The sequence below is a fragment of the Oryctolagus cuniculus genome, chromosome 1 (assembly GCF_051225735.1).
Source record: "Oryctolagus cuniculus isolate XC-2025 breed Fujian yellow rabbit chromosome 1, ASM5122573v1, whole genome shotgun sequence".
Taxonomy (NCBI): domain Eukaryota; kingdom Metazoa; phylum Chordata; class Mammalia; order Lagomorpha; family Leporidae; genus Oryctolagus; species Oryctolagus cuniculus.
In genome coordinates, this window is record NC_142867.1 from 86,447,342 (window position 1) to 86,584,441 (window position 137,100).

The 137,100-nt window shown below is 50.9% G+C and overlaps 16 protein-coding genes and 3 pseudogenes across 16 annotated transcripts; 15 read left to right on the plus strand and 4 right to left on the minus strand.

Moving 5' to 3' along the window:
* Positions 1 to 5,452: 5,452 nt before the first annotated feature.
* Positions 5,453 to 7,035, minus strand: LOC149128507 (intestinal-type alkaline phosphatase pseudogene; annotated as a pseudogene).
* A 664-nt stretch (positions 7,036 to 7,699) lies between these two features.
* On the plus strand, positions 7,700 to 10,303 carry LOC149128508 (lysine-specific demethylase 4D-like). Its single transcript, XM_089312045.1, has one exon. It carries the CDS (start codon positions 7,737 to 7,739, stop codon positions 9,609 to 9,611), a length of 1,875 nt encoding a protein of 624 aa, XP_089168171.1. The 5' UTR covers positions 7,700 to 7,736; the 3' UTR covers positions 9,612 to 10,303.
* A 12,163-nt stretch (positions 10,304 to 22,466) lies between these two features.
* On the minus strand, positions 22,467 to 24,753 carry LOC127484812 (intestinal-type alkaline phosphatase pseudogene; annotated as a pseudogene).
* A 204-nt stretch (positions 24,754 to 24,957) lies between these two features.
* LOC100347712 (lysine-specific demethylase 4D-like) lies at positions 24,958 to 27,482 on the plus strand. The gene has a single exon (XM_002708441.5). It carries the CDS (start codon positions 24,958 to 24,960, stop codon positions 26,830 to 26,832), a length of 1,875 nt encoding a protein of 624 aa, XP_002708487.3. The 3' UTR covers positions 26,833 to 27,482.
* A 12,745-nt stretch (positions 27,483 to 40,227) lies between these two features.
* Positions 40,228 to 42,631, plus strand: LOC127489967 (lysine-specific demethylase 4D-like). The gene has a single exon (XM_089312053.1). It carries the CDS (start codon positions 40,265 to 40,267, stop codon positions 42,416 to 42,418), a length of 2,154 nt encoding a protein of 717 aa, XP_089168179.1. The 5' UTR covers positions 40,228 to 40,264; the 3' UTR covers positions 42,419 to 42,631.
* A 4,247-nt stretch (positions 42,632 to 46,878) lies between these two features.
* On the plus strand, positions 46,879 to 49,305 carry LOC127489958 (lysine-specific demethylase 4D-like). Its single transcript, XM_089312058.1, has one exon. It carries the CDS (start codon positions 46,933 to 46,935, stop codon positions 49,084 to 49,086), a length of 2,154 nt encoding a protein of 717 aa, XP_089168184.1. The 5' UTR covers positions 46,879 to 46,932; the 3' UTR covers positions 49,087 to 49,305.
* Positions 49,306 to 53,547: 4,242 nt separating this feature from the next.
* Positions 53,548 to 55,984, plus strand: LOC138846088 (lysine-specific demethylase 4D-like). The gene has a single exon (XM_070060733.2). It carries the CDS (start codon positions 53,602 to 53,604, stop codon positions 55,753 to 55,755), a length of 2,154 nt encoding a protein of 717 aa, XP_069916834.1. The 5' UTR covers positions 53,548 to 53,601; the 3' UTR covers positions 55,756 to 55,984.
* Positions 55,985 to 60,224: 4,240 nt separating this feature from the next.
* On the plus strand, positions 60,225 to 62,651 carry LOC138846097 (lysine-specific demethylase 4D-like). Its single transcript, XM_070060761.2, has one exon. The coding sequence runs from the start codon at positions 60,279 to 60,281 to the stop codon at positions 62,430 to 62,432; it is 2,154 nt and encodes a 717-aa protein (XP_069916862.2). The 5' UTR covers positions 60,225 to 60,278; the 3' UTR covers positions 62,433 to 62,651.
* Positions 62,652 to 66,892: 4,241 nt separating this feature from the next.
* On the plus strand, positions 66,893 to 69,329 carry LOC149128509 (lysine-specific demethylase 4D-like). Its single transcript, XM_089312076.1, has one exon. It carries the CDS (start codon positions 66,947 to 66,949, stop codon positions 69,098 to 69,100), a length of 2,154 nt encoding a protein of 717 aa, XP_089168202.1. The 5' UTR covers positions 66,893 to 66,946; the 3' UTR covers positions 69,101 to 69,329.
* Positions 69,330 to 73,567: 4,238 nt separating this feature from the next.
* Positions 73,568 to 75,994, plus strand: LOC127489960 (lysine-specific demethylase 4D-like). Its single transcript, XM_051841958.3, has one exon. The coding sequence runs from the start codon at positions 73,622 to 73,624 to the stop codon at positions 75,773 to 75,775; it is 2,154 nt and encodes a 717-aa protein (XP_051697918.2). The 5' UTR covers positions 73,568 to 73,621; the 3' UTR covers positions 75,776 to 75,994.
* Positions 75,995 to 80,227: 4,233 nt separating this feature from the next.
* Positions 80,228 to 82,505, plus strand: LOC127484807 (lysine-specific demethylase 4D-like). Its single transcript, XM_051826924.3, has one exon. It carries the CDS (start codon positions 80,290 to 80,292, stop codon positions 82,465 to 82,467), a length of 2,178 nt encoding a protein of 725 aa, XP_051682884.3. The 5' UTR covers positions 80,228 to 80,289; the 3' UTR covers positions 82,468 to 82,505.
* Positions 82,506 to 85,434: 2,929 nt separating this feature from the next.
* On the plus strand, positions 85,435 to 91,867 carry LOC127489963 (lysine-specific demethylase 4D-like). Its single transcript, XM_051841960.3, has 2 exons — positions 85,435 to 86,080; positions 89,442 to 91,867. The coding sequence occupies exon 2, from the start codon at positions 89,444 to 89,446 to the stop codon at positions 91,172 to 91,174; it is 1,731 nt and encodes a 576-aa protein (XP_051697920.3). The 5' UTR covers positions 85,435 to 86,080; positions 89,442 to 89,443; the 3' UTR covers positions 91,175 to 91,867.
* Positions 87,161 to 88,233, minus strand: LOC149128510 (alkaline phosphatase, placental type-like). Its single transcript, XM_089305974.1, has 3 exons — positions 88,041 to 88,233; positions 87,710 to 87,835; positions 87,161 to 87,474 (listed from the first exon to the last, which is right to left on the minus strand). Exons 1-3 carry the CDS (start codon positions 88,231 to 88,233, stop codon positions 87,161 to 87,163), a joined length of 633 nt encoding a protein of 210 aa, XP_089162100.1.
* Positions 91,868 to 97,298: 5,431 nt separating the features above from the next.
* Positions 97,299 to 99,088, minus strand: LOC138846091 (intestinal-type alkaline phosphatase pseudogene; annotated as a pseudogene).
* Positions 99,089 to 99,762: 674 nt separating this feature from the next.
* On the plus strand, positions 99,763 to 102,361 carry LOC138846092 (lysine-specific demethylase 4D-like). Its single transcript, XM_070060745.2, has one exon. The coding sequence runs from the start codon at positions 99,790 to 99,792 to the stop codon at positions 101,662 to 101,664; it is 1,875 nt and encodes a 624-aa protein (XP_069916846.2). The 5' UTR covers positions 99,763 to 99,789; the 3' UTR covers positions 101,665 to 102,361.
* Positions 102,362 to 114,551: 12,190 nt separating this feature from the next.
* Positions 114,552 to 117,011, plus strand: LOC100347458 (lysine-specific demethylase 4D-like). The gene has a single exon (XM_002708440.6). It carries the CDS (start codon positions 114,583 to 114,585, stop codon positions 116,734 to 116,736), a length of 2,154 nt encoding a protein of 717 aa, XP_002708486.5. The 5' UTR covers positions 114,552 to 114,582; the 3' UTR covers positions 116,737 to 117,011.
* Positions 117,012 to 121,135: 4,124 nt separating this feature from the next.
* LOC138846094 (lysine-specific demethylase 4D-like) lies at positions 121,136 to 123,173 on the plus strand. The gene has a single exon (XM_070060751.2). The coding sequence runs from the start codon at positions 121,182 to 121,184 to the stop codon at positions 123,075 to 123,077; it is 1,896 nt and encodes a 631-aa protein (XP_069916852.2). The 5' UTR covers positions 121,136 to 121,181; the 3' UTR covers positions 123,078 to 123,173.
* A 4,605-nt stretch (positions 123,174 to 127,778) lies between these two features.
* LOC138846096 (lysine-specific demethylase 4D-like) lies at positions 127,779 to 130,179 on the plus strand. The gene has a single exon (XM_070060756.2). The coding sequence runs from the start codon at positions 127,818 to 127,820 to the stop codon at positions 129,546 to 129,548; it is 1,731 nt and encodes a 576-aa protein (XP_069916857.2). The 5' UTR covers positions 127,779 to 127,817; the 3' UTR covers positions 129,549 to 130,179.
* Positions 130,180 to 134,412: 4,233 nt separating this feature from the next.
* On the plus strand, positions 134,413 to 136,744 carry LOC138846099 (lysine-specific demethylase 4D-like). Its single transcript, XM_070060769.2, has one exon. The coding sequence runs from the start codon at positions 134,451 to 134,453 to the stop codon at positions 136,530 to 136,532; it is 2,082 nt and encodes a 693-aa protein (XP_069916870.2). The 5' UTR covers positions 134,413 to 134,450; the 3' UTR covers positions 136,533 to 136,744.
* The last annotated feature ends 356 nt before the right edge of the window (positions 136,745 to 137,100 follow it).

Consider the following 137,100-nt stretch of genomic DNA (forward strand, 5'->3'; position numbering starts at 1 on the left):
ACATTTTATTTAGTTACTATTTAGTACCAAAGTCAGCATTTTACTGAAGAAGAAATACTTGATACATGTCTAGCAAAATATATAGAATTTAGAGGCATCCCTAATACAAAATGAAGGTTATATGTACAGGAAGGCAGGTGGCAAAATGTATTTTGTTGTTGCAGTTGGTAGAAACGGAATAGTAGGACAACCCGGGGTGGGGAGAGTCTCGTCTTCCTTTTCTCCCCTGATCTTCACCCTAAGAGGGATTCTTGGCTGCCCAGAATTACAGCCCCAGACTCTTTAGTAAAATGCTCACGGGCATGTCGGCCATGAGGAAGCAGATGATAAGTTTATTTTTTTTTAATTTAGTTATTTGCTTGAAAGTCAGTGTTAAACAGAGAGAGAAGGAGAGGCAGAGAGAGAGAGAGGTCTTCCATCTGCTGGTTCACTCCCCAATTGGCCACAAGGGCCAGAGCTGCGCCGCTCCAAAGCCAGGAGCCAGGAGACTCTTCCAGGTCTCCCACGGCTACGCAGGGGCCCAAGCACTTGGGCCATCTTCACTGCTTTCCCAGGCCACAGCAGAGAGCAGGATTGGAAGTTTAGCACCCTGGACTCAATCGGCGCCCATATGGGATGCTTGCAGGACTGGCAGTGGCTTTTCCCTGCTATGCCACAGCAGTCTCCCTGCATATGCAAATCGGAATGACATACCACTACACTCTCACTCGATTGGACAACACTCAAAAGTTGATACTCATCCAGAGCTTGACAAAGTGAAAAGCGTAAATTGTCCTCCTAGGCAGAGAGTGTTTCAACTGATACAAACTTGGGCAAAACAGTTTGAATGGTCAAGTGTGCATTCACATACACGTTTTCCAAGATGTGTCCTTCTCTTTTTGAAAGATGTATTCATGTATTCGAAAGGCAGAGTTAGAGAGAGGCAGTGATCCTCTGGTTCACTCCCTAATGGCCTCAACCTCCAGAGCTGAGACGATCCTATGCCAGGATCCAGGAGCCAGGAGCCAGGAGCTGCTTCTGCGTCTCCCATGTGGGTGCAGTCCTGGGACCATCCTCTGTGGCATACCCAGGTAAAATAACAGGGAGCTGGACCTGATGAGGAGTCGCCTGGACTGGAACTAGCATCCATGTGGGATGTTGGCCCCATAGGTCCTAGACATCGGCTTTACCCGCTGTGCCACAGCGCCGGCCCCTTCCACAGAGCTTTGAAGTACACTTGAATGAGGCTGCTGCCAGCACATGACATGCTGGTTGACAATACACAGTTTTATGAATAGAATGAGCACACTGACATTGAATGAAAAATGAATACATACATTAGAAATAGTTGTTTATCGTCAAGTACTGCATGCATAAGACACTATTTAATTGCGTTTTAAAAATTTAGCAGATGTATAAAATTGTACATATTAATGGGATGCCATGTGATATCTTAATGCATGTGTATATTGTGTAATAGCCAATCATAGGACTGGTGCTATGGCCTAGCGGGCAACACCACCACCTGCAATGGCAGCATCCCATATGGGTTCCAGTTTGAGTCCCGACTGCTCCACTTCTGATCCAGCTCTCTGCTTGGCCTGGGAATGCAGTGGAAGATGGCCCAAATCCTTGGGTCCCAGCACCCATGTGGGAGACCTGGAAGAATCTCCTGGCTCCTGGCCTTGAGTGGGTTTATTTCTAGCCATTGGAGCCCTCTGCAGAGTGAACCAGCTCATGGAAAAACCTCTTTCTGTCTCTTCCTCTCTGTAACTCTGCCTTTCAAAAAATAAATCGTTAAAGCAAATCCAATCATGATGCATACATCTATCTCCTGCAGCATTTCACATTTCATTTTGATCTGATTTCCACATGCCTATCTTCTTTGTCCTTCTTTTTATAGAGAAATATACTAGATATTGTCTATAGTCTTTCTACTCTCAACAAAACACTACAACTTCTTTATTCCTACCTGGCTGTAAGTTAGTACCTGTTCTTCATACTACTTTTTTCCATCCTTGTTAACTTTTATTGAGCTGTCAGGCAGAGAGACAGAATAAGAGTGAGCCCTCCCCACCCTCTTTTTGTTTGTTTGTTTGTTTGTTTGTTTTTTTGGATTCATTTTTTATTGGAAAGGCAGAGTTACTGAGAGAGAGGAGAGAGACAAGGATCTTCCATCTGCTATTCCACTCCCCAAGTGGCTGCAACAGGCCGGCCTGGAGCCAGGAGCCAGGAGCTTCTCCGGGGTCTCCCATGTGGGTGCAGGGGCCCAAGGATTTGATCCTTTCCCTGCTGCTTTCCCAGGTGTATTATCAGAGAGATAGGTCAGAGTGGAGCTACCAGGACTTCCAGTGCTCTAATACGGAATGCCAGCCTTACAGAGCATGGGTGGACGCCCTGGGCCACGATGGGAACCCAGTGAACCAGAATTTCAGGGGATCATAAACAGCTTGCCCCTGATACGGCATGTTTCATTTCTTGGCCCTGAATATCTGCTTTTGCAATCAAGGTTTTAGATCAGCAGCAAGTGACACGTTTTCTGTTGTGTTTTCCCTTATGGCATAAAACATTAAAATGATGATTTTCTATCAGAAAGCACTTCTTGGTTGAGTATCTCATTTGTTTATGCATAGAGCGAACAAACTTTAAGTACATGTCATTCTTAGATTTCCATATTGGAATCTTGGTCTTGTTGTTAAAAGGATTAAAATCCTTTTTGTTAGGCCCTTTTCTAATTGATTGGTTTTTAAGATAATTTTATGAGTATGTATTTCTATCAGATTACTTATTTTCATTGCTCTATGTAGCAGTTTCTGAAGAAATGGTGTTGGAAAAAACACCTGCCAGGATGATTGGAAACTGAGGTGTTTCAGCTTGAAATCAGTTTTCAGAGTCTCAGTGCTGTGTGGTTAGCTGCATAACATAATCAGTTTTTTTTATTTTTCTTTTTTTTTTTTTAAAGGTTTTTGGTATGTAGTCACATACACAACTTCTATTTATTAAGTGGTGTTCTTTTAATTTATTTGAAAGGCAGAGTGACCGAGAGAGGGGAAGAAACAGAGCAAAGAGGAGATCTTCCAGGGAGGCTAGCAGGGAGCTGCACTGGAAACAGAGCAGCCAGGAGTCCCGCACAGCTGTGGGCTGCTGGAGCCCTAAGTGGAGGCAACACAGCCTCGGCTCCACCTTCTTCACTTTAGTCCTTTCCTACTGAACTCACTTGAATCCTTTCTACCGAATGCGTCTTTTTCTTAACTATGAAGGATCTTCTAAAAGTTGCTAGAAATGTATTAAGAGGCTGGCGCCGAGGCTCACTTGGCTAATCCTCTGCCTGTGGTGCTGGCAGCCCCGGTTCTAGTCCCAATTGGGGCGCTGGATTCTGTCCCAGTTGCTCATCTTCCAGTCCAGCTCTCTGCTGTGGCCCAGGAAGGCAATGGAGGATGGCCCAGGTCCTTGGGCCCTGCACCCACATGGGAGACCAGGAGGAGGCACCTGGCTCCTGGCTTGGGATCGGCACAATGTGCCAGCCGCAACGGGATGGCCATGGCAGCCATTTGAGAGGTGAAACAACAGAAGGAAGACCTTTCTCTCTCTCTCTGTCTCTCTCTCACTGTCTAACTCTGCCTGCCTGCGAAAAAAAAAAAAAAGAAAGAAAAACTATGTTTCTATATCAATTTTTAACACTAAAATAATTGTATTTTAAAGAAAGGAATTTTGCAAAAACTTTGAAAAGGACTTTTGTGTAAAATGTCCCCTTAGGGGCCTGTAGGGTGAGAGAAAGGATTAGTTCACACCCTACAGGGCTGACCTCCCATAGTGCATGTTCTGGCCACTCCCCTTCCACTCCAGCTTTCTGCCACTGCACCTGGGAAAGCTGTGGGAATGGCCCAAGTACTCCAGCCCCTGCCCCTCTTGGGGGAGACCAGGATGGAATTCCTGGCTCCTGGGCTCAGCCTGGCCCAGCCCTGCCTGTGGCTCCCAGCTGGGGAGGGAGCCAGCAGATGCAAGACAGGTTGCTGTCACTCTTCCTTCCCAATGAAGCTTTTCACAAAGTACCCGCTCCATTCGTTTGATATTCGTGTTGCTCCCTGGGATTTCTTTGGTTGTATCTGTCAAGGTTGTCTGTCCCCAACACTTGATTTTCCACTCTGATGTTCCTTTGAGTTTGGCTACAAATGTCAACGCAAAGGGTGGGGCAAAATGAAGCTGGCTGTCAGACAGAAACCCAGCTCTGGGATTTCCTGAGCTGAGGGCTGATTGGATTAGAACCTTGCCCAGGTATAAAGCCAGAAGGAAGCGCGGAGAGATGGAGCCTCCTTGCGACTGCAGCGGCCACGGGAAACCACCTCTCTCTGAGTCCTAGAGTGTGTTCACCTGGATCAGGATTTCATCCACGGCAGGTAGCTCAATTTCTTATTCTGTTGGACGATATTTGGTGCCTGTGCTTTTGAGAAAGTCCTTATGCTAAAAGTGTTGAAGACTCAATTTCAACTTTAAAAATGCCTTTGGGAGACGTTTAGCATTGCCATATTTTATCCTAATATGCTTTATATGCATTTTCTTATTTTCTTGTAAAGAGTTACTCCTCTGTGGTTCCTTTTTTGTACCAAGAATAATCTTCGATTCTTGTCATCAGCCGTGTTAGTTGTACTGTCGATAATCATTGCTTCTGTTTATTGTTTTTGGAAACTTACTTTTGCTTTGGCACCAATTCATTGACACGCTTGTGGAGTACCTAACTCACTATTTCCAAGCTTGTTTTTCTTCACCCAGTGGCCCCCTCCTTTAGACGCGTGCTTATTTAAGCTTCAAATCTGACAGGAACATCGCCTTTGCAATTCTGTTTGGCTTGATGGTACCTCAGTGGTGATTTGCACCACTTACGATAAAGTATTTTTCGTTCTTTTTTTTTATCTTTTTAAGATTTATTTAATTACTTGAGAGGCAGAGTTACATACAGACAGAGAGGATGGACACAGAGAGAGGTCTTCTATCTGCTCCTTCACTCCCCAAAAGGCTACAACTGCGGAGTTGGGCCGATGGGAAGCCAAGAGCTAGGAGCTTTGCTCCTGCCTTCCCACACAGGGATGCAGGGGCCCAAGCCTTTGTGCCGTCTTCTGCTATTTCCCAGGCCATCGGAGGGAACTGGATTGGAAGTGGAGCGGTTCTCGAACCGGCGCCCATAAGTGTTGCCAGCAGGCGGGATACTTAACCCGCTCTACAGCTCGGGCCTCTCTCTCTCTCTCTCTCTCTCTCTCTCTCTCTCTATCATCTATCAATCTTTTTAACTGACTTTGCTTTATCGAAGGAGAAGAAAGTGGCGGGAAGAGGCACGGCTAGGGGTCGGGAGGTGACAGCGCTGAGCAAGACCTGGGCTGAGGACCTCATACGGGGGCGGTGGAGGGAACACCTGGTGCGGGCGAAGGGTTCCGCAGTGGGCGCCGTGGGGTGGGAGAAGGTCGTGGGGCCGGGCAGGTCAGGGCGCTGCGGCCCTAGCAGGAACAGCTGGAGCTGCGCCCTGCCAGCCATGGCAGCCAGGGCCCGCGGCATTGTTGCGACCGCCGGGGGGCAGCAGGGAGCAGTCTGTGTAGGGCTCCAGACTTGGAGGAGGAAGGACTTGGGCGGTGTAGCACTGCTCCTGCATGCCATGCACCAGGTGAGCCGGCGGCCCTCGCGCCAGCAGCGCCACGTCCTCGCCGCTGTGCGTCTGCCCACGGCTGCCAGCTGCTGGTACCCGGGGGTACCTGCTCTGAGTTTCGTTCAGGTCTCGGCGGCTGCCCCCTCTCAGAGCTTAGCCCAGATGGTTGCCCTCCAGGATGGAGGTGTAGTTCTTGCCGTCCAAGGCCTTGCTCAGAGCCAGCGCAAAGATGGAGCTGCCCCTCATGTGTAGCCCCCAAAGGAGAAGATGGGGGGTGGTCGGGGGTGACTGGGGTCAGCGTGTCCCGCTCGCTGCTGAGCTGGCCGCCCTCTCAATGGCAGTCTCAGTGAGCGCCTGATGAGCTACACCCTGGTGGTGACGTGCTCGCGGAGGACCCCCTCCACAAAGAGGAAGAAACCGAGGGGGTTCGGGCTCAGCAGGTGCACGGCAGCCTTGGTCAGGATCATCAGGGAGGGGTCCTGCTGGGGCTCTCCTTCGGTCTCATATTTCATGTCTGAGGGTTCAAAGAGACCCATGAGGTGGGTCAGCCTGCAGTCCTGAGCCGCCCGCATGAGCTTGCGTGGTTCCACACACACTGGGGCCCCTGCTGCTTTGTCAGCCACTCCTCCTGCACCAGGTTCTGCCCGTCCAAGCTGGTCCCATTCTGGCTGGAGTCACTTGGGTACTCAGGGCCTGGGGTCCCCTTAGGAAACATGTACTTGCGCCCCTGCCCAGGATCTTGTTGATGTCCGTGTTGGAGACCACGTGTGTGGCAGTGTCCTGGCAGCTCTGCTGCAGCACCGAGGCAGGCAGTGGCACCAGCACCGAGTACCAGTTGTGGTTCACAGTGAGCACCTGTGTTCTGCTGGTGAGGTGTGCTGCACCAGGTGGTGTCACCAGCACCCCACCCACTTCCCTTCTTGGCCCTGTACATCCCCGAGAGAGCACCTCGTTGCCCTGGATTGTGTTGTACTGGTCGTAACCAGGCCAATGGTCTTTACATTGGCCTTGACCACGCACAGGTAGGCTGTGGCTATGCCAGCACTCTCTGGCACCTATTTTTCATGTTGTAGGTCTTGGATGGAGCAGGTGTGGGAAGTGGCCCATGGCAGAAGGTATCTCGGGCCCCAAGTTGCCCCTCATCTGCCCCTTAAGGACCATGTGGCTGTCACTATGGAAACCCCCATCCCGGCTCCCAGGAAGAGGATGGGGTTCTTGGTGGCCTTCTGGATGGGGTGCATCTTCCTGATGGCAGCCAGGGCCTCCTTTGCCTCTTGGTTCCAGACGTCTGGGCAGGCTGAGGCCTCAGGCTCAGGAGCGGTGACAGCAGCGGCAGCAGCCAGGTCCCCTGCTGGACTGGATGGTGTCGGTGCGGCCAGCCCAGGACACCGGGCCTCCCCACCTCCATTCTTTATTGAAGGTTAGCGTGTAGACTTCCTTGAGGACCTTCTGACGTAGTGGGGTGAGGAGCTACCAGGGATCAGGACAGACCTCAGAGACAGTGAAAGTCCTGACTGAGTCAGGACATGGGTGAGGAGCCTGCTCCACCGGGAGACTGCCCTGTGGGCCTGGGCCTGTCCACAGTGAAGTCCTGCTATTGAATTAACAAGCCTGGGACATGAACCTCTCATTTCTTCAAAAGTTCAGTGTGTGTCACTGCTTCACCTATAAATGAAGCCACTTAGAATAAAAAGCAGAGGGGCCAACGCTGCAGCTTAGGAGGTTAAGCGTCTGTGTGTGGCAAAGCAGCCCGTAGGGGCTCAGGTTCGAGTACTGGGAGCTCTATTGCCAATCCAGCTCCCTGCTGACAGCCTGGGAAAGCAGTGGAAGATGGCCCAAGTGCGTGGACCACTGCACCAACCTGGGACACCCGGAAGAAGCTCCGGTCTTTGATTTCCACTGTGACCGTTGTGGCCATTTGGGGAGTGAATAGGCAGGTGGAAGACCTCCCTCTCTGTTTCTCTCTATTTCTCTGTGTGTCTGTCATTCTGCCTGTGAAATGAATGAATCCATCTTTACTAAAGAGAGACTACGTAGAGAAGATCCTCTGGGGGAAACTCTAGGGGGACGATCTAGAACACACCTGGGGACTCAGAGTCGCCCACTTTCCTGTCTTGCAGCCATGACGCCTGAGAGCTCCGGCCCCCAGAACCCCAGCTGCCACATCATGACATTCTACCCAACCATGGAGGAGTTTATGGACTTCAACCAATTTATCGCTCAGATGGAATCTCAGGGTGCACACCGAGGAGGCCTGGCCAAGGTCATCCCACCCAAGGAGTGGAGGGCCAGACAGAGCTACGACGACATGGATGACATCTTGATAGCCCGCCCCCTCCAGCAGAAGGCCTATGGCGGGGCAGGTGTCTTCACTCAGTTCCACAGAAAGAGGAGAGCCATGACCCTGAGACAGTATCGCCAGCTGGCCACCAGCACAAAATACCAGACCCCAGCGCACCTGACTTTCGAAGAGTTGGAGCAAAAGTACTGGAAGACCCGTGTCTACGATGCCCCGATCTACGGCGCTGGCATCAGCGGCTCTCTGTTTGATGAAAACACGGCACACTGGAACCTCAGGCGCCTGGGCTCGCCTCTGGACCTGCTGGCGCAGGAGTGCGGCGTCGTCATCGAGGGCGTCAACACGCCCTACCTGTACTTTGGCATGTGGAAGACCACGTTCGCCTGGCACACGGAGGACATGGACCTGTACAGCATCAACTACCTGCACTTCGGGGAGCCCAAGACGTGGTACGCGGTGCCCCCGGAGCACGGGCGGCGCCTGGAGCGCCTGGCTGGGCAGCTGTTCCCGGGCAGTTCCCACAGCTGCCAGGCCTTCCTGCGGCACAAGGTGGCCCTCATCTCGCCCAGCGTCCTGCGGCAGAACGGCATCCCCTTCCACCGCGTCACTCAGCAGGCTGGCGAGTTCATGGTGACCTTTCCTTACGGCTACCACGCGGGGTTCAACCACGGCTTCAACTGCGCCGAAGCCATCAATTTCGCCACCCCGCGCTGGATCGAGTATGGCAAAGTGGCCTCTCAGTGTAGTTGTGGGAAGGCCAGGGTCACCTTTGACATGGACCCCTTCGTTCGTATCCTGCAACCCGAGCGCTACGAGCTGTGGCAGAAGGCGCAAGCCCGCGTGGGTGTGCAGAAGAATCAAAATATGCGGAAGCTGACCACTGGGAGCAGGGTGCAAGCAACAGGGAGTCGCGCGCCAGGCAGAAGGCGCCGCGAGAGCCGTCGGCCTCGATGCCCTAGACAGCCTCTGGAGGAAGGTGATGGGAGTGTCCAGTCTGCCCCCGTGGGTCCTGTTTCGGTGCAATTCTTGTGTACTAGAGGCTCTGCTGGCCAGCCTGTTGCTGCTGGTGCTAGCAGCTCACAGAAGCCTGATTGGGTACCATTGGAGATCCCCGGTCTACTCAGCCCAGGTCCTCGTGCCTTAACTGGTAGACGTGGTCGTGGTCGTGGGAGTCGTTTTCAGCACTTGGAGGCTCAACAGCCTATCCTGCAGGTTCCAACCAAGACGCTGTTCTCGGGTGCTGCACACACAGCTCCTGATGCAGAGGCCCAGTCCCTGCTGGAGCATGGGGTTTTGATGGTCAACACAGCTCCCGTGACCCCTGAGCTCCAGCCTCTTTCCAAGGCTTCTGGCTGTTGCTGTGCCCCCGATCTTCAGCCCTTGGGGCCCCCATTGGATTCCGACCATCCAATGCACCCTGGCCCTTGCCTGCTCTCCTTGGACCACATTCCAGTGGATCTCCCTGACACCGTGCCGCTGACATCACCCAGTAGTACCGTACCTCGGAGAAGGTTTCCCACAGACACTGCTAGGGACTGGGCTACTCTTGGCAATGTTGTGAGGATGGATCACTCTTATGTCTCTAGGAATCTGGATGCAGCCAGTGTCCCTGACTGTGATCCCCTGGAACTAGAAACACCAGAGGGAGCAGCACCCTTGAGTCCTGAAGATATTTTTGCCATGAATGGATGCTCTTAATCTTTGGAGCCCATGGCTGCTGAAGATGTTGCCCAATGTGACACTAACCTTAGGGAGAGGAAGGTTCCAGCCATGTGGTAATTCTGGCCCAGTGCAGACCTTTTACCTCCAAGAACTAATATATTTCCACGGCTTCCCAATGCTTTCTCCTATGATGACAAGCAGGAGGGCTCCCAGTGACCACTGAGGAGAACCTCACCACCCTATAGGCTGCCAGAGTTGCTCTCAAGGACACTCAGCCCAGTCAGAACGTGGAGGTGCCTGTGCTTCCTACCATGGCATCCACCTTTTCCTAGTGTCCCCCCCCCCCCGCCGTGCTGTGCCTCCAGCCCCACCATCTGTTGAGCCAGCACCGGACGATGTTGAGAATCTGACTGAACCTCTTCATCTCCAAGTTGCATCTGGACTTGTAGTCGCTGACCCTGGCCTCCTCTGGCTATTGACATGACCCAGAGGGAAGTGACCTCACACTTCTGCTGCTGTGCCTCCCCCACCCTCCCACCACTGCTCAGGCAAGACTTTTAACCAGTTGAGTCTACCAACCAGTAAATCTTTTTTATTTTTTTTAACTTTATTTGAAAATGGGGTGGGGGCTGGTATCTGTCATCTGCTGGTAACTCCATCTTCCTGTCTTAGGTTCCGCTTCACCATTATCTTTCTTTTTTTTCCTTTTTCTTCTTTAATAAATGTGAATTTACGAAGTGCAACTTGTGTATTGTTGTGGCTTGCCCCCCCAACCTCCCTCCCTCCTGCGACCCTCCCCTCTCTCACTCCCTCTCCCATCCTGCCCTTCATCGAGTTTCATTTTCAATTACCTTCATATACAGAGGATCAACTCAGTATACACTAAGCAAGGATTTCAACAGGCTGCACTCACACAACCGCACAAGGTATAGGGTGTTGTTCGACTAGTAGTGTTGTCTTTAAGTTTCATTTTAAAACACATTAAGGACAGAGATCCTATGTGGGGAGCATGTACCCAGTGACTCCCATTGTTGCTTTAACAATTGGCACTCTTATTTATGACGTCAGCAATCCCCCAAAGCTCTTGCCATGAGCTGTCTAGCCTATGGAAGCCCCTTGAGTTCACCGACTCTGAACTCGTTTAGTCAAGGTCGTATCACAGTGGAGGCTCCTTCCTCCATTTGAAGAAAGGCGCATCCCTCCTTGATGGCCTGTTCCTTCTGCTGGGGTCTTGTTCACCAGGGTCTTTCATTTAGGCTATTTTTTCCACCGTGTCATGGCTTTCCATGCCTGTGAGACTCCCATGGGCCTTTTAGCCAGATTCGAATGCCCCAAGGGTTGACTGTGATGCTGGAGTGCTGTTTGGGGTGTTTGCCATTCTATGAGTCTGCTGTGTGTCCTGCTTCCCCCGCAGGATCATTCCCTCCCTTTTAATTCTATCCTTCATTATTTGCTTACACTGGTCTAATTTGTGAAATCTCTTCGACACTTACGCTATCTTTCTGATCGGTTATGTACTTATACTTTTTACCAAGTGCGCTAGCATTGGTACATGCCTCCTTGATAAGATTGAGTTGAAATCCCCTGGCACATTTCTAGTTCCACCATTGGAGGTAAGTCCGAGTGAGCATGTGCCGACCTATGTATCTCCTCCCTCTCTTATTCCCACTCCTATATTTAACAGAGATCACTTTTCTGTTAATTTTAAACGCCTAAGAATGATTGTGTGTGATTACAGAGTTCAACCAGTGGTATTAAGTAGAACAAACAGAACAACAACAACAGCAACAACAAAATACTGAAAGGAATAAAAATGTAAGTTGTTCCTCAACAGTCTAGACAAGGGCTGATCATGTCATTGTCTCTTGTAGTGTCCACTGCACTTCAATGGGTATCATTTTACATGCTCGTTTAGTTGCCATCCATCAGGGAGAACATATGATATTTGTCCCTTTTGGACTGGCTTATTTCACTCAGCATGATGTTTTCCAGCTCCCTCCATTTTGTTGTAAATGCCCAGATTTCATTGTTTTTTACTGCTGTACAGTGTTCCATAGAGTACATATCCCATAGTTTCTTTATCCAGTCATCCATTGATGGACATTTTAGGTTGCTTCCATGTCTTAGCTATTGTGAATTGAGCTGCAACAAATATTGAGGTGCAAATGGCTCTTTTGTTCTCCCCTTTAATTGCATTTGGGTAAATTCCAAGGAGTGGGATGGCTGGGTCCTGTGGTAGTGCTATATTCAGGTTTCTGAGGACTCTCCAAACTGTCTTCCATAGTGGCTTTACCAGTTTGCATTCCCTTTTCCCCCACATCCTCACCAGCATCTATTGTTGGTTGATTTCTGTATGTAAGCCAATCTAACCAGAGTGAGGTGAAACCTCATTGTGGTTTTGATCTGCATTTCTCTGATGGCTAGGGATCCTGAGCATTTTTTCATGTGTCTATTGGCCATTTGGAATTCCTCTTTTGAAAAATGTCTGTTAAGGTCCTTGTCCCATCTTTTTATTGGGTTGTTTGTTTTGATTCTATGTGTTTCTTGATCGTTTTATGGATTCTAGTTGTTAATGCTGTTGCAGTTGTGTAGTTTGCGAATAATGTCTCCCATTCTGTTGGTTGCCTCTTCACTTTCCTGTTTCCTTTGCTGTAAAGAAACTTTTCAATTTGAGGTAATCCCATTTGTTTATTTTACCTTTGATTACCCATGCCTCTCGGGTCTTCTCCAGGAATTCTTTGTTCCAATATCTTGAAGGGTTTCCCCTATGCTCTCAATTAGTTTCATGGTGTCGTGGCATATCTCTAGTTCTTTGATCCATGTTGAGTGGATTTTTGTATAAGGTGTAAGGTAGGGGTCTGGCTTCATACTTCAACATGTGGACATCCAGTTTTCCCAGCACCATTTGTTGAAGAGGCTGTCCTTGTTTCAGGGGTTGGTTTTAGGTCCTTTGTCAAATATGAGTTGGTAATAGATGTTTGGATTGATCTCCAATGTTTTTATTCTGTTCCATTGGTCTATCCATCTGTTTTTGTACCAGTACCAGGCTGTTTTGATTATAACTGCCTGTAGTATGTCTTGAAGTCTGGAATTGTGATGCCTCCAGCTTTGTTTTTATTGTATAGGATTGCTTTAGCTATTCTTGGTCCCCTGTTTCTCCATATGAATTTCAGCATTGTTTTTTCTAGGTCTTTGAAGAATGACTTTGGTATTTTGATTGGTATTGCATTGAACTTGTAAATTGCTTTTGGGAGAGTGATGAGAGAATCATTTTGATGATATTGATTCTTCCAATCCATGAGCATGGCAGGTTTTTCCATTTTTTTTGTGTCATCTTCTATTTCTTTCTTTAGTGTTTTGTAATTTTCATCATAGAGGTCTTTGACATCCTTGGTTAAATTTATTCCAAGGTACTTTATTGTTTTTGTGGCTATTGTGAATGGGATTGATCTTAGAAGTTCTTCCTCGGCCATGGCATTGTCTGTGTATACAAAGGCTGTTGATTTTTTTTTTTTTTTGAGCGTTGACTTTGTATCCTGCTACTTTAGCAAACTCTTCTATGAGTTCCAATAGTCTCTTACAGGAATTTATCGGGTCCCCTATATATAGTATCATGTCATCTGCAAATAGGGATAGTTTAACTTCCTCCTTTCCCATTTGTATCCCTTTAATTTCTTTTTCTTGCCTGATGGCCCTGGCTAACACTTCTAGGACTATATTGAATAGCAATGGTGAGAGTGGGCATCCCTGTCTGGTGTCTGTTTTCAATGTAAATGCCTCCAACTTTTCCCCATTCAATATGATGCTGGCCATTGGTTTATCATAAATTGCCTTAATGGTGTTGAGGAATGTTCCTTCTAACCCCAATTTGCTTAGGGTTTTCATCATGAAAGGGTATTGTATTTTGCCAAATGCTTTCTCTGCATCTATTTAGATAATCATATGATTTTTGTTTCTCAATTTGTAATGTGATGTATTACATTGATTGACTTTCAAATATTGAACCATCCCTGCATACCAGGGATAAATCCCACTTGGTCTGGGTGGATGATCTGTCTGATGTGCAGTTGGATTTGGTTTGCCAGAATTTTGTTGAGTATTTTTGCATCTATGTTCATCAGGGAGATAGGTCTGTAGTTTTCTTTCTCTGTTGTGTCTCTTCTGGGCTTAGGAATTAAGGTGATTTTGGCTTCATAGAAAGAATTTGGGAGGATTCCCTCCCTTTCAATTTTTTTGAATAATTTGAGAAGAACTGGGGTTAGTTGTTCTCTAAATGTCTGGTAAAATTCGGTGGTGAAGCCATCCGGTCCTGGGCTCTTCTTTTTTTGGTAGTGCGTTTATTACTGATTCAGTTTCTTCCATGGTTATGGGTCTGTTTAGATTTTCTATATCTTTACAGCTCAGTTTAGGCAGGTTGTATGTGTCCAGGAATCTATCCATTTCTTCCAGGTTCCCCAATTTGTTAGCATACATCTCTTTGTAGTGGTTTCTGATGATTCTTTTTATTTCTGTTGTGTCTGTTGTTACATTTCCATTACTATCTTTGATTTTACAGATTTGGGTCTTCTCTCTCCTTTTTTTGTTAGTTGGGCCAATGGTGTGTTGATTATGTTTATTTTTTTCAAAGAAGCAGCTTCTGGTTTTGTTGATCTTTTGTATTTTTTTTGTTTGTTTATTTCAATTCTGTTTATTTCTTCTCTAATCTTTAGTATTTCTTTCCTCCTGCTAGATTTGGGCTTGATTTGCTGCTGTTTTTCTAAATCCTTGAGGTGCATGGAGAGTTCTTTTGTTTGGTTCCTTTGCAGCTTCTTGATGTAGGCACCAATTGCTATAAACTTTCCTCTTAGCACTGCTTTTGCTGTGTCCCACAGATTTTGATTGGTTGTGTTATCATTTTTATTTGTTTCTAAAATCTTTTTATTTCTCTTTTAATTTCTTTGATGACCCACTGTTCATTCAGGGTCATGTTGTCCATTCTCCATATGTTTGCATATGGTGTAGAGATTCTTGGGTTGTTAATTTCAAGTTTCACTGTGCTATGGTCTGAGAAGCTGCATGGTATAGTTTCAATTTTTTTGAATTTGTGGAGGCTCCCTTTATGGCCTAGCATATGGTTAATCCTAGAGAACGTTCCATGTACTGGGAGAAATACGTGAATTCTGTGGCTGTGGGGTGGGAGGTTCTGAAGATATCTATTAGGTCTATTTGGTCTATGGCGTCAATTAGCTCTGTTGCTTCCTTGTTGAATTTCTGACTGGTTGATCTGTCCATTGGTGAGAGTGGGGTGTTGAGGTCCTCTGTTACTATTGTATTTGAATCTATCTCTCCCTTTAAATCCTTTAGTAATTCTTTCAGGTAGCCAGGCGCCCTGTAATTAGGTGCATATACATTTATAATAGTAACGCCTTCCTGTTGGATAGATCCTTTAATCATTATATAGTGCCCTTCACTGTCTCTTTTAATAGTTTTTATGTTAAAGTCTATTTTGTCTGATATCAGGATGGCCACACCAGCTCTTTTTTAATTTCTGTTAGCTTGGAGTATCTTTTTCCATCCTTTCACTTTCAGTCTGCGTACATCTTTGCTGATAATGTGTGTCTCCTGAAGGCAGCATATAGATGGATTCTCTTTCTTGTTCCAATCAGCTAGTCTGTGTCTCTTGGTAGTAAAATTAAGACCATTCACATTCAGTGTGATTACTGTTAAGTACTGTCTTTTCCCAGTCATGTTTCCTGAAACGAGCTGTTTATGTATTTTGAACTTTGTTTGTAGCTTATTCTACATTCGCTTTTTTTTTTGTAGTGAAGTTCTTGTTTTTGTATTTCTGTGTGCAGCACGTCTTTGAACAAGTGTTGTAGGGTTGGATGCATGGATACAAATTCTTTCAATTTCTGTTTGTCTTGGAAGATCTTTATTTCCCCTTTATTCATAAATGATAGCTTTGCTTTAATATAAATGATAGCTTTAGTATTCTAGGTTGGCATTGTTCGTCTTTTAAAACTCGAAATAGGCCGGCGCCTCGGCTAAATAGGCTAATCCTCCACCTTGCGGTGCTGGCACACCGGGTTCTAGTCCCGGTTGGGGCACCAGTTTCTGTCTCGGTTGCCCCTCTTCCAGGCCAGCTCTCTACTGTGGCCCGGGAGTGCAGTGGAGGATGGCCCAAGTGCTTGGGCCCTGCACCCCATGGGAAACCAGGAGAAGCACCTGGCTCCCGCCTTCGGATCAGCACGGTGCGCCGCCCGCAGCACGCTGGCCACGGGGCCATTGGAGGGTGAACCAACGGCAAAAAGGAAGACCTTTCTCTCTGTCTCTCTCTCTCACTGTCCAGTCTGCCTGTCAAAAGAAAAAAAAAAAAAAACTTGAAATATATCATGCCATTGTCTCCTTGCCTGTAGTGTTTGTGATGAGAAGTCTGGGGTGAGTCTGATTAACTTACCCCTGAATGTAATTTGTCATTTCTCTCTGGCACATTTTAGGATTTGTTCTTTGTGTGTCGCTGAGCTGAGTGTAGCCACAATGTGTCACGGTGAATTTCTCTTCTGGTCTATCCTGTTCAGACTCCTGGCTATATGCTGAATTTGCCTGTTATTATCCAGCTGCAAACAAAAAGAAAATGAGAATTGCATATCATAATATCAACAAATGAATTGAGAGAAAAGGTACATGCAAGAGCTCTTTATACTGCTAACAGCTAAATTTCACAATGAAAGTACAGTTTTCAGAAATATGTAATTTTTAAATATTTTATTGTGGTGAAATGTACATAGGATCTGATTTGTTATTTTAGCCAGTTCAGTGACTTTGATGACATTCTCATCACTTGGAAGAGAGCTGTCCTGGAGAGCTGCTGCACCCACAGCAGATTTGGATGAGCAAGAAGTCAACTTTTATGTGATAAGACCTTGAGCCTCTTTGTCCTTTCTTAAAGCCCTAATGCCCCGGGAGTGCAGGAGGCAGATAGCCTTCAGCTTGCCAGCACCTTTGGCTGTGGGAGCTGCCTCACCCAAGGTCATCCCTCTTCCCAGCTTGGTGCACTCCGGGTCACAGCTCCTTGCTGGAACATAAAAGCATGGCTGTCTCCGCGCAATTCAGGACAACTTCCAAGGCCACTCATCCCCAGAGCTCCCTGCAGGATTGCAGAGACTGTCTTTGGAACTGCACCGCAGCTCCACTGTTCCCTCTGCTCAAACCTGCTTCCCTTTCCTCCCTCCTTCCCTCAGATGAGGGCCGTAAGGGCGTTTCTACCAAACCACCAGATTGCTGACCTCTCAGAGTCTCCTCTTTAGGGTTTCTGGCCTGCAGTACTAATTCTGGTTCCCATTTTTTGGCAAAGCAGAACTTCCTTGGAAGGGAAAAGATCCAACGCCCCTGGTGACATTGTAATCCTGCTGACACTGTAGTCCTTTGTGTAGTTATTCAGTGATGTGAGCAGCAAGACATGGGCAGATGATCATCTCAGTTGACAGTTCATGGAACTGCTGGTGTTCTCCTGGGGACAATGTGCTCCTCTGCATGCCAGAACTCACAAACACAAGAAATAAGCATCTTGCCTTTGGTATGATAGATGCTAGTTCTATCTGTGGACTTCCTGGAACCATGTACTATGGCTCTGAGAACAGGTATGGGAGTTGGACCTGATGAGGAGTAGCCCAGACTAGAACCAGAACCCATGTGGGATGTTGTGAGATGTTGGCCCCACCAGTCATAAACATTGGCTTTACCTGCGTGCAACAGACCTGGCCCCTTCCACAAAATTTTGAAGTACACTTGAATGAGCCTGCTGCCAGCACATGACATGTTGCTTTTCAATAAACTTTTTTTATGAATAGAATGAGCACAACCTAAAATTAAAATGAATAATGACACATGCATTAGAAATAGTTGTTTATCATCAAGTACTATGTACATAAGTCATTATTTAAAAGTGTCCTGTTAATTTAAAAAAATTTAGTGGATGTATGAAATTGTACATATTAACAAGAATTCTATGTGATGTCTTGATGCATGTGCCCATTTGTGCAACATCCAATCATGGGACTGGTGCTATAGCCTAGCGAGCCAACCACCACCTACAAAGCCATCATCCCATATGGGTGCCAGTTTGAATCTAGGCTGTTCCACTACCAATCAAGCTCCCTGCAGTAGCCTGAGAAAGCCTGCTCTCCTTAGACAGCATCACCGTGGGTCTCCCTGACGTGGTGCCGCTGACTCCTCCCAGCACCAGCGTGCAGCCATTCAGAAGCTTCTGCAGGGACACTGCTGGGGACTGGGCGTCTCCTGGGAATCAGGCAGAGGATGGGGTGGTGCGCCGCACTTGCGCCTCCAGAACCTTGGCTGCGTCTGTGCTTGCCCCCGGCCCTGGTGTGCCTGATGCTAGTCCCCTCTGGCTCAAGCCACAGGGAGGCGCTTTCTGGTGGCATGAGCCAAATTCAGCACCAGTGAACGCTCTTCAGCCCCTGAGCCCTTGACCATCTGCTCTGTGACTGTGCAGTGGCCCCTGACCCTCAGAACCTGTAAAGTTCCCAGCCACGGGAGGATTCGTCCTGGCCTGTCCCCACTGGAGACCTAGTACCTGACTGGCATTTCTGATTTCTGCCTGTTATGTATTCCTCATGCAAAGAGAAACGAGAACTCCTTGGCGTGTTTTTAAACTTGAATTGTATATGAAGCAGAGTAGATGAAAGGTAGTCAATGATTGTATTTTTGTATTCTTGTTGCTGAAGTTGTTTGAATTGCTCAAATAAACTTCACTGAATGAATTTAGTGTAAGTTTTTTTTCCAAGCAGGTTTAAAAAGAAAATGTAGGAATAAGCTTATCCTAGCAATGCAGTCAGAACAAAAGTGATAGGATCAAGTACTCATGAATGCCAATGGCAGCTGACAAAATTCAAGCCTAGGTAGGCCTTGTTTCAAAACATACCACCACGAGGAAGCTGCATACCCTCTGAAGATGCAGACTTTTTATTTAGTTACTATTTAGTACCAAAGTCAGCATTTTACTGAAGAAGAAATACTTGATACATGTCTAGCAAAATATATAGAATTTAGAGGCATCCCTAATACAAAATGAAGGTTATATGTGCAGGAAGGCAGGTGGCAAAATGTATTTTATTGTTGCAGTTGGTAGAAACGGAATAGTAGGACAACCCGGGGTGGGGAGAGTCTCGTCTTCCTTTTCTCCCCTGATCTTCACCCTAAGAGGGATTCTTGGCTGCCCAGAATTACAGCCCCAGACTCTTTAGTAAAATGCTCACGGGCATATCAGCCACGAGGAAGCAGGTGTTAAGTTTAATTTTCTTTTAAGATTTAGTTATTTGCTTGAAAGTCAGTGTTAAACAGAGAGAGAAGGAGAGGCAGACAGAGAGAGAGAGAGAGAGGTCTTCCATCTGCTGGTTCACTCCCCAATTGGCCACAAGGGCCAGAGCTGCGCCGCTCCAAAGCCAGGAGCCAGGAGACTCTTCCAGGTCTCCCACGGCTACGCAGGGGCCCAAGCACTTGGGCCATCTTCACTGCTTTCCCAGGCCACAGCAGAGTGCAGGATTGGAAGTTTAGCACCCTGGACTCAATTGGCGCCCATATGGGATGCTTGCAGGACTGGCAGTGGCTTTCACCGGCTATGCAACAGCAGTGTCCCTGCATATGCAAATCGGAATGACATACCACTACACTCTCACTCGATTGGACAACACTCAAAAGTTGATACTCATCCAGAGCTTGACAAAGTGAAAAGTGTAAATTGTCCTCCTAGGCAGAGAGTGTTTCAACTGATACAAACTTGGGCAGAACAGTTTGAATGGTCAAGTGTGCATTCACATACACGTTTTCCAAGATGTGTCCTTCTCTTTTTGAAAGATGTATTCATGCATTCGAAAGGCAGAGTTAGAGAGAGGCAGTGATCCTCTGGTTCACTCCCTAATGGCCTCAACCTCCAGAGCTGAGACGATCCTAAGCCAGGAGCCAGGAGCCAGGAGCCAGGAGCTGCTTCTGCGTCTCCCATGTGGGTGCAGTCCTGGGGCCATCCTCTGTGGCATACCCAGGTACAATAACAGGGAGCTGGACCTGATGAGGAGTCGCCTGGACTGGAACCAGCACCCATGTGGGATGCTGGCCCCATAGGTCCTAGACATCGGCTTTACCCGCTGTGCCACAGCGCCGGCCCCTTCCACAGAGCTTTGAAGTACACTTGAATGAGGCTGCTGCCAGCACATGACATGCTGTTTGACAATACACATTTTTATGAATAGAATGAGCACACTGAAATTAGAATGAAAAATGAATACATACATTAGAAATAGTTGTTTATCGTCAAGTACTGCGTGCAGAAGACACTATTTCAATGCGTTTTCATTAATTTAATAAGAATGTAGCGGATGTATCAAATTGCACATATTAATGTGATTCTGTGTGATGTCTTGATGCATGTGTACATTGTGTAATAGCTATTCATGGGACTGGTGCTATGGCCTAGCGGGAAACACCACCACCTGCAATGGCAGCATCCCATATGGGTGCCAGTTAGAGTCTCAGTGCTGGGTAGTTAGCCGCATACCATAATCACTTTTTGTCTTTTTTTTAAAAAAAAAAAAAAAAACAGGTTTTTGGTATGTAGTCACATACACAACATCTACTTATTAAGTGGTGTTCTTTTAATTTATTTGAAAGGCAGAGTGACCGAGAGAGGGGAAGAAACAGAGCAAAGAGGAGATCTTCCAGGGAGGCTAGCAGGGAGCTGCACTGGAAACAGAGCAGCCAGGAGTCCCGCACAGCTGTGGGCTGCTGGAGCCCTAAGTGGAGGCAACACAGCCTCGGCTCCACCTTCTTCACTTTAGTCCTTTCCTACTGAACTCACTTGAATCCTTTCTACCGAATGCGTCTTTTTCTTAACTATGAAGGATCTTCTAAAAGTTGCTAGAAATGTATTAAGAGGCTGGCGCCGAGGCTCACTTGGCTAATCCTCTGCCTGTGGTGCTGGCAGCCCCGGTTCTAGTCCCAATTGGGGCGCCAGATTTTGTCCCGGTTGCTCGTCTTCCAGTCCAGCTCTCTGCTGTGGCCCAGGAAGGCAGTGGAGGATGGCCCAGGTCTTTTGGCCCTGCACCCACATGGGAGACCAGGAGGAGGCACCTGGCTCCTGGCTTGGGATCGGCACAATGTGCCAGCCATAGCACAATGGCCATAGCAGCCATTTGGGGGGTGAACCAACAGAAGGAAGACCTTTCTCTCTGTCTCTGTCTCTCTCTCACTGTCTAACTCTGCCTGCCAAAAAAATATTAAGAAAAACTATGTTTCTATATCAATTTTTAACACTAAAATAATTGTATTTTAAAGAAAGGAATTTTGCAAAAACTTTGAAAAGGACTTTTGTGTAAAATGTCCCCTTAGGGGCCTGTAGGGTGAGAGAAAGGATTAGTTCACACCCTACAGGGCTGACCTCCCATAGTGCATGTTCTGGCCACTCCCCTTCCACTCCAGCTTTCTGCCACTGCACCTGGGAAAGCTGTGGGAATGGCCCAAGTACTCCAGCCCCTGCCCCTCTTGGGGGAGACCAGGATGGAATTCCTGGCTCCTGGGCTCAGCCTGGCCCAGCCCTGCCTGTGGCTCCCAGCTGGGGAGGGAGCCAGCAGATGCAAGACAGGTTGCTGTCACTCTTCCTTCCCAATGAAGCTTTTCACAAAGTACCTGCTCCATTCGTTTGATATTCGTGTTGCTCCCTGGGATTTCTTTGGTTGTATCTGTCAAGGTTGCCTGTCCCCAACACTTGATTTTCAACTCTGATGTTCCTTTGAGTTTGGCTACAAATGTCAACGCAAAGGGTGGGGCAAAATGAAGCTGGGCTGTCAGACAGAAACCCAGCTCTGGGATTTCCTGAGCTGAGGGCTGATTGGATTCGAACCTGGCCCAGGTATAAAGCCAGAAGGAAGCGCGGAGAGATGGAGCCTCCTTGCGACTGCAGCGGCCACGGGAAACCACCTCTCTCTGAGTCCTAGAGTGTGTTCACCTGGATCAGGATTTCGTCCACGGCAGGTAGCTCAATTTCTTATTCTGTTAGACCGTATTTGGTGCCTGTGCTTTTGAGAAAGTCCTTATGCTAAAAGTGTTGAAGACTCCATTTCAACTTTAAAAATGCCTTTGGGAGACGTTTAGCATTGCCATATTTTATCCTAATATGCTTTATATGCATTTTCTTATTTTCTTGTAAAGAGTTACTCCTCTGTGGTTCCTTTTTTGTACCAAGAATAATCTTCGATTCTTGTCATCAGCCGTGTTAGTTGTACTGTCGATAATCATTGCTTCTGTTTATTGTTTTTGGAAACTTACTTTTGCTTTGACACTAATTCATTGACACGCTTGTGGAGTACCTAACTCACTATTTCCAAGCTTGTTTTTCTTCACCCAGTGGCCCCCTCCTTTAGACGCGTGCTTATTTAAGCTTCAAATCTGACAGGAACATCGCCTTTGCAATTCTGTTTGGCTTGATGGTACCTCAGTGGTGATTTGCACCACTTACGATAAAGTATTTTTCGTTCTTTTTTTATCTTTTTAAGATTTATTTAATTACTCGAGAGGCAGAGTTACATACAGACAGAGAGGATGGACACAGAGAGAGGTCTTCTATCTGCTCCTTCACTCCCCAAAAGGCTACAACTGCGGAGTTGGGCCGATGGGAAGCCAAGAGCTAGGAGCTTTGCTCCTGCCTTCCCACACAGGGATGCAGGGGCCCAAGCCTTTGTGCCGTCTTCTGCTATTTCCCAGGCCATCGGAGGGAACTGGATTGGAAGTGGAGCGGTTCTCGAACCGGCGCCCATAAGTGTTGCCAGCAGGCAGGATACTTAACCCGCTCTACAGCTCGGGCCTCTCTCTCTCTCTCTCTCTCTCTCTCTCTCTCTCTCTCTATCATCTATCAATCTTTTTAACTGACTTTGCTTTATGGAAGGAGAAGAAAGTGGCGGGAAGAGGCACGGCTAGGGGTCGGGAGGTGACAGCGCTGAGCAAGACCTGGGCTGAGGACCTCATACGGGGGCGGTGGAGGGAACACCTGGTGCGGGCGAAGGGTTCCGCAGTGGGCGCCGTGGGGTGGGAGAAGGTCGTGGGGCCGGGCAGGTCAGGGCGCTGCGGCCCTAGCAGGAACAGCTGGAGCTGCGCCCTGCCAGCCATGGCAGCCAGGGCCCGCGGCATTGTTGCGACCGCCGGGGGGCAGCAGGGAGCAGTCTGTGTAGGGCTCCAGACTTGGAGGAGGAAGGACTTGGGCGTGTAGCACTGCTCCTGCATGCCATGCACCAGGTGAGCCGGCGGCCCTCGCGCCAGCAGCGCCACGTCCTCGCCGCTGTGCGTCTGCCCACGGCTGCCAGCTGCTGGTACCCGGGGGTACCTGCTCTGAGTCTCGTTCAGGTCTCGGCGGCTGCCCCCTCTCAGAGCTTAGCCCAGATGGTTGCCCTCCAGGATGGAGGTGTAGTTCTTGCCGTCCAAGGCCTTGCTCAGAGCCAGCGCAAAGATGGAGCTGCCCCTCATGTGTAGCCCCCAAAGGAGAAGATGGGGGGTGGTCGGGGGTGACTGGGGTCAGCGTGTCCCGCTCGCTGGTGAGCTGGCCGCCCTCTCAATGGCAGTCTCAGTGAGCGCCTGATGAGCTACACCCTGGTGGTGACGTGCTCGCGGAGGACCCCCTCCACAAAGAGGAAGAAACCGAGGGGGTTCGGGCTCAGCAGGTGCACGGCAGCCTTGGTCAGGATCATCAGGGAGGGGTCCTGCTGGGGCTCTCCTTCGGTCTCATATTTCATGTCTGAGGGTTCAAAGAGACCCATGAGGTGGGTCAGCCTGCAGTCCTGAGCCGCCCGCATGAGCTTGCGTGGTTCCACACACACTGGGGCCCCTGCTGCTTTGTCAGCCACTCCTCCTGCACCAGGTTCTGCCCGTCCAAGCTGGTCCCATTCTGGCTGGAGTCACTTGGGTACTCAGGGCCTGGGGTCCCCTTAGGAAACATGTACTTGCGCCCCCGCCCAGGATCTTGTTGATGTCCGTGTTGGAGACCACGTGTGTGGCAGTGTCCTGGCAGCTCTGCTGCAGCACCGAGGCAGGCAGTGGCACCAGCACCGAGTACCAGTTGTGGTTCACAGTGAGCACCTGTGTTCTGCTGGTGAGGTGTGCTGCACCGGGTGGTGTCACCAGCACCCCACCCACTTCCCTTCTTGGCCCTGTACATCCCCGAGAGAGCACCTCGTTGCCCTGGATTGTGTTGTACTGGTCGTAACCAGGCCAATGGTCTTTACATTGGCCTTGACCACGCACAGGTAGGCTGTGGCTATGCCAGCACTCTCTGGCACCTATTTTTCACGTTGTAGGTCTTGAATGGAGCAGGTGTGGGAAGTGGCCCATGGCAGAAGGTATCTCGGGCCCCAGGTTGCCCCTCATCTGCCCCTTAAGGACCATGTGGCTGTCACTATGGAAACCCCCATCCCGACTCCCAGGAAGAGGATGGGGTTCTTGGTGGCCGTCTGGATGGGGTGCATCTTCCTGATGGCAGCCAGGGCCTCCTTTGCCTCTTGGTTCCAGAAGTCTGGGCAGGCTGAGGCCTCAGGCTCAGGAGTGGTGACAGCAGCGGCAGCAGCCAGGTCCCCTGCTGGACTGGATGGTGTCGGTGCGGCCAGCCCAGGACACCGGGCCTCCCCACCTCCATTCTTTATTGAAGGTTAGCGTGTAGACTTCCTTGAGGACCTTCTGACGTAGTGGGGTGAGGAGCTACCAGGGATCAGGACAGACCTCAGAGACAGTGAAAGTCCTGACTGAGTCAGGACATGGGTGAGGAGCCTGCTCCACCGGGAGACTGCCCTGTGGGCCTGGGCCTGTCCACAGTGAAGTCCTGCTATTGAATTAATAAGCCTGGGAAGTGAGCCTCTCATTTCTTCAAAAGTTCAGTGTGTGTCACTGCTTCACCTATAAATGAAGCCACTTAGAATAAAAAGCAGAGGGGCCAACGCTGCGGCTTAGGAGGTTAAGCGTCTGTGTGTGGCAAAGCAGCCCGTAGGGGCTCAGGTTCGAGTACTGGGAGCTCTATTGCCAATCCAGCTCCCTGCTGACAGCCTGGGAAAGCAGTGGAAGATGGCCCAAGTGCGTGGACCACTGCACCAACCTGGGACACCCGGAAGAAGCTCCGGTCTTTGATTTCCACTGTGACCGTTGTGGCCATTTGGGGAGTGAATAGGCAGATGGAAGACCTCCCTCTCTGTTTCTCTCTATTTCTCTGTGTGTCTGTCATTCTGCCTGTGAAATGAATGAATCCATCTTTACTAAAGAGAGACTACGTAGAGAAGATCCTCTGGGGGAAATTCTAGGGGGACGATCTAGAACACACCTGGGGACTCAGAGTCGCCCACTTTCCTGTCTTGCAGCCATGACGCCTGAGAGCTCCGGCCCCCAGAACCCCAGCTGCCGCATCATGACATTCTACCCAACCATGGAGGAGTTTATGGACTTCAACCAATTTATCGCTCAGATGGAATCTCAGGGTGCACACCGAGGAGGCCTGGCCAAGGTCATCCCACCCAAGGAGTGGAGGGCCAGACAGAGCTACGACGACATGGATGACATCTTGATAGCCCGCCCCCTCCAGCAGAAGGCCTATGGCGGGGCAGGTGTCTTCACTCAGTTCCACAGAAAGAGGAGAGCCATGACCCTGAGACAGTATCGCCAGCTGGCCACCAGCACAAAATACCAGACCCCAGCGCACCTGACTTTCGAAGAGTTGGAGCAAAAGTACTGGAAGACCCGTGTCTACGATGCCCCGATCTACGGCGCTGACATCAGCGGCTCTCTGTTTGATGAAAGCACGGCACACTGGAACCTCAGGCGCCTGGGCTCGCCTCTGGACCTGCTGGCGCAGGAGTGCGGCGTCGTCATCGAGGGCGTCAACACGCCCTACCTGTACTTTGGCATGTGGAAGACCACGTTCGCCTGGCACACGGAGGACATGGACCTGTACAGCATCAACTACCTGCACTTCGGGGAGCCCAAGACGTGGTACGCGGTGCCCCCGGAGCACGGGCGGCGCCTGGAGCGCCTGGCCGGGCAGCTGTTCCCGGGCAGTTCCCGCAGCTGCCAGGCCTTCCTGCGGCACAAGGTGGCCCTCATCTCGCCCAGCGTCCTGCGGCAGAACGGCATCCCCTTCCGCCGCGTCACTCAGCAGGCTGGCGAGTTCATGGTGACCTTTCCTTACGGCTACCACGCGGGGTTCAACCACGGCTTCAACTGCGCCGAAGCCATCAATTTCGCCACCCCGCGCTGGATCGACTATGGCAAAGTGGCCTCTCAGTGTAGTTGTGGGAAGGCCAGGGTCACCTTTGACATGGACCCCTTCGTTCGTATCCTGCAACCCGAGCGCTATGAGCTGTGGCAGAAGGCGCAAGCCCGCGTGGGTGTGCAGAAGAATCAAAATATGCGGAAGCTGACCACTGGGAGCAGGGTGCAAGCAACAGGGAGTCGCGCGCCAGGCAGAAGGCGCCGCGAGAGCCCTCGGGCTCGATGCCCTAGACAGCCTCTGGAGGAAGGTGATGGGAGTGTCCAGTCTGCCCCCGTGGGTCCTGTTTCGGTGCAATTCTTGTGTACTAGAGGCACTGCAGGCCAGCCTGTTGCTGCTGGTGCTAGTAGCTCACGGAAGCCTGATTGGGTACCATTGGAGATCCCCGGTCTACTCAGCCCAGGTCCTCGTGCCTTAACTGGTAGACGTGGTCGTGGTCGTGGGAGTCGTTTTCAGCACTTGGAGGCTCAACAGCCTATCCTGCAGGTTCCAGCCAAGACGCTGTTCTCGGGTGCTGCACACACAGCTCCTGGTGCAGAGGCCCAGTCCCTGCTGGAGCATGGGGTTTTGATGGTCAACACAGCTCCCGTGACCCCTGAGCTCCAGCCTCTTTCCAAGGCTTCTGGCTGTTGCTGTGCCCCCGATCTTCAGCCCTTGGGGCCCCCATTGGATTCCGACCATCCAATGCACCCTGGCCCTTGCCTGTTCTCCTTGGACCACATTCCAGTGGATCTCCCTGACACCGTGCCGCTGACATCACCCAGTAGTACCGTACCTCGGAGAAGGTTTCCCACAGACACTGCTAGGGACTGGGCTACTCTTGGCAATGTTGTGAGGATGGATCACTCTTATGTCTCTAGGAATCTGGATGCAGCCAGTGTCCCTGACTGTGATCCCCTGGAACTAGAAACACCAGAGGGAGCAGCACCCTTGAGTCTTGAAGATATTTTTGCCATGAATGGATGCTCTTAGTATTTGGAGCCCATGGCTGCTGAAGATGTTGCCCAATGTGACACTAACCTTAGGGAGAGGAAGGTTCCAGCCATGTGGGAATTCTGGCCCAGTGCAGACCTTTTACCTCCAAGAACTAATATATTTCCACAGCTTCCCAATGCTTTCTCCTATGATGACAAGCAGGAGGGCTCCCAGTGACCACTGAGGAGAACCTCACCACCCTATAGGCTGCCAGAGTTGCTCTCAAGGACACTCAGCCCAGTCAGAACGTGGAGGTGCCTGTGCTTCCTACCGTGGCATCCACCTTTTCCTAGTGTCCCCCCCCCCCGCCGTGCTGTGCCTCCAGCCCCACCATCTGTTGAGCCAGCACTGGACGATGTTGAGAATCTGACTGAACCTCTTCATCCCCAAGTTGCATCTGGACTTGTAGTCGCTGACCCTGGCCTCCTCTGGCTATTGACATGACCCAGAGGGAAGTGACCTCACACTTCTGCTGCTGTGCCTCCCCCACCCTCCCACCACTGCTCAGGCAAGACTTTTAACCAGTTGAGTCTACCAACCAGTAAATCTTTTTTATTTTTTTTTAACTTTATTTGAAAATGGGGTGGGGGCTGGTATCTGTCATCTGCTGGTAACTCCATCTTCCTGTCTTAGGTTCCGCTTCACCATTATCTTTCTTTTTTTTTCCTTTTTCTTCTTTAATAAATGTGAATTTACAAAGTGCAACTTGTGTATTGTTGTGGCTTGCCCCCCCAACCTCCCTCCCTCCTGCGACCCTCCCCTCTCTCACTCCCTCTCCCATCCTGCCCTTCATCGAGTTTCATTTTCAATTACCTTCATATACAGAGGATCAACTCAGTATACACTAAGCAAGGATTTCAACAGGCTGCACTCACACAACCACACAAGGTATAGGGTGTTGTTCGACTAGTAGTGTTGTCTTTAAGTTTCATAGTAAAACACATTAAGGACAGAGATCCTATGTGGGGAGCATGTACCCAGTGACTCCCATTGTTGCTTTAACAATTGGCACTCTTATTTATGACGTCAGCAATCCCCCAAAGCTCTTGCCATGAGCTCTCTAGCCTATGGAAGCCCCTTGAGTTCACTGACTCTGAACTCGTTTAGTCAAGGTCGTATCACAGTGGAGGCTCCTTCCTCCCTTTGAAGAAAGGCGCCTCCCTCCTTGATGGCCTGTTCCTTCTGCTGGGGTCTTGTTCACCAGGGTCTCTCATTTAGGCTATTTTTGCCACCGTGTCATGGCTTTCCATGCCTGTGAGACTCCCATGGGCCTTTTAGCCAGATTCGAATGCCCCAAGGGTTGACTGTGATGCTGGAGTGCTGTTTGGGGTGTTTGCCATTCTATGAGTCTGCTGTGTGTCCTGCTTCCCCCGCAGGATCATTCCCTCCCTTTTAATTCTATCCTTCATTATTTGCTTACACTGGTCTAATTTGTGAAATCTCTTCGACACTTACGCTATCTTTCTGATCGGTTATGTACTTATACTTTTTACCAAGTGCGCTAGCATTGGTACATGCCTCCTTGATAAGATTGAGTTGAAATCCCCTGGCACATTTCTAGTTCCACCATTGGAGGTAAGTCCGAGTGAGCATGTGCCGACCTATGTATCTCCTCCCTCTCTTATTCCCACTCCTATATTTAACAGAGATCACTTTTCTGTTAATTTTAAACGCCTAAGAATGATTGTGTGTGATTACAGAGTTCAACCAGTGGTATTAAGTAGAACAAACAGAACAACAACAACAGCAACAACAAAATACTGAAAGGAATAAAAATGTAAGTTGTTCCTCAACAGTCTAGACAAGGGCTGATCATGTCATTGTCTCTTGTAGTGTCCATTGCACTTCAATGGGTATCATTTTACATGCTCGTTTAGTTGCCATCCATCAGGGAGAATATATGATATTTGTCCCTTTTGGACTGGCTTATTTCACTCAGCGTGATGTTTTCCAGCTCCCTCCATTTTATTGTAAATGCCCAGATTTCATTGTTTTTTACTGCTGTACAGTGTTCCATAGAGTACATATCCCATAGTTTCTTTATCCAGTCATCCATTGATGGACATTTTAGGTTGCTTCCATGTCTTAGCTATTGTGAATTGAGCTGCAACAAATATTGAGGTGCAAATGGCTCTTTTGTTCTCCCCTTTAATTGCATTTGGGTAAATTCCAAGGAGTGGGATGGCTGGGTCCTGTGGTAGTGCTATATTCAGGTTTCTGAGGACTCTCCAAACTGTCTTCCATAGTGGCTTTACCAGTTTGCATTCCCTTTTCCCCCACATCCTCACCAGCATCTATTGTTGGTTGATTTCTGTATGTAAGCCAATCTAACCAGAGTGAGGTGAAACCTCATTGTGGTTTTGATCTGCATTTCTCTGATGGCTAGGGATCCTGAGCATTTTTTCATGTGTCTGTTGGCCATTTGGAATTCCTCTTTTGAAAAATGTCTGTTAAAGTCCTTGTCCCATCTTTTTATTGGGTTGCTTGTTTTGATTCTATGTGTTTCTTGATCGTTTTATGGATTCTAGTTGTTAATGCTGTTGCAGTTGTGTAGTTTGCGAATAATGTCTCCCATTCTGTTGGTTGCCTCTTCACTTTCCTGACTGTTTCCTTTGCTGTAAAGAAACTTTTCAATTTGAGGTAATCCCATTTGTTTATTTTACCTTTGATTACCCGTGCCTCTCGGGTCTTCTCCAGGAATTCTTTGTCTGTTCCAATATCTTGAAGGGTTTCCCCTATGCTCTCAATTAGTTTCATGGTGTCGTGGCATATCTCTAGTTCTTTGATCCATGTTGAGTGGATTTTTGTATAAGGTGTAAGGTAGGGGTCTGGCTTCCTACTTCAACATGTGGACATCCAGTTTTCCCAGCACCATTTGTTGAAGAGGCTGTCCTTGTTCCAGGGGTTGGTTTTAGGTCCTTTGTCAAATATGAGTTGGTAATAGCTGTTTGGATTGATCTCCGGTGTTTTTATTCTGTTCCATTGGTCTATCCATCTGTTTTTGTGCCAGTACCAGGCTGTTTTGATTATAACTGCCTGTAGTAGGTCTTGAAGTCTGGAATTGTGATGCCTCCAGCTTTGTTTTTATTGTATAGGATTGCTTTAGCTATTCTCGGTCCCCTGTTTCTCCATATGAATTTCAGCATTGTTTTTTCTAGGTCTTTGAAGAATGACTTTGGTATTTTGATTGGTATTGCATTGAACTTGTAAATTGCTTTTGGGAGAATGATGAGAGAATCATTTTGATGATATTGATTCTTCCAATCCATGAGCATGGCAGGTTTTTCCATTTTTTTTGTGTCATCTTCTATTTCTTTCGTTAGTGTTTTGTAATTTTCATCATAGAGGTATTTGACCTCCTTGGTTAAATTTATTCCAAGGTACTTTATTGTTTTTGTGGCTATTGTGAATCGGATTGATCTTAGAAGTTCTTCCTGGGCCATGGCATTGTCTGTGTATACAAAGGCTGTTGATTTTTTTTTTTTGAGCGTTGACTTTGTATCCTGCTACTTTAGCAAACTCTTCTATGAGTTCCAATAGTCTCTTATAGGAATTTATCGGGTCCCCTATATATAGTATCATGTCATCTGCAAATAGGGATAGTTTAACTTCCTCCTTTCCCATTTGTATCCCTTTAATTTCTTTTTCTTGCCTGATGGCCCTGGCTAACACTTCTAGGACTATATTGAATAGCAATGGTGAGAGTGGGCATCCCTGTCTGGTGTCCGTTTTCAATGTAAATGCCTGTGGGGAGCAGCCCGGACTGGACTGAGTTACTGGAATTAAGACTTATTCTATGCATCTGCTCTCCCACAATATGGCGCTGGGAGAGAAGAAAACAGCTTTTACACAGCTGCCTCCAGTTCAACCAATAAATTGTAGGACTTGCTACTGATTGGAGGAGAGCAGCGTACTCGGCGTGTGGGCAGCCGAGTTGGGATTGGCAGAGGAGGACTATAAAGGAGGAAAGAGACGGCATGCACCAGAAACATCTAAGGGGAACATCTAGCTGAAGGAACACCTGTGCAGCCCCCGAGAAAGCCGGCCGGCGGTGTGCCGCTCCCCTGCGGAAGTGGGGAATGTGGCCAGGGGGAACCGCCCTTCCACGGAGGTGGAAGGGATAGTAGCCAACCCGGGAAGAACGAGCAGCAAACCCGGGGAGGGCCGAGCAGACGAAAGAACAGCGCAGGGTCCTGTGTCGTTCCTCCATGAAGAGGGGGAGCGACAAATGCCTCCAACTTTTCCCCATTCAATATGATGCTGGCCATTGGTTTATCATAAATTGCCTTAATGGTGTTGAGGAATGTTCCTTCTAACCCCAATTTGCTTAGGGTTTTCATCATGAAAGGGTATTGTATTTTGCCAAATGCTTTCTCTGCATCTATTTAGATAATCATATGATTTTTGTTTCTCAATTTGTTAATGTGATGTATTACATTGATTGACTTTCAAATATTGAACCATCCCTGCATACCAGGGATAAATCCCACTTGGTCTGGGTGGATGACCTGTCTGATGTGCAGTTGGATTTGGTTTGCCAGAATTTTGTTGAGTATTTTTGCATCTATGTTCATCAGGGAGATAGGTCTGTAGTTTTCTTTCTCTGTTGTGTCTCTTCTGGGCTTAGGAATTAAGGTGATTTTGGCTTCATAGAAAGAATTTGGGAGGATTCCCTCCCTTTCAATTTTTTTGAATAATTTGAGAAGAACTGGGGTTAGTTGTTCTCTAAATGTCTGGTAAAATTCGGTGGTGAAGCCATCCGGTCCTGGGCTCTTCTTTTTTTGGTAGTGCATTTATTACTGATTCAGTTTCTTCCATGGTTATGGGTCTGTTTAGATTTTCTATATCTTTACAGCTCAGTTTAGGCAGGTTGTATGTGTCCAGGAATCTATCCATTTCTTCCAGGTTCCCCAATTTGTTAGCATACATCTCTTTGTAGTGGCTTCTGATGATTCTTTTTATTTCTGTTGTGTCTGTTGTTACATTTCCATTACTATCTTTGATTTTACAGATTTGGGTCTTCTCTCTCCTTTTTTTGTTAGTTGGGCAAATGGTGTGTTGATTATGTTTATTTTTTTCAAAGAACCAGCTTCTGGCTTTGTTGATCTTTTGTATTTTTTTGTTTGTTTATTTCAATTCTGTTTATTTCTTCTCTAATCTTTAGTATTTCTTTCCTCCTGCTAGATTTGGGCTTGATTTGCTGCTGTTTTTCTAAATCCTTGAGGTGCATGGAGAGTTCTTTTGTTTGGTTCCTTTGCAGCTTCTTGATGTAGGCACCAATTGCTATAAACTTTCCTCTTAGCACTGCTTTTGCTGTGTCCCACAGATTTTGATTGGTTGTGTTCTCATTTTCATTTGTTTCTAAAATCTTTTGATTTCTCTTTTAATTTCTTTGATGACCCACTGTTCATTCAGGGTCATGTTGTCCATTCTCCATATGTTTGCATATGGTGTAGAGATTCTTGGGTTGTTAATTTCAAGTTTCACTGTGCTATGGTCTGAGAAGCTGCATGGTATAGTTTCAATTTTTTTGAATTTGTGGAGGCTCCCTTTATGGCCTAGCATATGGTTAATCCTAGAGAACGTTCCATGTACTGGGAGAAATACGTGAACTCTGTGGCTGTGGGGTGGGAGGTTCTGAAGATATCTATTAGGTCTATTTGGTCTATGGCGTCAATTAGCTCTGTTGCTTCCTTGTTGAATTTCTGACTGGTTGATCTGTCCATTGGTGAGAGTGGGGTGTTGAGGTCCTCTGTTACTATTGTATTTGAATCTATATCTCCCTTTAAATCCTTTAGTAATTCTTTCAGGTAGCCAGGCGCCCTATAATTAGGTGCGTATACATTTATAATAGTAACGCCTTCCTGTTGGATAGATCCTTTAATCATTATATAGTGCCCTTCACTGTCTCTTTTAATAGTTTTTATGTTAAAGTCTATTTTGTCTGATATCAGGATGGCCACACCAGCTCTTTTTTAATTTCTGTTAGCTTGGAGTATCTTTTTCCATCCTTTCACTTTCAGTCTGCGTACATCTTTGCTGATAATGTGTGTCTCCTGAAGGCAGCATATAGATGGATTCTCTTTCTTGTTCCAATCAGCTAGTCTGTGTCTCTTGGTAGTAAAATTAAGACCATTCACATTCAGTGTGATTACTGTTAAGTACTGTCTTTTCCCAGTCATGTTTCCTGAAACGAGCTGTTTATGTATTTTGAACTTTGTTTGTAGCTTATTCTACATTCGCTTTTTTTTTTTTGTAGTGAAGTTCTTGTTTTTGTATTTCTGTGTGCAGCACGTCTTTGAACAAGTGTTGTAGGGTTGGATGCATGGATACAAATTCTTTCAATTTCTGTTTGTCTTGGAAGATCTTTATTTCCCCTTTATTCATAAATGATAGCTTTGCTTTAATATAAATGATAGCTTTAGTATTCTAGGTTGGCATTGTTCGTCTTTTAAAACTCGAAATAGGCCGGCGCCTCGGCTAAATAGGCTAATCCTCCACCTTGCGGTGCTGGCACACCGGGTTCTAGTCCCGGTTGGGGCACCAGTTTCTGTCTCGGTTGCCCCTCTTCCAGGCCAGCTCTCTACTGTGGCCCGGGAGTGCAGTGGAGGATGGCCCAAGTGCTTGGGCCCTGCACCCCATGGGAAACCAGGAGAAGCACCTGGCTCCCGCCTTCGGATCAGCACGGTGCGCCGCCCGCAGCACGCTGGCCACGGGGCCATTGGAGGGTGAACCAACGGCAAAAAGGAAGACCTTTCTCTCTGTCTCTCTCTCTCACTGTCCACTCTGCCTGTCAAAAAAAAAAAAAAAAACTTGAAATATATCATGCCATTGTCTCCTTGCCTGTAGTGTTTGCGATGAGAAGTCTGGGGTGAGTCTGATTAACTTACCCCTGAATGTAATTTGTCATTTCTCTCTGGCACATTTTAGGATTTGTTCTTTGTGTGTCGCTGAGCTGAGTGTAGCCACAATGTGTCACGGTGAATTTCTCTTCTGGTCTATCCTGTTCAGACTCCTGGCTATCTGCTGAATTTGCCTGTTATTATCCAGCTGCAAACAAAAAGAAAATGAGAATTGCATATCATAATATCAACAAATGAATTGAGAGAAAAGGTACATGCAAGAGCTCTTTATACTGCTAACAGCTAAATTTCACAATGAAAGTACAGTTTTCAGAAATATGTAATTTTTAAATATTTTATTGTGGTGAAATGTACATAGGATCTGATTTGTTATTTTAGCCAGTTCAGTGACTTTGATGACATTCTCATCACTTGGAAGAGAGCTGTCCTGGAGAGCTGCTGCACCCACAGCAGATTTGGATGAGCAAGAAGTCAACTTTTATGTGATAAGACCTTGAGCCTCTTTGTCCTTTCTTAAAGCCCTAATGCCCCGGGAGGGCAGAGGCAGATAGCCTTCAGCTTGTCAGCACCTTTGGCTGTGGGAGCTGCCTCACCCAAGGTCATCCCTCTTCCCAGCTTGGTGCACTCCGGGTCACAGCTCCTTGCTGGAACATAAAAGCATGGCTGTCTCCGCGCAATTCAGGACAACTTCCAAGGCCACTCATCCCCAGAGCTCCCTGCAGGATTGCAGAGACTGTCTTTGGAACTGCACCGCAGCTCCACTGTTCTCTCTGCTGAAATCTGCTTCCCTTTCCTCCCTCCTTCCCTCAGATGAGGGCCGTAAGGGCGTTTCTACCAAACCACCAGATTGCTGACCTCTCAGAGTCTCCTCTTTAGGGTTTCTGGCCTGCAGTACTAATTCTGGTTCCCATTTTTTGGCAAAGCAGAACTTCCTTGGAAGGGAAAAGATCCAACGCCCCTGGTGACATTGTAATCCTGCTGACACTGTAGTCCTTTGTGTAGTTATTCAGTGATGTGAGCAGCAAGACATGGGCAGATGATCATCTCAGTTGACAGTTCATGGAACTGCTGGTGTTCTCCTGGGGACAATGTGCTCCTCTGCATGCTAGAACTCACAAACACAAGAAATAAGCATCTTGCCTTTGGTATGATAGATGCTAGTTCTATCTGTGGACTTCCTGGAACCATGTACTATGGCTCTGAGAACAGGTATGGGAGTTGGACCTGATGAGGAGTAGCCCAGACTAGAACCAGAACCCATGTGGGATGTTGTGAGATGTTGGCCCCACCAGTCATAAACATTGGCTTTACCTGCGTGCAACAGACCTGGCCCCTTCCACAAAATTTTGAAGTACACTTGAATGAGCCTGCTGCCAGCACATGACATGTTGCTTTTCAATAAACTTTTTTTATGAATAGAATGAGCACAACCTAAAATTAAAATGAATAATGACACATGCATTAGAAATAGTTGTTTATCATCAAGTACTATGTACATAAGTCATTATTTAAAAGTGTCCTGTTAATTTAAAAAAATTTAGTGGATGTATGAAATTGTACATATTAACAAGAATTCTATGTGATGTCTTGATGCATGTGCCCATTTGTGCAACATCCAATCATGGGACTGGTGCTATAGCCTAGCGAGCCAACCACCACCTACAAAGCCATCATCCCATATGGGTGCCAGTTTGAATCTAGGCTGTTCCACTACCAATCAAGCTCCCTGCAGTAGCCTGAGAAAGCCTGCTCTCCTTAGACAGCATCACCGTGGGTCTCCCTGACGTGGTGCCGCTGACTCCTCCCAGCACCAGCGTGCAGCCATTCAGAAGCTTCTGCAGGGACACTGCTGGGGACTGGGCGTCTCCTGGGAATCAGGCAGAGGGTGGGGTCGTGCGCCACACTTGCGCCTCCAGAACCTTGGCTGCGTCTGTGCTTGCCCCCGGCCCTGGTGTGCCTGATGCTAGTCCCCTCTGGCTCAAGCCACAGGGAGGCGCTTTCTGGTGGCATGAGCCAAATTCAGCACCAGTGAACGCTCTTCAGCCCCTGAGCCCTTGACCATCTGCTCTGTGACTGTGCAGTGGCCCCTGACCCTCAGAACCTGTAAAGTTCCCAGCCACGGGAGGATTCGTCCTGGCCTGTCCCCACTGGAGACCTAGTACCTGACTGGCATTTCTGATTTCTGCCTGTTATGTATTCCTCGTGCAAAGAGAAACGAGAACTCCTTGGCGTGTTTTTAAACTTGAATTGTATATGAAGCAGAGTAGATGAAAGGTAGTCAATTATTGTATTTTTGTATTCTTGTTGCTGAAGTTGTTTGAATTGCTCAAATAAACTTCACTGAATGAATTTAGTGTAAGTTTTTTTTCCAAGCAGGTTTAAAAAGAAAATGTAGGAATAAGCTTATCCTAGCAATGCAGTCAGAACAAAAGGGATAGGATCAAGTACTCATGAATGCCAATGGCAGCTGACAAAATTCAAGCCTAGGTAGGCCTTGTTTCAAAACATACCACCACGAGGAAGCTGCATACCCTCTGAAGATGCAGACTTTTTATTTAGTTACTATTTAGTACCAAAGTCAGCATTTTACTGAAGAAGAAATACTTGATACATGTCTAGCAAAATATATAGAATTTAGAGGCATCCCTAATACAAAATGAAGGTTATATGTGCAGGAAGGCAGGTGGCAAAATGTATTTTATTGTTGCAGTTGGTAGAAACGGAATAGTAGGACAACCCGGGGTGGGGAGAGTCTCGTCTTCCTTTTCTCCCCTGATCTTCACCCTAAGAGGGATTCTTGGCTGCCCAGAATTACAGCCCCAGACTCTTTAGTAAAATGCTCACGGGCATGTCGGCCACGAGGAAGCAGATGTTAAGTTTAATTTTTTTTTAAGATTTAGTTATTTGCTTGAAAGTCAGTGTTAAACAGAGAGAGAAGGAGAGGCGCAGAGAGAGAGAGAGAGAGGTCTTCCATCTGCTGGTTTACTCCCCAATTGGCCACAAGGGCCAGAGCTGCGCCGCTCCAAAGCCAGGAGCTAGGAGACTCTTCCAGGTCTCCCACGGCTCCACGGCTACGCAGGGGCCCAAGCACTTGGGCCATCTTCACTGCTTTCCCAGGCCACAGCAGAGTGCAGGATTGGAAGTTTAGCACCCTGGACTCAATTGGCGCCCATATGGGATGCTTGCAGGACTGGCAGTGGCTTTCACCGGCTATGCCACAGCAGTGTCCCTGCATATGCAAATCGGAATGACATACCACTACACTCTCACTCGATTGGACAACACTCCAAAGTTGATACTCATCCAGAGCTTGACAAAGTGAAAAGCGTAAATTGTCCTCCTAGGCAGAGAGTGTTTCAACTGTTACAAACTTGGGCAGAACAGTTTGAATGGTCAAGTGTGCATTCACAGACACGTTTTCCAAGATCTGTTCTTCTCTTTTTGAAAGATGTATTCATGCATTCGAAAGGCAGAGTTAGAGAGAGGCAGTGATCCTCTGGTTCACTCCCTAATGGCCTCAACCTCCAGAGCTGAGACGATCCTAAGCCAGGAGCCAGGAGCCAGGAGCCAGGAGCCAGGAGCCAGGAGCCAGGAGCCAGGAGCCAGGAGCTGCTTCTGCGTCTCCCATGTGGGTGCAGTCCTGGGGCCATCCTCTGTGGCATACCCAGGTACAATAACAGGTAGCTGGACCTGATGAGGAGTAGCCCGGACTGGAACCAGCACCCATGTGGGATGCTGGCCCCATAGGTCCTAGACATCGGCTTTACCCGCTGTGCCACAGCGCCGGCCCCTTCCACAGAGCTTTGAAGTACACTTGAATGAGGCTGCTGCCAGCACATGACATGCTGCTTGACAATACACATTTTTATGAATAGAATGAGCACACTGAAATTAGAATGAAAAATGAATACATACATTAGAAATAGTTGTTTATCGTCAAGTCCTGCGTGCATAAGACACTATTTCAATGCGTTTTCATTAATTTAATAAGAATGTAGCGGATGTATCACATTGCACATATTAATGTGATTCTGTGTGATGTCTTGATGCATGTGTACATTGTGTAATAGCTATTCATGGGACTGGTGCTATGGCCTAGCGGGCAACACCACCACCTGCAATGGCAGCATCCCATATGGGTGCCAGTTAGAGTCTCAGTGCTGGGTAGTTAGCCGCATACCATAATCACTTTTTTTCTTTTTTTTTTTTTTTTTAAAAAAAAACAGGTTTTTGGTATGTAGTCACATATACAACTTCTGTTTATTAAGTGGTGTTCTTTTAATTTATTTGAAAGGCAGAGTGACCGAGAGAGGGGAAGAAACAGAGCAAAGAGGAGATCTTCCAGGGAGGCTAGCAGGGAGCTGCACTGGAAACAGAGCAGCCAGGAGTCCCGCACAGCTGTGGGCTGCTGGAGCCCTAAGTGGAGGCAACACAGCCTCGGCTCCACCTTCTTCACTTTAGTCCTTTCCTACTGAACTCACTTGAATCCTTTCTACCGAATGCGTCTTTTTCTTAACTATGAAGGATCTTCTAAAAGTTGCTAGAAATGTATTAAGAGGCTGGCGCCGAGGCTCACTTGGCTAATCCTCTGCCTGTGGTGCTGGCAGCCCCGGTTCTAGTCCCAATTGGGGCGCTGGATTCTGTCCCAGTTGCTCATCTTCCAGTCCAGCTCTCTGCTGTGGCCCAGGAAGGCAATGGAGGATGGCCCAGGTCCTTGGGCCCTGCACCCACATGGGAGACCAGGAGGAGGCACCTGGCTCCTGGCTTGGGATCGGCACAATGTGCCAGCCGCAGCGGGATGGCCATGGCAGCCATTTGAGAGGTGAAACAACAGAAGGAAGACCTTTCTCTCTCTCTCTGTCTCTCTCTCTCTCTCTCTCTGTCTAACCGTGCCTGCCTTCCTATAAATAAATGAAGAAAGAAAGAAAGAAAAGAAAAAGAAAAAAAGGAAATGTATTAAGAAAATCCATGTTTCTATATCAATTTTAATACTAAAATAATTGTATTTTTAAAAGGAATTTTGCAAATCTTTGAAAAGGACTTTTGTGTAAAATGTCCCCTTAGGGGCCTGTAGGCTGAGAGAAAGGATTAGTTCACACCCTACTAGGCTGACGTCCCATAGTGCATGTTCTGGCCACTCCCCTTCCACTCCAGCTTTCTGCCACTGCACCTGGGAAAGCTGTGGGAATGGCCCAAGTACTCCAGCCCCTGCCCCTCTTGGGGGAGACCAGGATGGAATTCCTGGCTCCTGGGCTCAGCCTGGCCCAGCCCTGCCTGTGGCTCCCAGCTGGGGAGGGAGCCAGCAGATGCAAGACAGGTTGTTGTCACTCTTCCTTCCCAATGAAGCTTTTCACAAAGTACCCGCTCCATTCGTTTGATATTCGTGTTGCTCCCTGGGATTTCTTTGGTTGTATCTGTCAAGGTTGCCTGTCCCCAACACTTGATTTTCCACTCTGATGTTCCTTTGAGTTTGGCTACAAATGTCAACGCAAAGGGTGGGGCAAAATGAAGCTGGGCTGTCAGACAGAAACCCAGCTCTGGGATTTCCTGAGCTGAGGGCTGATTGGATTTGAACCTGGCCCAGGTATAAAGCCGGAAGGAAGCGCGGAGAGATGGAGCCTCCTTGCGACTGCAGCGGCCACGGGAAACCACCTCTCTCTGAGTCCTAGAGTGTGTTCACCTGGATCAGGATTTCGTCCACGGCAGGTAGCTCAATTTCTTATTCTGTTAGACCGTATTTGGTGCCTGTGCTTTTGAGAAAGTCCTTATGCCAAAAGCGTTGAAGACTCCATTTCAACTTTAAAAACGTCTTTGGGAGACGTTTATTAATGCCACCTATGTTATCCTAATATGCTTTATGTGCGTTGTCTCTCTGTTCTCTTCGTGTTTCTCCATGTACTCTTCTGTAGGAGTATTCACGGATTTTTTCAAACATGTATTTATTTTTTGAGTGGCAGGGTTAGGACAGAGAGATGGAGAGACGGGGAAAGAGGTCTTCCCTCCTTGGGTTCTGCTATGCCATTAACAAGCCTGGAAAAGAGACCTTCTCATTTCTTCACATTTCGATCTCTGTTAGGGCTTCCCATAGAAAGGAAACCACGTAGCAAATCAGCAGAGAGGGGCAGGCCACTCTAGCTTAGGTGGTTAATCCTCCGCCTAGGGGCCAGCATCCCCAATGGGCTCTGATTGGAGTTCCAACGGCTCTGCTCTCAACCCTGCTCCCTGAGATGGCCTGGGAAAGCAGTGGAAGGAGATCCAAGTGCTCTGACCCACTGTACCCACGGGGGATGCAGAAGCAGCTCCAGGTTTGGATGGGCCCAGCTCTGGCTGTTGAGGCCATTTGGGGAGTGAACAGGCAGATGGAAGACCTCCCTCTCTCTCTCTCTCTCTCTCTCTCTCTCTCTCTCTGTGTGTGTGTGTGTGTGTGTGATTCTGCCTGTGAAATGAATGAATCCATCTTTACTAAAGAGAGACTACGTAGAGAAGATCCTCTGGGGGAAATTCTAGGGGGACGATCTAGAACACACCTGGGGACTCAGAGTCGCCCACTTTCCTGTCTTGCAGCCATGACGCCTGAGAGCTCCGGCCCCCAGAACCCCAGCTGCCACATCATGACATTCTACCCAACCATGGAGGAGTTTATGGACTTCAACCAATTTATCGCTCAGATGGAATCTCAGGGTGCACACCGAGGAGGCCTGGCCAAGGTCATCCCACCCAAGGAGTGGAGGGCCAGACAGAGCTACGACGACATGGATGACATCTTGATAGCCCGCCCCCTCCAGCAGAAGGCCTATGGCGGGGCAGGTGTCTTCACTCAGTTCCACAGAAAGAGGAGAGCCATGACCCTGAGACAGTATCGCCAGCTGGCCACCAGCACAAAATACCAGACCCCAGCGCACCTGACTTTCGAAGAGTTGGAGCAAAAGTACTGGAAGACCCGTGTCTACGATGCCCCGATCTACGGCGCTGGCATCAGCGGCTCTCTGTTTGATGAAAACACGGCACACTGGAACCTCAGGCGCCTGGGCTCGCCTCTGGACCTGCTGGCGCAGGAGTGCGGCGTCGTCATCGAGGGCGTCAACACGCCCTACCTGTACTTTGGCATGTGGAAGACCACGTTCGCCTGGCACACGGAGGACATGGACCTGTACAGCATCAACTACCTGCACTTCGGGGAGCCCAAGACGTGGTACGCGGTGCCCCCGGAGCACGGGCGGCGCCTGGAGCGCCTGGCCGGGCAGCTGTTCCCGGGCAGTTCCCGCAGCTGCCAGGCCTTCCTGCGGCACAAGGTGGCCCTCATCTCGCCCAGCGTCCTGCGGCAGAACGGCATCCCCTTCCGCCGCGTCACTCAGCAGGCTGGCGAGTTCATGGTGACCTTTCCTTACGGCTACCACGCGGGCTTCAACCACGGCTTCAACTGCGCCGAAGCCATCAATTTCGCCACCCCGCGCTGGATCGACTATGGCAAAGTGGCCTCCCAGTGCAGCTGCGGGGAGGCCAGGGTCACCTTTGACATGGACCCCTTCGTTCGTATCCTGCAACCCGAGCGCTACGAACTGTGGAAACGCGGGCAAGACCGTGGCGCTGTGGCCCTCCCGGAGCCCATGGGCCAAACAAGCCAGGATCCACACACTAGCCGGGAGCCAGGCACCAGCCAGCCGCTTCTCACCAGCCAGGGGCCAAGCCTCAGCCAGGAGCCACGCAGCAGTGAGGAACCTCACAGCAGCCAGGAGCTTCTCACCAGCCAGGGGCCAAGCCTCAGCCAGGAGCCAGGCACCAGTGAGGAGCCATGCAGCAGCCAGAAATCACGCCGCTGCCTGAAGCCGCGCCCCAGCCACGCGTTGTGCACCAGCCAGGAGCTGACGGCCTGTAGGCAGGATCGCGGGCTCTGGAGGGCTGCCCTGGGCCTCAGGCAGCTTTCCTCGCCCCAGGCTAGGTCCACTGGGCCTGTGCCGGCCTCTGGTAGCACCCGTCGAGCTGCTCCTGTGGGCCCCGGATCTCAGTTGGCTCTGGGCCACAGCAGTGATGTCACACTGCACACTGACGTTCGCAGGTCCAGGCAGCCCGACCTGGCCTGGTTACCGACTCCAGCTCTGTCTGCCGAGGCTGTGTGCCTGTCAGCTGCTAGACCTGGTCATGGTAGTGGTCGGCGTCCTCGGCCACTGCAAGCTGAGGAGCCCAGCCTGGAGGTTCCACCCAAGAGGCGGCTGTTGTCCCCCTCTGCACACACCGATGCTGGCGCCGAGGCTCCGCCCCTGCCCAGTGATGGAGCTTCAGAGGTCAGTGCTACTCAGAGCCCTGAACGCCCGTTTCCTGCCAAGGCTTCGGGATGTTGCTGCGCCCCGGATCTTCAGCCCTTGGGGCCCCCGCTGGATCCCCATGCCCCGATGCACCCGGGCCCCTGCCTGCTCTCCTTGGACAGCATCACCGTGGGTCTCCCTGACGTGGTGCCGCTGACTCCTCCCAGCACCAGCGTGCAGCCATTCAGAAGCTTCTGCAGGGACACTGCTGGGGACTGGGCGTCTCCTGGGAATCAGGCAGAGGATGGGGTGGTGCGCCGCACTTGCGCCTCCAGAACCTTGGCTGCGTCTGTGCTTGCCCCCGGCCCTGGTGTGCCTGATGCTAGTCCCCTCTGGCTCAAGCCACAGGGAGGCGCTTTCTGGTGGCATGAGCCAAGTTCAGCACCAGTGAACGCTCTTCAGCCCCTGAGCCCTTGACCATCTGCTCTGTGACTGTGCAGTGGCCCCTGACCCTCAGAACCTGTAAAGTTCCCAGCCACGGGAGCATTCATCCTGGCCTGTCCCCACTGGAGACCTAGTACCTGACTGGCATTTCTGATTTCTGCCTGTTATGTATTCCTCGTGCAAAGAGAAACGAGAACTCCTTGGCGTGTTTTTAAACTTAAATTGTATATGAAGCAGAGTAGATGAAAGGTAGTCAATGATTGTATTTTTGTATTCTTGTTGCTGAAGTTGTTTTAATTGCTCAAATAAACTTCACTGAATGAATTTAGTGTAAGTTTTTTCTCTAAGCTGGTTTAAAAGAGAAAATGTAGGAATAAGCTTATCTTAGCAATGCAGTCAGAACAAAAGGGATAGGATCAAGTACTCATGAATGCCAATGGCAGCTGACAAAATTCAAGCCTAGGTAGGCCTTGTTTCAAAACATACCACCACGAGGAAGCTGCATACCCTCTGAAGATGCAGACTTTTTATTTAGTTACTATTTAGTACCAAAGTCAGCATTTTACTGAAGAAGAAATACTTGATACATGTCTAGCAAAATATATAGAATTTAGAGGCATCCCTAATACAAAATGAAGGTTATATGTGCAGGAAGGCAGGTGGCAAAATGTATTTTATTGTTGCAGTTGGTAGAAACGGAATAGTAGGACAACCCGGGGTGGGGAGAGTCTCGTCTTCCTTTTCTCCCCTGATCTTCACCCTAAGAGGGATTCTTGGCTGCCCAGAATTACAGCCCCAGACTCTTTAGTAAAATGCTCACGGGCATGTCGGCCACGAGGAAGCAGATGATAAGTTTATTTTTTTTAAAGATTTAGTTATTTGCTTGAAAGTCAGTGTTAAACAGAGAGAGAAGGAGAGGCAGACAGAGAGAGAGAGAGAGAGAGAGAGAGAGAGAGAGAGAGAGGTCTTCCATCTGCTGGTTTACTCCCCAATTGGCCACAAGGGCCAGAGCTGCGCCGCTCCAAAGCCAGGAGCTAGGAGACTCTTCCAGGTCTCCCACGGCTCCACGGCTACGCAGGGGCCCAAGCACTTGGGCCATCTTCACTGCTTTCCCAGGCCACAGCAGAGTGCAGGATTGGAAGTTTAGCACCCTGGACTCAATTGGCGCCCATATGGGATGCTTGCAGGACTGGCAGTGGCTTTCACCGGCTATGCCACAGCAGTGTCCCTGCATATGCAAATCGGAATGACATACCACTACACTCTCACTCGATTGGACAACACTCAAAAGTTGATACTCATCCAGAGCTTGACAAAGTGAAAAGCGTAAATTGTCCTCCTAGGCAGAGAGTGTTTCAACTGATACAAACTTGGGCAGAACAGTTTGAATGGTCAAGTGTGCATTCACAGACACGTTTTCCAAGATCTGTTCTTCTCTTTTTGAAAGATGTATTCATGCATTCGAAAGGCAGAGTTAGAGAGAGGCAGTGATCCTCTGGTTCACTCCCTAATGGCCTCAACCTCCAGAGCTGAGACGATCCTAAGCCAGGAGCCAGGAGCCAGGAGCCAGGAGCCAGGAGCCAGGAGCTGCTTCTGCGTCTCCCATGTGGGTGCAGTCCTGGGGCCATCCTCTGTGGCATACCCAGGTACAATAACAGGGAGCTGGACCTGATGAGGAGTAGCCCGGACTGGAACCAGCACCCATGTGGGATGCTGGCCCCATAGGTCCTAGACATCGGCTTTACCCGCTGTGCCACAGCGCCGGCCCCTTCCACAGAGCTTTGAAGTACACTTGAATGAGGCTGCTGCCAGCACATGACATGCTGCTTGACAATACACATTTTTATGAATAGAATGAGCACACTGAAATTAGAATGAAAAATGAATACATACATTAGAAATAGTTGTTTATCGTCAAGTCCTGCGTGCAGAAGACACTATTTCAATGCGTTTTCATTAATTTAATAAGAATGTAGCGGATGTATCACATTGCACATATTAATGTGATTCTGTGTGATGTCTTGATGCATGTGTACATTGTGTAATAGCTATTCATGGGACTGGTGCTATGGCCTAGCGGGCAACACCACCACCTGCAATGGCAGCATCCCATATGGGTGCCAGTTAGAGTCTCAGTGCTGGGTAGTTAGCCGCATACCATAATCACTTTTTTTCTTTTTTTTTTTTTTTTTAAAAAAAACAGGTTTTTGGTATGTAGTCACATATACAACTTCTGTTTATTAAGTGGTGTTCTTTTAATTTATTTGAAAGGCAGAGTGACCGAGAGAGGGGAAGAAACAGAGCAAAGAGGAGATCTTCCAGGGAGGCTAGCAGGGAGCTGCACTGGAAACAGAGCAGCCAGGAGTCCCGCACAGCTGTGGGCTGCTGGAGCCCTAAGTGGAGGCAACACAGCCTCGGCTCCACCTTCTTCACTTTAGTCCTTTCCTACTGAACTCACTTGAATCCTTTCTACCGAATGCGTCTTTTTCTTAACTATGAAGGATCTTCTAAAAGTTGCTAGAAATGTATTAAGAGGCTGGCGCCGAGGCTCACTTGGCTAATCCTCTGCCTGTGGTGCTGGCAGCCCCGGTTCTAGTCCCAATTGGGGCGCTGGATTCTGTCCCAGTTGCTCATCTTCCAGTCCAGCTCTCTGCTGTGGCCCAGGAAGGCAATGGAGGATGGCCCAGGTCCTTGGGCCCTGCACCCACATGGGAGACCAGGAGGAGGCACCTGGCTCCTGGCTTGGGATCGGCACAATGTGCCAGCCGCAGCGGGATGGCCATGGCAGCCATTTGAGAGGTGAAACAACAGAAGGAAGACCTTTCTCTCTCTCTCTGTCTCTCTCTCTCTCTCTCTCTGTCTAACCGTGCCTGCCTTCCTATAAATAAATGAAGAAAGAAAGAAAGAAAAGAAAAAGAAAAAAAGGAAATGTATTAAGAAAATCCATGTTTCTATATCAATTTTAATACTAAAATAATTGTATTTTTAAAAGGAATTTTGCAAATCTTTGAAAAGGACTTTTGTGTAAAATGTCCCCTTAGGGGCCTGTAGGCTGAGAGAAAGGATTAGTTTACACCCTACAGGGCTGACCTCCCATAGTGCATGTTCTGGCCACTCCCCTTCCACTCCAGCTTTCTGCCACTGCACCTGGGAAAGCTGTGGGAATGGCCCAAGTACTCCAGCCCCTGCCCCTCTTGGGGGAGACCAGGATGGAATTCCTGGCTCCTGGGCTCAGCCTGGCCCAGCCCTGCCTGTGGCTCCCAGCTGGAGAGGGAGCCAGCAGATGCAAGACAGGTTGTTGTCACTCTTCCTTCCCAATGAAGCTTTTCACAAAGTACCCGCTCCATTCATTTGATATTCGTGTTGCTCCCTGGGATTTCTTTGGTTGTATCTGTCAAGGTTGCCTGTCCCCAACACTTGATTTTCCACTCTGATGTTCCTTTGAGTTTGGCTACAAATGTCAACGCAAAGGGTGGGGCAAAATGAAGCTGGCCTGTCAGACAGAAACCCAGCTCTGGGATTTCCTGAGCTGAGGGCTGATTGGATTCGAACCTGGCCCAGGTATAAAGCCGGAAGGAAGCGCGGAGAGATGGAGCCTCCTTGCGACTGCAGCGGCCACGGGAAACCACCTCTCTCTGAGTCCTAGAGTGTGTTCACCTGGATCAGGATTTCATCCACGGCAGGTAGCTCAATTTCTTATTCTGTTAGACCGTATTTGGTGCCTGTGCTTTTGAGAAAGTCCTTATGCCAAAAGCGTTGAAGACTCCATTTCAACTTTAAAAACGTCTTTGGGAGACGTTTATTAATGCCACCTATGTTATCCTAATATGCTTTATGTGCGTTGTCTCTCTGTTCTCTTCGTGTTTCTCCATGTACTCTTCTGTAGGAGTATTCACGGATTTTTTCAAACATGTATTTATTTTTTGAGTGGCAGGGTTAGGACAGAGAGATGGAGAGACGGGGAAAGAGGTCTTCCCTCCTTGGGTTCTGCTATGCCATTAACAAGCCTGGAAAAGAGACCTTCTCATTTCTCCACATTTCGATCTCTGTTAGGGCTTCCCATAGAAAGGAAACCACGTAGCAAATCAGCAGAGAGGGGCAGGCCACTCTAGCTTAGGTGGTTAATCCTCCGCCTAGGGGCCAGCATCCCCAATGGGCTCTGATTGGAGTTCCAACGGCTCTGCTCTCAACCCTGCTCCCTGAGATGGCCTGGGAAAGCAGTGGAAGGAGATCCAAGTGCTCTGACCCACTGTACCCACGGGGGATGCAGAAGCAGCTCCAGGTTTGGATGGGCCCAGCTCTGGCTGTTGAGGCCATTTGGGGAGTGAACAGGCAGATGGAAGACCTCCCTCTCTCTCTCTCTCTCTCTCTCTCTCTCTCTCTCTGTGTGTGTGTGTGTGTGTGTGTGTGATTCTGCCTGTGAAATGAATGAATCCATCTTTACTAAAGAGAGACTACGTAGAGAAGATCCTCTGGGGGAAATTCTAGGGGGACGATCTAGAACACACCTGGGGACTCAGAGTCGCCCACTTTCCTGTCTTGCAGCCATGACGCCTGAGAGCTCCGGCCCCCAGAACCCCAGCTGCCACATCATGACATTCTACCCAACCATGGAGGAGTTTATGGACTTCAACCAATTTATCGCTCAGATGGAATCTCAGGGTGCACACCGAGGAGGCCTGGCCAAGGTCATCCCACCCAAGGAGTGGAGGGCCAGACAGAGCTACGACGACATGGATGACATCTTGATAGCCCGCCCCCTCCAGCAGAAGGCCTATGGCGGGGCAGGTGTCTTCACTCAGTTCCACAGAAAGAGGAGAGCCATGACCCTGAGACAGTATCGCCAGCTGGCCACCAGCACAAAATACCAGACCCCAGCGCACCTGACTTTCGAAGAGTTGGAGCAAAAGTACTGGAAGACCCGTGTCTACGATGCCCCGATCTACGGCGCTGGCATCAGCGGCTCTCTGTTTGATGAAAACACGGCACACTGGAACCTCAGGCGCCTGGGCTCGCCTCTGGACCTGCTGGCGCAGGAGTGCGGCGTCGTCATCGAGGGCGTCAACACGCCCTACCTGTACTTTGGCATGTGGAAGACCACGTTCGCCTGGCACACGGAGGACATGGACCTGTACAGCATCAACTACCTGCACTTCGGGGAGCCCAAGACGTGGTACGCGGTGCCCCCGGAGCACGGGCGGCGCCTGGAGCGCCTGGCCGGGCAGCTGTTCCCGGGCAGTTCCCGCAGCTGCCAGGCCTTCCTGCGGCACAAGGTGGCCCTCATCTCGCCCAGCGTCCTGCGGCAGAACGGCATCCCCTTCCGCCGCGTCACTCAGCAGGCTGGCGAGTTCATGGTGACCTTTCCTTACGGCTACCACGCGGGCTTCAACCACGGCTTCAACTGCGCCGAAGCCATCAATTTCGCCACCCCGCGCTGGATCGACTATGGCAAAGTGGCCTCCCAGTGCAGCTGCGGGGAGGCCAGGGTCACCTTTGACATGGACCCCTTCGTTCGTATCCTGCAACCCGAGCGCTACGAACTGTGGAAACGCGGGCAAGACCGTGGCGCTGTGGCCCTCCCGGAGCCCATGGGCCAAACAAGCCAGGATCCACACACTAGCCGGGAGCCAGGCACCAGCCAGCCGCTTCTCACCAGCCAGGGGCCAAGCCTCAGCCAGGAGCCACGCAGCAGTGAGGAACCTCACAGCAGCCAGGAGCTTCTCACCAGCCAGGGGCCAAGCCTCAGCCAGGAGCCAGGCACCAGTGAGGAGCCATGCAGCAGCCAGAAATCACGCCGCTGCCTGAAGCCGCGCCCCAGCCACGCGTTGTGCACCAGCCAGGAGCTGACGGCCTGTAGGCAGGATCGCGGGCTCTGGAGGGCTGCCCTGGGCCTCAGGCAGCTTTCCTCGCCCCAGGCTAGGTCCACTGGGCCTGTGCCGGCCTCTGGTAGCACCCGTCGAGCTGCTCCTGTGGGCCCCGGATCTCAGTTGGCTCTGGGCCACAGCAGTGATGTCACACTGCACACTGACGTTCGCAGGTCCAGGCAGCCCGACCTGGCCTGGTTACCGACTCCAGCTCTGTCTGCCGAGGCTGTGTGCCTGTCAGCTGCTAGACCTGGTCATGGTAGTGGTCGGCGTCCTCGGCCACTGCAAGCTGAGGAGCCCAGCCTGGAGGTTCCACCCAAGAGGCGGCTGTTGTCCCCCTCTGCACACACCGATGCTGGCGCCGAGGCTCCGCCCCTGCCCAGTGATGGAGCTTCAGAGGTCAGTGCTACTCAGAGCCCTGAACGCCCGTTTCCTGCCAAGGCTTCGGGATGTTGCTGCGCCCCGGATCTTCAGCCCTTGGGGCCCCCGCTGGATCCCCATGCCCCGATGCACCCGGGCCCCTGCCTGCTCTCCTTGGACAGCATCACCGTGGGTCTCCCTGACGTGGTGCCGCTGACTCCTCCCAGCACCAGCGTGCAGCCATTCAGAAGCTTCTGCAGGGACACTGCTGGGGACTGGGCGTCTCCTGGGAATCAGGCAGAGGATGGGGTGGTGCGCCGCACTTGCGCCTCCAGAACCTTGGCTGCGTCTGTGCTTGCCCCCGGCCCTGGTGTGCCTGATGCTAGTCCCCTCTGGCTCAAGCCACAGGGAGGCGCTTTCTGGTGGCATGAGCCAAATTCAGCACCAGTGAACGCTCTTCAGCCCCTGAGCCCTTGACCATCTGCTCTGTGACTGTGCAGTGGCCCCTGACCCTCAGAACCTGTAAAGTTCCCAGCCACGGGAGCATTCATCCTGGCCTGTCCCCACTGGAGACCTAGTACCTGACTGGCATTTCTGATTTCTGCCTGTTATGTATTCCTCGTGCAAAGAGAAACGAGAACTCCTTGGCGTGTTTTTAAACTTAAATTGTATATGAAGCAGAGTAGATGAAAGGTAGTCAATGATTGTATTTTTGTATTCTTGTTGCTGAAGTTGTTTTAATTGCTCAAATAAACTTCACTGAATGAATTTAGTGTAAGTTTTTTCTCTAAGCTGGTTTAAAAGAGAAAATGTAGGAATAAGCTTATCTTAGCAATGCAGTCAGAACAAAAGGGATAGGATCAAGTACTCATGAATGCCAATGGCAGCTGACAAAATTCAAGCCTAGGTAGGCCTTGTTTCAAAACATACCACCACGAGGAAGCTGCATACCCTCTGAAGATGCAGACTTTTTATTTAGTTACTATTTAGTACCAAAGTCAGCATTTTACTGAAGAAGAAATACTTGATACATGTCTAGCAAAATATATAGAATTTAGAGGCATCCCTAATACAAAATGAAGGTTATATGTGCAGGAAGGCAGGTGGCAAAATGTATTTTATTGTTGCAGTTGGTAGAAACGGAATAGTAGGACAACCCGGGGTGGGGAGAGTCTCGTCTTCCTTTTCTCCCCTGATCTTCACCCTAAGAGGGATTCTTGGCTGCCCAGAATTACAGCCCCAGACTCTTTAGTAAAATGCTCACGGGCATGTCGGCCACGAGGAAGCAGATGATAAGTTTATTTTTTTTAAAGATTTAGTTATTTGCTTGAAAGTCAGTGTTAAACAGAGAGAGAAGGAGAGGCAGACAGAGAGAGAGAGAGAGAGAGAGAGAGAGAGAGAGGTCTTCCATCTGCTGGTTTACTCCCCAATTGGCCACAAGGGCCAGAGCTGCGCCGCTCCAAAGCCAGGAGCTAGGAGACTCTTCCAGGTCTCCCACGGCTCCACGGCTACGCAGGGGCCCAAGCACTTGGGCCATCTTCACTGCTTTCCCAGGCCACAGCAGAGTGCAGGATTGGAAGTTTAGCACCCTGGACTCAATTGGCGCCCATATGGGATGCTTGCAGGACTGGCAGTGGCTTTCACCGGCTATGCCACAGCAGTGTCCCTGCATATGCAAATCGGAATGACATACCACTACACTCTCACTCGATTGGACAACACTCAAAAGTTGATACTCATCCAGAGCTTGACAAAGTGAAAAGCGTAAATTGTCCTCCTAGGCAGAGAGTGTTTCAACTGTTACAAACTTGGGCAGAACAGTTTGAATGGTCAAGTGTGCATTCACAGACACGTTTTCCAAGATCTGTTCTTCTCTTTTTGAAAGATGTATTCATGCATTCGAAAGGCAGAGTTAGAGAGAGGCAGTGATCCTCTGGTTCACTCCCTAATGGCCTCAACCTCCAGAGCTGAGACGATCCTAAGCCAGGAGCCAGGAGCCAGGAGCCAGGAGCCAGGAGCCAGGAGCCAGGAGCTGCTTCTGCGTCTCCCATGTGGGTGCAGTCCTGGGGCCATCCTCTGTGGCATACCCAGGTACAATAACAGGGAGCTGGACCTGATGAGGAGTAGCCCGGACTGGAACCAGCACCCATGTGGGATGCTGGCCCCATAGGTCCTAGACATCGGCTTTACCCGCTGTGCCACAGCGCCGGCCCCTTCCACAGAGCTTTGAAGTACACTTGAATGAGGCTGCTGCCAGCACATGACATGCTGCTTGACAATACACATTTTTATGAATAGAATGAGCACACTGAAATTAGAATGAAAAATGAATACATACATTAGAAATAGTTGTTTATCGTCAAGTCCTGCGTGCATAAGACACTATTTCAATGCGTTTTCATTAATTTAATAAGAATGTAGCGGATGTATCACATTGCACATATTAATGTGATTCTGTGTGATGTCTTGATGCATGTGTACATTGTGTAATAGCTATTCATGGGACTGGTGCTATGGCCTAGCGGGCAACACCACCACCTGCAATGGCAGCATCCCATATGGGTGCCAGTTAGAGTCTCAGTGCTGGGTAGTTAGCCGCATACCATAATCACTTTTTTTCTTTTTTTTTTTTTTTTAAAAAAAAACAGGTTTTTGGTATGTAGTCACATATACAACTTCTGTTTATTAAGTGGTGTTCTTTTAATTTATTTGAAAGGCAGAGTGACCGAGAGAGGGGAAGAAACAGAGCAAAGAGGAGATCTTCCAGGGAGGCTAGCAGGGAGCTGCACTGGAAACAGAGCAGCCAGGAGTCCCGCACAGCTGTGGGCTGCTGGAGCCCTAAGTGGAGGCAACACAGCCTCGGCTCCACCTTCTTCACTTTAGTCCTTTCCTACTGAACTCACTTGAATCCTTTCTACCGAATGCGTCTTTTTCTTAACTATGAAGGATCTTCTAAAAGTTGCTAGAAATGTATTAAGAGGCTGGCGCCGAGGCTCACTTGGCTAATCCTCTGCCTGTGGTGCTGGCAGCCCCGGTTCTAGTCCCAATTGGGGCGCTGGATTCTGTCCCAGTTGCTCATCTTCCAGTCCAGCTCTCTGCTGTGGCCCAGGAAGGCAATGGAGGATGGCCCAGGTCCTTGGGCCCTGCACCCACATGGGAGACCAGGAGGAGGCACCTGGCTCCTGGCTTGGGATCGGCACAATGTGCCAGCCGCAGCGGGATGGCCATGGCAGCCATTTGAGAGGTGAAACAACAGAAGGAAGACCTTTCTCTCTCTCTCTGTCTCTCTCTCTCTCTCTCTCTGTCTAACCGTGCCTGCCTTCCTATAAATAAATGAAGAAAGAAAGAAAGAAAAGAAAAAGAAAAAAAGGAAATGTATTAAGAAAATCCATGTTTCTATATCAATTTTAATACTAAAATAATTGTATTTTTAAAAGGAATTTTGCAAATCTTTGAAAAGGACTTTTGTGTAAAATGTCCCCTTAGGGGCCTGTAGGGTGAGAGAAAGGATTAGTTCACACCCTACAGGGCTGACCTCCCATAGTGCATGTTCTGGCCACTCCCCTTCCACTCCAGCTTTCTGCCACTGCACCTGGGAAAGCTGTGGGAATGGCCCAAGTACTCCAGCCCCTGCCCCTCTTGGGGGAGACCAGGATGGAATTCCTGGCTCCTGGGCTCAGCCTGGCCCAGCCCTGCCTGTGGCTCCCAGCTGGGGAGGGAGCCAGCAGATGCAAGACAGGTTGTTGTCACTCTTCCTTCCCAATGAAGCTTTTCACAAAGTACCCGCTCCATTCATTTGATATTCGTGTTGCTCCCTGGGATTTCTTTGGTTGTATCTGTCAAGGTTGCCTGTCCCCAACACTTGATTTTCCACTCTGATGTTCCTTTGAGTTTGGCTACAAATGTCAACGCAAAGGGTGGGGCAAAATGAAGCTGGCCTGTCAGACAGAAACCCAGCTCTGGGATTTCCTGAGCTGAGGGCTGATTGGATTCGAACCTGGCCCAGGTATAAAGCCGGAAGGAAGCGCGGAGAGATGGAGCCTCCTTGCGACTGCAGCGGCCACGGGAAACCACCTCTCTCTGAGTCCTAGAGTGTGTTCACCTGGATCAGGATTTCATCCACGGCAGGTAGCTCAATTTCTTATTCTGTTAGACCGTATTTGGTGCCTGTGCTTTTGAGAAAGTCCTTATGCCAAAAGCGTTGAAGACTCCATTTCAACTTTAAAAACGTCTTTGGGAGACGTTTATTAATGCCACCTATGTTATCCTAATATGCTTTATGTGCGTTGTCTCTCTGTTCTCTTCGTGTTTCTCCATGTACTCTTCTGTAGGAGTATTCACGGATTTTTTCAAACATGTATTTATTTTTTGAGTGGCAGGGTTAGGACAGAGAGATGGAGAGACGGGGAAAGAGGTCTTCCCTCCTTGGGTTCTGCTATGCCATTAACAAGCCTGGAAAAGAGACCTTCTCATTTCTCCACATTTCGATCTCTGTTAGGGCTTCCCATAGAAAGGAAACCACGTAGCAAATCAGCAGAGAGGGGCAGGCCACTCTAGCTTAGGTGGTTAATCCTCCGCCTAGGGGCCAGCATCCCCAATGGGCTCTGATTGGAGTTCCAACGGCTCTGCTCTCAACCCTGCTCCCTGAGATGGCCTGGGAAAGCAGTGGAAGGAGATCCAAGTGCTCTGACCCACTGTACCCACGGGGGATGCAGAAGCAGCTCCAGGTTTGGATGGGCCCAGCTCTGGCTGTTGAGGCCATTTGGGGAGTGAACAGGCAGATGGAAGACCTCCCTCTCTCTCTCTCTCTCTCTCTCTCTCTCTCTCTCTGTGTGTGTGTGTGTGTGTGTGTGTGATTCTGCCTGTGAAATGAATGAATCCATCTTTACTAAAGAGAGACTACGTAGAGAAGATCCTCTGGGGGAAATTCTAGGGGGACGATCTAGAACACACCTGGGGACTCAGAGTCGCCCACTTTCCTGTCTTGCAGCCATGACGCCTGAGAGCTCCGGCCCCCAGAACCCCAGCTGCCACATCATGACATTCTACCCAACCATGGAGGAGTTTATGGACTTCAACCAATTTATCGCTCAGATGGAATCTCAGGGTGCACACCGAGGAGGCCTGGCCAAGGTCATCCCACCCAAGGAGTGGAGGGCCAGACAGAGCTACGACGACATGGATGACATCTTGATAGCCCGCCCCCTCCAGCAGAAGGCCTATGGCGGGGCAGGTGTCTTCACTCAGTTCCACAGAAAGAGGAGAGCCATGACCCTGAGACAGTATCGCCAGCTGGCCACCAGCACAAAATACCAGACCCCAGCGCACCTGACTTTCGAAGAGTTGGAGCAAAAGTACTGGAAGACCCGTGTCTACGATGCCCCGATCTACGGCGCTGGCATCAGCGGCTCTCTGTTTGATGAAAACACGGCACACTGGAACCTCAGGCGCCTGGGCTCGCCTCTGGACCTGCTGGCGCAGGAGTGCGGCGTCGTCATCGAGGGCGTCAACACGCCCTACCTGTACTTTGGCATGTGGAAGACCACGTTCGCCTGGCACACGGAGGACATGGACCTGTACAGCATCAACTACCTGCACTTCGGGGAGCCCAAGACGTGGTACGCGGTGCCCCCGGAGCACGGGCGGCGCCTGGAGCGCCTGGCCGGGCAGCTGTTCCCGGGCAGTTCCCGCAGCTGCCAGGCCTTCCTGCGGCACAAGGTGGCCCTCATCTCGCCCAGCGTCCTGCGGCAGAACGGCATCCCCTTCCGCCGCGTCACTCAGCAGGCTGGCGAGTTCATGGTGACCTTTCCTTACGGCTACCACGCGGGCTTCAACCACGGCTTCAACTGCGCCGAAGCCATCAATTTCGCCACCCCGCGCTGGATCGACTATGGCAAAGTGGCCTCCCAGTGCAGCTGCGGGGAGGCCAGGGTCACCTTTGACATGGACCCCTTCGTTCGTATCCTGCAACCCGAGCGCTACGAACTGTGGAAACGCGGGCAAGACCGTGGCGCTGTGGCCCTCCCGGAGCCCATGGGCCAAACAAGCCAGGATCCACACACTAGCCGGGAGCCAGGCACCAGCCAGCCGCTTCTCACCAGCCAGGGGCCAAGCCTCAGCCAGGAGCCACGCAGCAGTGAGGAACCTCACAGCAGCCAGGAGCTTCTCACCAGCCAGGGGCCAAGCCTCAGCCAGGAGCCAGGCACCAGTGAGGAGCCATGCAGCAGCCAGAAATCACGCCGCTGCCTGAAGCCGCGCCCCAGCCACGCGTTGTGCACCAGCCAGGAGCTGACGGCCTGTAGGCAGGATCGCGGGCTCTGGAGGGCTGCCCTGGGCCTCAGGCAGCTTTCCTCGCCCCAGGCTAGGTCCACTGGGCCTGTGCCGGCCTCTGGTAGCACCCGTCGAGCTGCTCCTGTGGGCCCCGGATCTCAGTTGGCTCTGGGCCACAGCAGTGATGTCACACTGCACACTGACGTTCGCAGGTCCAGGCAGCCCGACCTGGCCTGGTTACCGACTCCAGCTCTGTCTGCCGAGGCTGTGTGCCTGTCAGCTGCTAGACCTGGTCATGGTAGTGGTCGGCGTCCTCGGCCACTGCAAGCTGAGGAGCCCAGCCTGGAGGTTCCACCCAAGAGGCGGCTGTTGTCCCCCTCTGCACACACCGATGCTGGCGCCGAGGCTCCGCCCCTGCCCAGTGATGGAGCTTCAGAGGTCAGTGCTACTCAGAGCCCTGAACGCCCGTTTCCTGCCAAGGCTTCGGGATGTTGCTGCGCCCCGGATCTTCAACCCTTGGGGCCCCCGCTGGATCCCCATGCCCCGATGCACCCGGGCCCCTGCCTGCTCTCCTTGGACAGCATCACCGTGGGTCTCCCTGACGTGGTGCCGCTGACTCCTCCCAGCACCAGCGTGCAGCCATTCAGAAGCTTCTGCAGGGACACTGCTGGGGACTGGGCGTCTCCTGGGAATCAGGCAGAGGATGGGGTGGTGCGCCGCACTTGCGCCTCCAGAACCTTGGCTGCGTCTGTGCTTGCCCCCGGCCCTGGTGTGCCTGATGCTAGTCCCCTCTGGCTCAAGCCACAGGGAGGCGCTTTCTGGTGGCATGAGCCAAGTTCAGCACCAGTGAACGCTCTTCAGCCCCTGAGCCCTTGACCATCTGCTCTGTGACTGTGCAGTGGCCCCTGACCCTCAGAACCTGTAAAGTTCCCAGCCACGGGAGCATTCATCCTGGCCTGTCCCCACTGGAGACCTAGTACCTGACTGGCATTTCTGATTTCTGCCTGTTATGTATTCCTCGTGCAAAGAGAAACGAGAACTCCTTGGCGTGTTTTTAAACTTAAATTGTATATGAAGCAGAGTAGATGAAAGGTAGTCAATGATTGTATTTTTGTATTCTTGTTGCTGAAGTTGTTTTAATTGCTCAAATAAACTTCACTGAATGAATTTAGTGTAAGTTTTTTCTCTAAGCTGGTTTAAAAGAGAAAATGTAGGAATAAGCTTATCTTAGCAATGCAGTCAGAACAAAAGGGATAGGATCAAGTACTCATGAATGCCAATGGCAGCTGACAAAATTCAAGCCTAGGTAGGCCTTGTTTCAAAACATACCACCACGAGGAAGCTGCATACCCTCTGAAGATGCAGACTTTTTATTTAGTTACTATTTAGTACCAAAGTCAGCATTTTACTGAAGAAGAAATACTTGATACATGTCTAGCAAAATATATAGAATTTAGAGGCATCCCTAATACAAAATGAAGGTTATATGTGCAGGAAGGCAGGTGGCAAAATGTATTTTATTGTTGCAGTTGGTAGAAACGGAATAGTAGGACAACCCGGGGTGGGGAGAGTCTCGTCTTCCTTTTCTCCCCTGATCTTCACCCTAAGAGGGATTCTTGGCTGCCCAGAATTACAGCCCCAGACTCTTTAGTAAAATGCTCACGGGCATGTCGGCCACGAGGAAGCAGATGATAAGTTTATTTTTTTTAAAGATTTAGTTATTTGCTTGAAAGTCAGTGTTAAACAGAGAGAGAAGGAGAGGCAGACAGAGAGAGAGAGAGAGAGAGAGAGAGAGAGAGAGAGAGGTCTTCCATCTGCTGGTTTACTCCCCAATTGGCCACAAGGGCCAGAGCTGCGCCGCTCCAAAGCCAGGAGCTAGGAGACTCTTCCAGGTCTCCCACGGCTCCACGGCTACGCAGGGGCCCAAGCACTTGGGCCATCTTCACTGCTTTCCCAGGCCACAGCAGAGTGCAGGATTGGAAGTTTAGCACCCTGGACTCAATTGGCGCCCATATGGGATGCTTGCAGGACTGGCAGTGGCTTTCACCGGCTATGCCACAGCAGTGTCCCTGCATATGCAAATCGGAATGACATACCACTACACTCTCACTCGATTGGACAACACTCAAAAGTTGATACTCATCCAGAGCTTGACAAAGTGAAAAGCGTAAATTGTCCTCCTAGGCAGAGAGTGTTTCAACTGATACAAACTTGGGCAGAACAGTTTGAATGGTCAAGTGTGCATTCACAGACACGTTTTCCAAGATCTGTTCTTCTCTTTTTGAAAGATGTATTCATGCATTCGAAAGGCAGAGTTAGAGAGAGGCAGTGATCCTCTGGTTCACTCCCTAATGGCCTCAACCTCCAGAGCTGAGACGATCCTAAGCCAGGAGCCAGGAGCCAGGAGCCAGGAGCCAGGAGCCAGGAGCCAGGAGCTGCTTCTGCGTCTCCCATGTGGGTGCAGTCCTGGGGCCATCCTCTGTGGCATACCCAGGTACAATAACAGGGAGCTGGACCTGATGAGGAGTAGCCCGGACTGGAACCAGCACCCATGTGGGATGCTGGCCCCATAGGTCCTAGACATCGGCTTTACCCGCTGTGCCACAGCGCCGGCCCCTTCCACAGAGCTTTGAAGTACACTTGAATGAGGCTGCTGCCAGCACATGACATGCTGCTTGACAATACACATTTTTATGAATAGAATGAGCACACTGAAATTAGAATGAAAAATGAATACATACATTAGAAATAGTTGTTTATCGTCAAGTCCTGCGTGCAGAAGACACTATTTCAATGCGTTTTCATTAATTTAATAAGAATGTAGCGGATGTATCACATTGCACATATTAATGTGATTCTGTGTGATGTCTTGATGCATGTGTACATTGTGTAATAGCTATTCATGGGACTGGTGCTATGGCCTAGCGGGCAACACCACCACCTGCAATGGCAGCATCCCATATGGGTGCCAGTTAGAGTCTCAGTGCTGGGTAGTTAGCCGCATACCATAATCACTTTTTTTCTTTTTTTTTTTTTTTTAAAAAAAAACAGGTTTTTGGTATGTAGTCACATATACAACTTCTGTTTATTAAGTGGTGTTCTTTTAATTTATTTGAAAGGCAGAGTGACCGAGAGAGGGGAAGAAACAGAGCAAAGAGGAGATCTTCCAGGGAGGCTAGCAGGGAGCTGCACTGGAAACAGAGCAGCCAGGAGTCCCGCACAGCTGTGGGCTGCTGGAGCCCTAAGTGGAGGCAACACAGCCTCGGCTCCACCTTCTTCACTTTAGTCCTTTCCTACTGAACTCACTTGAATCCTTTCTACCGAATGCGTCTTTTTCTTAACTATGAAGGATCTTCTAAAAGTTGCTAGAAATGTATTAAGAGGCTGGCGCCGAGGCTCACTTGGCTAATCCTCTGCCTGTGGTGCTGGCAGCCCCGGTTCTAGTCCCAACTGGGGCGCTGGATTCTGTCCCAGTTGCTCATCTTCCAGTCCAGCTCTCTGCTGTGGCCCAGGAAGGCAATGGAGGATGGCCCAGGTCCTTGGGCCCTGCACCCACATGGGAGACCAGGAGGAGGCACCTGGCTCCTGGCTTGGGATCGGCACAATGTGCCAGCCGCAGCGGGATGGCCATGGCAGCCATTTGAGAGGTGAAACAACAGAAGGAAGACCTTTCTCTCTCTCTCTGTCTCTCTCTCTCTCTCTCTCTGTCTAACCGTGCCTGCCTTCCTATAAATAAATGAAGAAAGAAAGAAAGAAAAGAAAAAGAAAAAAAGGAAATGTATTAAGAAAATCCATGTTTCTATATCAATTTTAATACTAAAATAATTGTATTTTTAAAAGGAATTTTGCAAATCTTTGAAAAGGACTTTTGTGTAAAATGTCCCCTTAGGGGCCTGTAGGGTGAGAGAAAGGATTAGTTCACACCCTACAGGGCTGACCTCCCATAGTGCATGTTCTGGCCACTCCCCTTCCACTCCAGCTTTCTGCCACTGCACCTGGGAAAGCTGTGGGAATGGCCCAAGTACTCCAGCCCCTGCCCCTCTTGGGGGAGACCAGGATGGAATTCCTGGCTCCTGGGCTCAGCCTGGCCCAGCCCTGCCTGTGGCTCCCAGCTGGGGAGGGAGCCAGCAGATGCAAGACAGGTTGTTGTCACTCTTCCTTCCCAATGAAGCTTTTCACAAAGTACCCGCTCCATTCATTTGATATTCGTGTTGCTCCCTGGGATTTCTTTGGTTGTATCTGTCAAGGTTGCCTGTCCCCAACACTTGATTTTCCACTCTGATGTTCCTTTGAGTTTGGCTACAAATGTCAACGCAAAGGGTGGGGCAAAATGAAGCTGGCCTGTCAGACAGAAACCCAGCTCTGGGATTTCCTGAGCTGAGGGCTGATTGGATTCGAACCTGGCCCAGGTATAAAGCCGGAAGGAAGCGCGGAGAGATGGAGCCTCCTTGCGACTGCAGCGGCCACGGGAAACCACCTCTCTCTGAGTCCTAGAGTGTGTTCACCTGGATCAGGATTTCATCCACGGCAGGTAGCTCAATTTCTTATTCTGTTAGACCGTATTTGGTGCCTGTGCTTTTGAGAAAGTCCTTATGCCAAAAGCGTTGAAGACTCCATTTCAACTTTAAAAACGTCTTTGGGAGACGTTTATTAATGCCACCTATGTTATCCTAATATGCTTTATGTGCGTTGTCTCTCTGTTCTCTTCGTGTTTCTCCATGTACTCTTCTGTAGGAGTATTCACGGATTTTTTCAAACATGTATTTATTTTTTGAGTGGCAGGGTTAGGACAGAGAGATGGAGAGACGGGGAAAGAGGTCTTCCCTCCTTGGGTTCTGCTATGCCATTAACAAGCCTGGAAAAGAGACCTTCTCATTTCTCCACATTTCGATCTCTGTTAGGGCTTCCCATAGAAAGGAAACCACGTAGCAAATCAGCAGAGAGGGGCAGGCCACTCTAGCTTAGGTGGTTAATCCTCCGCCTAGGGGCCAGCATCCCCAATGGGCTCTGATTGGAGTTCCAACGGCTCTGCTCTCAACCCTGCTCCCTGAGATGGCCTGGGAAAGCAGTGGAAGGAGATCCAAGTGCTCTGACCCACTGTACCCACGGGGGATGCAGAAGCAGCTCCAGGTTTGGATGGGCCCAGCTCTGGCTGTTGAGGCCATTTGGGGAGTGAACAGGCAGATGGAAGACCTCCCTCTCTCTCTCTCTCTCTCTCTCTCTCTCTGTGTGTGTGTGTGTGTGTGTGTGTGTGATTGTGTGATTCTGCCTGTGAAATGAATGAATCCATCTTTACTAAAGAGAGACTACGTAGAGAAGATCCTCTGGGGGAAATTCTAGGGGGACGATCTAGAACACACCTGGGGACTCAGAGTCGCCCACTTTCCTGTCTTGCAGCCATGACGCCTGAGAGCTCCGGCCCCCAGAACCCCAGCTGCCACATCATGACATTCTACCCAACCATGGAGGAGTTTATGGACTTCAACCAATTTATCGCTCAGATGGAATCTCAGGGTGCACACCGAGGAGGCCTGGCCAAGGTCATCCCACCCAAGGAGTGGAGGGCCAGACAGAGCTACGACGACATGGATGACATCTTGATAGCCCGCCCCCTCCAGCAGAAGGCCTATGGCGGGGCAGGTGTCTTCACTCAGTTCCACAGAAAGAGGAGAGCCATGACCCTGAGACAGTATCGCCAGCTGGCCACCAGCACAAAATACCAGACCCCAGCGCACCTGACTTTCGAAGAGTTGGAGCAAAAGTACTGGAAGACCCGTGTCTACGATGCCCCGATCTACGGCGCTGGCATCAGCGGCTCTCTGTTTGATGAAAACACGGCACACTGGAACCTCAGGCGCCTGGGCTCGCCTCTGGACCTGCTGGCGCAGGAGTGCGGCGTCGTCATCGAGGGCGTCAACACGCCCTACCTGTACTTTGGCATGTGGAAGACCACGTTCGCCTGGCACACGGAGGACATGGACCTGTACAGCATCAACTACCTGCACTTCGGGGAGCCCAAGACGTGGTACGCGGTGCCCCCGGAGCACGGGCGGCGCCTGGAGCGCCTGGCCGGGCAGCTGTTCCCGGGCAGTTCCCGCAGCTGCCAGGCCTTCCTGCGGCACAAGGTGGCCCTCATCTCGCCCAGCGTCCTGCGGCAGAACGGCATCCCCTTCCGCCGCGTCACTCAGCAGGCTGGCGAGTTCATGGTGACCTTTCCTTACGGCTACCACGCGGGCTTCAACCACGGCTTCAACTGCGCCGAAGCCATCAATTTCGCCACCCCGCGCTGGATCGACTATGGCAAAGTGGCCTCCCAGTGCAGCTGCGGGGAGGCCAGGGTCACCTTTGACATGGACCCCTTCGTTCGTATCCTGCAACCCGAGCGCTACGAACTGTGGAAACGCGGGCAAGACCGTGGCGCTGTGGCCCTCCCGGAGCCCATGGGCCAAACAAGCCAGGATCCACACACTAGCCGGGAGCCAGGCACCAGCCAGCCGCTTCTCACCAGCCAGGGGCCAAGCCTCAGCCAGGAGCCACGCAGCAGTGAGGAACCTCACAGCAGCCAGGAGCTTCTCACCAGCCAGGGGCCAAGCCTCAGCCAGGAGCCAGGCACCAGTGAGGAGCCATGCAGCAGCCAGAAATCACGCCGCTGCCTGAAGCCGCGCCCCAGCCACGCGTTGTGCACCAGCCAGGAGCTGACGGCCTGTAGGCAGGATCGCGGGCTCTGGAGGGCTGCCCTGGGCCTCAGGCAGCTTTCCTCGCCCCAGGCTAGGTCCACTGGGCCTGTGCCGGCCTCTGGTAGCACCCGTCGAGCTGCTCCTGTGGGCCCCGGATCTCAGTTGGCTCTGGGCCACAGCAGTGATGTCACACTGCACACTGACGTTCGCAGGTCCAGGCAGCCCGACCTGGCCTGGTTACCGACTCCAGCTCTGTCTGCCGAGGCTGTGTGCCTGTCAGCTGCTAGACCTGGTCATGGTAGTGGTCGGCGTCCTCGGCCACTGCAAGCTGAGGAGCCCAGCCTGGAGGTTCCACCCAAGAGGCGGCTGTTGTCCCCCTCTGCACACACCGATGCTGGCGCCGAGGCTCCGCCCCTGCCCAGTGATGGAGCTTCAGAGGTCAGTGCTACTCAGAGCCCTGAACGCCCGTTTCCTGCCAAGGCTTCGGGATGTTGCTGCGCCCCGGATCTTCAGCCCTTGGGGCCCCCGCTGGATCCCCATGCCCCGATGCACCCGGGCCCCTGCCTGCTCTCCTTGGACAGCATCACCGTGGGTCTCCCTGACGTGGTGCCGCTGACTCCTCCCAGCACCAGCGTGCAGCCATTCAGAAGCTTCTGCAGGGACACTGCTGGGGACTGGGCGTCTCCTGGGAATCAGGCAGAGGATGGGGTGGTGCGCCGCACTTGCGCCTCCAGAACCTTGGCTGCGTCTGTGCTTGCCCCCGGCCCTGGTGTGCCTGATGCTAGTCCCCTCTGGCTCAAGCCACAGGGAGGCGCTTTCTGGTGGCATGAGCCAAATTCAGCACCAGTGAACGCTCTTCAGCCCCTGAGCCCTTGACCATCTGCTCTGTGACTGTGCAGTGGCCCCTGACCCTCAGAACCTGTAAAGTTCCCAGCCACGGGAGCATTCATCCTGGCCTGTCCCCACTGGAGACCTAGTACCTGACTGGCATTTCTGATTTCTGCCTGTTATGTATTCCTCGTGCAAAGAGAAACGAGAACTCCTTGGCGTGTTTTTAAACTTAAATTGTATATGAAGCAGAGTAGATGAAAGGTAGTCAATGATTGTATTTTTGTATTCTTGTTGCTGAAGTTGTTTTAATTGCTCAAATAAACTTCACTGAATGAATTTAGTGTAAGTTTTTTCTCTAAGCTGGTTTAAAAGAGAAAATGTAGGAATAAGCTTATCTTAGCAATGCAGTCAGAACAAAAGGGATAGGATCAAGTACTCATGAATGCCAATGGCAGCTGACAAAATTCAAGCCTAGGTAGGCCTTGTTTCAAAACATACCACCACGAGGAAGCTGCATACCCTCTGAAGATGCAGACTTTTTATTTAGTTACTATTTAGTACCAAAGTCAGCATTTTACTGAAGAAGAAATACTTGATACATGTCTAGCAAAATATATAGAATTTAGAGGCATCCCTAATACAAAATGAAGGTTATATGTGCAGGAAGGCAGGTGGCAAAATGTATTTTATTGTTGCAGTTGGTAGAAACGGAATAGTAGGACAACCCGGGGTGGGGAGAGTCTCGTCTTCCTTTTCTCCCCTGATCTTCACCCTAAGAGGGATTCTTGGCTGCCCAGAATTACAGCCCCAGACTCTTTAGTAAAATGCTCACGGGCATGTCGGCCACGAGGAAGCAGATGATAAGTTTATTTTTTTTAAAGATTTAGTTATTTGCTTGAAAGTCAGTGTTAAACAGAGAGAGAAGGAGAGGCAGACAGAGAGAGAGAGAGAGAGAGAGAGAGAGAGAGAGGTCTTCCATCTGCTGGTTTACTCCCCAATTGGCCACAAGGGCCAGAGCTGCGCCGCTCCAAAGCCAGGAGCTAGGAGACTCTTCCAGGTCTCCCACGGCTCCACGGCTACGCAGGGGCCCAAGCACTTGGGCCATCTTCACTGCTTTCCCAGGCCACAGCAGAGTGCAGGATTGGAAGTTTAGCACCCTGGACTCAATTGGCGCCCATATGGGATGCTTGCAGGACTGGCAGTGGCTTTCACCGGCTATGCCACAGCAGTGTCCCTGCATATGCAAATCGGAATGACATACCACTACACTCTCACTCGATTGGACAACACTCAAAAGTTGATACTCATCCAGAGCTTGACAAAGTGAAAAGCGTAAATTGTCCTCCTAGGCAGAGAGTGTTTCAACTGTTACAAACTTGGGCAGAACAGTTTGAATGGTCAAGTGTGCATTCACAGACACGTTTTCCAAGATCTGTTCTTCTCTTTTTGAAAGATGTATTCATGCATTCGAAAGGCAGAGTTAGAGAGAGGCAGTGATCCTCTGGTTCACTCCCTAATGGCCTCAACCTCCAGAGCTGAGACGATCCTAAGCCAGGAGCCAGGAGCCAGGAGCCAGGAGCCAGGAGCCAGGAGCCAGGAGCTGCTTCTGCGTCTCCCATGTGGGTGCAGTCCTGGGGCCATCCTCTGTGGCATACCCAGGTACAATAACAGGGAGCTGGACCTGATGAGGAGTAGCCCGGACTGGAACCAGCACCCATGTGGGATGCTGGCCCCATAGGTCCTAGACATCGGCTTTACCCGCTGTGCCACAGCGCCGGCCCCTTCCACAGAGCTTTGAAGTACACTTGAATGAGGCTGCTGCCAGCACATGACATGCTGCTTGACAATACACATTTTTATGAATAGAATGAGCACACTGAAATTAGAATGAAAAATGAATACATACATTAGAAATAGTTGTTTATCGTCAAGTCCTGCGTGCATAAGACACTATTTCAATGCGTTTTCATTAATTTAATAAGAATGTAGCGGATGTATCACATTGCACATATTAATGTGATTCTGTGTGATGTCTTGATGCATGTGTACATTGTGTAATAGCTATTCATGGGACTGGTGCTATGGCCTAGCGGGCAACACCACCACCTGCAATGGCAGCATCCCATATGGGTGCCAGTTAGAGTCTCAGTGCTGGGTAGTTAGCCGCATACCATAATCACTTTTTTTCTTTTTTTTTTTTTTTAAAAAAAAACAGGTTTTTGGTATGTAGTCACATATACAACTTCTGTTTATTAAGTGGTGTTCTTTTAATTTATTTGAAAGGCAGAGTGACCGAGAGAGGGGAAGAAACAGAGCAAAGAGGAGATCTTCCAGGGAGGCTAGCAGGGAGCTGCACTGGAAACAGAGCAGCCAGGAGTCCCGCACAGCTGTGGGCTGCTGGAGCCCTAAGTGGAGGCAACACAGCCTCGGCTCCACCTTCTTCACTTTAGTCCTTTCCTACTGAACTCACTTGAATCCTTTCTACCGAATGCGTCTTTTTCTTAACTATGAAGGATCTTCTAAAAGTTGCTAGAAATGTATTAAGAGGCTGGCGCCGAGGCTCACTTGGCTAATCCTCTGCCTGTGGTGCTGGCAGCCCCGGTTCTAGTCCCAATTGGGGCGCTGGATTCTGTCCCAGTTGCTCATCTTCCAGTCCAGCTCTCTGCTGTGGCCCAGGAAGGCAATGGAGGATGGCCCAGGTCCTTGGGCCCTGCACCCACATGGGAGACCAGGAGGAGGCACCTGGCTCCTGGCTTGGGATCGGCACAATGTGCCAGCCGCAGCGGGATGGCCATGGCAGCCATTTGAGAGGTGAAACAACAGAAGGAAGACCTTTCTCTCTCTCTCTGTCTCTCTCTCTCTCTCTCTCTGTCTAACCGTGCCTGCCTTCCTATAAATAAATGAAGAAAGAAAGAAAGAAAAGAAAAAGAAAAAAAGGAAATGTATTAAGAAAATCCATGTTTCTATATCAATTTTAATACTAAAATAATTGTATTTTTAAAAGGAATTTTGCAAATCTTTGAAAAGGACTTTTGTGTAAAATGTCCCCTTAGGGGCCTGTAGGGTGAGAGAAAGGATTAGTTCACACCCTACAGGGCTGACCTCCCATAGTGCATGTTCTGGCCACTCCCCTTCCACTCCAGCTTTCTGCCACTGCACCTGGGAAAGCTGTGGGAATGGCCCAAGTACTCCAGCCCCTGCCCCTCTTGGGGGAGACCAGGATGGAATTCCTGGCTCCTGGGCTCAGCCTGGCCCAGCCCTGCCTGTGGCTCCCAGCTGGGGAGGGAGCCAGCAGATGCAAGACAGGTTGTTGTCACTCTTCCTTCCCAATGAAGCTTTTCACAAAGTACCCGCTCCATTCATTTGATATTCGTGTTGCTCCCTGGGATTTCTTTGGTTGTATCTGTCAAGGTTGCCTGTCCCCAACACTTGATTTTCCACTCTGATGTTCCTTTGAGTTTGGCTACAAATGTCAACGCAAAGGGTGGGGCAAAATGAAGCTGGCCTGTCAGACAGAAACCCAGCTCTGGGATTTCCTGAGCTGAGGGCTGATTGGATTCGAACCTGGCCCAGGTATAAAGCCGGAAGGAAGCGCGGAGAGATGGAGCCTCCTTGCGACTGCAGCGGCCACGGGAAACCACCTCTCTCTGAGTCCTAGAGTGTGTTCACCTGGATCAGGATTTCATCCACGGCAGGTAGCTCAATTTCTTATTCTGTTAGACCGTATTTGGTGCCTGTGCTTTTGAGAAAGTCCTTATGCCAAAAGCGTTGAAGACTCCATTTCAACTTTAAAAACGTCTTTGGGAGACGTTTATTAATGCCACCTATGTTATCCTAATATGCTTTATGTGCGTTGTCTCTCTGTTCTCTTCGTGTTTCTCCATGTACTCTTCTGTAGGAGTATTCACGGATTTTTTCAAACATGTATTTATTTTTTGAGTGGCAGGGTTAGGACAGAGAGATGGAGAGACGGGGAAAGAGGTCTTCCCTCCTTGGGTTCTGCTATGCCATTAACAAGCCTGGAAAAGAGACCTTCTCATTTCTCCACATTTCGATCTCTGTTAGGGCTTCCCATAGAAAGGAAACCACGTAGCAAATCAGCAGAGAGGGGCAGGCCACTCTAGCTTAGGTGGTTAATCCTCCGCCTAGGGGCCAGCATCCCCAATGGGCTCTGATTGGAGTTCCAACGGCTCTGCTCTCAACCCTGCTCCCTGAGATGGCCTGGGAAAGCAGTGGAAGGAGATCCAAGTGCTCTGACCCACTGTACCCACGGGGGATGCAGAAGCAGCTCCAGGTTTGGATGGGCCCAGCTCTGGCTGTTGAGGCCATTTGGGGAGTGAACAGGCAGATGGAAGACCTCCCTCTCTCTCTCTCTCTCTCTCTCTCTCTCTCTCTCTGTGTGTGTGTGTGTGTGTGTGTGTGATTCTGCCTGTGAAATGAATGAATCCATCTTTACTAAAGAGAGACTACGTAGAGAAGATCCTCTGGGGGAAATTCTAGGGGGACGATCTAGAACACACCTGGGGACTCAGAGTCGCCCACTTTCCTGTCTTGCAGCCATGACGCCTGAGAGCTCCGGCCCCCAGAACCCCAGCTGCCACATCATGACATTCTACCCAACCATGGAGGAGTTTATGGACTTCAACCAATTTATCGCTCAGATGGAATCTCAGGGTGCACACCGAGGAGGCCTGGCCAAGGTCATCCCACCCAAGGAGTGGAGGGCCAGACAGAGCTACGACGACATGGATGACATCTTGATAGCCCGCCCCCTCCAGCAGAAGGCCTATGGCGGGGCAGGTGTCTTCACTCAGTTCCACAGAAAGAGGAGAGCCATGACCCTGAGACAGTATCGCCAGCTGGCCACCAGCACAAAATACCAGACCCCAGCGCACCTGACTTTCGAAGAGTTGGAGCAAAAGTACTGGAAGACCCGTGTCTACGATGCCCCGATCTACGGCGCTGGCATCAGCGGCTCTCTGTTTGATGAAAACACGGCACACTGGAACCTCAGGCGCCTGGGCTCGCCTCTGGACCTGCTGGCGCAGGAGTGCGGCGTCGTCATCGAGGGCGTCAACACGCCCTACCTGTACTTTGGCATGTGGAAGACCACGTTCGCCTGGCACACGGAGGACATGGACCTGTACAGCATCAACTACCTGCACTTCGGGGAGCCCAAGACGTGGTACGCGGTGCCCCCGGAGCACGGGCGGCGCCTGGAGCGCCTGGCCGGGCAGCTGTTCCCGGGCAGTTCCCGCAGCTGCCAGGCCTTCCTGCGGCACAAGGTGGCCCTCATCTCGCCCAGCGTCCTGCGGCAGAACGGCATCCCCTTCCGCCGCGTCACTCAGCAGGCTGGCGAGTTCATGGTGACCTTTCCTTACGGCTACCACGCGGGCTTCAACCACGGCTTCAACTGCGCCGAAGCCATCAATTTCGCCACCCCGCGCTGGATCGACTATGGCAAAGTGGCCTCCCAGTGCAGCTGCGGGGAGGCCAGGGTCACCTTTGACATGGACCCCTTCGTTCGTATCCTGCAACCCGAGCGCTACGAACTGTGGAAACGCGGGCAAGACCGTGGCGCTGTGGCCCTCCCGGAGCCCATGGGCCAAACAAGCCAGGATCCACACACTAGCCGGGAGCCAGGCACCAGCCAGCCGCTTCTCACCAGCCAGGGGCCAAGCCTCAGCCAGGAGCCACGCAGCAGTGAGGAACCTCACAGCAGCCAGGAGCTTCTCACCAGCCAGGGGCCAAGCCTCAGCCAGGAGCCAGGCACCAGTGAGGAGCCATGCAGCAGCCAGAAATCACGCCGCTGCCTGAAGCCGCGCCCCAGCCACGCGTTGTGCACCAGCCAGGAGCTGACGGCCTGTAGGCAGGATCGCGGGCTCTGGAGGGCTGCCCTGGGCCTCAGGCAGCTTTCCTCGCCCCAGGCTAGGTCCACTGGGCCTGTGCCGGCCTCTGGTAGCACCCGTCGAGCTGCTCCTGTGGGCCCCGGATCTCAGTTGGCTCTGGGCCACAGCAGTGATGTCACACTGCACACTGACGTTCGCAGGTCCAGGCAGCCCGACCTGGCCTGGTTACCGACTCCAGCTCTGTCTGCCGAGGCTGTGTGCCTGTCAGCTGCTAGACCTGGTCATGGTAGTGGTCGGCGTCCTCGGCCACTGCAAGCTGAGGAGCCCAGCCTGGAGGTTCCACCCAAGAGGCGGCTGTTGTCCCCCTCTGCACACACCGATGCTGGCGCCGAGGCTCCGCCCCTGCCCAGTGATGGAGCTTCAGAGGTCAGTGCTACTCAGAGCCCTGAACGCCCGTTTCCTGCCAAGGCTTCGGGATGTTGCTGCGCCCCGGATCTTCAACCCTTGGGGCCCCCGCTGGATCCCCATGCCCCGATGCACCCGGGCCCCTGCCTGCTCTCCTTGGACAGCATCACCGTGGGTCTCCCTGACGTGGTGCCGCTGACTCCTCCCAGCACCAGCGTGCAGCCATTCAGAAGCTTCTGCAGGGACACTGCTGGGGACTGGGCGTCTCCTGGGAATCAGGCAGAGGATGGGGTGGTGCGCCGCACTTGCGCCTCCAGAACCTTGGCTGCGTCTGTGCTTGCCCCCGGCCCTGGTGTGCCTGATGCTAGTCCCCTCTGGCTCAAGCCACAGGGAGGCGCTTTCTGGTGGCATGAGCCAAGTTCAGCACCAGTGAACGCTCTTCAGCCCCTGAGCCCTTGACCATCTGCTCTGTGACTGTGCAGTGGCCCCTGACCCTCAGAACCTGTAAAGTTCCCAGCCACGGGAGCATTCATCCTGGCCTGTCCCCACTGGAGACCTAGTACCTGACTGGCATTTCTGATTTCTGCCTGTTATGTATTCCTCGTGCAAAGAGAAACGAGAACTCCTTGGCGTGTTTTTAAACTTAAATTGTATATGAAGCAGAGTAGATGAAAGGTAGTCAATGATTGTATTTTTGTATTCTTGTTGCTGAAGTTGTTTTAATTGCTCAAATAAACTTCACTGAATGAATTTAGTGTAAGTTTTTTCTCTAAGCTGGTTTAAAAGAGAAAATGTAGGAATAAGCTTATCTTAGCAATGCAGTCAGAACAAAAGGGATAGGATCAAGTACTCATGAATGCCAATGGCAGCTGACAAAATTCAAGCCTAGGTAGGCCTTGTTTCAAAACATACCACCACGAGGAAGCTGCATACCCTCTGAAGATGCAGACTTTTTATTTAGTTACTATTTAGTACCAAAGTCAGCATTTTACTGAAGAAGAAATACTTGATACATGTCTAGCAAAATATATAGAATTTAGAGGCATCCCTAATACAAAATGAAGGTTATATGTGCAGGAAGGCAGGTGGCAAAATGTATTTTATTGTTGCAGTTGGTAGAAACGGAATAGTAGGACAACCCGGGGTGGGGAGAGTCTCGTCTTCCTTTTCTCCCCTGATCTTCACCCTAAGAGGGATTCTTGGCTGCCCAGAATTACAGCCCCAGACTCTTTAGTAAAATGCTCACGGGCATGTCGGCCACGAGGAAGCAGATGATAAGTTTATTTTTTTTAAAGATTTAGTTATTTGCTTGAAAGTCAGTGTTAAACAGAGAGAGAAGGAGAGGCAGACAGAGAGAGAGAGAGAGAGAGAGAGAGAGAGAGAGAGGTCTTCCATCTGCTGGTTTACTCCCCAATTGGCCACAAGGGCCAGAGCTGCGCCGCTCCAAAGCCAGGAGCTAGGAGACTCTTCCAGGTCTCCCACGGCTCCACGGCTACGCAGGGGCCCAAGCACTTGGGCCATCTTCACTGCTTTCCCAGGCCACAGCAGAGTGCAGGATTGGAAGTTTAGCACCCTGGACTCAATTGGCGCCCATATGGGATGCTTGCAGGACTGGCAGTGGCTTTCACCGGCTATGCCACAGCAGTGTCCCTGCATATGCAAATCGGAATGACATACCACTACACTCTCACTCGATTGGACAACACTCAAAAGTTGATACTCATCCAGAGCTTGACAAAGTGAAAAGCGTAAATTGTCCTCCTAGGCAGAGAGTGTTTCAACTGATACAAACTTGGGCAGAACAGTTTGAATGGTCAAGTGTGCATTCACAGACACGTTTTCCAAGATCTGTTCTTCTCTTTTTGAAAGATGTATTCATGCATTCGAAAGGCAGAGTTAGAGAGAGGCAGTGATCCTCTGGTTCACTCCCTAATGGCCTCAACCTCCAGAGCTGAGACGATCCTAAGCCAGGAGCCAGGAGCCAGGAGCCAGGAGCCAGGAGCCAGGAGCCAGGAGCTGCTTCTGCGTCTCCCATGTGGGTGCAGTCCTGGGGCCATCCTCTGTGGCATACCCAGGTACAATAACAGGGAGCTGGACCTGATGAGGAGTAGCCCGGACTGGAACCAGCACCCATGTGGGATGCTGGCCCCATAGGTCCTAGACATCGGCTTTACCCGCTGTGCCACAGCGCCGGCCCCTTCCACAGAGCTTTGAAGTACACTTGAATGAGGCTGCTGCCAGCACATGACATGCTGCTTGACAATACACATTTTTATGAATAGAATGAGCACACTGAAATTAGAATGAAAAATGAATACATACATTAGAAATAGTTGTTTATCGTCAAGTCCTGCGTGCAGAAGACACTATTTCAATGCGTTTTCATTAATTTAATAAGAATGTAGCGGATGTATCACATTGCACATATTAATGTGATTCTGTGTGATGTCTTGATGCATGTGTACATTGTGTAATAGCTATTCATGGGACTGGTGCTATGGCCTAGCGGGCAACACCACCACCTGCAATGGCAGCATCCCATATGGGTGCCAGTTAGAGTCTCAGTGCTGGGTAGTTAGCCGCATACCATAATCACTTTTTTTCTTTTTTTTTTTTTTTTAAAAAAAAACAGGTTTTTGGTATGTAGTCACATATACAACTTCTGTTTATTAAGTGGTGTTCTTTTAATTTATTTGAAAGGCAGAGTGACCGAGAGAGGGGAAGAAACAGAGCAAAGAGGAGATCTTCCAGGGAGGCTAGCAGGGAGCTGCACTGGAAACAGAGCAGCCAGGAGTCCCGCACAGCTGTGGGCTGCTGGAGCCCTAAGTGGAGGCAACACAGCCTCGGCTCCACCTTCTTCACTTTAGTCCTTTCCTACTGAACTCACTTGAATCCTTTCTACCGAATGCGTCTTTTTCTTAACTATGAAGGATCTTCTAAAAGTTGCTAGAAATGTATTAAGAGGCTGGCGCCGAGGCTCACTTGGCTAATCCTCTGCCTGTGGTGCTGGCAGCCCCGGTTCTAGTCCCAATTGGGGCGCTGGATTCTGTCCCAGTTGCTCATCTTCCAGTCCAGCTCTCTGCTGTGGCCCAGGAAGGCAATGGAGGATGGCCCAGGTCCTTGGGCCCTGCACCCACATGGGAGACCAGGAGGAGGCACCTGGCTCCTGGCTTGGGATCGGCACAATGTGCCAGCCGCAGCGGGATGGCCATGGCAGCCATTTGAGAGGTGAAACAACAGAAGGAAGACCTTTCTCTCTCTCTCTGTCTCTCTCTCTCTCTCTCTCTGTCTAACCGTGCCTGCCTTCCTATAAATAAATGAAGAAAGAAAGAAAGAAAAGAAAAAGAAAAAAAGGAAATGTATTAAGAAAATCCATGTTTCTATATCAATTTTAATACTAAAATAATTGTATTTTTAAAAGGAATTTTGCAAATCTTTGAAAAGGACTTTTGTGTAAAATGTCCCCTTAGGGGCCTGTAGGGTGAGAGAAAGGATTAGTTCACACCCTACAGGGCTGACCTCCCATAGTGCATGTTCTGGCCACTCCCCTTCCACTCCAGCTTTCTGCCACTGCACCTGGGAAAGCTGTGGGAATGGCCCAAGTACTCCAGCCCCTGCCCCTCTTGGGGGAGACCAGGATGGAATTCCTGGCTCCTGGGCTCAGCCTGGCCCAGCCCTGCCTGTGGCTCCCAGCTGGGGAGGGAGCCAGCAGATGCAAGACAGGTTGTTGTCACTCTTCCTTCCCAATGAAGCTTTTCACAAAGTACCCGCTCCATTCATTTGATATTCGTGTTGCTCCCTGGGATTTCTTTGGTTGTATCTGTCAAGGTTGCCTGTCCCCAACACTTGATTTTCCACTCTGATGTTCCTTTGAGTTTGGCTACAAATGTCAACGCAAAGGGTGGGGCAAAATGAAGCTGGCCTGTCAGACAGAAACCCAGCTCTGGGATTTCCTGAGCTGAGGGCTGATTGGATTCGAACCTGGCCCAGGTATAAAGCCGGAAGGAAGCGCGGAGAGATGGAGCCTCCTTGCGACTGCAGCGGCCACGGGAAACCACCTCTCTCTGAGTCCTAGAGTGTGTTCACCTGGATCAGGATTTCATCCACGGCAGGTAGCTCAATTTCTTATTCTGTTAGACCGTATTTGGTGCCTGTGCTTTTGAGAAAGTCCTTATGCCAAAAGCGTTGAAGACTCCATTTCAACTTTAAAAACGTCTTTGGGAGACGTTTATTAATGCCACCTATGTTATCCTAATATGCTTTATGTGCGTTGTCTCTCTGTTCTCTTCGTGTTTCTCCATGTACTCTTCTGTAGGAGTATTCACGGATTTTTTCAAACATGTATTTATTTTTTGAGTGGCAGGGTTAGGACAGAGAGATGGAGAGACGGGGAAAGAGGTCTTCCCTCCTTGGGTTCTGCTATGCCATTAACAAGCCTGGAAAAGAGACCTTCTCATTTCTCCACATTTCGATCTCTGTTAGGGCTTCCCATAGAAAGGAAACCACGTAGCAAATCAGCAGAGAGGGGCAGGCCACTCTAGCTTAGGTGGTTAATCCTCCGCCTAGGGGCCAGCATCCCCAATGGGCTCTGATTGGAGTTCCAACGGCTCTGCTCTCAACCCTGCTCCCTGAGATGGCCTGGGAAAGCAGTGGAAGGAGATCCAAGTGCTCTGACCCACTGTACCCACGGGGGATGCAGAAGCAGCTCCAGGTTTGGATGGGCCCAGCTCTGGCTGTTGAGGCCATTTGGGGAGTGAACAGGCAGATGGAAGACCTCCCTCTCTCTCTCTCTCTCTCTCTCTCTCTCTCTGTGTGTGTGTGTGTGTGTGTGTGTGATTGTGTGATTCTGCCTGTGAAATGAATGAATCCATCTTTACTAAAGAGAGACTACGTAGAGAAGATCCTCTGGGGGAAATTCTAGGGGGACGATCTAGAACACACCTGGGGACTCAGAGTCGCCCACTTTCCTGTCTTGCAGCCATGACGCCTGAGAGCTCCGGCCCCCAGAACCCCAGCTGCCACATCATGACATTCTACCCAACCATGGAGGAGTTTATGGACTTCAACCAATTTATCGCTCAGATGGAATCTCAGGGTGCACACCGAGGAGGCCTGGCCAAGGTCATCCCACCCAAGGAGTGGAGGGCCAGACAGAGCTACGACGACATGGATGACATCTTGATAGCCCGCCCCCTCCAGCAGAAGGCCTATGGCGGGGCAGGTGTCTTCACTCAGTTCCACAGAAAGAGGAGAGCCATGACCCTGAGACAGTATCGCCAGCTGGCCACCAGCACAAAATACCAGACCCCAGCGCACCTGACTTTCGAAGAGTTGGAGCAAAAGTACTGGAAGACCCGTGTCTACGATGCCCCGATCTACGGCGCTGGCATCAGCGGCTCTCTGTTTGATGAAAACACGGCACACTGGAACCTCAGGCGCCTGGGCTCGCCTCTGGACCTGCTGGCGCAGGAGTGCGGCGTCGTCATCGAGGGCGTCAACACGCCCTACCTGTACTTTGGCATGTGGAAGACCACGTTCGCCTGGCACACGGAGGACATGGACCTGTACAGCATCAACTACCTGCACTTCGGGGAGCCCAAGACGTGGTACGCGGTGCCCCCGGAGCACGGGCGGCGCCTGGAGCGCCTGGCCGGGCAGCTGTTCCCGGGCAGTTCCCGCAGCTGCCAGGCCTTCCTGCGGCACAAGGTGGCCCTCATCTCGCCCAGCGTCCTGCGGCAGAACGGCATCCCCTTCCGCCGCGTCACTCAGCAGGCTGGCGAGTTCATGGTGACCTTTCCTTACGGCTACCACGCGGGCTTCAACCACGGCTTCAACTGCGCCGAAGCCATCAATTTCGCCACCCCGCGCTGGATCGACTATGGCAAAGTGGCCTCCCAGTGCAGCTGCGGGGAGGCCAGGGTCACCTTTGACATGGACCCCTTCGTTCGTATCCTGCAACCCGAGCGCTACGAACTGTGGAAACGCGGGCAAGACCGTGGCGCTGTGGCCCTCCCGGAGCCCATGGGCCAAACAAGCCAGGATCCACACACTAGCCGGGAGCCAGGCACCAGCCAGCCGCTTCTCACCAGCCAGGGGCCAAGCCTCAGCCAGGAGCCACGCAGCAGTGAGGAACCTCACAGCAGCCAGGAGCTTCTCACCAGCCAGGGGCCAAGCCTCAGCCAGGAGCCAGGCACCAGTGAGGAGCCATGCAGCAGCCAGAAATCACGCCGCTGCCTGAAGCCGCGCCCCAGCCACGCGTTGTGCACCAGCCAGGAGCTGACGGCCTGTAGGCAGGATCGCGGGCTCTGGAGGGCTGCCCTGGGCCTCAGGCAGCTTTCCTCGCCCCAGGCTAGGTCCACTGGGCCTGTGCCGGCCTCTGGTAGCACCCGTCGAGCTGCTCCTGTGGGCCCCGGATCTCAGTTGGCTCTGGGCCACAGCAGTGATGTCACACTGCACACTGACGTTCGCAGGTCCAGGCAGCCCGACCTGGCCTGGTTACCGACTCCAGCTCTGTCTGCCGAGGCTGTGTGCCTGTCAGCTGCTAGACCTGGTCATGGTAGTGGTCGGCGTCCTCGGCCACTGCAAGCTGAGGAGCCCAGCCTGGAGGTTCCACCCAAGAGGCGGCTGTTGTCCCCCTCTGCACACACCGATGCTGGCGCCGAGGCTCCGCCCCTGCCCAGTGATGGAGCTTCAGAGGTCAGTGCTACTCAGAGCCCTGAACGCCCGTTTCCTGCCAAGGCTTCGGGATGTTGCTGCGCCCCGGATCTTCAGCCCTTGGGGCCCCCGCTGGATCCCCATGCCCCGATGCACCCGGGCCCCTGCCTGCTCTCCTTGGACAGCATCACCGTGGGTCTCCCTGACGTGGTGCCGCTGACTCCTCCCAGCACCAGCGTGCAGCCATTCAGAAGCTTCTGCAGGGACACTGCTGGGGACTGGGCGTCTCCTGGGAATCAGGCAGAGGATGGGGTGGTGCGCCGCACTTGCGCCTCCAGAACCTTGGCTGCGTCTGTGCTTGCCCCCGGCCCTGGTGTGCCTGATGCTAGTCCCCTCTGGCTCAAGCCACAGGGAGGCGCTTTCTGGTGGCATGAGCCAAATTCAGCACCAGTGAACGCTCTTCAGCCCCTGAGCCCTTGACCATCTGCTCTGTGACTGTGCAGTGGCCCCTGACCCTCAGAACCTGTAAAGTTCCCAGCCACGGGAGCATTCATCCTGGCCTGTCCCCACTGGAGACCTAGTACCTGACTGGCATTTCTGATTTCTGCCTGTTATGTATTCCTCGTGCAAAGAGAAACGAGAACTCCTTGGCGTGTTTTTAAACTTAAATTGTATATGAAGCAGAGTAGATGAAAGGTAGTCAATGATTGTATTTTTGTATTCTTGTTGCTGAAGTTGTTTTAATTGCTCAAATAAACTTCACTGAATGAATTTAGTGTAAGTTTTTTCTCTAAGCTGGTTTAAAAGAGAAAATGTAGGAATAAGCTTATCTTAGCAATGCAGTCAGAACAAAAGGGATAGGATCAAGTACTCATGAATGCCAATGGCAGCTGACAAAATTCAAGCCTAGGTAGGCCTTGTTTCAAAACATACCACCACGAGGAAGCTGCATACCCTCTGAAGATGCAGACTTTTTATTTAGTTACTATTTAGTACCAAAGTCAGCATTTTACTGAAGAAGAAATACTTGATACATGTCTAGCAAAATATATAGAATTTAGAGGCATCCCTAATACAAAATGAAGGTTATATGTGCAGGAAGGCAGGTGGCAAAATGTATTTTATTGTTGCAGTTGGTAGAAACGGAATAGTAGGACAACCCGGGGTGGGGAGAGTCTCGTCTTCCTTTTCTCCCCTGATCTTCACCCTAAGAGGGATTCTTGGCTGCCCAGAATTACAGCCCCAGACTCTTTAGTAAAATGCTCACGGGCATGTCGGCCACGAGGAAGCAGATGATAAGTTTATTTTTTTTAAAGATTTAGTTATTTGCTTGAAAGTCAGTGTTAAACAGAGAGAGAAGGAGAGGCAGACAGAGAGAGAGAGAGAGAGAGAGAGAGAGAGAGAGGTCTTCCATCTGCTGGTTTACTCCCCAATTGGCCACAAGGGCCAGAGCTGCGCCGCTCCAAAGCCAGGAGCTAGGAGACTCTTCCAGGTCTCCCACGGCTCCACGGCTACGCAGGGGCCCAAGCACTTGGGCCATCTTCACTGCTTTCCCAGGCCACAGCAGAGTGCAGGATTGGAAGTTTAGCACCCTGGACTCAATTGGCGCCCATATGGGATGCTTGCAGGACTGGCAGTGGCTTTCACCGGCTATGCCACAGCAGTGTCCCTGCATATGCAAATCGGAATGACATACCACTACACTCTCACTCGATTGGACAACACTCAAAAGTTGATACTCATCCAGAGCTTGACAAAGTGAAAAGCGTAAATTGTCCTCCTAGGCAGAGAGTGTTTCAACTGTTACAAACTTGGGCAGAACAGTTTGAATGGTCAAGTGTGCATTCACAGACACGTTTTCCAAGATCTGTTCTTCTCTTTTTGAAAGATGTATTCATGCATTCGAAAGGCAGAGTTAGAGAGAGGCAGTGATCCTCTGGTTCACTCCCTAATGGCCTCAACCTCCAGAGCTGAGACGATCCTAAGCCAGGAGCCAGGAGCCAGGAGCCAGGAGCCAGGAGCCAGGAGCCAGGAGCTGCTTCTGCGTCTCCCATGTGGGTGCAGTCCTGGGGCCATCCTCTGTGGCATACCCAGGTACAATAACAGGGAGCTGGACCTGATGAGGAGTAGCCCGGACTGGAACCAGCACCCATGTGGGATGCTGGCCCCATAGGTCCTAGACATCGGCTTTACCCGCTGTGCCACAGCGCCGGCCCCTTCCACAGAGCTTTGAAGTACACTTGAATGAGGCTGCTGCCAGCACATGACATGCTGCTTGACAATACACATTTTTATGAATAGAATGAGCACACTGAAATTAGAATGAAAAATGAATACATACATTAGAAATAGTTGTTTATCGTCAAGTCCTGCGTGCATAAGACACTATTTCAATGCGTTTTCATTAATTTAATAAGAATGTAGCGGATGTATCACATTGCACATATTAATGTGATTCTGTGTGATGTCTTGATGCATGTGTACATTGTGTAATAGCTATTCATGGGACTGGTGCTATGGCCTAGCGGGCAACACCACCACCTGCAATGGCAGCATCCCATATGGGTGCCAGTTAGAGTCTCAGTGCTGGGTAGTTAGCCGCATACCATAATCACTTTTTGTCTTTTTTTTTTTTTTTAAAAAAAAACAGGTTTTTGGTATGTAGTCACATATACAACTTCTGTTTATTAAGTGGTGTTCTTTTAATTTATTTGAAAGGCAGAGTGACCGAGAGAGGGGAAGAAACAGAGCAAAGAGGAGATCTTCCAGGGAGGCTAGCAGGGAGCTGCACTGGAAACAGAGCAGCCAGGAGTCCCGCACAGCTGTGGGCTGCTGGAGCCCTAAGTGGAGGCAACACAGCCTCGGCTCCACCTTCTTCACTTTAGTCCTTTCCTACTGAACTCACTTGAATCCTTTCTACCGAATGCGTCTTTTTCTTAACTATGAAGGATCTTCTAAAAGTTGCTAGAAATGTATTAAGAGGCTGGCGCCGAGGCTCACTTGGCTAATCCTCTGCCTGTGGTGCTGGCAGCCCCGGTTCTAGTCCCAATTGGGGCGCTGGATTCTGTCCCAGTTGCTCATCTTCCAGTCCAGCTCTCTGCTGTGGCCCAGGAAGGCAATGGAGGATGGCCCAGGTCCTTGGGCCCTGCACCCACATGGGAGACCAGGAGGAGGCACCTGGCTCCTGGCTTGGGATCGGCACAATGTGCCAGCCGCAGCGGGATGGCCATGGCAGCCATTTGAGAGGTGAAACAACAGAAGGAAGACCTTTCTCTCTCTCTCTGTCTCTCTCTCTCTCTCTCTCTGTCTAACCGTGCCTGCCTTCCTATAAATAAATGAAGAAAGAAAGAAAGAAAAGAAAAAGAAAAAAAGGAAATGTATTAAGAAAATCCATGTTTCTATATCAATTTTAATACTAAAATAATTGTATTTTTAAAAGGAATTTTGCAAATCTTTGAAAAGGACTTTTGTGTAAAATGTCCCCTTAGGGGCCTGTAGGGTGAGAGAAAGGATTAGTTCACACCCTACAGGGCTGACCTCCCATAGTGCATGTTCTGGCCACTCCCCTTCCACTCCAGCTTTCTGCCACTGCACCTGGGAAAGCTGTGGGAATGGCCCAAGTACTCCAGCCCCTGCCCCTCTTGGGGGAGACCAGGATGGAATTCCTGGCTCCTGGGCTCAGCCTGGCCCAGCCCTGCCTGTGGCTCCCAGCTGGGGAGGGAGCCAGCAGATGCAAGACAGGTTGTTGTCACTCTTCCTTCCCAATGAAGCTTTTCACAAAGTACCCGCTCCATTCATTTGATATTCGTGTTGCTCCCTGGGATTTCTTTGGTTGTATCTGTCAAGGTTGCCTGTCCCCAACACTTGATTTTCCACTCTGATGTTCCTTTGAGTTTGGCTACAAATGTCAACGCAAAGGGTGGGGCAAAATGAAGCTGGCCTGTCAGACAGAAACCCAGCTCTGGGATTTCCTGAGCTGAGGGCTGATTGGATTCGAACCTGGCCCAGGTATAAAGCCGGAAGGAAGCGCGGAGAGATGGAGCCTCCTTGCGACTGCAGCGGCCACGGGAAACCACCTCTCTCTGAGTCCTAGAGTGTGTTCACCTGGATCAGGATTTCATCCACGGCAGGTAGCTCAATTTCTTATTCTGTTAGACCGTATTTGGTGCCTGTGCTTTTGAGAAAGTCCTTATGCCAAAAGCGTTGAAGACTCCATTTCAACTTTAAAAACGTCTTTGGGAGACGTTTATTAATGCCACCTATGTTATCCTAATATGCTTTATGTGCGTTGTCTCTCTGTTCTCTTCGTGTTTCTCCATGTACTCTTCTGTAGGAGTATTCACGGATTTTTTCAAACATGTATTTATTTTTTGAGTGGCAGGGTTAGGACAGAGAGATGGAGAGACGGGGAAAGAGGTCTTCCCTCCTTGGGTTCTGCTATGCCATTAACAAGCCTGGAAAAGAGACCTTCTCATTTCTCCACATTTCGATCTCTGTTAGGGCTTCCCATAGAAAGGAAACCACGTAGCAAATCAGCAGAGAGGGGCAGGCCACTCTAGCTTAGGTGGTTAATCCTCCGCCTAGGGGCCAGCATCCCCAATGGGCTCTGATTGGAGTTCCAACGGCTCTGCTCTCAACCCTGCTCCCTGAGATGGCCTGGGAAAGCAGTGGAAGGAGATCCAAGTGCTCTGACCCACTGTACCCACGGGGGATGCAGAAGCAGCTCCAGGTTTGGATGGGCCCAGCTCTGGCTGTTGAGGCCATTTGGGGAGTGAACAGGCAGATGGAAGACCTCCCTCTCTCTCTCTCTCTCTCTCTCTCTCTCTCTCTCTGTGTGTGTGTGTGTGTGTGTGTGTGATTCTGCCTGTGAAATGAATGAATCCATCTTTACTAAAGAGAGACTACGTAGAGAAGATCCTCTGGGGGAAATTCTAGGGGGACGATCTAGAACACACCTGGGGACTCAGAGTCGCCCACTTTCCTGTCTTGCAGCCATGACGCCTGAGAGCTCCGGCCCCCAGAACCCCAGCTGCCACATCATGACATTCTACCCAACCATGGAGGAGTTTATGGACTTCAACCAATTTATCGCTCAGATGGAATCTCAGGGTGCACACCGAGGAGGCCTGGCCAAGGTCATCCCACCCAAGGAGTGGAGGGCCAGACAGAGCTACGACGACATGGATGACATCTTGATAGCCCGCCCCCTCCAGCAGAAGGCCTATGGCGGGGCAGGTGTCTTCACTCAGTTCCACAGAAAGAGGAGAGCCATGACCCTGAGACAGTATCGCCAGCTGGCCACCAGCACAAAATACCAGACCCCAGCGCACCTGACTTTCGAAGAGTTGGAGCAAAAGTACTGGAAGACCCGTGTCTACGATGCCCCGATCTACGGCGCTGGCATCAGCGGCTCTCTGTTTGATGAAAACACGGCACACTGGAACCTCAGGCGCCTGGGCTCGCCTCTGGACCTGCTGGCGCAGGAGTGCGGCGTCGTCATCGAGGGCGTCAACACGCCCTACCTGTACTTTGGCATGTGGAAGACCACGTTCGCCTGGCACACGGAGGACATGGACCTGTACAGCATCAACTACCTGCACTTCGGGGAGCCCAAGACGTGGTACGCGGTGCCCCCGGAGCACGGGCGGCGCCTGGAGCGCCTGGCCGGGCAGCTGTTCCCGGGCAGTTCCCGCAGCTGCCAGGCCTTCCTGCGGCACAAGGTGGCCCTCATCTCGCCCAGCGTCCTGCGGCAGAACGGCATCCCCTTCCGCCGCGTCACTCAGCAGGCTGGCGAGTTCATGGTGACCTTTCCTTACGGCTACCACGCGGGGTTCAACCACGGCTTCAACTGCGCCGAAGCCATCAATTTCGCCACCCCGCGCTGGATCGACTATGGCAAAGTGGCCTCCCAGTGCAGCTGCGGGGAGGCCAGGGTCACCTTTGACATGGACCCCTTCGTTCGTATCCTGCAACCCGAGCGCTACGAGCTGTGGAAACGCGGGCAAGACCGTGGCGCTGTGGCCCTCCCGGAGCCCATGGGCCAAACAAGCCAGGATCCACACACTAGCCGGGAGCCAGGCACCAGCCAGCCGCTTCTCACCAGCCAGGGGCCAAGCCTCAGCCAGGAGCCACGCAGCAGTGAGGAACCTCACAGCAGCCAGGAGCTTCTCACCAGCCAGGGGCCAAGCCTCAGCCAGGAGCCAGGCACCAGTGAGGAGCCATGCAGCAGCCAGAAATCACGCCGCTGCCTGAAGCCGCGCCCCAGCCACGCGTTGTGCACCAGCCAGGAGCTGACGGCCTGTAGGCAGGATCGCGGGCTCTGGAGGGCTGCCCTGGGCCTCAGGCAGCTTTCCTCGCCCCAGGCTAGGTCCACTGGGCCTGTGCCGGCCTCTGGTAGCACCCGTCGAGCTGCTCCTGTGGGCCCCGGATCTCAGTTGGCTCTGGGCCGCAGCAGTGATGTCACACTGCACACTGACGTTCGCAGGTCCAGGCAGCCCAGCCTGGCCTGGTTACCGACTCCAGCTCTGTCTGCCGAGGCTGTGCGCCTGTCAGCTGCCAGACCTGGTCGTGGTCGTGGTCTTGGTCGTAGTCGTGGTCGTGGTCGGCGTCCTCGGCCACTGCCAGCTGAGGAGCCCAGCCTGGAGGTTCCACCCAAGAGGCGGCTGTTGTCCCCCTCTGCACACACCGATGCTGGCGCCGAGGCTCCGCCCCTGCCCAGTGATGGAGCTTCAGAGGTCAGTGCTACTCAGAGCCCTGAACGCCCGTTTCCTGCCAAGGCTTCGGGATGTTGCTGCGCCCCGGATCTTCAGCCCTTGGGGCCCCCGCTGGATCCCCATGCCCCGATGCACCCGGGCCCCTGCCTGCTCTCCTTGGACAGCATCACCGTGGGTCTCCCTGACGTGGTGCCGCTGACTCCTCCCAGCACCAGCGTGCAGCCATTCAGAAGCTTCTGCAGGGACACTGCTGGGGACTGGGCGTCTCCTGGGAATCAGGCAGAGGATGGGGTGGTGCGCCGCACTTGCGCCTCCAGAACCTTGGCTGCGTCTGTGCTTGCCCCCGGCCCTGGTGTGCCTGATGCTAGTCCCCTCTGGCTCAAGCCACAGGGAGGCGCTTTCTGGTGGCATGAGCCAAGTTCAGCACCAGTGAACGCTCTTCAGCCCCTGAGCCCTTGACCATCTGCTCTGTGACTGTGCAGTGGCCCCTGACCCTCAGAACCTGTAAAGTTCCCAGCCACGGGAGGATTCGTCCTGGCCTGTCCCCACTGGAGACCTAGTACCTGACTGGCATTTCTGATTTCTGCCTGTTATGTATTCCTCGTGCAAAGAGAAACGAGAACTCCTTGGCGTGTTTTTAAACTTAAATTGTATATGAAGCAGAGTAGATGAAAGGTAGTCAATGATTGTATTTTTGTATTCTTGTTGCTGAAGTTGTTTTAATTGCTCAAATAAACTTCACTGAATGAATTTAGTGTAAGTTTTTTATTCCAAACAGGTTTAAAAAAGAAAATGTAGGAATAAGCTTATCCTAGCAATGCAGTCAGAACAAAAGGGATAGGATCAAGTACTCATGAATGCCAATGGCAGCTGACAAAATTCAAGCCTAGGTAGGCCTTGTTTCAAAACATACCACCACGAGGAAGCTGCATACCCTCTGAAGATGCAGACTTTTTATTTAGTTACTATTTAGTACCAAAGTCAGCATTTTACTGAAGAAGAAATACTTGATACATGTCTAGCAAAATATATAGAATTTAGAGGCATCCCTAATACAAAATGAAGGTTATATGTGCAGGAAGGCAGGTGGCAAAATGTATTTTATTGTTGCAGTTGGTAGAAACGGAATAGCAGGACAACCCGGGGTGGGGAGAGTCTCGTCTTCCTTTTCTCCCCTGATCTTCACCCTAAGAGGGATTCTTGGCTGCCCAGAATTACAGCCCCAGACTCTTTAGTAAAATGCTCACGGGCATGTCGGCCACGAGGAAGCAGATGATAAGTTTATTTTTTTTAAAGATTTAGTTATTTGCTTGAAAGTCAGTGTTAAACAGAGAGAGAAGGAGAGGCAGACAGAGAGAGAGAGAGAGAGGTCTTCCATCTGCTGGTTCACTCCCCAATTGGCCACAAGGGCCAGAGCTGCGCCGCTCCAAAGCCAGGAGCCAGGAGACTCTTCCAGGTCTCCCACGGCTCCACGGCTACGCAGGGGCCCAAGCACTTGGGCCATCTTCACTGCTTTCCCAGGCCACAGCAGAGTGCAGGATTGGAAGTTTAGCACCCTGGACTCAATTGGCGCCCATATGGGATGCTTGCAGGACTGGCAGTGGCTTTCACCGGCTATGCCACAGCAGTGTCCCTGCATATGCAAATCGGAATGACATACCACTACACTCTCACTCGATTGGACAACACTCCAAAGTTGATACTCATCCAGAGCTTGACAAAGTGAAAAGTGTAAATTGTCCTCCTAGGCAGAGAGTGTTTCAACTGATACAAACTTGGGCAGAACAGTTTGAATGGTCAAGTGTGCATTCACATACACGTTTTCCAAGATCTGTTCTTCTCTTTTTGAAAGATGTATTCATGCATTCAAAAGGCAGAGTTAGAGAGAGGCAGTGATCCTCTGGTTCACTCCCTAATGGCCTCAACCTCCAGAGCTGAGACGATCCTAAGCCAGGAGCCAGGAGCCAGGAGCTGCTTCTGTGTCTCCCATGTGGGTGCAGTCCTGGGGCCATCCTCTGTGGCATACCCAGGTACAATAACAGGGAGCTGGACCTGATGAGGAGTAGCCCGGACTGGAACCAGCACCCATGTGGGATGCTGGCCCCATAGGTCCTAGACATCGGCTTTACCCGCTGTGCCACAGTGCCGGCCCCTTCCACAGAGCTTTGAAGTACACTTGAATGAGGCTGCTGCCAGCACATGACATGCTGGTTGACAATACACATTTTTATGAATAGAATGAGCACACTGAAATTAGAATGAACAATGAATACATACATTAGAAATAGTTGTTTATCGTCAAGTACTGCGTGCAGAAGACACTATTTCAATGCGTTTTCATTAATTTAATAAGAATGTAGCGGATGTATCAAATTGCACATATTAATGTGATTCTGTGTGATGTCTTGATGCATGTGTACATTGTGTAATAGCTATTCATGGGACTGGTGCTATGGCCTAGCGGGCAACACCACCACCTGCAATGGCAGCATCCCATATGGGTGCCAGTGAGAGTCTCAGTGCTGGGTAGTTAGCCGCATACCATAATCACTTTTTGTCTTTTTTTTTTTTTTTTTAAAAACAGGTTTTTGGTGTGTAGTCACATATACAACTTGTGTTTATTAAGTGGTGTTCTTTTAATTTATTTGAAAGGCAGAGTGACCGAGAGAGGGGAAGAAACAGAGCAAAGAGGAGATCTTCCAGGGAGGCTAGCAGGGAGCTGCACTGGAAACAGAGCAGCCAGGAGTCCCGCACAGCTGTGGGCTGCTGGAGCCCTAAGTGGAGGCAACACAGCCTCGGCTCCACCTTCTTCACTTTAGTCCTTTCCTACTGAACTCACTTGAATCCTTTCTACCGAATGCGTCTTTTTCTTAACTATGAAGGATCTTCTAAAAGTTGCTAGAAATGTATTAAGAGGCTGGCGCCGAGGCTCACTTGGCTAATCCTCTGCCTGTGGTGCTGGCAGCCCCGGTTCTAGTCCCAATTGGGGCGCCGGATTCTGTCCCAGTTGCTCATCTTCCAGTCCAGCTCTCTGCTGTGGCCCAGGAAGGCAATGGAGGATGGCCCAGGTCCTTGGTCCTTGGGCCCTGCACCCACATGGGAGACCAGGAGGAGGCACCTGGCTCCTGGCTTGGGATCGGCACAATGTGCCAGCCGCAGCGGGATGGCCATGGCAGCCATTTGAGAGGTGAAACAACAGAAGGAAGACCTTTCTCTCTCTCTCTGTCTCTCTCTCTCTCTCTGACTAACCGTGCCTGCCTTCCTATAAATAAATGAATAAAGAAAGAAAGAAAGAAAAGAAAAAGAAAAAAAGGAAATGTATTAAGAAAATCCATGTTTCTATATCAATTTTTAACCCTAAAATAATTGTATTTTTAAAAGGAATTTTGCAAATCTTTGAAAAGGACTTTTGTGTAAAATGTCCCCTTAGGGGCCTGTAGGGTGAGAGAAAGGATTAGTTCACACCCTACAGGGCTGACCTCCCATAGTGCATGTTCTGGCCACTCCCCTTCCACTCCAGCTTTCTGCCACTGCACCTGGGAAAGCTGTGGGAATGGCCCAAGTACTCCAGCCCCTGCCCCTCTTGGGGGAGACCAGGATGGAATTCCTGGCTCCTGGGCTCAGCCTGGCCCAGCCCTGCCTGTGGCTCCCAGCTGGGGAGGGAGCCAGCAGATGCAAGACAGGTTGCTGTCACTCTTCCTTCCCAATGAAGCTTTTCACAAAGTACCCGCTCCATTCGTTTGATATTCGTGTTGCTCCCTGGGATTTCTTTGGTTGTATCTGTCAAGGTTGCCTGTCCCCAACACTTGATTTTCCACTCTGATGTTCCTTTGAGTTTGGCTACAAATGTCAACGCAAAGGGTGGGGCAAAATGAAGCTGGGCTGTCAGACAGAAACCCAGCTCTGGGATTTCCTGAGCTGAGGGCTGATTGGATTAGAACCTTGCCCAAGTATAAAGCCGGAAGGAAGCGCGGAGAGATGGAGCCTCCTTGGGACTGCAGCGGCCACGGGAAACCACCTCTCTCTGAGTCCTAGAGTGTGTTCACCTGGATCAGGATTTCGTCCACGGCAGGTAGCTCAATTTCTTATTCTGTTAGACCGTATTTGATACCTGTGCTTTTGAGAAAGTCCTTATGCTAAAAGTGTTGAAGACTCAATTTCAACTTTAAAAATGCCTTTGGGAGACGTTTAGCATTGCCATATTTTATCCTAATATGCTTTATATGCATTTTCTTATTTTCTTGTAAAGAGTTACTCCTCTGTGGTTCCTTTTTTGTACCAAGAATAATCTTCGATTCTTGTCATCAGCCGTGTTAGTTGTACTGTCGATAATCATTGCTTCTGTTTATTGTTTTTGGAAACTTACTTTTGCTTTGACACCAATTCATTGACACGCTTGTGGAGTACCTAACTCACTATTTCCAAGCTTGTTTTTCTTCACCCAGTGGCCCCCTCCTTTAGACGCCTGCTTATTTAAGCTTCAAATCTGACAGGAACATCGCCTTTGCAATTCTGTTTGGCTTGATGGTACCTCAGTGGTGATTTGCACCACTTACGATAAAGTATTTTTCGTTCTTTTTTTATCTTTTTAAGATTTATTTAATTACTTGAGAGGCAGAGTTACATACAGACAGAGAGGATGGACACAGAGAGAGGTCTTCTATCTGCTCCTTCACTCCCCAAAAGGCTACAACTGCGGAGTTGGGCCGATGGGAAGCCAAGAGCTAGGAGCTTTGCTCCTGCCTTCCCACACAGGGATGCAGGGGCCCAAGCCTTTGTGCCGTCTTCTGCTATTTCCCAGGCCATCGGAGGGAACTGGATTGGAAGTGGAGCGGTTCTCGAACCGGCGCCCATAAGTGTTGCCAGCAGGCAGGATACTTAACCCGCTCTACAGCTCGGGCCTCTCTCTCTCTCTCTCTCTCTCTCTCTCTCTCTCTCTCTCTCTCATCTATCAATCTTTTTAACTGACTTTGCTTTATCGAAGGAGAAGAAAGTGGCGGGAAGAGGCACGGCTAGGGGTCGGGAGGTGACAGCGCTGAGCAAGACCTGGGCTGAGGACCTCATACGGGGGCGGTGGAGGGAACACCTGGTGCGGGCGAAGGGTTCCGCAGTGGGCGCCGTGGGGTGGGAGAAGGTCGTGGGGCCGGGCAGGTCAGGGCGCTGCGGCCCTAGCAGGAACAGCTGGAGCTGCGCCCTGCCAGCCATGGCAGCCAGGGCCCGCGGCATTGTTGCGACCGCCGGGGGGCAGCAGGGAGCAGTCTGTGTAGGGCTCCAGACTTGGAGGAGGAAGGACTTGGGCGGTGTAGCACTGCTCCTGCATGCCATGCACCAGGTGAGCCGGCGGCCCTCGCGCCAGCAGCGCCACGTCCTCGCCGCTGTGCGTCTGCCCACGGCTGCCAGCTGCTGGTACCCGGGGGTACCTGCTCTGAGTCTCGTTCAGGTCTCGGCGGCTGCCCCCTCTCAGAGCTTAGCCCAGATGGTTGCCCTCCAGGATGGAGGTGTAGTTCTTGCCGTCCAAGGCCTTGCTCAGAGCCAGCGCAAAGATGGAGCTGCCCCTCATGTGTAGCCCCCAAAGGAGAAGATGGGGGTGGTCGGGGGTGACTGGGGTCAGCGTGTCCCGCTCGCTGGTGAGCTGGCCGCCCTCTCAATGGCAGTCTCAGTGAGTGCCTGATGAGCTACACCCTGGTGGTGACGTGCTCACGGTGGCCCCCCTCCACAAAGAGGAAGAAACCGAGGGGGTTCGGGCTCAGCAGGTGCATGGCAGCCTTGGTCAGGACCATCAGGGAGGGGTCCTGCTGGGGCTCTCCTTCGGTCTCATATTCCATGTCTGAGGGTTCAAAGAGACCCATGAGGTGGGTCAGCCTGCAGTCCTGAGCTGCCCGCATGAGCTTGCGTGGTGCCACACACACTGGGGCCCCTGCTGCTTTGTCAGCCACTCCTCCTGCACCAGGTTCTGCCCGTCCAAGCTGGTCCCATTCTGGCTGGAGTCACTTGGGTACTCAGGGCCTGGGGTCCCCTTAGGAAACATGTACTTGCGCCCCCGCCCAGGATCTTCTTGATGTCCGTGTTGGAGACCACGTGTGTGGCAGTGTCCTGGCAGCTCTGCTGCAGCACCGAGGCAGGCAGTGGTACCAGCACCGAGTACCAGTTGTGGTTCACAGTGAGCACCTGTGTTCTGCTGGTGAGGTGTGCTGCACCAGGTGGTGTCACCAGCACCCCACCCATTTCCCTTCTTGGCCCTGTACATCCCCGAGAGAGCACCTCGTTGCCCTGGATTGTGTTGTACTGGTCGTAACCAGGCCAATGGTCTTTACATTGGCCTTGACCACGCACAGGTAGGCTGTGGCTATGCCAGCACTCTCTGGCACCTATTTTTCACGTTGTAGGTCTTGAATGGAGCAGGTGTGGGAAGTGGCCCATGGCAGAAGGTATCTCGGGCCCCAAGTTGCCCCTCATCTGCCCCTTAAGGACCATGTGGCTGTCACTATGGAAACCCCCATCCCGGCTCCCAGGAAGAGGATGGGGTTCTTGGTGGCCTTCTGGATGGGGTGCATCTTCCTGATGGCAGCCAGGGCCTCCTTTGCCTCTTGGTTTCAGAAGTCTGGGCAGGCTGAGGCCTCAGGCTCAGGAGCGGTGACAGCAGCGGCAGCAGCCAGGTCCCCTGCTGGACTGGATGGTGTCGGTGCGGCCAGCCCAGGACACCGGGCCTCCCCACCTCCATTCTTTATTGAAGGTTAGCGTGTAGACTTCCTTGAGGACCTTCTGACGTAGTGGGGTGAGGAGCTACCAGGGATCAGGACAGACCTCAGAGACAGTGAAAGTCCTGACTGAGTCAGGACATGGGTGAGGAGCCTGCTCCACCGGGAGACTGCCCTGTGGGCCTGGGCCTGTCCACAGTGAAGTCCTGCTATTGAATTAATAAGCCTGGGAAGTGAGCCTCTCATTTCTTCAAAAGTTCAGTGTGTGTCACTGCTTCACCTATAAATGAAGCCACTTAGAATAAAAAGCAGAGGGGCCAACGCTGCGGCTTAGGAGGTTAAGCGTCTGTGTGTGGCAAAGCAGCCCGTAGGGGCTCAGGTTCGAGTACTGGGAGCTCTATTGCCAATCCAGCTCCCTGCTGACAGCCTGGGAAAGCAGTGGAAGATGGCCCAAGTGCGTGGACCACTGCACCAACCTGGCACACCCGGAAGAAGCTCCGGTCTTTGATTTCCACTGTGACCGTTGTGGCCATTTGGGGAGTGAATAGGCAGGTGGAAGACCTCCCTCTCTGTTTCTCTCTATTTCTCTGTGTGTCTGTCATTCTGCCTGTGAAATGAATGAATCCATCTTTACTAAAGAGAGACTACGTAGAGAAGATCCTCTGGGGGAAATTCTAGGGGGATGACCTAGAACACACCTGGGGACTCAGAGTTGCCCACTTTCCTGTCTTGCAGCCATGACGCCTGAGAGCTCCGGCCCCCAGAACCCCAGCTGCCACATCATGACATTCTACCCAACCATGGAGGAGTTTATGGACTTCAACCAATTTATCGCTCAGATGGAATCTCAGGGTGCACACCGAGGAGGCCTGGCCAAGGTCATCCCACCCAAGGAGTGGAGGGCCAGACAGAGCTACGACGACATGGATGACATCTTGATAGCCCGCCCCCTCCAGCAGAAGGCCTATGGTGGGGCAGGTGTCTTCACTCAGTTCCACAGAAAGAGGAGAGCCATGACCCTGAGACAGTATCGCCAGCTGGCCACCAGCACAAAATACCAGACCCCAGCGCACCTGACTTTCGAAGAGTTGGAGCAAAAGTACTGGAAGACCCGTGTCTACGATGCCCCGATCTACGGCGCTGACATCAGCGGCTCTCTGTTTGATGAAAGCACGGCACACTGGAACCTCAGGCGCCTGGGCTCGCCTCTGGACCTGCTGGCGCAGGAGTGCGGCGTCGTCATCGAGGGCGTCAACACGCCCTACCTGTACTTTGGCATGTGGAAGACCACGTTCGCCTGGCACACGGAGGACATGGACCTGTACAGCATCAACTACCTGCACTTCGGGGAGCCCAAGACGTGGTACGCGGTGCCCCCGGAGCACGGGCGGCGCCTGGAGCGCCTGGCCGGGCAGCTGTTCCCGGGCAGTTCCCGCAGCTGCCAGGCCTTCCTGCGGCACAAGGTGGCCCTCATCTCGCCCAGCGTCCTGCGGCAGAACGGCATCCCCTTCCGCCGCGTCACTCAGCAGGCTGGCGAGTTCATGGTGACCTTTCCTTACGGCTACCACGCGGGCTTCAACCACGGCTTCAACTGCGCCGAAGCCATCAATTTCGCCACCCCGCGCTGGATCGACTATGGCAAAGTGGCCTCCCAGTGCAGCTGCGGGGAGGCCAGGGTCACCTTTGACATGGACCCCTTCGTTCGTATCCTGCAACCCGAGCGCTACGAACTGTGGAAACGCGGGCAAGACCGTGGCGCTGTGGCCCTCCCGGAGCCCATGGGCCAAACAAGCCAGGATCCACACACTAGCCGGGAGCCAGGCACCAGCCAGCCGCTTCTCACCAGCCAGGGGCCAAGCCTCAGCCAGGAGCCACGCAGCAGTGAGGAACCTCACAGCAGCCAGGAGCTTCTCACCAGCCAGGGGCCAAGCCTCAGCCAGGAGCCAGGCACCAGTGAGGAGCCATGCAGCAGCCAGAAATCACGCCGCTGCGTGAAGCCGCGCCCCAGCCACGCGTTGTGCACCAGCCAGGAGCTGACGGCCTGTAGGCAGGATCGCGGGCTCTGGAGGGCTGCCCTGGGCCTCAGGCAGCTTTCCTCGCCCCAGGCTAGGTCCACTGGGCCTGTGCCGGCCTCTGGTAGCACCCGTCGAGCTGCTCCTGTGGGCCCCGGATCTCAGTTGGCTCTGGGCCACAGCAGTGATGTCACACTGCACACTGACGTTCGCAGGTCCAGGCAGCCCGACCTGGCCTGGTTACCGACTCCAGCTCTGTCTGCCGAGGCTGTGTGCCTGTCAGCTGCTAGACCTGGTCATGGTAGTGGTCGGCGTCCTCGGCCACTGCAAGCTGAGGAGCCCAGCCTGGAGGTTCCACCCAAGAGGCGGCTGTTGTCCCCCTCTGCACACACCGATGCTGGCGCCGAGGCTCCGCCCCTGCCCAATGATGGAGATTTGGAGGTCAACACTAAGTAGAGTCCTGAGTGCCCATTTCCTGCCAAGGCTTCGGGATGTTGCTGCGCCCCGGATCTTCAACCCTTGGGGCCCCTGCTGGATCCCCATGCCCCGATGCACCCGGGCCCCTGCCTGCTCTCCTTGGACAGCATCACCGTGGGTCTCCCTGACGTGGTGCCGCTGACTCCTCCCAGCACCAGCGTGCAGCCATTCAGAAGCTTCTGCAGGGACACTGCTGGGGACTGGGCGTCTCCTGGGAATCAGGCAGAGGATGGGGTGGTGCGCCGCACTTGCGCCTCCAGAACCTTGGCTGCGTCTGTGCTTGTCCCCGGCCCTGGTGTTCCTGATGCTAGTCCCCTCTGGCTCAAGCCACAGGGAGGTGCTTCCTGGTGGCATGAGCCAAGTTCAGCACCAGTGAACGCTCTTCAGCCCCTGAGCCCTCGACCATCTGCTCTGTGACTGTGCAGTGGCCCCTGACCCTCAGAACCTGTAAAGTTCCCAGCCACGGGAGCATTCGTCCTGGCCTGTCCCCACTGGAGACCTAGTACCTGACTGGCATTTCTGATTTCTGCCTGTTATGCATTCCTCGTGCAAAGAGAAACGAGAACTCCTTGGCGTGTTTTTCAACTTAAATTGTATATGAAGCAGAGTAGATGAAAGGTAGTCAATGATTGTATTTTTGTATTCTTGTTGCTGAAGTTGTTTGAATTGCTCAAATAAACTTCACTGAATGAATTTAGTGTAAGTTTTTTCTCTAAGCTGGTTTAAAAAGAAAATGTAGGAATAAGCTTATCCTAGCAATGCAGTCAGAACAAAAGTGATAGGATCAAGTACTCATGAATGCCAATGGCAGCTGACAAAATTCAAGCCTAGGTAGGCCTTGTTTCAAAACATACCACCACGAGGAAGCTGCATACCCTCTGAAGATGCAGACATTTTATTTAGTTACTATTTAGTACCAAAGTCAGCATTTTACTGAAGAAGAAATACTTGATACATGTCTAGCAAAATATATAGAATTTAGAGGCATCCCTAATACAAAATGAAGGTTATATGTACAGGAAGGCAGGTGGCAAAATGTATTTTGTTGTTGCAGTTGGTAGAAACGGAATAGTAGGACAACCCGGGGTGGGGAGAGTCTCGTCTTCCTTTTCTCCCCTGATCTTCACCCTAAGAGGGATTCTTGGCTGCCCAGAATTACAGCCCCAGACTCTTTAGTAAAATGCTCACGGGCATGTCGGCCATGAGGAAGCAGATGATAAGTTTATTTTTTTTTAATTTAGTTATTTGCTTGAAAGTCAGTGTTAAACAGAGAGAGAAGGAGAGGCAGAGAGAGAGAGAGGTCTTCCATCTGCTGGTTCACTCCCCAATTGGCCACAAGGGCCAGAGCTGCGCCGCTCCAAAGCCAGGAGCCAGGAGACTCTTCCAGGTCTCCCACGGCTACGCAGGGGCCCAAGCACTTGGGCCATCTTCACTGCTTTCCCAGGCCACAGCAGAGAGCAGGATTGGAAGTTTAGCACCCTGGACTCAATCGGCGCCCATATGGGATGCTTGCAGGACTGGCAGTGGCTTTTCCCTGCTATGCCACAGCAGTCTCCCTGCATATGCAAATCGGAATGACATACCACTACACTCTCACTCGATTGGACAACACTCAAAAGTTGATACTCATCCAGAGCTTGACAAAGTGAAAAGCGTAAATTGTCCTCCTAGGCAGAGAGTGTTTCAACTGATACAAACTTGGGCAAAACAGTTTGAATGGTCAAGTGTGCATTCACATACACGTTTTCCAAGATGTGTCCTTCTCTTTTTGAAAGATGTATTCATGTATTCGAAAGGCAGAGTTAGAGAGAGGCAGTGATCCTCTGGTTCACTCCCTAATGGCCTCAACCTCCAGAGCTGAGACGATCCTATGCCAGGATCCAGGAGCCAGGAGCCAGGAGCTGCTTCTGCGTCTCCCATGTGGGTGCAGTCCTGGGACCATCCTCTGTGGCATACCCAGGTAAAATAACAGGGAGCTGGACCTGATGAGGAGTCGCCTGGACTGGAACTAGCATCCATGTGGGATGTTGGCCCCATAGGTCCTAGACATCGGCTTTACCCGCTGTGCCACAGCGCCGGCCCCTTCCACAGAGCTTTGAAGTACACTTGAATGAGGCTGCTGCCAGCACATGACATGCTGGTTGACAATACACAGTTTTATGAATAGAATGAGCACACTGACATTGAATGAAAAATGAATACATACATTAGAAATAGTTGTTTATCGTCAAGTACTGCATGCATAAGACACTATTTAATTGCGTTTTAAAAATTTAGCAGATGTATAAAATTGTACATATTAATGGGATGCCATGTGATATCTTAATGCATGTGTATATTGTGTAATAGCCAATCATAGGACTGGTGCTATGGCCTAGCGGGCAACACCACCACCTGCAATGGCAGCATCCCATATGGGTTCCAGTTTGAGTCCCGACTGCTCCACTTCTGATCCAGCTCTCTGCTTGGCCTGGGAATGCAGTGGAAGATGGCCCAAATCCTTGGGTCCCAGCACCCATGTGGGAGACCTGGAAGAATCTCCTGGCTCCTGGCCTTGAGTGGGTTTATTTCTAGCCATTGGAGCCCTCTGCAGAGTGAACCAGCTCATGGAAAAACCTCTTTCTGTCTCTTCCTCTCTGTAACTCTGCCTTTCAAAAAATAAATCGTTAAAGCAAATCCAATCATGATGCATACATCTATCTCCTGCAGCATTTCACATTTCATTTTGATCTGATTTCCACATGCCTATCTTCTTTGTCCTTCTTTTTATAGAGAAATATACTAGATATTGTCTATAGTCTTTCTACTCTCAACAAAACACTACAACTTCTTTATTCCTACCTGGCTGTAAGTTAGTACCTGTTCTTCATACTACTTTTTTCCATCCTTGTTAACTTTTATTGAGCTGTCAGGCAGAGAGACAGAATAAGAGTGAGCCCTCCCCACCCTCTTTTTGTTTGTTTGTTTTTTTTTTTTTTTGATTCATTTTTTATTGGAAAGGCAGAGTTACTGAGAGAGAGGAGAGAGACAAGGATCTTCCATCTGCTATTCCACTCCCCAAGTGGCTGCAACAGGCCGGCCTGGAGCCAGGAGCCAGGAGCTTCTCCGGGGTCTCCCATGTGGGTGCAGGGGCCCAAGGATTTGATCCTTTCCCTGCTGCTTTCCCAGGTGTATTATCAGAGAGATAGGTCAGAGTGGAGCTACCAGGACTTCCAGTGCTCTAATACGGAATGCCAGCCTTACAGAGCATGGGTGGACGCCCTGGGCCACGATGGGAACCCAGTGAACCAGAATTTCAGGGGATCATAAACAGCTTGCCCCTGATACGGCATGTTTCATTTCTTGGCCCTGAATATCTGCTTTTGCAATCAAGGTTTTAGACCAGCAGCAAGTGACACGTTTTCTGTTGTGTTTTCCCTTATGGCATAAAACATTAAAATGATGATTTTCTATCAGAAAGCACTTCTTGGTTGAGTATCTCATTTGTTTATGCATAGAGCAAACAAACTTTAAGTACATGTCATTCTTAGATTTCCATATTGGAATCTTGGTCTTGTTTGTTAAAAGGATTAAAATCCTTTTTGTTAGGCCCTTTTCTAATTGATTGGTTTTTAAGATAATTTTATGAGTATGTATTTCTATCAGATTACTTATTTTCATTGCTCTATGTAGCAGTTTCTGAAGAAATGGTGTTGGAAAAAACACCTGCCAGGATGATTGGAAACTGAGGTGTTTCAGCTTGAAATCAGTTCTCAGAGTCTCAGTGCTGTGTAGTTAGCTGCATAACATAATCAGTTTTTTTCTTTTTCTTTTTTTTTTTTAAAAGGTTTTTGGTATGTACTCACACACACAACATCTACTTATTAAGTGGTGTTCTTTTAATTTATTTGAAAGGCAGAGTGACCGAGAGAGAGGAAGAAACAGAGCAAAGAGGAGATCTTCCAGGGAGGCTAGCAGGGAGCTGCACTGGAAACAGAGCAGCCAGGAGTCCCGCACAGCTGTGGGCTGCTGGAGCCCTAAGTGGAGGCAACACAGCCTCGGCTCCACCTTCTTCACTTTAGTCCTTTCCTACTGAACTCACTTGAATCCTTTCTACCGAATGCGTCTTTTTCTTAACTATGAAGGATCTTCTAAAAGTTGCTAGAAATGTATTAAGAGGCTGGCGCTGAGGCTCACTTGGCTAATCCTCTGCCTGTGGTGCTGGCAGCCCCGGTTCTAGTCCCAATTGGGGCGCCAGATTTTGTCCCGGTTGCTCGTCTTCCAGTCCAGCTCTCTGCTGTGGCCCAGGAAGGCAGTGGAGGATGGCCCAGGTCCTTTGGCCCTGCACCCACATGGGAGACCAGGAGGAGGCACCTGGCTCCTGGCTTCGGATCAGCGCAATGTGCCAGCCACAGCACAATGGCCATAGCAGCCATTTGGGGGTGAACCAACAGAAGGAAGACCTTTCTCTCTGTCTCTGTCTCTCTCTCACTGTCTAACTCTGCCTGCCAAAAAAATATTAAGAAAAACTATGTTTCTATATCAATTTTTAACACTAAAATAATTGTATTTTAAAGAAAGGAATTTTGCAAAAACTTTGAAAAGGACTTTTGTGTAAAATGTCCCCTTAGGGGCCTGTAGGGTGAGAGAAAGGATTAGTTCACACCCTACAGGGCTGACCTCCCATAGTGCATGTTCTGGCCACTCCCCTTCCACTCCAGCTTTCTGCCACTGCACCTGGGAAAGCTGTGGGAATGGCCCAAGTACTCCAGCCCCTGCCCCTCTTGGGGGAGACCAGGATGGAATTCCTGGCTCCTGGGCTCAGCCTGGCCCAGCCCTGCCTGTGGCTCCCAGCTGGGGAGGGAGCCAGCAGATGCAAGACAGGTTGCTGTCACTCTTCCTTCCCAATGAAGCTTTTCACAAAGTACCCGCTCCATTCGTTTGATATTCGTGTTGCTCCCTGGGATGTCTTTGGTTGTATCTGTCAAGGTTGTCTGTCCCCAACACTTGATTTTCCACTCTGATGTTCCTTTGAGTTTGGCTACAAATGTCAACGCAAAGGGTGGGGCAAAATGAAGCTGGCTGTCAGACAGAAACCCAGCTCTGGGATTTCCTGAGCTGAGGGCTGATTGGATTAGAACCTTGCCCAGGTATAAAGCCAGAAGGAAGCGCGGAGAGATGGAGCCTCCTTGCGACTGCAGCGGCCACGGGAAACCACCTCTCTCTGAGTCCTAGAGTGTGTTCACCTGGATCAGGATTTCATCCACGGCAGGTAGCTCAATTTCTTATTCTGTTAGACGATATTTGGTGCCTGTGCTTTTGAGAAAGTCCTTATGCTAAAAGTGTTGAAGACTCAATTTCAACTTTAAAAATGCCTTTGGGAGACGTTTAGCATTGCCATATTTTATCCTAATATGCTTTATATGCATTTTCTTATTTTCTTGTAAAGAGTTACTCCTCTGTGGTTCCTTTTTTGTACCAAGAATAATCTTCGATTCTTGTCATCAGCCGTGTTAGTTGTACTGTCGATAATCATTGCTTCTGTTTATTGTTTTTGGAAACTTACTTTTGCTTTGACACCAATTCATTGACACGCTTGTGGAGTACCTAACTCACTATTTCCAAGCTTGTTTTTCTTCACCCAGTGGCCCCCTCCTTTAGACGCCTGCTTATTTAAGCTTCAAATCTGACAGGAACATCGCCTTTGCAATTCTGTTTGGCTTGATGGTACCTCAGTGGTGATTTGCACCACTTACGATAAAGTATTTTTCGTTCTTTTTTTATCTTTTTAAGATTTATTTAATTACTTGAGAGGCAGAGTTACATACAGAGAGGATGGACACAGAGAGAGGTCTTCTATCTGCTCCTTCACTCCCCAAAAGGCTACAACTGCGGAGTTGGGCCGATGGGAAGCCAAGAGCTAGGAGCTTTGCTCCTGCCTTCCCACACAGGGATGCAGGGGCCCAAGCCTTTGTGCCGTCTTCTGCTATTTCCCAGGCCATCGGAGGGAACTGGATTGGAAGTGGAGCGGTTCTCGAACCGGCGCCCATAAGTGTTGCCAGCAGGCCGGATACTTAACCCGCTCTACAGCTCGGGCCTCTCTCTCTCTCTCTCTCTCTCTCTATCATCTATCAATCTTTTTAACTGCTGTTGCTTTATCAAAGGAGAAGAAAGTGGCGGGAAGAGGCACGGCTAGGGGTCGGGAGGTGACAGCGCTGAGCAAGACCTGGGCTGAGGACCTCATACGGGGGCGGTGGAGGGAACACCTGGTGCGGGCGAAGGGTTCCGCAGTGGGCGCCGTGGGGTGGGAGAAGGTCGTGGGGCCGGGCAGGTCAGGGCGCTGCGGCCCTAGCAGGAACAGCTGGAGCTGCGCCCTGCCAGCCATGGCAGCCAGGGCCCGCGGCATTGTTGCGACCGCCGGGGGGCAGCAGGGAGCAGTCTGTGTAGGGCTCCAGACTTGGAGGAGGAAGGACTTGGGCGTGTAGCACTGCTCCTGCATGCCATGCACCAGGTGAGCCGGCGGCCCTCGCGCCAGCAGCGCCACGTCCTCGCCGCTGTGCGTCTGCCCACGGCTGCCAGCTGCTGGTACCCGGGGGTACCTGCTCTGAGTCTCGTTCAGGTCTCGGCGGCTGCCCCCTCTCAGAGCTTAGCCCAGATGGTTGCCCTCCAGGATGGAGGTGTAGTTCTTGCCGTCCAAGGCCTTGCTCAGAGCCAGCGCAAAGATGGAGCTGCCCCTCATGTGTAGCCCCCAAAGGAGAAGATGGGGGGTGGTCGGGGGTGACTGGGGTCAGCGTGTCCCGCTCGCTGGTGAGCTGGCCGCCCTCTCAATGGCAGTCTCAGTGAGCGCCTGATGAGCTACACCCTGGTGGTGACGTGCTCGCGGAGGACCCCCTCCACAAAGAGGAAGAAACCGAGGGGGTTCGGGCTCAGCAGGTGCACGGCAGCCTTGGTCAGGATCATCAGGGAGGGGTCCTGCTGGGGCTCTCCTTCGGTCTCATATTTCATGTCTGAGGGTTCAAAGAGACCCATGAGGTGGGTCAGCCTGCAGTCCTGAGCCGCCCGCATGAGCTTGCGTGGTTCCACACACACTGGGGCCCCTGCTGCTTTGTCAGCCACTCCTCCTGCACCAGGTTCTGCCCGTCCAAGCTGGTCCCATTCTGGCTGGAGTCACTTGGGTACTCAGGGCCTGGGGTCCCCTTAGGAAACATGTACTTGCGCCCCTGCCCAGGATCTTGTTGATGTCCGTGTTGGAGACCACGTGTGTGGCAGTGTCCTGGCAGCTCTGCTGCAGCACCGAGGCAGGCAGTGGCACCAGCACCGAGTACCAGTTGTGGTTCACAGTGAGCACCTGTGTTCTGCTGGTGAGGTGTGCTGCACCGGGTGGTGTCACCAGCACCCCACCCACTTCCCTTCTTGGCCCTGTACATCCCCGAGAGAGCACCTCGTTGCCCTGGATTGTGTTGTACTGGTCGTAACCAGGCCAATGGTCTTTACATTGGCCTTGACCACGCACAGGTAGGCTGTGGCTATGCCAGCACTCTCTGGCACCTATTTTTCATGTTGTAGGTCTTGGATGGAGCAGGTGTGGGAAGTGGCCCATGGCAGAAGGTATCTCGGGCCCCAAGTTGCCCCTCATCTGCCCCTTAAGGACCATGTGGCTGTCACTATGGAAACCCCCATCCCGGCTCCCAGGAAGAGGATGGGGTTCTTGGTGGCCTTCTGGATGGGGTGCATCTTCCTGATGGCAGCCAGGGCCTCCTTTGCCTCTTGGTTCCAGACGTCTGGGCAGGCTGAGGCCTCAGGCTCAGGAGCGGTGACAGCAGCGGCAGCAGCCAGGTCCCCTGCTGGACTGGATGGTGTCGGTGCGGCCAGCCCAGGACACCGGGCCTCCCCACCTCCATTCTTTATTGAAGGTTAGCGTGTAGACTTCCTTGAGGACCTTCTGACGTAGTGGGGTGAGGAGCTACCAGGGATCAGGACAGACCTCAGAGACAGTGAAAGTCCTGACTGAGTCAGGACATGGGTGAGGAGCCTGCTCCACCGGGAGACTGCCCTGTGGGCCTGGGCCTGTCCACAGTGAAGTCCTGCTATTGAATTAACAAGCCTGGGACATGAACCTCTCATTTCTTCAAAAGTTCAGTGTGTGTCACTGCTTCACCTATAAATGAAGCCACTTAGAATAAAAAGCAGAGGGGCCAACGCTGCAGCTTAGGAGGTTAAGCGTCTGTGTGTGGCAAAGCAGCCCGTAGGGGCTCAGGTTCGAGTACTGGGAGCTCTATTGCCAATGCAGCTCCCTGCTGACAGCCTGGGAAAGCAGTGGAAGATGGTCCAAGTGCGTGGACCACTGCACCAACCTGGGACACCCGGAAGAAGCTCCGGTCTTTGATTTCCACTGTGACCGTTGTGGCCATTTGGGGAGTGAATAGGCAGGTGGAAGACCTCCCTCTCTGTTTCTCTCTATTTCTCTGTGTGTCTGTCATTCTGCCTGTGAAATGAATGAATCCATCTTTACTAAAGAGAGACTACGTAGAGAAGATCCTCTGGGGGAAATTCTAGGGGGACGATCTAGAACACACCTGGGGACTCAGAGTTGCCCACTTTCCTGTCTTGCAGCCATGACGCCTGAGAGCTCCGGCCCCCAGAACCCCAGCTGCCACATCATGACATTCTACCCAACCATGGAGGAGTTTATGGACTTCAACCAATTTATCGCTCAGATGGAATCTCAGGGTGCACACCGAGGAGGCCTGGCCAAGGTCATCCCACCCAAGGAGTGGAGGGCCAGACAGAGCTACGACGACATGGATGACATCTTGATAGCCCGCCCCCTCCAGCAGAAGGCCTATGGCGGGGCAGGTGTCTTCACTCAGTTCCACAGAAAGAGGAGAGCCATGACCCTGAGACAGTATCGCCAGCTGGCCACCAGCACAAAATACCAGACCCCAGCGCACCTGACTTTCGAAGAGTTGGAGCAAAAGTACTGGAAGACCCGTGTCTACGATGCCCCGATCTACGGCGCTGGCATCAGCGGCTCTCTGTTTGATGAAAACACGGCACACTGGAACCTCAGGCGCCTGGGCTCGCCTCTGGACCTGCTGGCGCAGGAGTGCGGCGTCGTCATCGAGGGCGTCAACACGCCCTACCTGTACTTTGGCATGTGGAAGACCACGTTCGCCTGGCACACGGAGGACATGGACCTGTACAGCATCAACTACCTGCACTTCGGGGAGCCCAAGACGTGGTACGCGGTGCCCCCGGAGCACGGGCGGCGCCTGGAGCGCCTGGCTGGGCAGCTGTTCCCGGGCAGTTCCCACAGCTGCCAGGCCTTCCTGCGGCACAAGGTGGCCCTCATCTCGCCCAGCGTCCTGCGGCAGAACGGCATCCCCTTCCACCGCGTCACTCAGCAGGCTGGCGAGTTCATGGTGACCTTTCCTTACGGCTACCACGCGGGGTTCAACCACGGCTTCAACTGCGCCGAAGCCATCAATTTCGCCACCCCGCGCTGGATCGAGTATGGCAAAGTGGCCTCTCAGTGTAGTTGTGGGAAGGCCAGGGTCACCTTTGACATGGACCCCTTCGTTCGTATCCTGCAACCCGAGCGCTACGAGCTGTGGCAGAAGGCGCAAGCCCGCGTGGGTGTGCAGAAGAATCAAAATATGCGGAAGCTGACCACTGGGAGCAGGGTGCAAGCAACAGGGAGTCGCGCGCCAGGCAGAAGGCACCGCGAGAGCCGTCGGCCTCGATGCCCTAGACAGCCTCTGGAGGAAGGTGATGGGAGTGTCCAGTCTGCCCCCGTGGGTCCTGTTTCGGTGCAATTCTTGTGTACTAGAGGCTCTGCTGGCCAGCCTGTTGCTGCTGGTGCTAGCAGCTCACAGAAGCCTGATTGGGTACCATTGGAGATCCCCGGTCTACTCAGCCCAGGTCCTCGTGCCTTAACTGGTAGACGTGGTCGTGGTCGTGGGAGTCGTTTTCAGCACTTGGAGGCTCAACAGCCTATCCTGCAGGTTCCAACCAAGACGCTGTTCTCGGGTGCTGCACACACAGCTCCTGATGTAGAGGCCCAGTCCCTGCTGGAGCATGGGGTTTTGATGGTCAACACAGCTCCCGTGACCCCTGAGCTCCAGCCTCTTTCCAAGGCTTCTGGCTGTTGCTGTGCCCCCGATCTTCAGCCCTTGGGGCCCCCATTGGATTCCGACCATCCAATGCACCCTGGCCCTTGCCTGCTCTCCTTGGACCACATTCCAGTGGATCTCCCTGACACCGTGCCGCTGACATCACCCAGTAGTACCGTACCTCGGAGAAGGTTTCCCACAGACACTGCTAGGGACTGGGCTACTCTTGGCAATGTTGTGAGGATGGATCACTCTTATGTCTCTAGGAATCTGGATGCAGCCAGTGTCCCTGACTGTGATCCCCTGGAACTAGAAACACCAGAGGGAGCAGCACCCTTGAGTCCTGAAGATATTTTTGCCATGAATGGATGCTCTTAATCTTTGGAGCCCATGGCTGCTGAAGATGTTGCCCAATGTGACACTAACCTTAGGGAGAGGAAGGTTCCAGCCATGTGGTAATTCTGGCCCAGTGCAGACCTTTTACCTCCAAGAACTAATATATTTCCACGGCTTCCCAATGCTTTCTCCTATGATGACAAGCAGGAGGGCTCCCAGTGACCACTGAGGAGAACCTCACCACCCTATAGGCTGCCAGAGTTGCTCTCAAGGACACTCAGCCCAGTCAGAACGTGGAGGTGCCTGTGCTTCCTACCATGGCATCCACCTTTTCCTAGTGTCCCCCCCCCCTGCCGTGCTGTGCCTCCAGCCCCACCATCTGTTGAGCCAGCACCGGACGATGTTGAGAATCTGACTGAACCTCTTCATCTCCAAGTTGCATCTGGACTTGTAGTCGCTGACCCTGGCCTCCTCTGGCTATTGACATGACCCAGAGGGAAGTGACCTCACACTTCTGCTGCTGTGCCTCCCCCACCCTCCCACCACTGCTCAGGCAAGACTTTTAACCAGTTGAGTCTACCAACCAGTAAATCTTTTTTATTTTTTTTAACTTTATTTGAAAATGGGGTGGGGGCTGGTATCTGTCATCTGCTGGTAACTCCATCTTCCTGTCTTAGGTTCTGCTTCACCATTATCTTTCTTTTTTTTCCTTTTTCTTCTTTAATAAATGTGAATTTACGAAGTGCAACTTGTGTATTGTTGTGGCTTGCCCCCCCAACCTCCCTCCCTCCTGCGACCCTCCCCTCTCTCACTCCCTCTCCCATCCTGCCCTTCATCGAGTTTCATTTTCAATTACCTTCATATACAGAGGATCAACTCAGTATACACTAAGCAAGGATTTCAACAGGCTGCACTCACACAACCGCACAAGGTATAGGGTGTTGTTCGACTAGTAGTGTTGTCTTTAAGTTTCATAGTAAAACACATTAAGGACAGAGATCCTATGTGGGGAGCATGTACCCAGTGACTCCCATTGTTGCTTTAACAATTGGCACTCTTATTTATGACGTCAGCAATCCCCCAAAGCTCTTGCCATGAGCTGTCTAGCCTATGGAAGCCCCTTGAGTTCACCGACTCTGAACTCGTTTAGTCAAGGTCGTATCACAGTGGAGGCTCCTTCCTCCATTTGAAGAAAGGCGCATCCCTCCTTGATGGCCTGTTCCTTCTGCTGGGGTCTTGTTCACCAGGGTCTTTCATTTAGGCTATTTTTGCCACCGTGTCATGGCTTTCCATGCCTGTGAGACTCCCATGGGCCTTTTAGCCAGATTCGAATGCCCCAAGGGTTGACTGTGATGCTGGAGTGCTGTTTGGGGTGTTTGCCATTCTATGAGTCTGCTGTGTGTCCTGCTTCCCCCGCAGGATCATTCCCTCCCTTTTAATTCTATCCTTCATTATTTGCTTACACTGGTCTAATTTGTGAAATCTCTTCGACACTTACGCTATCTTTCTGATCGGTTATGTACTTATACTTTTTACCAAGTGCGCTAGCATTGGTACATGCCTCCTTGATAAGATTGAGTTGAAATCCCCTGGCACATTTCTAGTTCCACCATTGGAGGTAAGTCCGAGTGAGCATGTGCCGACCTATGTATCTCCTCCCTCTCTTATTCCCACTCCTATATTTAACAGAGATCACTTTTCTGTTAATTTTAAACGCCTAAGAATGATTGTGTGTGATTACAGAGTTCAACCAGTGGTATTAAGTAGAACAAACAGAACAACAACAACAGCAACAACAAAATACTGAAAGGAATAAAAATGTAAGTTGTTCCTCAACAGTCTAGACAAGGGCTGATCATGTCATTGTCTCTTGTAGTGTCCATTGCACTTCAATGGGTATCATTTTACATGCTCGTTTAGTTGCCATCCATCAGGGAGAACATATGATATTTGTCCCTTTTGGACTGGCTTATTTCACTCAGCATGATGTTTTCCAGCTCCCTCCATTTTGTTGTAAATGCCCAGATTTCATTGTTTTTTACTGCTGTACAGTGTTCCATAGAGTACATATCCCATAGTTTCTTTATCCAGTCATCCATTGATGGACATTTTAGGTTGCTTCCATGTCTTAGCTATTGTGAATTGAGCTGCAACAAATATTGAGGTGCAAATGGCTCTTTTGTTCTCCCCTTTAATTGCATTTGGGTAAATTCCAAGGAGTGGGATGGCTGGGTCCTGTGGTAGTGCTATATTCAGGTTTCTGAGGACTCTCCAAACTGTCTTCCATAGTGGCTTTACCAGTTTGCATTCCCTTTTCCCCCACATCCTCACCAGCATCTATTGTTGGTTGATTTCTGTATGTAAGCCAATCTAACCAGAGTGAGGTGAAACCTCATTGTGGTTTTGATCTGCATTTCTCTGATGGCTAGGGATCCTGAGCATTTTTTCATGTGTCTATTGGCCATTTGGAATTCCTCTTTTGAAAAATGTCTGTTAAGGTCCTTGTCCCATCTTTTTATTGGGTTGTTTGTTTTGATTCTATGTGTTTCTTGATCGTTTTATGGATTCTAGTTGTTAATGCTGTTGCAGTTGTGTAGTTTGCGAATAATGTCTCCCATTCTGTTGGTTGCCTCTTCACTTTCCTGTTTCCTTTGCTGTAAAGAAACTTTTCAATTTGAGGTAATCCCATTTGTTTATTTTACCTTTGATTACCCATGCCTCTCGGGTCTTCTCCAGGAATTCTTTGTTCCAATATCTTGAAGGGTTTCCCCTATGCTCTCAATTAGTTTCATGGTGTCGTGGCATATCTCTAGTTCTTTGATCCATGTTGAGTGGATTTTTGTATAAGGTGTAAGGTAGGGGTCTGGCTTCATACTTCAACATGTGGACATCCAGTTTTCCCAGCACCATTTGTTGAAGAGGCTGTCCTTGTTTCAGGGGTTGGTTTTAGGTCCTTTGTCAAATATGAGTTGGTAATAGATGTTTGGATTGATCTCCAGTGTTTTTATTCTGTTCCATTGGTCTATCCATCTGTTTTTGTACCAGTACCAGGCTGTTTTGATTATAACTGCCTGTAGTATGTCTTGAAGTCTGGAATTGTGATGCCTCCAGCTTTGTTTTTATTGTATAGGATTGCTTTAGCTATTCTTGGTCCCCTGTTTCTCCATATGAATTTCAGCATTGTTTTTTCTAGGTCTTTGAAGAATGACTTTGGTATTTTGATTGGTATTGCATTGAACTTGTAAATTGCTTTTGGGAGAGTGATGAGAGAATCATTTTGATGATATTGATTCTTCCAATCCATGAGCATGGCAGGTTTTTCCATTTTTTTTGTGTCATCTTCTATTTCTTTCGTTAGTGTTTTGTAATTTTCATCATAGAGGTCTTTGACATCCTTGGTTAAATTTATTCCAAGGTACTTTATTGTTTTTGTGGCTATTGTGAATGGGATTGATCTTAGAAGTTCTTCCTCGGCCATGGCATTGTCTGTGTATACAAAGGCTGTTGATTTTTTTTTTTTTTTTTGAGCGTTGACTTTGTATCCTGCTACTTTAGCAAACTCTTCTATGAGTTCCAATAGTCTCTTACAGGAATTTATCGGGTCCCCTATATATAGTATCATGTCATCTGCAAATAGGGATAGTTTAACTTCCTCCTTTCCCATTTGTATCCCTTTAATTTCTTTTTCTTGCCTGATGGCCCTGGCTAACACTTCTAGGACTATATTGAATAGCAATGGTGAGAGTGGGCATCCCTGTCTGGTGTCTGTTTTCAATGTAAATGCCTCCAACTTTTCCCCATTCAATATGATGCTGGCCATTGGTTTATCATAAATTGCCTTAATGGTGTTGAGGAATGTTCCTTCTAACCCCAATTTGCTTAGGGTTTTCATCATGAAAGGGTATTGTATTTTGCCAAATGCTTTCTCTGCATCTATTTAGATAATCATATGATTTTTGTTTCTCAATTTGTAATGTGATGTATTACATTGATTGACTTTCAAATATTGAACCATCCCTGCATACCAGGGATAAATCCCACTTGGTCTGGGTGGATGATCTGTCTGATGTGCAGTTGGATTTGGTTTGCCAGAATTTTGTTGAGTATTTTTGCATCTATGTTCATCAGGGAGATAGGTCTGTAGTTTTCTTTCTCTGTTGTGTCTCTTCTGGGCTTAGGAATTAAGGTGATTTTGGCTTCATAGAAAGAATTTGGGAGGATTCCCTCCCTTTCAATTTGTTTGAATAATTTGAGAAGAACTGGGGTTAGTTGTTCTCTAAATGTCTGGTAAAATTCGGTGGTGAAGCCATCCGGTCCTGGGCTCTTCTTTTTTTGGTAGTGCGTTTATTACTGATTCAGTTTCTTCCATGGTTATGGGTCTGTTTAGATTTTCTATATCTTTACAGCTCAGTTTAGGCAGGTTGTATGTGTCCAGGAATCTATCCATTTCTTCCAGGTTCCCCAATTTGTTAGCATACATCTCTTTGTAGTGGCTTCTGATGATTCTTTTTATTTCTGTTGTGTCTGTTGTTACATTTCCATTACTATCTTTGATTTTACAGATTTGGGTCTTCTCTCTCCTTTTTTTGTTAGTTGGGCCAATGGTGTGTTGATTATGTTTATTTTTTTCAAAGAACCAGCTTCTGGTTTTGTTGATCTTTTGTATTTTTTTTGTTTGTTTATTTCAATTCTGTTTATTTCTTCTCTAATCTTTAGTATTTCTTTCCTCCTGCTAGATTTGGGCTTGATTTGCTGCTGTTTTTCTAAATCCTTGAGGTGCATGGAGAGTCCATTTGTTTGGTTCCTTTGCAGCTTCTTGATGTAGGCACCAATTGCTATAAACTTTCCTCTTAGCACTGCTTTTGCTGTGTCCCACAGATTTTGATTGGTTGTGTTATCATTTTCATTTGTTTCTAAAATCTTTTTATTTCTCTTTTAATTTCTTTGATGACCCACTGTTCATTCAGGGTCATGTTGTCCATTCTCCATATGTTTGCATATGGTGTAGAGATTCTTGGGTTGTTAATTTCAAGTTTCACTGTGCTATGGTCTGAGAAGCTGCATGGTATAGTTTCAATTTTTTTGAATTTGTGGAGGCTCCCTTTATGGCCTAGCATATGGTTAATCCTAGAGAACGTTCCATGTACTGGGAGAAATACGTGAATTCTGTGGCTGTGGGGTGGGAGGTTCTGAAGATATCTATTAGGTCTATTTGGTCTATGGCGTCAATTAGCTCTGTTGCTTCCTTGTTGAATTTCTGACTGGTTGATCTGTCCATTGGTGAGAGTGGGGTGTTGAGGTCCTCTGTTACTATTGTATTTGAATCTATCTCTCCCTTTAAATCCTTTAGTAATTCTTTCAGGTAGCCAGGCGCCCTGTAATTAGGTGCATATACATTTATAATAGTAACGCCTTCCTGTTGGATAGATCCTTTAATCATTATATAGTGCCCTTCACTGTCTCTTTTAATAGTTTTTATGTTAAAGTCTATTTTGTCTGATATCAGGATGGCCACACCAGCTCTTTTTTAATTTCTGTTAGCTTGGAGTATCTTTTTCCATCCTTTCACTTTCAGTCTGCGTACATCTTTGCTGATAATGTGTGTCTCCTGAAGGCAGCATATAGATGGATTCTCTTTCTTGATCCAATCAGCTAGTCTGTGTCTCTTGGTAGTAAAATTAAGACCATTCACATTCAGTGTGATTACTGTTAAGTACTGTTGTTTCCCAGTCATGTTTCCTGAAACGAGCTGTTTATGTATTTTGAACTTTGTTTGTAGCTTATTCTACATTCGCTTTTTTTTTTGTAGTGAAGTTCTTGTTTTTGTATTTCTGTGTGCAGCACGTCTTTGAACAAGTGTTGTAGGGTTGGATGCATGGATACAAATTCTTTCAATTTCTGTTTGTCTTGGAAGATCTTTATTTCCCCTTTATTCATAAATGATAGCTTTGCTTTAATATAAATGATAGCTTTAGTATTCTAGGTTGGCATTGTTTGTCTTTTAAAACTCGAAATAGGCCGGCGCCTCGGCTAAATAGGCTAATCCTCCACCTTGCGGTGCTGGCACACCGGGTTCTAGTCCCGGTTGGGGCACCAGTTTCTGTCTCGGTTGCCCCTCTTCCAGGCCAGCTCTCTACTGTGGCCCGGGAGTGCAGTGGAGGATGGCCCAAGTGCTTGGGCCCTGCACCCCATGGGAAACCAGGAGAAGCACCTGGCTCCCGCCTTCGGATCAGCACGGTGCGCCGCCCGCAGCACGCTGGCCACGGGGCCATTGGAGGGTGAACCAACGGCAAAAAGGAAGACCTTTCTCTCTGTCTCTCTCTCTCACTGTCCAGTCTGCCTGTCAAAAAAAAAAAAAAAAAAAAAACTTGAAATATATCATGCCATTGTCTCCTTGCCTGTAGTGTTTGTGATGAGAAGTCTGGGGTGAGTCTGATTAACTTACCCCTGAATGTAATTTGTCATTTCTCTCTGGCACATTTTAGGATTTGTTCTTTGTGTGTCGCTGAGCTGAGTGTAGCCACAATGTGTCACGGTGAATTTCTCTTCTGGTCTATCCTGTTCAGACTCCTGGCTATATGCTGAATTTGCCTATTATTATCCAGCTGCAAACAAAAAGAAAATGAGAATTGCATATCATAATATCAACAAATGAATTGAGAGAAAAGGTACATGCAAGAGCTCTTTATACTGCTAACAGCTAAATTTCACAATGAAAGTACAGTTTTCAGAAATATGTAATTTTTAAATATTTTATTGTGGTGAAATGTACATAGGATCTGATTTGTTATTTTAGCCAGTTCAGTGACTTTGATGACATTCTCATCACTTGGAAGAGAGCTGTCCTGGAGAGCTGCTGCACCCACAGCAGATTTGGATGAGCAAGAAGTCAACTTTTATGTGATAAGACCTTGAGCCTCTTTGTCCTTTCTTAAAGCCCTAATGCCCCGGGAGTGCAGGAAGCAGATAGCCTTCAGCTTGTCAGCACCTTTGGCTGTGGGAGCTGCCTCACCCAAGGTCATCCCTCTTCCCAGCTTGGTGCACTCCGGGTCACAGCTCCTTGCTGGAACATAAAAGCATGGCTGTCTCCGCGCAATTCAGGACAACTTCCAAGGCCACTCATCCCCAGAGCTCCCTGCAGGATTGCAGAGACTGTCTTTGGAACTGCACCGCAGCTCCACTGTTCCCTCTGCTCAAACCTGCTTCCCTCTCCTCCCTCCTTCCCTCAGATGAGGGCCGTAAGGGCGTTTCTACCAAACCACCAGATTGCTGACCTCTCAGAGTCTCCTCTTTAGGGTTTCTGGCCTGCAGTACTAATTCTGGTTCCCATTTTTTGGCAAAGCAGAACTTCCTTGGAAGGGAAAAGATCCAACGCCCCTGGTGACATTGTAATCCTGCTGACACTGTAGTCCTTTGTGTAGTTATTCAGTGATGTGAGCAGCAAGACATGGGCAGATGATCATCTCAGTTGACAGTTCATGGAACTGCTGGTGTTCTCCTGGGGACAATGTGCTCCTCTGCATGCTAGAACTCACAAACACAAGAAATAAGCATCTTGCCTTTGGTATGATAGATGCTAGTTCTATCTGTGGACTTCCTGGAACCATGTACTATGGCTCTGAGAACAGGTATGGGAGTTGGATCTGATGAGGAGTAGCCCAGACTAGAACCAGAACCCATGTGGGATGTTGTGAGATGTTGGCCCCACCAGTCATAAACATTGGCTTTACCTGCGTGCAACAGACCTGGCCCCTTCCACAAAATTTTGAAGTACACTTGAATGAGCCTGCTGCCAGCACATGACATGTTGCTTTTCAATAAACTTTTTTATGAATAGAATGAGCACAACCTAAAATTAAAATGAATAATGACACATGCATTAGAAATAGTTGTTTATCATCAAGTACTATGTACATAAGTCATTATTTAAAAGTGTTCTGTTAATTTAAGAAAATTTAGTGGATGTATGAAATTGTACATATTAACAAGAATTCTATGTGATGTCTTGATGCATGTGCCCATTGTACAACATCAATCATGGGACTGGTGCTATAGCCTAGCGAGCCAACCACCACCTACAAAGCCATCATCCCATATGGGTGCCAGTTTGAATCTAGGCTGTTCCACTACCAATCAAGCTCCCTGCAGTAGCCTGAGAAAGCCTGCTCTCTTTAGACAGCATCACCGTGGGTCTCCCTGACGTGGTGCCGCTGACTCCTCCCAGCACCAGCGTGCAGCCATTCAGAAGCTTCTGCAGGGACACTGCTGGGGACTGGGCGTCTCCTGGGAATCAGGCAGAGGATGGGGTGGTGCGCCGCACTTGCGCCTCCAGAACCTTGGCTGCGTCTGTGCTTGCCCCCGGCCCTGGTGTGCCTGATGCTAGTCCCCTCTGGCTCAAGCCACAGGGAGGCGCTTTCTGGTGGCATGAGCCAAGTTCAGCACCAGTGAACGCTCTTCAGCCCCTGAGCCCTTGACCATCTGCTCTGTGACTGTGCAGTGGCCCCTGACCCTCAGAACCTGTAAAGTTCCCAGCCACGGGAGCATTCGTCCTGGCCTGTCCCCACTGGAGACCTAGTACCTGACTGGCATTTCTGATTTCTGCCTGTTATGTATTCCTCATGCAAAGAGAAACGAGAACTCCTTGGCGTGTTTTTAAACTTAAATTGTATATGAAGCAGAGTAGATGAAAGGTAGTCAATGATTGTATTTTTGTATTCTTGTTGCTGAAGTTGTTGTAATTGCTCAAATAAACTTCACTGAATGAATTTAGTGTAAGTTTTTTCTCTAAGCTGGTTTAAAAAAGAAAATGTAGGAATAAGCTTATCTTAGCAATGCCGTCAGAACAAAAGTGATAGGATCAAGTACTCATGAATGCCAATGGCAGCTGACAAAATTCAAGCCTAGGTAGGCCTTGTTTCAAAACATACCACCACGAGGAAGCTGCATACCCTCTGAAGATGCAGACTTTTTATTTAGTTACTATTTAGTACCAAAGTCAGCATTTTACTGAAGAAGAAATACTTGATACATGTCTAGCAAAATATATAGAATTTAGAGGCATCCCTAATACAAAATGAAGGTTATATGTGCAGGAAGGCAGGTGGCAAAATGTATTTTATTGTTGCAGTTGGTAGAAACGGAATAGCAGGACAACCCGGGGTGGGGAGAGTCTCGTCTTCCTTTTCTCCCCTGATCTTCACCCTAAGAGGGATTCTTGGCTGCCCAGAATTACAGCCCCAGACTCTTTAGTAAAATGCTCACGGGCATGTCGGCCACGAGGAAGCAGATGATAAGTTTATTTTTTTTAAAGATTTAGTTATTTGCTTGAAAGTCAGTGTTAAACAGAGAGAGAAGGAGAGGCAGAGAGAGAGAGAGAGAGAGAGAGAGAGAGAGAGAGAGAGGTCTTCCATCTGCTGGTTCACTCCCCAATTGGCCACAAGGGCCAGAGCTGCGCCGCTCCAAAGCCAGGAGCCAGGAGACTCTTCCAGGTCTCCCACGGCTATGCAGGGGCCCAAGCACTTGGGCCATCTTCACTGCTTTCCCAGGCCACAGCAGAGAGCAGGATTGGAAGTTTAGCACCCTGGACTCAATCGGCGCCCATATGGGATGCTTGCAGGACTGGCAGTGGCTTTCACCGGCTATGCCACAGCAGTGTCCCTGCATATGCAAATCGGAATGACATACCACTACACTCTCACTCGATTGGACAACACTCCAAAGTTGATACTCATCCAGAGCTTGACAAAGTGAAAAGTGTAAATTGTCCTCCTAGGCAGAGAGTGTTTCAACTGATACAAACTTGGGCAGAACAGTTTGAATGGTCAAGTGTGCATTCACATACACGTTTTCCAAGATGTGTCCTTCTCTTTTTGAAAGATGTATTCATGCATTCGAAAGGCAGAGTTAGAGAGAGGCAGTGATCCTCTGGTTCACTCCCTAATGGCCTCAACCTCCAGAGCTGAGACGATCCTAAGCCAGGAGCCAGGAGCCAGGAGCCAGGAGCCAGGAGCCAGGAGCTGCTTCTGCGTCTCCCATGTGGGTGCAGTCCTGGGGCCATCCTCTGTGGCATACCCAGGTACAATAACAGGGAGCTGGACCTGATGAGGAGTAGCCCGGACTGGAACCAGCACCCATGTGGGATGCTGGCCCCATAGGTCCTAGACATCGGCTTTACCCGCTGTGCCACAGCGCCGGCCCCTTCCACAGAGCTTTGAAGTACACTTGAATGAGGCTGCTGCCAGCACATGACATGCTGGTTGACAATACACATTTTTATGAATAGAATGAGCACACTGAAATTAGAATGAAAAATGAATACATACATTAGAAATAGTTGTTTATCGTCAAGTCCTGCGTGCATAAGACACTATTTCAATGCGTTTTCATTAATTTAATAAGAATGTAGCGGATGTATCAAATTGCACATATTAATGTGATTCTGTGTGATGTCTTGATGCATGTGTACATTGTGTAATAGCTATTCATGGGACTGGTGCTATGGCCTAGGGGGCAACACCACCACCTGCAATGGCAGCATCCCATATGGGTGCCAGTTAGAGTCTCAGTGCTGGGTAGTTACCCGCATACCATAATCACCTTTTGTCTTCTTTTTTTTTTTTTTAAAAAACAGGTTTTTGGTATGTAGTCACATATACAACTTCTGTTTATTAAGTGGTGTTCTTTTAATTTATTTGAAAGGCAGAGTGACCGAGAGAGGGGAAGAAACAGAGCAAAGAGGAGATCTTCCAGGGAGGCTAGCAGGGAGCTGCATTGGAAACAGAGCAGCCAGGAGTCCCGCACAGCTGTGGGCTGCTGGAGCCCTAAGTGGAGGCAACACAGCCTCGGCTCCACCTTCTTCACTTTAGTCCTTTCCTACTGAACTCACTTGAATCCTTTCTACCGAATGCGTCTTTTTCTTAACTATGAAGGATCTTCTAAAAGTTGTTAGAAATGTATTAAGAGGCTGGCGCCGAGGCTCACTTGGCTAATCCTCTGCCTGTGGTGCTGGCAGCCCCGGTTCTAGTCCCAATTGGGGCGCTGGATTCTGTCCCAGTTGCTCATCTTCCAGTCCAGCTCTCTGCTGTGGCCCAGGAAGGCAATGGAGGATGGCCCAGGTCCTTGGGCCCTGCACCCACATGGGAGACCAGGAGGAGGCACCTGGCTCCTGGCTTGGGATCGGCACAGTGTGCCAGCCGCAGCGGGATGGCCATGGCAGCCATTTGAGAGGTGAAACAACAGAAGGAAGACCTTTCTCTCTCTCTCTGTCTCTCTCTCTCTCTCTGTCTAACCGTGCCTGCCTTCCTATAAATAAATGAATAAAGAAAGAAAGAAAGAAAAGAAAAAGAAAAAAAGGCAATGTATTAAGAAAATCCATGTTTCTATATCAATTTTTAACCCTAAAATAATTGTATTTTTAAAAGGAATTTTGCAAATCTTTGAAAAGGACTTTTGTGTAAAATGTCCCCTTAGGGGCCTGTAGGGTGAGAGAAAGGATTAGTTCACACCCTACAGGGCTGACCTCCCATAGTGCATGTTCTGGCCACTCCCCTTCCACTCCAGCTTTCTGCCACTGCACCTGGGAAAGCTGTGGGAATGGCCCAAGTACTCCAGCCCCTGCCCCTCTTGGGGGAGACCAGGATGGAATTCCTGGCTCCTGGGCTCAGCCTGGCCCAGCCCTGCCTGTGGCTCCCAGCTGGGGAGGGAGCCAGCAGATGCAAGACAGGTTGTTGTCACTCTTCCTTCCCAATGAAGCTTTTCACAAAGTACCCGCTCCATTCGTTTGATATTCGTGTTGCTCCCTGGGATTTCTTTGGTTGTATCTGTCAAGGTTGCCTGTCCCCAACACTTGATTTTCAACTCTGATGTTCCTTTGAGTTTGGCTACAAATGTCAACGCAAAGGGTGGGGCAAAATGAAGCTGGCTGTCAGACAGAAACCCAGCTCTGGGATTTCCTGAGCTGAGCGCTGATTGGATTCGAACCTGGCCCAGGTATAAAGCCGGAAGGAAGCGCGGAGAGATGGAGCCTCCTTGCGACTGCAGCGGCCACGGGAAACCACCTCTCTCTGAGTCCTAGAGTGTGTTCACCTGGATCAGGATTTCATCCACGGCAGGTAGCTCAATTTCTTATTCTGTTAGGCCATATTTGGTGCCTGTGCTTTTGAGAAAGTCCTTATGCCAAAAGCGTTGAAGACTCCATTTCAACTTTAAAAACGTCTTTGGGAGACGTTTATTAATGCCACCTATGTTATCCTAATATGCTTTAGGTGCGTTGTCTCTCTGTTCTCTTCATGTTTCTCCATGTACTCTTCTGTAGGAGTATTCACGGATGTTTTCAAACATGTATTTATTTTTTGAGTGGCAGGGTTAAGACAGAGAGATGGAGAGACGGGGAAAGAGGTCTTCCCTCCTTGGGTTCTGCTATGACATTAACAAGCCTGGAAAAGAGACCTTCTCATTTCTCCACATTTCGATCTCTGTTAGGGCTTCCCATAGAAAGGAAACCACGTAGCAAATCAGCAGAGAGGGGCAGGCCGCTCTAGCTTAGGTGGTTAATCCTCCGCCTAGGGGCCAGCATCCCCAATGGGCTCTGATTGGAGTTCCAACGGCTCTGCTCTCAACCCTGCTCCCTGAGATGGCCTGGGAAAGCAGTGGAAGGAGATCCAAGTGCTCTGACCCACTGTACCCACGGGGGATGCAGAAGCAGCTCCAGGTTTGGATGGGCCCAGCTCTGGCTGTTGAGGCCATTTGGGGAGTGAACAGGCAGATGGAAGACCTCCCTCTCTCTCTGTGTGTGTGTGTGTGTGTGTGTGTGTGTGTGTGTGTGATTCTGCCTGTGAAATGAATGAATCCATCTTTACTAAAGAGAGACTACGTAGAGAAGACCCTCTGGGGGAAATTCTAGGGGGACGATCTAGAACACACCTGGGGACTCAGAGTCGCCCACTTTCCTGTCTTGCAGCCATGACGCCTGAGAGCTCCGGCCCCCAGAACCCCAGCTGCCACATCATGACATTCTACCCAACCATGGAGGAGTTTATGGACTTCAACCAATTTATCGCTCAGATGGAATCTCAGGGTGCACACCGAGGAGGCCTGGCCAAGGTCATCCCACCCAAGGAGTGGAGGGCCAGACAGAGCTACGACGACATGGATGACATCTTGATAGCCCGCCCCCTCCAGCAGAAGGCCTATGGCGGGGCAGGTGTCTTCACTCAGTTCCACAGAAAGAGGAGAGCCATGACCCTGAGACAGTATCGCCAGCTGGCCACCAGCACAAAATACCAGACCCCACCGCACCTGACTTTCGAAGAGTTGGAGCAAAAGTACTGGAAGACCCGTGTCTACGATGCCCCGATCTACGGCGCTGGCATCAGCGGCTCTCTGTTTGATGAAAACATGGCACACTGGAACCTCAGGCGCCTGGGCTCGCCTCTGGACCTGCTGGCGCAGGAGTGCGGCGTCGTCATCGAGGGCGTCAACACGCCCTACCTGTACTTTGGCATGTGGAAGACCACGTTCGCCTGGCACACGGAGGACATGGACCTGTACAGCATCAACTACCTGCACTTCGGGGAGCCCAAGACGTGGTACACGGTGCCCCCGGAGCACGGGCGGCGCCTGGAGCGCCTGGCCGGGCAGCTGTTCCCGGGCAGTTCCCGCAGCTGCCAGGCCTTCCTGCGGCACAAGGTGGCCCTCATCTCGCCCAGCGTCCTGCGGCAGAACGGCATCCCCTTCCGCCGCGTCACTCAGCAGGCTGGCGAGTTCATGGTGACCTTTCCTTACGGCTACCACGCGGGCTTCAACCACGGCTTCAACTGCGCCGAAGCCATCAATTTCGCCACCCCGCGCTGGATCGACTATGGCAAAGTGGCCTCCCAGTGCAGCTGCGGGGAGGCCAGGGTCACCTTTGACATGGACCCCTTCGTTCGTATCCTGCAACCCGAGCGCTACGAGCTGTGGAAACGCGGGCAAGACCGTGGCGCTGTGGCCCTCCCGGAGCCCATGGGCCAAACAAGCCAGGATCCACACACTAGCCGGGAGCCAGGCACCAGCCAGACGCTTCTCACCAGCCAGGGGCCAAGCCTCAGCCAGGAGCCACGCAGCAGTGAGGAACCTCACAGCAGCCAGGAGCTTCTCACCAGCCAGGGGCCAAGCCTCAGCCAGGAGCCAGGCACCAGTGAGGAGCCATGCAGCAGCCAGAAATCACGCCGCTGCCTGAAGCCGCGCCCCAGCCACGCGTTGTGCACCAGCCAGGAGCTGACGGCCTGTAGGCAGGATCGCGGGCTCTGGAGGGCTGCCCTGGGCCTCAGGCAGCTTTCCTCGCCCCAGGCTAGGTCCACTGGGCCTGTGCCGGCCTCTGGTAGCACCCGTCGAGCTGCTCCTGTGGGCCCCGGATCTCAGTTGGCTCTGGGCCGCAGCAGTGATGTCACACTGCACACTGACGTTCGCAGGTCCAGGCAGCCCAGCCTGGCCTGGTTACCGACTCCAGCTCTGTCTGCCGAGGCTGTGCGCCTGTCAGCTGCCAGACCTAGTCGTGGTCGTGGTCGGCGCCCTCGGCCACTGCAAGCTGAGGAGCCCAGCCTGGAGGTTCCACCCAAGAGGCGGCTGTTGTCCCCCTCTGCACACACCGATGCTGGCGCCGAGGCTCCGCCCCTGCCCAGTGATGGGGCTTCAGAGGTCAGTGCTACTCAGAGCCCTGAACGCCCGTTTCCTGCCAAGGCTTCGGGATGTTGCTGCGCCCCGGATCTTCAACCCTTGGGGCCCCCGCTGGATCCCCATGCCCCGATGCACCCGGGCCCCTGCCTGCTCTCCTTGGACAGCATCACCGTGGGTCTCCCTGACGTGGTGCCGCTGACTCCTCCCAGCACCAGCGTGCAGCCATTCAGAAGCTTCTGCAGGGACACTGCTGGGGACTGGGCGTCTCCTGGGAATCAGGCAGAGGATGGGGTGGTGCGCCGCACTTGCGCCTCCAGAACCTTGGCTGCGTCTGTGCTTGCCCCCGGCCCTGGTGTGCCTGATGCTAGTCCCCTCTGGCTCAAGCCACAGGGAGGCGCTTTCTGGTGGCATGAGCCAAGTTCAGCACCAGTGAACGCTCTTCAGCCCCTGAGCCCTTGACCATCTGCTCTGTGACTGTGCAGCGGCCCCTGACCCTCAGAACCTGTAAAGTTCCCAGCCACGGGAGCATTCGTCCTGGCCTGTCCCCACTGGAGACCTAGTACCTGACTGGCATTTCTGATTTCTGCCTGTTATGCATTCCTCGTGCAAAGAGAAACGAGAACTCCTTGGCGTGTTTTTAAACTTAAATTGTATATGAAGCAGAGTAGATGAAAGGTAGTCAATGATTGTATTTTTGTATTCTTGTTGCTGAAGTTGTTTTAATTGCTCAAATAAACTTCACTGAATGAATTTAGTGTAAGTTTTTTCTCTAAGCTGGTTTAAAAAAGAAAATGTAGGAATAAGCTTATCTTAGCAATGCAGTCAGAACAAAAGGGATAGGATCAAGTACTCATGAATGCCAATGGCAGCTGACAAAATTCAAGCCCAGGTAGGCCTTGTTTCAAAACATACCACCACGAGGAAGCTGCATACCCTCTGAAGATGCAGACTTTTTATTTAGTTACTATTTAGTACCAAAGTCAGCATTTTACTGAAGAAGAAATACTTGATACATGTCTAGCAAAATATATAGAATTTAGAGGCATCCCTAATACAAAATGAAGGTTATATGTGCAGGAAGGCAGGTGGCAAAATGTATTTTATTGTTGCAGTTGGTAGAAGCGGAATAGCAGGACAACCCGGGGTGGGGAGAGTCTCGTCTTCCTTTTCTCCCCTGATCTTCACCCTAAGAGGGATTCTTGGCTGCCCAGAATTACAGCCCCAGACTCTTTAGTAAAATGCTCACGGGCATGTCGGCCACGAGGAAGCAGATGATAAGTTTATTTTTTTTAAAGATTTAGTTATTTGCTTGAAAGTCAGTGTTAAACAGAGAGAGAAGGAGAGGCTGAGAGAGAGAGAGAGGTCTTCCATCTGCTGGTTCACTCCCCAATTGGCCACAAGGGCCAGAGCTGCGCCGCTCCAAAGCCAGGAGCTAGGAGACTCTTCCAGGTCTCCCACGGCTCCACGGCTACGCAGGGGCCCAAGCACTTGGGCCATCTTCACTGCTTTCCCAGGCCACAGCAGAGTGCAGGATTGGAAGTTTAGCGCCCTGGACTCAATTGGCGCCCATATGGGATGCTTGCAGGACTGGTAGTGGCTTTCACCGGCTATGCCACAGCAGTGTCCCTGCATATGCAAATCGGAATGACATACCACTACACTCTCACTCGATTGGACAACACTCAAAAGTTGATACTCATCCAGAGCTTGACAAAGTGAAAAGTGTAAATTGTCCTCCTAGGCAGAGAGTGTTTCAACTGATACAAACTTGGGCAGAACAGTTTGAATGGTCAAGTGTGCATTCACATACATGTTTTCCAAGATCTGTTCTTCTCTTTTTGAAAGATGTATTCATGCATTCGAAAGGCAGAGTTAGAGAGAGGCAGTGATCCTCTGGTTCACTCCCTAATGGCCTCAACCTCCAGAGCTGAGATGATCCTAAGCCAGGAGCCAGGAGCCAGGAGCTGCTTCTGCGTCTCCCATGTGGGTGCAGTCCTGGGGCCATCCTCTGTGGCATACCCAGGTACAATAACAGGGAGCTGGACCTGATGAGGAGTAGCCCGGACTGGAACCAGCACCCATGTGGGATGCTGGCCCCATAGGTCCTAGACATCGGCTTTACCCGCTGTGCCACAGCGCCGGCCCCTTCCACAGAGCTTTGAAGTACACTTGAATGAGGCTGCTGCCAGCACATGACATGCTGGTTGACAATACACATTTTTATGAATAGAATGAGCACACTGAAATTAGAATGAACAATGAATACATACATTAGAAATAGTTGTTTATCGTCAAGTCCTGCGTGCAGAAGACACTATTTCAATGCGTTTTCATTAATTTAATAAGAATGTAGCGGATGTATCAAATTGCACATATTAATGTGATTCTGTGTGATGTCTTGATGCATGTGTACATTGTGTAATAGCTATTCATGGGACTGGTGCTATGGCCTAGGGGGCAACACCACCACCTGCAATGGCAGCATCCCATATGGGTGCCAGTTAGAGTCTCAGTGCTGGGTAGTTACCCGCATACCATAATCACCTTTTGTCTTCTTTTTTTTTTTTTTAAAAAACAGGTTTTTGGTATGTAGTCACATATACAACTTCTGTTTATTAAGTGGTGTTCTTTTAATTTATTTGAAAGGCAGAGTGACCGAGAGAGGGGAAGAAACAGAGCAAAGAGGAGATCTTCCAGGGAGGCTAGCAGGGAGCTGCATTGGAAACAGAGCAGCCAGGAGTCCCGCACAGCTGTGGGCTGCTGGAGCCCTAAGTGGAGGCAACACAGCCTCGGCTCCACCTTCTTCACTTTAGTCCTTTCCTACTGAACTCACTTGAATCCTTTCTACCGAATGCGTCTTTTTCTTAACTATGAAGGATCTTCTAAAAGTTGTTAGAAATGTATTAAGAGGCTGGCGCCGAGGCTCACTTGGCTAATCCTCTGCCTGTGGTGCTGGCAGCCCCGGTTCTAGTCCCAATTGGGGCGCTGGATTCTGTCCCAGTTGCTCATCTTCCAGTCCAGCTCTCTGCTGTGGCCCAGGAAGGCAATGGAGGATGGCCCAGGTCCTTGGGCCCTGCACCCACATGGGAGACCAGGAGGAGGCACCTGGCTCCTGGCTTGGGATCGGCACAGTGTGCCAGCCGCAGCGGGATGGCCATGGCAGCCATTTGAGAGGTGAAACAACAGAAGGAAGACCTTTCTCTCTCTCTCTGTCTCTCTCTCTCTGACTAACCGTGCCTGCCTTCCTATAAATAAATGAATAAAGAAAGAAAGAAAGAAAAGAAAAAGAAAAAAAGGCAATGTATTAAGAAAATCCATGTTTCTATATCAATTTTTAACCCTAAAATAATTGTATTTTTAAAAGGAATTTTGCAAATCTTTGAAAAGGACTTTTGTGTAAAATGTCCCCTTAGGGGCCTGTAGGGTGAGAGAAAGGATTAGTTCACACCCTACAGGGCTGACCTCCCATAGTGCATGTTCTGGCCACTCCCCTTCCACTCCAGCTTTCTGCCACTGCACCTGGGAAAGCTGTGGGAATGGCCCAAGTACTCCAGCCCCTGCCCCTCTTGGGGGAGACCAGGATGGAATTCCTGGCTCCTGGGCTCAGCCTGGCCCAGCCCTGCCTGTGGCTCCCAGCTGGGGAGGGAGCCAGCAGATGCAAGACAGGTTGTTGTCACTCTTCCTTCCCAATGAAGCTTTTCACAAAGTACCCGCTCCATTCGTTTGATATTCGTGTTGCTCCCTGGGATTTCTTTGGTTGTATCTGTCAAGGTTGCCTGTCCCCAACACTTGATTTTCCACTCTGATGTTCCTTTGAGTTTGGCTACAAATGTCAACGCAAAGGGTGGGGCAAAATGAAGCTGGCTGTCAGACAGAAACCCAGCTCTGGGATTTCCTGAGCTGAGCGCTGATTGGATTCGAACCTGGCCCAGGTATAAAGCCGGAAGGAAGCGCGGAGAGATGGAGCCTCCTTGCGACTGCAGTGGCCACGGGAAACCACCTCTCTCTGAGTCCTAGAGTGTGTTCACCTGGATCAGGATTTCATCCACGGCAGGTAGCTCAATTTCTTATTCTGTTAGGCCATATTTGGTGCCTGTGCTTTTGAGAAAGTCCTTATGCCAAAAGCGTTGAAGACTCCATTTCAACTTTAAAAACGTCTTTGGGAGACGTTTATTAATGCCACCTATGTTATCCTAATATGCTTTATGTGCGTTGTCTCTCTGTTCTCTTCGTGTTTCTCCATGTACTCTTCTGTAGGAGTATTCACGGATGTTTTCAAACATGTATTTATTTTTTGAGTGGCAGGGTTAAGACAGAGAGATGGAGAGACGGGGAAAGAGGTCTTCCCTCCTTGGGTTCTGCTATGACATTGACAAGCCTGGAAAAGAGACCTTCTCATTTCTCCACATTTCGATCTCTGTTAGGGCTTCACCTAGAAAGGAAACCACGTAGCAAATCAGCAGAGAGGGGCAGGCCGCTCTAGCTTAGGTGGTTAATCCTCCGCCTAGGGGCCAGCATCCCCAATGGGCTCTGATTGGAGTTCCAACGGCTCTGCTCTCAACCCTGCTCCCTGAGATGGCCTGGGAAAGCAGTGGAAGGAGATCCAAGTGCTCTGACCCACTGTACCCACGGGGGATGCAGAAGCAGCTCCAGGTTTGGATGGGCCCAGCTCTGGCTGTTGAGGCCATTTGGGGAGTGAACAGGCAGATGGAAGACCTCCCTCTCTCTCTCTCTCTCTGTGTGTGTGTGTGTGTGTGTGTGTGTGTGATTCTGCCTGTGAAATGAATGAATCCATCTTTACTAAAGAGAGACTACGTAGAGAAGACCCTCTGGGGGAAATTCTAGGGGGACGATCTAGAACACACCTGGGGACTCAGAGTCGCCCACTTTCCTGTCTTGCAGCCATGACGCCTGAGAGCTCCGGCCCCCAGAACCCCAGCTGCCACATCATGACATTCTACCCAACCATGGAGGAGTTTATGGACTTCAACCAATTTATCGCTCAGATGGAATCTCAGGGTGCACACCGAGGAGGCCTGGCCAAGGTCATCCCACCCAAGGAGTGGAGGGCCAGACAGAGCTACGACGACATGGATGACATCTTGATAGCCCGCCCCCTCCAGCAGAAGGCCTATGGCGGGGCAGGTGTCTTCACTCAGTTCCACAGAAAGAGGAGAGCCATGACCCTGAGACAGTATCGCCAGCTGGCCACCAGCACAAAATACCAGACCCCACCGCACCTGACTTTCGAAGAGTTGGAGCAAAAGTACTGGAAGACCCGTGTCTACGATGCCCCGATCTACGGCGCTGGCATCAGCGGCTCTCTGTTTGATGAAAACATGGCACACTGGAACCTCAGGCGCCTGGGCTCGCCTCTGGACCTGCTGGCGCAGGAGTGCGGCGTCGTCATCGAGGGCGTCAACACGCCCTACCTGTACTTTGGCATGTGGAAGACCACGTTCGCCTGGCACACGGAGGACATGGACCTGTACAGCATCAACTACCTGCACTTCGGGGAGCCCAAGACGTGGTACGCGGTGCCCCCGGAGCACGGGCGGCGCCTGGAGCGCCTGGCCGGGCAGCTGTTCCCGGGCAGTTCCCGCAGCTGCCAGGCCTTCCTGCGGCACAAGGTGGCCCTCATCTCGCCCAGCGTCCTGCGGCAGAACGGCATCCCCTTCCGCCGCGTCACTCAGCAGGCTGGCGAGTTCATGGTGACCTTTCCTTACGGCTACCACGCGGGCTTCAACCACGGCTTCAACTGCGCCGAAGCCATCAATTTCGCCACCCCGCGCTGGATCGACTATGGCAAAGTGGCCTCCCAGTGCAGCTGCGGGGAGGCCAGGGTCACCTTTGACATGGACCCCTTCGTTCGTATCCTGCAACCCGAGCGCTACGAGCTGTGGAAACGCGGGCAAGACCGTGGCGCTGTGGCCCTCCCGGAGCCCATGGGCCAAACAAGCCAGGATCCACACACTAGCCGGGAGCCAGGCACCAGCCAGACGCTTCTCACCAGCCAGGGGCCAAGCCTCAGCCAGGAGCCACGCAGCAGTGAGGAACCTCACAGCAGCCAGGAGCTTCTCACCAGCCAGGGGCCAAGCCTCAGCCAGGAGCCAGGCACCAGTGAGGAGCCATGCAGCAGCCAGAAATCACGCCGCTGCCTGAAGCCGCGCCCCAGCCACGCGTTGTGCACCAGCCAGGAGCTGACGGCCTGTAGGCAGGATCGCAGGCTCTGGAGGGCTGCCCTGGGCCTCAGGCAGCTTTCCTCGCCCCAGGCTAGGTCCACTGGGCCTGTGCCGGCCTCTGGTAGCACCCGTCGAGCTGCTCCTGTGGGCCCCGGATCTCAGTTGGCTCTGGGCCGCAGCAGTGATGTCACACTGCACACTGACGTTCGCAGGTCCAGGCAGCCCAGCCTGGCCTGGTTACCGACTCCAGCTCTGTCTGCCGAGGCTGTGCGCCTGTCAGCTGCCAGACCTGGTCGTGGTCGTGGTCTTGGTCGTAGTCGTGGTCGTGGTCGGCGTCCTCGGCCACTGCAAGCTGAGGAGCCCAGCCTGGAGGTTCCACCCAAGAGGCGGCTGTTGTCCCCCTCTGCACACACCGATGCTGGCGCCGAGGCTCCGCCCCTGCCCAGTGATGGGGCTTCAGAGGTCAGTGCTACTCAGAGCCCTGAACGCCCGTTTCCTGCCAAGGCTTCGGGATGTTGCTGCGCCCCGGATCTTCAACCCTTGGGGCCCCCGCTGGATCCCGATGCACCCGGGCCCCTGCCTGCTCTCCTTGGACAGCATCACCGTGGGTCTCCCTGACGTGGTGCCGCTGACTCCTCCCAGCACCAGCGTGCAGCCATTCAGAAGCTTCTGCAGGGACACTGCTGGGGACTGGGCGTCTCCTGGGAATCAGGCAGAGGAGGGGGTGGTGCGCCGCACTTGCGCCTCCAGAACCTTGGCTGCGTCTGTGCTTGCCCCCGGCCCTGGTGTGCCTGATGCTAGTCCCCTCTGGCTCAAGCCACAGGGAGGCGCTTTCTGGTGGCATGAGCCAAGTTCAGCACCAGTGAACGCTCTTCAGCCCCTGAGCCCTTGACCATCTGCTCTGTGACTGTGCAGCGGCCCCTGACCCTCAGAACCTGTAAAGTTCCCAGCCACGGGAGCATTCGTCCTGGCCTGTCCCCACTGGAGACCTAGTACCTGACTGGCATTTCTGATTTCTGCCTGTTATGCATTCCTCGTGCAAAGAGAAACGAGAACTCCTTGGCGTGTTTTTCAACTTAAATTGTATATGAAGCAGAGTAGATGAAAGGTAGTCAATGATTGTATTTTTGTATTCTTGTTGCTGAAGTTGTTTTAATTGCTCAAATAAACTTCACTGAATGAATTTAGTCTAAGTTTTTTCTCTAAGCTGGTTTAAAAAAGAAAATGTAGGAATAAGCTTATCTTAGCAATGCAGTCAGAACAAAAGGGATAGGATCAAGTACTCATGAATGCCAATGGCAGCTGACAAAATTCAAGCCCAGGTAGGCCTTGTTTCAAAACATACCACCACGAGGAAGCTGCATACCCTCTGAAGATGCAGACTTTTTATTTAGTTACTATTTAGTACCAAAGTCAGCATTTTACTGAAGAAGAAATACTTGATACATGTCTAGCAAAATATATAGAATTTAGAGGCATCCCTAATACAAAATGAAGGTTATATGTGCAGGAAGGCAGGTGGCAAAATGTATTTTATTGTTGCAGTTGGTAGAAACGGAATAGCAGGACAACCCGGGGTGGGGAGAGTCTCGTCTTCCTTTTCTCCCCTGATCTTCACCCTAAGAGGGATTCTTGGCTGCCCAGAATTACAGCCCCAGACTCTTTAGTAAAATGTTCACGGGCATGTCGGCCACGAGGAAGCAGATGATAAGTTTATTTTTTTTAAAGATTTAGTTATTTGCTTGAAAGTCAGTGTTAAACAGAGAGAGAAGGAGAGGCAGACAGAGAGACAGAGAGAGAGAGAGAGAGAGGTCTTCCATCTGCTGGTTTACTCCCCAATTGGCCACAAGGGCCAGAGCTGCGCCGCTCCAAAGCCAGGAGCCAGGAGACTCTTCCAGGTCTCCCACGGCTCCACGGCTACGCAGGGGCCCAAGCACTTGGGCCATCTTCACTGCTTTCCCAGGCCACAGCAGAGTGCAGGATTGGAAGTTTAGCACCCTGGACTCAATTGGCGCCCATATGGGATGCTTGCAGGACTGGCAGTGGCTTTCACCGGCTATGCCACAGCAGTGTCCCTGCATATGCAAATCGGAATGACATACCACTACACTCTCACTCGATTGGACAACACTCCAAAGTTGATACTCATCCAGAGCTTGACAAAGTGAAAAGTGTAAATTGTCCTCCTAGGCAGAGAGTGTTTCAACTGATACAAACTTGGGCAGAACAGTTTGAATGGTCAAGTGTGCATTCACATACACGTTTTCCAAGATGTGTCCTTCTCTTTTTGAAAGATGTATTCATGCATTCGAAAGGCAGAGTTAGAGAGAGGCAGTGATCCTCTGGTTCACTCCCTAATGGCCTCAACCTCCAGAGCTGAGACGATCCTAAGCCAGGAGCCAGGAGCCAGGAGCCAGGAGCTGCTTCTGCGTCTCCCATGTGGGTGCAGTCCTGGGGCCATCCTCTGTGGCATACCCAGGTACAATAACAGGGAGCTGGACCTGATGAGGAGTAGCCCGGACTGGAACCAGCACCCATGTGGGATGCTGGCCCCATAGGTCCTAGACATCGGCTTTACCCGCTGTGCCACAGCGCCGGCCCCTTCCACAGAGCTTTGAAGTACACTTGAATGAGGCTGCTGCCAGCACATGACATGCTGGTTGACAATACACATTTTTATGAATAGAATGAGCACACTGAAATTAGAATGAAAAATGAATACATACATTAGAAATAGTTGTTTATCGTCAAGTACTGCGTGCATAAGACACTATTTCAATGCGTTTTCATTAATTTAATAAGAATGTAGCGGATGTATCAAATTGCACATATTAATGTGATTCTGTGTGATGTCTTGATGCATGTGTACATTGTGTAATAGCTATTCATGGGACTGGTGCTATGGCCTAGCGGGCAACACCACCACCTGCAATGGCAGCATCCCATATGGGTGCCAGTTAGAGTCTCAGTGCTGGGTAGTTAGCCGCATACCATAATCACTTTTTGTCTTTTTTTTTTTAAAAAAAAAAAAAAACAGGTTTTTGGTATGTAGTCACATATACAACTTCTGTTTATTAAGTGGTGTTCTTTTAATTTATTTGAAAGGCAGAGTGACCGAGAGAGGGGAAGAAACAGAGCAAAGAGGAGATCTTCCAGGGAGGCTAGCAGGGAGCTGCATTGGAAACAGAGCAGCCAGGAGTCCCGCACAGCTGTGGGCTGCTGGAGCCCTAAGTGGAGGCAACACAGCCTCGGCTCCACCTTCTTCACTTTAGTCCTTTCCTACTGAACTCACTTGAATCCTTTCTACCGAATGCGTCTTTTTCTTAACTATGAAGGATCTTCTAAAAGTTGCTAGAAATGTATTAAGAGGCTGGCGCCGAGGCTCACTTGGCTAATCCTCTGCCTGTGGTGCTGGCAGCCCCGGTTCTAGTCCCAATTGGGGCGCTGGATTCTGTCCCAGTTGCTCATCTTCCAGTCCAGCTCTCTGCTGTGGCCCAGGAAGGCAATGGAGGATGGCCCAGGTCCTTGGGCCCTGCACCCACATGGGAGACCAGGAGGAGGCACCTGGCTCCTGGCTTGGGATCGGCACAATGTGCCAGCCGCAGCGGGATGGCCATGGCAGCCATTTGAGAGGTGAAACAACAGAAGGAAGACCTTTCTCTCTCTCTCTGTCTCTCTCTCTCTCTCTGTCTAACTGTGCCTGCCTTCCTATAAATAAATGAATAAAGAAAGAAAGAAAAAGAAAAAAAGGAAATGTATTAAGAAAATCCATGTTTCTATATCAATTTTAACACTAAAATAATTGTATTTTTAAAAGGAATTTTGCAAATCTTTGAAAAGGACTTTTGTGTAAAATGTCCCCTTAGGGGCCTGTAGGGTGAGAGAAAGGATTAGTTCACACCCTACAGGGCTGACCTCCCATAGTGCATGTTCTGGCCACTCCCCTTCCACTCCAGCTTTCTGCCACTGCACCTGGGAAAGCTGTGGGAATGGCCCAAGTACTCCAGCCCCTGCCCCTCTTGGGGGAGACCAGGATGGAATTCCTGGCTCCTGGGCTCAGCCTGGCCCAGCCCTGCCTGTGGCTCCCAGCTGGGGAGGGAGCCAGCAGATGCAAGACAGGTTGTTGTCACTCTTCCTTCCCAATGAAGCTTTTCACAAAGTACCCGCTCCATTCGTTTGATATTCGTGTTGCTCCCTGGGATTTCTTTGGTTGTATCTGTCAAGGTTGCCTGTCCCCAACACTTGATTTTCCACTCTGATGTTCCTTTGAGTTTGGCTACAAATGTCAACGCAAAGGGTGGGGCAAAATGAAGCTGGGCTGTCAGACAGAAACCCAGCTCTGGGATTTCCTGAGCTGAGCGCTGATTGGATTCGAACCTGGCCCAGGTATAAAGCCGGAAGGAAGCGCGGAGAGATGGAGCCTCCTTGCGACTGCAGCGGCCACGGGAAACCACCTCTCTCTGAGTCCTAGAGTGTGTTCACCTGGATCAGGATTTCGTCCACGGCAGGTAGCTCAATTTCTTATTCTGTTAGGCCATATTTGGTGCCTGTGCTTTTGAGAAAGTCCTTATGCCAAAAGCGTTGAAGACTCCATTTCAACTTTAAAAACGTCTTTGGGAGACGTTTATTAATGCCACCTATGTTATCCTAATATGCTTTATGTGCGTTGTCTCTCTGTTCTCTTCATGGTTCTCCATGTACTCTTCTGTAGGAGAATTCACAGATTTTTTCAAACATGTATTTATTTTTTGAGTGGCAGGGTTAAGACAGAGAGATGGAGAGACAGGGAAAGAGGTCTTCCCTCCTTGGGTTCTGCTATGACATTGACAAGCCTGGAAAAGAGACCTTCTCATTTCTCCACATTTCGATCTCTGTTAGGGCTTCCCATAGAAAGGAAACCACGTAGCAAATCAGCAGAGAGGGGCAGGCCGCTCTAGCTTAGGTGGTTAATCCTCCGCCTAGGGGCCAGCATCCCCAATGGGCTCTGATTGGAGTTCCAACGGCTCTGCTCTCAACCCTGCTCGCTGAGATGGCCTGGGAAAGCAGTGGAAGGAGATCCAAGTGCTCTGACCCACTGTACCCACGGGGGATGCAGAAGCAGCTCCAGGTTTGGATGGGCCCAGCTCTGGCTGTTGAGGCCATTTGGGGAGTGAACAGGCAGATGGAAGACCTCCCTCTCTCACTCTCTCTCTCTGTGTGTGTGTGTGTGTGTGTGTGTGTGATTCTGCCTGTGAAATGAATGAATCCATCTTTACTAAAGAGAGACTACGTAGAGAAGACCCTCTGGGGGAAATTCTAGGGGGACGATCTAGAACACACCTGGGGACTCAGAGTCGCCCACTTTCCTGTCTTGCAGCCATGACGCCTGAGAGCTCCGGCCCCCAGAACCCCAGCTGCCACATCATGACATTCTACCCAACCATGGAGGAGTTTATGGACTTCAACCAATTTATCGCTCAGATGGAATCTCAGGGTGCACACCGAGGAGGCCTGGCCAAGGTCATCCCACCCAAGGAGTGGAGGGCCAGACAGAGCTACGACGACATGGATGACATCTTGATAGCCCGCCCCCTCCAGCAGAAGGCCTATGGCGGGGCAGGTGTCTTCACTCAGTTCCACAGAAAGAGGAGAGCCATGAGCCTGAGACAGTATCGCCAGCTGGCCACCAGCACAAAATACCAGACCCCAGCGCACCTGACTTTCGAAGAGTTGGAGCAAAAGTACTGGAAGACCCGTGTCTACGATGCCCCGATCTACGGCGCTGGCATCAGCGGCTCTCTGTTTGATGAAAACACGGCACACTGGAACCTCAGGCGCCTGGGCTCGCCTCTGGACCTGCTGGCGCAGGAGTGCGGCGTCGTCATCGAGGGCGTCAACACGCCCTACCTGTACTTTGGCATGTGGAAGACCACGTTCGCCTGGCACACGGAGGACATGGACCTGTACAGCATCAACTACCTGCACTTCGGGGAGCCCAAGACGTGGTACGCGGTGCCCCCGGAGCACGGGCGGCGCCTGGAGCGCCTGGCCGGGCAGCTGTTCCCGGGCAGTTCCCGCAGCTGCCAGGCCTTCCTGCGGCACAAGGTGGCCCTCATCTCGCCCAGCGTCCTGCGGCAGAACGGCATCCCCTTCCGCCGCGTCACTCAGCAGGCTGGCGAGTTCATGGTGACCTTTCCTTACGGCTACCACGCGGGCTTCAACCACGGCTTCAACTGCGCCGAAGCCATCAATTTCGCCACCCCGCGCTGGATCGACTATGGCAAAGTGGCCTCCCAGTGCAGCTGCGGGGAGGCCAGGGTCACCTTTGACATGGACCCCTTCGTTCGTATCCTGCAACCCGAGCGCTACGAGCTGTGGAAACGCGGGCAAGACCGTGGCGCTGTGGCCCTCCCGGAGCCCATGGGCCAAACAAGCCAGGATCCACACACTAGCCGGGAGCCAGGCACCAGCCAGACGCTTCTCACCAGCCAGGGGCCAAGCCTCAGCCAGGAGCCACGCAGCAGTGAGGAACCTCACAGCAGCCAGGAGCTTCTCACCAGCCAGGGGCCAAGCCTCAGCCAGGAGCCAGGCACCAGTGAGGAGCCATGCAGCAGCCAGAAATCACGCCGCTGCCTGAAGCCGCGCCCCAGCCACGCGTTGTGCACCAGCCAGGAGCTGACGGCCTGTAGGCAGGATCGCGGGCTCTGGAGGGCTGCCCTGGGCCTCAGGCAGCTTTCCTCGCCCCAGGCTAGGTCCACTGGGCCTGTGCCGGCCTCTGGTAGCACCCGTCGAGCTGCTCCTGTGGGCCCCGGATCTCAGTTGGCTCTGGGCCGCAGCAGTGATGTCACACTGCACACTGACGTTCGCAGGTCCAGGCAGCCCAGCCTGGCCTGGTTACCGACTCCAGCTCTGTCTGCCGAGGCTGTGCGCCTGTCAGCTGCCAGACCTAGTCGTGGTCGTGGTCGGCGTCCTCGGCCACTGGCAGCTGAGGAGCCCAGCCTGGAGGTTCCACCCAAGAGGCGGCTGTTGTCCCCCTCTGCACACACCGATGCTGGCGCCGAGGCTCCGCCCCTGCCCAATGATGGAGATTTGGAGGTCAACACTAAGTAGAGTCCTGAGTGCCCATTTCCTGCCAAGGCTTCGGGATGTTGCTGCGCCCCGGATCTTCAACCCTTGGGGCCCCCGCTGGATCCCCATGCCCCGATGCACCCGGGCCCCTGCCTGCTCTCCTTGGACAGCATCACCGTGGGTCTCCCTGACGTGGTGCCGCTGACTCCTCCCAGCACCAGCGTGCAGCCATTCAGAAGCTTCTGCAGGGACACTGCTGGGGACTGGGCGTCTCCTGGGAATCAGGCAGAGGAGGGGGTGGTGCGCCGCACTTGCGCCTCCAGAACCTTGGCTGCGTCTGTGCTTGCCCCCGGCCCTGGTGTTCCTGATGCTAGTCCCCTCTGGCTCAAGCCACAGGGAGGCGCTTTCTGGTGGCATGAGCCAAGTTCAGCACCAGTGAACGCTCTTCAGCCCCTGAGCCCTTGACCATCTGCTCTGTGACTGTGCAGCGGCCCCTGACCCTCAGAACCTGTAAAGTTCCCAGCCACGGGAGCATTCGTCCTGGCCTGTCCCCACTGGAGACCTAGTACCTGACTGGCATTTCTGATTTCTGCCTGTTATGCATTCCTCGTGCAAAGAGAAACGAGAACTCCTTGGCGTGTTTTTCAACTTAAATTGTATATGAAGCAGAGTAGATGAAAGGTAGTCAATGATTGTATTTTTGTATTCTTGTTGCTGAAGTTGTTTTAATTGCTCAAATAAACTTCACTGAATGAATTTAGTCTAAGTTTTTTCTCTAAGCTGGTTTAAAAAAGAAAATGTAGGAATAAGCTTATCTTAGCAATGCAGTCAGAACAAAAGGGATAGGATCAAGTACTCATGAATGCCAATGGCAGCTGACAAAATTCAAGCCTAGGTAGGCCTTGTTTCAAAACATACCACCACGAGGAAGCTGCATACCCTCTGAAGATGCAGACTTTTTATTTAGTTACTATTTAGTACCAAAGTCAGCATTTTACTGAAGAAGAAATACTTGATACATGTCTAGCAAAATATATAGAATTTAGAGGCATCCCTAATACAAAATGAAGGTTATATGTGCAGGAAGGCAGGTGGCAAAATGTATTTTATTGTTGCAGTTGGTAGAAACGGAATAGCAGGACAACCCGGGGTGGGGAGAGTCTCGTCTTCCTTTTCTCCCCTGATCTTCACCCTAAGAGGGATTCTTGGCTGCCCAGAATTACAGCCCCAGACTCTTTAGTAAAATGTTCACGGGCATGTCGGCCACGAGGAAGCAGATGATAAGTTTATTTTTTTTAAAGATTTAGTTATTTGCTTGAAAGTCAGTGTTAAACAGAGAGAGAAGGAGAGGCAGACAGAGAGACAGAGAGAGAGAGAGAGAGAGGTCTTCCATCTGCTGGTTTACTCCCCAATTGGCCACAAGGGCCAGAGCTGCGCCGCTCCAAAGCCAGGAGCCAGGAGACTCTTCCAGGTCTCCCACGGCTCCACGGCTACGCAGGGGCCCAAGCACTTGGGCCATCTTCACTGCTTTCCCAGGCCACAGCAGAGTGCAGGATTGGAAGTTTAGCACCCTGGACTCAATTGGCGCCCATATGGGATGCTTGCAGGACTGGCAGTGGCTTTCACCGGCTATGCCACAGCAGTGTCCCTGCATATGCAAATCGGAATGACATACCACTACACTCTCACTCGATTGGACAACACTCCAAAGTTGATACTCATCCAGAGCTTGACAAAGTGAAAAGTGTAAATTGTCCTCCTAGGCAGAGAGTGTTTCAACTGATACAAACTTGGGCAGAACAGTTTGAATGGTCAAGTGTGCATTCACATACACGTTTTCCAAGATGTGTCCTTCTCTTTTTGAAAGATGTATTCATGCATTCGAAAGGCAGAGTTAGAGAGAGGCAGTGATCCTCTGGTTCACTCCCTAATGGCCTCAACCTCCAGAGCTGAGACGATCCTAAGCCAGGAGCCAGGAGCCAGGAGCCAGGAGCTGCTTCTGCGTCTCCCATGTGGGTGCAGTCCTGGGGCCATCCTCTGTGGCATACCCAGGTACAATAACAGGGAGCTGGACCTGATGAGGAGTAGCCCGGACTGGAACCAGCACCCATGTGGGATGCTGGCCCCATAGGTCCTAGACATCGGCTTTACCCGCTGTGCCACAGCGCCGGCCCCTTCCACAGAGCTTTGAAGTACACTTGAATGAGGCTGCTGCCAGCACATGACATGCTGGTTGACAATACACATTTTTATGAATAGAATGAGCACACTGAAATTAGAATGAAAAATGAATACATACATTAGAAATAGTTGTTTATCGTCAAGTACTGCGTGCATAAGACACTATTTCAATGCGTTTTCATTAATTTAATAAGAATGTAGCGGATGTATCAAATTGCACATATTAATGTGATTCTGTGTGATGTCTTGATGCATGTGTACATTGTGTAATAGCTATTCATGGGACTGGTGCTATGGCCTAGCGGGCAACACCACCACCTGCAATGGCAGCATCCCATATGGGTGCCAGTTAGAGTCTCAGTGCTGGGTAGTTAGCCGCATACCATAATCACTTTTTGTCTTTTTTTTTTTTTAAAAAAAAAAAAAAAGGTTTTTGGTATGTAGTCACATATACAACTTGTGTTTATTAAGTGGTGTTCTTTTAATTTATTTGAAAGGCAGAGTGACCGAGAGAGGGGAAGAAACAGAGCAAAGAGGAGATCTTCCAGGGAGGCTAGCAGGGAGCTGCATTGGAAACAGAGCAGCCAGGAGTCCCGCACAGCTGTGGGCTGCTGGAGCCCTAAGTGGAGGCAACACAGCCTCAGCTCCACCTTCTTCACTTTAGTCCTTTCCTACTGAACTCACTTGAATCCTTTCTACTGAATGCGTCTTTTTCTTAACTATGAAGGATCTTCTAAAAGTTGCTAGAAATGTATTAAGAGGCTGGCGCCGAGGCTCACTTGGCTAATCCTCTGCCTGTGGTGCTGGCAGCCCCGGTTCTAGTCCCAATTGGGGCGCTGGATTCTGTCCCAGTTGCTCATCTTCCAGTCCAGCTCTCTGCTGTGGCCCAGGAAGGCAATGGAGGATGGCCCAGGTCCTTGGGCCTGCACCCACATGGGAGACCAGGAGGAGGCACCTGGCTCCTGGCTTTGGATCGGCACAATGTGCCAGCCGCAGCGGGATGGCCATGGCAGCCATTTGAGAGGTGAAACAACAGAAGGAAGACCTTTCTCTCTCTCTCTGTCTCTCTCTCTCTCTCTCTGTCTAACCGTGCCTGCCTTCCTATAAATAAATGAATAAAGAAAGAAAGAAAGAAAAGAAAAAGAAAAAAAGGAAATGTATTAAGAAAATCCATGTTTCTATATCAATTTTTAACCCTAAAATAATTGTATTTTTAAAAGGAATTTTGCAAATCTTTGAAAAGGACTTTTGTGTAAAATGTCCCCTTAGGGGCCTGTAGGGTGAGAGAAAGGATTAGTTCACACCCTACAGGGCTGACCTCCCATAGTGCATGTTCTGGCCACTCCCCTTCCACTCCAGCTTTCTGCCACTGCACCTGGGAAAGCTGTGGGAATGGCCCAAGTACTCCAGCCCCTGCCCCTCTTGGGGGAGACCAGGATGGAATTCCTGGCTCCTGGGCTCAGCCTGGCCCAGCCCTGCCTGTGGCTCCCAGCTGGGGAGGGAGCCAGCAGATGCAAGACAGGTTGTTGTCACTCTTCCTTCCCAATGAAGCTTTTCACAAAGTACCCGCTCCATTCGTTTGATATTCGTGTTGCTCCCTGGGATTTCTTTGGTTGTATCTGTCAAGGTTGCCTGTCCCCAACACTTGATTTTCAACTCTGATGTTCCTTTGAGTTTGGCTACAAATGTCAACGCAAAGGGTGGGGCAAAATGAAGCTGGCTGTCAGACAGAAACCCAGCTCTGGGATTTCCTGAGCTGAGGGCTGATTGGATTCGAACCTGGCCCAGGTATAAAGCCAGAAGGAAGCGCGGAGAGATGGAGCCTCCTTGCGACTGCAGCGGCCACGGGAAACCACCTCTCTCTGAGTCCTAGAGTGTGTTCACCTGGATCAGGATTTCATCCACGGCAGGTAGCTCAATTTCTTATTCTGTTAGACCGTATTTGGTGCCTGTGCTTTTGAGAAAGTCCTTATGCCAAAAGCGTGAAGACTCCATTTCAACTTTAAAAACGTCTTTGGGAGACGTTTATTAATGCCACCTATGTTATCCTAATATGCTTTATGTGCGTTGTCTCTCTGTTCTCTTCGTGTTTCTCCATGTACTCTTCTGTAGGAGTATTCACGGATGTTTTCAAACATGTATTTATTTTTTGAGTGGCAGGGTTAAGACAGAGAGATGGAGAGACGGGGAAAGAGGTCTTCCCTCCTTGGGTTCTGCTATGACATTAACAAGCCTGGAAAAGAGACCTTCTCATTTCTCCACATTTCGATCTCTGTTAGGGCTTCCCATAGAAAGGAAACCACGTAGCAACTCAGCAGAGAGGGGCAGGCCGCTCTAGCTTAGGTGGTTAATCCTCCGCCTAGGGGCCAGCATCCCCAATGGGCTCTGATTGGAGTTCCAACGGCTCTGCTCTCAACCCTGCTCCCTGAGATGGCCTGGGAAAGCAGTGGAAGGAGATCCAAGTGCTCTGACCCACTGTACCCACGGGGGATGCAGAAGCAGCTCCAGGTTTGGATGGGCCCAGCTCTGGCTGTTGAGGCCATTTGGGGAGTGAACAGGCAGATGGAAGACCTCCCTCTCTCACTCTCTCTCTGTGTGTGTGTGTGTGTGTGTGTGCATGTGTGTGATTCTGCCTGTGAAATGAATGAATCCATCTTTACTAAAGAGAGACTACGTAGAGAAGATCCTCTGGGGGAAATTCTAGGGGGACGATCTAGAACACACCTGGGGACTCAGAGTCGCCCACTTTCCTGTCTTGCAGCCATGACGCCTGAGAGCTCCGGCCCCCAGAACCCCAGCTGCCACATCATGACATTCTACCCAACCATGGAGGAGTTTATGGACTTCAACCAATTTATCGCTCAGATGGAATCTCAGGGTGCACACCGAGGAGGCCTGGCCAAGGTCATCCCACCCAAGGAGTGGAGGGCCAGACAGAGCTACGACGACATGGATGACATCTTGATAGCCCGCCCCCTCCAGCAGAAGGCCTATGGCGGGGCAGGTGTCTTCACTCAGTTCCACAGAAAGAGGAGAGCCATGAGCCTGAGACAGTATCGCCAGCTGGCCACCAGCACAAAATACCAGACCCCAGCGCACCTGACTTTCGAAGAGTTGGAGCAAAAGTACTGGAAGACCCGTGTCTACGATGCCCCGATCTACGGCGCTGGCATCAGCGGCTCTCTGTTTGATGAAAACACGGCACACTGGAACCTCAGGCGCCTGGGCTCGCCTCTGGACCTGCTGGCGCAGGAGTGCGGCGTCGTCATCGAGGGCGTCAACACGCCCTACCTGTACTTTGGCATGTGGAAGACCACGTTCGCCTGGCACACGGAGGACATGGACCTGTACAGCATCAACTACCTGCACTTCGGGGAGCCCAAGACGTGGTACGCGGTGCCCCCGGAGCACGGGCGGCGCCTGGAGCGCCTGGCCGGGCAGCTGTTCCCGGGCAGTTCCCGCAGCTGCCAGGCCTTCCTGCGGCACAAGGTGGCCCTCATCTCGCCCAGCGTCCTGCGGCAGAACGGCATCCCCTTCCGCCGCGTCACTCAGCAGGCTGGCGAGTTCATGGTGACCTTTCCTTACGGCTACCACGCGGGCTTCAACCACGGCTTCAACTGCGCCGAAGCCATCAATTTCGCCACCCCGCGCTGGATCGACTATGGCAAAGTGGCCTCCCAGTGCAGCTGCGGGGAGGCCAGGGTCACCTTTGACATGGACCCCTTCGTTCGTATCCTGCAACCCGAGCGCTACGAGCTGTGGAAACGCGGGCAAGACCGTGGCGCTGTGGCCCTCCCGGAGCCCATGGGCCACACAAGCCAGGATCCACACACTAGCCGGGAGCCAGGCACCAGCCAGCCGCTTCTCACCAGCCAGGGGCCAAGCCTCAGCCAGGAGCCAGGCACCAGTGAGGAGCCATGCAGCAGCCAGAAATCACGCCGCTGCCTGAAGCCGCGCCCCAGCCACGCGTTGTGCACCAGCCAGGAGCTGACGGCCTGTAGGCAGGATCGCGGGCTCTGGAGGGCTGCCCTGGGCCTCAGGCAGCTTTCCTCGCCCCAGGCTAGGTCCACTGGGCCTGTGCCGGCCTCTGGTAGCACCCGTCGAGCTGCTCCTGTGGGCCCCGGATCTCAGTTGGCTCTGGGCCGCAGCAGTGATGTCACACTGCACACTGACGTTCGCAGGTCCAGGCAGCCCAGCCTGGCCTGGTTACCGACTCCAGCTCTGTCTGCCGAGGCTGTGCGCCTGTCAGCTGCCAGACCTGGTCGTGGTCATGGTCGGCGTCCTCGGCCACTGCCAGCTGAGGAGCCCAGCCTGGAGGTTCCACCCAAGAGGCGGCTGTTGTCCCCCTCTGCACACACCAATGCTGGCGCCGAGGCTCCGCCCCTGCCCAGTGATGGAGCTTCAGAGGTCAGTGCTACTCAGAGCCCTGAACGCCCGTTTCCTGCCAAGGCTTCGGGATGTTGCTGCGCCCCGGATCTTCAACCCTTGGGGCCCCCGCTGGATCCCCATGCCCCGATGCACCCGGGCCCCTGCCTGCTCTCCTTGGACAGCATCACCGTGGGTCTCCCTGACGTGGTGCCGCTGACTCCTCCCAGCACCAGCGTGCAGCCATTCAGAAGCTTCTGCAGGGACACTGCTGGGGACTGGGCGTCTCCTGGGAATCAGGCAGAGGATGGGGTGGTGCGCCGCACTTGCGCCTCCAGAACCTTGGCTGCGTCTGTGCTTGCCCCCGGCCCTGGGGTGCCTGATGCTAGTCCCCTCTGGCTCAAGCCACAGGGAGGCGCTTTCTGGTGGCATGAGCCAAGTTCAGCACCAGTGAACGCTCTTCAGCCCCTGAGCCCTTGACCATCTGCTCTGTGACTGTGCAGTGGCCCCTGACCCTCAGAACCTGTAAAGTTCCCAGCCACGGGAGCATTCGTCCTGGCCTGTCCCCACTGGAGACCTAGTACCTGACTGGCATTTCTGATTTCTGCCTGTTATGTATTCCTCGTGCAAAGAGAAACGAGAACTCCTTGGCGTGTTTTTCAACTTAAATTGTATATGAAGCAGAGTAGATGAAAGGTAGTCAATGATTGTATTTTTGTATTCTTGTTGCTGAAGTTGTTGTAATTGCTCAAATAAACTTCACTGAATGAATTTAGTGTAAGTTTTTTCTCTAAGCTGGTTTAAAAAAGAAAATGTAGGAATAAGCTTATCTTAGCAATGCCGTCAGAACAAAAGTGATAGGATCAAGTACTCATGAATGCCAATGGCAGCTGACAAAATTCAAGCCTAGGTAGGCCTTGTTTCAAAACATACCACCACGAGGAAGCTGCATACCCTCTGAAGATGCAGACTTTTTATTTAGTTACTATTTAGTACCAAAGTCAGCATTTTACTGAAGAAGAAATACTTGATACATGTCTAGCAAAAT

What these genes read in the sequence shown, in the direction of transcription:
- LOC127489958 (XM_089312058.1), top strand. Translation starts at nt 46,933, where the DNA reads ATGACGCCTGAGAGCTCCGGCCCCCAGAACCCCAGCTGCCACATCATG.
- LOC149128508 (XM_089312045.1), top strand. Translation starts at nt 7,737, where the DNA reads ATGACGCCTGAGAGCTCCGGCCCCCAGAACCCCAGCTGCCACATCATG.
- LOC100347458 (XM_002708440.6), top strand. Translation starts at nt 114,583, where the DNA reads ATGACGCCTGAGAGCTCCGGCCCCCAGAACCCCAGCTGCCACATCATG.
- LOC100347712 (XM_002708441.5), top strand. Translation starts at nt 24,958, where the DNA reads ATGACGCCTGAGAGCTCCGGCCCCCAGAACCCCAGCTGCCGCATCATG.
- LOC127489963 (XM_051841960.3), top strand. Translation starts at nt 89,444, where the DNA reads ATGACGCCTGAGAGCTCCGGCCCCCAGAACCCCAGCTGCCACATCATG.
- LOC138846096 (XM_070060756.2), top strand. Translation starts at nt 127,818, where the DNA reads ATGACGCCTGAGAGCTCCGGCCCCCAGAACCCCAGCTGCCACATCATG.
- LOC138846099 (XM_070060769.2), top strand. Translation starts at nt 134,451, where the DNA reads ATGACGCCTGAGAGCTCCGGCCCCCAGAACCCCAGCTGCCACATCATG.
- LOC138846088 (XM_070060733.2), top strand. Translation starts at nt 53,602, where the DNA reads ATGACGCCTGAGAGCTCCGGCCCCCAGAACCCCAGCTGCCACATCATG.
- LOC127489960 (XM_051841958.3), top strand. Translation starts at nt 73,622, where the DNA reads ATGACGCCTGAGAGCTCCGGCCCCCAGAACCCCAGCTGCCACATCATG.
- LOC138846097 (XM_070060761.2), top strand. Translation starts at nt 60,279, where the DNA reads ATGACGCCTGAGAGCTCCGGCCCCCAGAACCCCAGCTGCCACATCATG.
- LOC149128509 (XM_089312076.1), top strand. Translation starts at nt 66,947, where the DNA reads ATGACGCCTGAGAGCTCCGGCCCCCAGAACCCCAGCTGCCACATCATG.
- LOC138846092 (XM_070060745.2), top strand. Translation starts at nt 99,790, where the DNA reads ATGACGCCTGAGAGCTCCGGCCCCCAGAACCCCAGCTGCCACATCATG.
- LOC127484807 (XM_051826924.3), top strand. Translation starts at nt 80,290, where the DNA reads ATGACGCCTGAGAGCTCCGGCCCCCAGAACCCCAGCTGCCACATCATG.
- LOC138846094 (XM_070060751.2), top strand. Translation starts at nt 121,182, where the DNA reads ATGACGCCTGAGAGCTCCGGCCCCCAGAACCCCAGCTGCCACATCATG.
- LOC149128510 (XM_089305974.1), bottom strand. Translation starts at nt 88,233, where the DNA reads ATGGGTGGGGTGCTGGTGACACCACCTGGTGCAGCACACCTCACCAGC. An exon ending in GATCCTGGGCGGGGGCGCAA is followed by an intron (nt 87,836 to 88,040) that starts GTACATGTTTCC and finishes TTGAACCCTCAG; the next exon opens with ACATGGAATATGAGACCGAA. An exon ending in CTTTGTGGAGGGGGGCCACC is followed by an intron (nt 87,475 to 87,709) that starts GTGAGCACGTCA and finishes ATCTGGGCTAAG; the next exon opens with CTCTGAGAGGGGGCAGCCGC.
- LOC127489967 (XM_089312053.1), top strand. Translation starts at nt 40,265, where the DNA reads ATGACGCCTGAGAGCTCCGGCCCCCAGAACCCCAGCTGCCACATCATG.